Source organism: Oncorhynchus keta, chromosome 7 (genome assembly GCF_023373465.1).
Source record: "Oncorhynchus keta strain PuntledgeMale-10-30-2019 chromosome 7, Oket_V2, whole genome shotgun sequence".
NCBI lineage: Eukaryota > Metazoa > Chordata > Actinopteri > Salmoniformes > Salmonidae > Oncorhynchus > Oncorhynchus keta.
The window spans coordinates 9,361,619-9,504,204 of NC_068427.1; the positions used below are offsets into that span (position 1 = coordinate 9,361,619).

Consider the following 142,586-nt stretch of genomic DNA (forward strand, 5'->3'; position numbering starts at 1 on the left):
CTAAATCAAAGTAGCTAGGATAGACACTGGCATAAAAGTGCAGCAAGAGATGGGCCAATCAACCACACAGGGAAAGCCTGGGAAAGTTTCTCAATCGTGGGAAGCCGCTCAATCCTCACACTGCTAGGCATCCAGGTACCTGCAGATATGTAGTAATCACTAAAATAACCAAGAAAGGATGAGAATAAGGGGCCAGCTGAAAGGTAGTCTGTTAAAGTCTCTCTCGGGTCCGAAGAAAGCAATGAAATGCAATAAAAGGAGCCAGTCTGGGACAAGGGGAGCCAGATGTGCAGCTGCTGGAGGCTACCTGTCGTCAGGCCACAATGATTTATCCTTCCCGTCCACACCGCTGCTTGCTTTTTCACTTAGGGGAGGAATCAGCGCTCCCATCCCTAAACTATACTGACCTCTGTGAAACTATCACATGATTAATGGCATTGTAAAGCTACTGAAAGTTTGGATCTTTTTGGTGTCCATTCAAGATACATTTAAATTACTTATTTTTTTGTCTTTTGTGTGACATGACAGTTGGAGTTACATCCGCTGCAACAATCGTGTTTACAACACATCTAAATATCTATCTTCGTTTACGAGAAGGACAGTGACTGACATAAATGTGGCTAAAAGACAGCCAAGGCCCAAGGCAATGAAGCAAGTGTTCTCAGGGGCCGTGGGCTGACAGTGATGGAGGATAGATGTTTCTCTAAGGAGACTGGGAGAAGTCTGGATTATGGAAACCTCATGTCTCCCAGTGTCATTCCTGTGCAGTTCCGACAGCCGGATGAAGAAGAATATCAGCTATCTGTCAGATGGGGGATATGTTTTGACATGTCTCAGAACAATATTTATGAAACGTTTTTAGAGATATTATTACATACAATTAATTATACGGAAAACTCTGGGTTGAGTGAAATGTTCAGACGCAATAATGCTGTAAAATGTACAATAAACTGACAAGCAGTCATTTCCAGAGCCAAATATATACGGGCCGACAAAACTTCATTGGACATCCCTGTTAATAATTAGCCTCCTCAATGGGAATGAATATGTGCGCCGTTAGCAAGGTTTATTTTCTGAGAATGTGCCTCCCCCACCACAGCGACAGATCAACAGTTTCCATTTAGAAACTTTGGTATACTAAAACTAAGGGTTTTGTGTTGTAATGAGGTAAGTCTATTGACTATGAACCAAACATGCAGCACATACAGTGCCTTCAGAAAGTATTCACACCTCTCAACTTTGTGTTAAAACCTGCATTTAAATTGATAACATTTAGATTTTGTGTCACTGGCCTACACACAATACCCCATAATGTCAAAGTGGAATTATGTTTTTAGAAAATTATAAGCTGAAATGCACGCTGACACAGTCGCCAGGTGTACTGTGCTTCCTCCGACACATTGGTGCGGCTGGCTTCCGGGTTAAGCAGGCGTTGTGCCATGAAGCAGTGCTTGCTTGGTTGGGTTGTGTTTCGGAGGATGCACGGCTCTCGACCTTCGCATCTCCTGAGTCTGTATGGGAGTTGCAGTCTTGGGACAGGACTGTAACTACCAATTGTAAACCATGAAATTGGGGAGAAAAAAGTGTGTAAAATAAAACAAAAATCAAAATAATAATAATGCTGTAATGTAAAAACAAAATAAGGAAAAAGTCAAGGGGTCTGATATTTTCCAAATGCACCGTATACATACAGTACCAGTCAAAAGATTGGACACACCTATTCATTCAAGGGTATTTCTTTATTTTCTACATTGTATAATAATAGTGAAGACATCAACACTATGAAATAACACATATGGTATCATGTAGTAACCCAAAAAGTGTTAAACAAATCAAAATATATTTAAGATTTTAGATTCTTCAAAGTAGCTACCCTTTGCCTTGATGACAGCTTGGCACACTTGGCATTCTCTCAACCAGCTTCACCTGGAAGGCTTTTCCAATAGTCATGAAGGAGTTCCCACATATGGTATGCTGAGCACTTGTTGGCTGCTTTTCCATCACTATGCGGCCCAACTCATCCCAAACCAATTGGGTTGAGGTTGGATAATTGTGGACGCCAGGTCATCTGATGCAGCACTCCATCACCCTCCTTCTTGGTCAAATAGCCCTTACACAGCCTGGATGTGTGTTGGGTCATTGTCCTGTTGAAAAACAAATGATAGTGGGACTAAGCGCAAACCAGATGGGATGGCGTATTGCTGTAGAATGCTATGGTAGCCATGCTGGTTAAGTGTGCCTTGAATTCTAAATCACCGACAGTGTCATCAGCAAATCACCACCACACCATCACACCTCTCCTCCATGCTTCACTGTGAGAACCACACATGTGGAGATCATCTGTTCACCTCTGTATCTCACAAAGACACGGCGGTTTGAAGCAAAAATCTAAATTTTGGACTCCAGACCAAAGTGCAGATTTCCACCGATCTTATGTCCATTGCTCGTGTTTCTTGGCCCAAGCAAGTATCTTATTATTATTGGGGTCCTTTAATTGTGGCTTCTTTGCAGCAATTTGACCATCAAAATTGGTGAAGTGAAATTTTAAAAAAGTATCGTTTAAAAAAAACAATTAAAAAAAAAACGGAAAAGTGTTGCGTGCATATGTATTCATCCCCTTTGCTATGAAGTCCCTAAATACGATCTGATGCAACCAATTACCTTCAGAAGTCACATAATTAGTTAAATCAATTCCACTTGTGTGCAATCTAAGTGTCACATGATCTGCCACATGATCTCAGAATATACACCTGTTCTGAAAGGCCCCAGAGTCTGCAAGACCATTAGTGGGGGCACCACCACTAAGCAAGGAGCACCACCAAGCAAGCGGCACCATGAAGACAAAGGAGCTCTTCAAACAGGTCAGGGGGCAAAGTTGTAGAGAAGTACAGATCAGGGTTATAAAAAAATATCAGAAACTTTGAACATCCAACAGAGCACTGTTAAATCCATTATTATAAAATGGAAAGAATATGACACCAGAACAAACCTGCAAAGAGAGGGCCACCCACCAAAACTCACAGACCAGGCAAGGAGGGCATAAATCAGAGAGGCAACAAAGAGACCAAAGATAATGCTGAAGGAGCTGCAAAGCTCCACAGCAGAGATTGGAGTATCTGTCCATAGGACCACTTTAAGCCTTACACTCCACAGAGCTGGCCTTTACGGAAGAGTTGCCAGAAAAAAGCCATTGCTTAAAGAAAAAAATAAGCAAACACATTTGGTGTTCGCCAAAAGGAATGTGAGAGATTCCCCAAACATATGGAAGAAGGTATGAGACTAAAACCCAACACCTCTCATCACCCTGAGAACACCATCCCCACAGTGAAGCATGGTGGTGGAAGCATCATGCTGTGGGGATGTTTTTCATTGGCAGGGAGTGGGAAACTGGTCAGAATTGAAAGAATGATGGAGCTAAATACAGGGAAATTCTTGAGGGAAACCTGTTTTAGTCTTCCAGAGATTTGAGACTGTGACAGGGGTTCACCTTCCAGAAGGACAATGACCCTAAGCATAAGGGGAAACATTTAAATGTCTTGGAATGGCCTAGTCAAAGCCCAGACCTCAATCCAATTGAGAATCTGTGGTATGACTTAAAAGATTTCTGTACACCAGCGGAACCCATCCTACTTGAAATGGCAGGAGTAGTTTTGCCTTGTAGAATGGGCAAAAATCCCAGGGGCTAAGCTTATAGAGACATACCCCAAGAGACCTGCACCTGTAATTGCTGCAAAAGGTTGCTCTACAAAGTATTGAGTTATGCACGCTCAAATTTTCAGTTTTATTTTCTTATTTCGTGTTTGTTTCACAATAAAAAAATATTTTGCATCTTCAAAGTGGTAGGCATGTTGTGTATATCAAATGATACAACCCCCCCCCCCAAATCAATTTTTCATTCCAGGTTGTAAGGCAACAAAATAGGAAAAATAGGGCTATCTTCTGTATTCCAACCCTACCTTGTCACAACACAACTGGCTCGTACACAGGCCCATTATCAACAACTATCACTCCTGTGTTCCAATGGCACGTTATGTTAGCTAATCCAAGTTTAGCATTTTAAAAGGCTAATTGATCATTAGAAAGCCATTTTGCAATTATGTTAGCACAGCTGAAAACTGTTGTTCTAATTAAAGAAGCAGTAAAACTGTCCTTTTTAGACTAGTTGAGTATCTGGAGCATCAGCATGTGTGGGTTCGATTACAGGCTCAAAATGGCCAGAAGCACAGAACTTTCTTATGAAACTCGTCATTCTATTCTTGTTCTGAGAAATTAAGGCTATTCCATGCAAGAAATTTCCAAGAAACTGAAAATCTCGTACAACGCTGTGTACTACTCCCTTCACAGAACAGTGCAAACTGTCTCTAACCAGAATAGAAAGAGGAGTGGGAGGCCCCGGTGCACAACTGAGCAAGAGGACATTTGAGCGTCTAGCTTGAGAAACAGACACCTCACAAGTCCCCAACTGGCAGCTTCATTAAATAGTACCCATAAAACACCAGTCCCAGCGTCAACAGTGAGGAGGCGACTCCGGGATGCTGTCCTTCTAGGCAGAGTTGCCTGTTGAGGTTGAGACTGGTGTTTTAAGGCAAATGCATCTACTTTGCTGTTATTCTTCCTAGATTGCTTGACGTGACTGTGTTAGCTGAAGTTGGCTAGCGAGCAAACAAGGGATAAGAACGCTGTCTTTGTATGATATAGCATTAAGATTTCCCTTCACTGGAACTAAGTGGCCTATCGCAGACCATGAAAAACAGCCCCAGACCATTATTCCTCCTCCACCAAACGTTACAGTTTGCACTATGCATTTGGGCAGGTAGCATTCTCCTGGCATCCACCAAACCCAGATTAATCCGTCGAACTGCCAGATGGTGAATTGTGATTCATCATGCCAGAGAACTCATTTCCACTGCTCCAGAGTCCAATGGTGGCAAGTTTTACACCACTCCAGCCGACGGTTGGCTTTTACAGTTGACCGGGGCAGCTCTAGAAGGGCAGACATTTGATGTACTGACTTGTTGAAAAGGTGGCATCCTATGACGGTGCCACGTTGAAAGTCCCTGCGCCCTTCAGTAAGGCCATTATACTGTCAATGTTTGTCTATGGAGATTGCATGGCAGTGTGTTCGATTTAATAGACCTGTCAGCAACGGGTGTGGCTGAAATAGCTTAATCCATCAATTTGAAGGGGCGTCCACATACTTTTGTATATATCGTGTAATTGGATTTGTCCACCAGTGCTGCTCTTTGGTCTTCAAGCAGCGGAGCGTGACATCTGACTCACAGTCTGACTCGTCACACATATCCAAACAGCTCCAGAAGCCTGCCAGCTCTGAGCGTCATTGTGGCACTGTTGGAATGGATCTTATTTGGCAAGTTTCTCCACTCGGACATGCAGTGGCCCACTGGGTGCTAGCTGCTGCCACAATTCCCTTCCCTTAATTAGTGACAGCTGCGGGGGTCTTTATTAATTACAGATAGTTGTGTATAGTCCCTGGATGCACAAGATGGCTCAGAGATTTGCACACTGTGCTAATTTCTGGTGTTGCTACCTGTTGTAGACACGACATAGCTAAGCATATTTACCATTACAATTAAACTTATAGTTACAATTAGTTACAGAAGGAACTATTCATTATAACAGTATGACCTGCTTGGTCAAATGTAATTTAACAGCAAGAACCAACAACACAAATTAGCACTGGCGAAATGACAGTACAGTATTAATGCCTTTTACATCCTGGGACTATGCACAACCATCTGTCATAATACAATGCCTTCAGAAAGTATTCACGCCCCTTGAATTTTTCCACATTTTGTTATGTTAGTGACAAAGTGGGGTTAAAATGGATTGAATTGTAATTTTTTTGTCAGTAATCTACACAAAATAATGTCAAAGTGGAAGGACAAATAAAACACTTGTTGACATGTTGATTAGATAAGTATCCCCCTCAGTCTGCTTTTCTTTTTTTTTTTTACCAATTGGTGCTCATCTTTGTAAGGCATTGGAAAACTTGAATCTATGTTTGAAATTCAATACGTGACTGAGGGACCTTACATATCATGTCTGGGTTACAGAGAGATGGGGTAGTCATTAAAAAAAATCATGTTAACCACTATTAAATTATACACAGTGAGTCCATGCAACTTATGTGATTTGTTAAGCAAATGTTTACTCCTGAACTTATTTAGGCTTGCCATAACAAAGGGGTTGAATACTTTTTGACTCAAAACATGTCAGATTTTCAGTAATTCATTTGTTTTGAATTTCTAAAAACAAAATTCTACTTAGACATTATGGGATATTATGTGTAGATCAGTGACACAAAATCTCAATGTAATCAATTTTATATCCAAGCTGTCACACAACAAAATATGGAAAAAGTCAAGGGGTGTCAATAATTTCTGAAGGCACAATTTTCTGAAGACCAGTAATATGCTTACATACAGTGGGGGGGAAAAGTACTTAGTCAGCCACCAATTGTGCAAGTTCTCCCACTTAAACATGTAAATGTAAATGTTTACATTTAAATGTAAATGTAAATGTAAAAAGTGCATCCTGGGATATACAGTGGGGCAAAAAAAGTATTTAGTCAGCCACCAATTGTGCAAGTTCTCCCACTTAAAAAGATGAGAGAGGCCTGTAATTTTCATCATAGGTACACTTCAACTATGACAGACAAAATTAGAAGAAAAAAATCCAGAAAATCACATTGTAGGATTTTTAATGAATTTATTTGCAAATTATGATGGAAAATAAGTATTTGGTCAATAACAAAAGTTTATCTCAATACTTTGTTATATACCCTTTGTTGGCAATGACAGAGGTCAAACGTTTTTCACACACTGTTGCTGGTATTTTGGCCCATTCCTCCATGCAGATCTCCTCTAGAGCAGTGATGTTTTGGGGCTATTGCTGGGCAACATGGACTTCAACTCCCTCCAAAGATTTTCTATGGGGTTGAGATCTGGAGACTCCAGGACCTTGAAATGCTTCTCACGAAGCCAGTCCTTCGTTGCCCGGGCAGTGTGTTTGGGATCACTGTCATGCTGAAAGACCCAGCCACGTTTCATCTTCAATGCCCTTGCTGATGGAAGAAGGTTTTCACTCAAAATCTCACGATACATGGCCCTATTCATTCTTTCCTTTACACGGATCAATAGTCCTGGTCCCTTTGCAGAAAAACAGCCCCAAAGCATGATGTGTCCACCCCCATGCTTCACAGTAGGTATGGTGTTCTTTGGATGCAACTCAGCATTCTTTGTCCTCCAAACACGACAAGTTGAGTTTTTACCAAAAAGTTATATTTTGGTTTCGTCTGACCATATGACATTCTCCCAATCTTCTTCTGGATCATCCAAATGCTCTCTAGCAAACTTCAGATGGGCCTGGACATGTACTGGCTTAAGCAAGGGGACACGTCTGGCACTGCAGGATTTGAGTCCCTGGTGGCGTAGTGTGTTACTGATGGTAGGCTTTGTTACTTTGGTCCCAGCTCTCTGCAGGTCATTCCCTAGGTCCCCCCGTGTGGTTCTGGGATTTTTGATCACCGTTCTTGTGATCATTTTGACCCCACGGGGTGAGATCTTGCGTCGAGCCCCAGATCGAGGGAGATTATCAGTGGTCTTGTATGTCTTCCATTTCCTAATAATTGCTCCCACAGTTGATTTCTTCAAACCAAGCTGCTTACCTATTGCAGATTCAGTCTTCCCGACCTGGTGCAGGTCTACAATTTTGTTTCTGGTGTCCTTTGACAGCTCTTTGGTCTTGGCCATAGTGGAGTTTGGAGTGTGACTGCTTGAGGTTGTGGACAGGTGTCTTTTATACTGATAACAAGTTCAAATAGGTGCCATTAATACAGGTAACGAGCCTCTTAAAGAAGAAGTTACAGGTCTGTGAGAGCCAGAAATCTTGCTTGTTTGTAGGTGACCAAATACTTATTTTCCACCATAATTTGCAAATAAATTCCAAAAAAAATCCTACAATGTGATTTTCTGGATTTCTTTTCTAATTTTGTCTGTCATAGTTGAAGTGTACCTATGATGAAAATTACAGGCCTCTCTCATCTTTTTAAGTGGGAGAACTTGCACAATTGGTGGCTGACTAAATACTTTTTTTGCCCCCCTGTATATCCCAGGATGCACCAGAGAAAAAGTTGTGTAAGCATGTGCCACTAAATCTGACACGTGAATCACTGCACCCCTACCTTCATGCTCGCTTATGAGTCTAAATAAATAATCAAAAGAAAAATAAGGAACCAAATCACACTAAACTAAGAAACATGCTTATGGATACATGAATGTCTTGGGAAAAAAGACCCCCTCCCCCACACACATTTATATCTATGCTGAATCCAAACACGAGGAGAGTGCAACCCAATAGCTCATCCTATGATAATATTATAGTTGCCACAGGGAAAGGTCAAACCACAGCACACGTCTTGGTTTTCATGGCCTCCGCTGTGACTCCACAGATGGCTTCAGCATTGCTGCAAGGCAAAAACGATCTTAAGAGCCTATTGGGGGAGGGGGTACAAGAGGAGGGCTGGCAGCCTTCCCAGAGGTGCCATCATCTTGGCCCTGGATCCTGCCTTGTTTGAAACTTCGATTAGAGCCGTGGGTACTCCCTGATGCACTCATGTCATGAGTGTGCTGCCTCCAGAGTGTGTGCACTCTGCCCCATGTGTGCTGCCTTCGGCACATAGGGGTCATATCAGGGTGATTAGCGGGGATTAACTGATTATCATCTTTTAAACATGTGACAGTTAAAAAGGTCAGTCATTACTTATTTTACCAGCTGTCATTCAAACCACCTGACATGTTTTTATGTATTGTTTTTTTCTGAGCCTAGAGTTGTTGTTTTTTTTTCACCAATAGTTAGCGCATCAATTAGCATAGTGCATCCAATAATGTATTACATACTGCTAGCTCCTCCTCGTCATACGCAATGGACTGTCCAGATGGAACATTATCAAGTTATATAATATCTCATATCACTGCTCCAACGTGCGAGGCCTCTACTCCTCAGGTTGTACTCAACAACTGGGGTAACTGCATACTTCGTTTGCAGCACGGTAACGTAACCCCATTAACAAAGTCATCAAGGCCTAAATAAAATGACGTGCTATATATTGACCCACCTTCCCACGACTTTTGGATCGGCAATGAGAAATCCATACTATACCTAGCAGTACAGAAAGAGGTTAGGGGCACCGTCTGTTTCTGTTAAGGAATAGGAAACTGGATGTAGGGAATGACGAGGAGTTTTGATTTCCATTTAGAAATGTATAAAGTACACTATTGGCACCAGTATTAGTTAGATATGAGAGAACACTTTGCTTATGTCAAAAATCTAATATAGTCCTTCAAATAATAGGACAATTGGTGCAAGCAGTTGTACGTTAACAAGGTTACGTCAAAGAATACTAGTAAGTGGCTAAGGATAGGGTAAGGTTAAGTTTAAGCATGCTAGGGCGTGATTGACATTAGGGCAACGTTAAGGTTAAGCATTCAACTGGTTAGGGTTAACAGTTAGGGTAGGTTACGTTTAGGCAAGCTAGCTAGTAGGTTAGGGGTATAGGGTTAGGGCATGGGTAGGATTACAAAAGTAAAAACCGGCCAAGAACCACACCCGGATTCAACCACTGCCACTCGAAGGATGTCTTTGTTACCCCCAGCTACCAACCTGCTAGCACATTTCTGAGATGACTCAACATCACACAATAAAGTGTTCATTATTTACTTATGGCTGCATTTCATATGCACAAACCTTACATTTAATTTGACCTTTATTTAACTAGGCAAGTCAGTTAAGAACAAATTCTTATTTTCAATGACGGCCTAGGAACAGTGGGTTAACTGCCTGTTCAGGGGCAGAACGAAAGATTTGTACCTTGTCAGCTCGGGGGTTTTAACTTGCAACCTTTCGGTTACTAGTCCAACGCTCTAACCACTAGGCTACCCTAGTAGCAGTTCCTGCATAGTAGTTCCACAATTATTCTTCTGACATTTCAATTATGGATCAGTGATGACGGATAAAAAAAAACTAAATGGCACAATGACTGACAGTGCAGCCAAGTCTCCATCAAAAGGCTTTGAGGACACAATTAGAATAATTTCATTTCTATTTGTTTTTGGTACTCCAAAAGCTAAACTAATATTGTCACTAACCAATCCAACCCCATGAAACATGAGCTGTATCCACCTGAATTACCACCTGCCGCTCTCAGTCTCTCCTGCCATTACCGCCCTGGTCCTGACAAAAATCAAAAATGTCACCACCCCTATGAAATGCCCATACAAGGCTGGAGCAAGTGGTCCCTAGAGATCCTACCAGGAACCACTACCTGATCCAGGCCTCAGCACTGCCAGAGTCTGCCTCTGGCATTGGGTGACCTCTCCATCACCTCCAGTCCCTATGGGCCCAGTTATGACACAGCCTTATATATTTATATGCCTTACTAGGACACTATTCAAAAAGCTCAGCATGTTCCTTAGCATCGGTTTCATTTGAGAGGACTGATGCCATTAGTTTAAAATGCTCTTAATGCTCATGAGACAGCTGCAGAGAAGTTCCAAGTCCTTTGCCACCCTCAAGCGGCATTGTATTTAGCTTGCCAAAATAACAAGTTTGTCCTCAATTTGCTGTGGCTTTTAGAGAGCAGCATTTGAGATGCTTTCCGCAACACCTCATAGAAAAATGTGATTCTCTCAAGACAGGTTTTTCAGCTGGTCAACACCCAATGCAATTTCCTTTACAAAAGGAAAAACGGGCAAGAGTTTATTAACCCTTCACACTCGCAGGAATTGGCCTATATGGATAGGGCTAAATTGAAAAGTTCTTAAAGAACAAATATGAAATGCATAAGCATGGTAACAATTGAAAGGGAACTGTTTGGAGATTATGGATAAATTATTAGACCAATAGGTAAGGACAACATTTCACCTGAAAAGACAATCCAAACATTACACTGTTGATTTTATGTGCATTTTACATTTGCTGTACATTTGTTGATAATGAAATCTAAAAATACACTGGATACATTCAGTAACATGATTTTGGATTTTTTTTTTGTCTTGCTGGAAGCTCCTCCCGGGGCCAAGTTTCAGCATTCTTGCTTTTGGCTAAAATATCCTGGGTAAAGTTCATGATGCCATTGACCTTAACAAGGGCCCTAGGACAAGTGGAAGCAAAATAAGCCCCATAACAAATATCCAACACCATATTTTACAGTTGGTATGGGGTTATTTTCTGCTTTCATTCATTCTCATTTCAACCCCAAACCCACCACTGGTGTGCGTGGCCAAAAGAGCTCTAATTTCATGCCATCTGACCAAAGCACTAGCTCCAATCCAAGCCCCAAATTCATTTAGCCAACTCCAGGCATTTACATTTGTTGGATGACATGAAAATAGAGCTCTTTGGCCAACACAAACCCCCAAAACACCATGTTGATGTTTCCCTTATTTTAGCAGTTACCTGTAGCTCACTATTTCAATTTGTTATTTTTGCTCATCTTTAATCGAGGGTGTGTCAATCATTTTGGGCCCCACTGTATGCCTCTGTTTATATGTGAGCTGATTTCCTGGTGATTGTAGTCTCATGTCTAACAATGAAAAACCTCCAAAATATGTATATAATTTTTTGCTAAGATGGGGGGCCAAATAAAATCACCCGCGGGACGAATTTGGCTCGCAGGCCGCCTATTGGGGAAGCCTGCCCCTAAGGTCCCTGCTGTCAAACTCCATGATAACCACCACCACCTTGCTCATATAGAGTTGCTCAAAACATTTTAAAGCCATGAACCATATGTCCACAGGGCACCAAATGTTAAATCCTTACAGCATCTGAGCTTTATTTGAAGCAAGGTAATTGGAGGTGCCTCACAGTGACTGCACTTTTGGGCAAACCAACGAAAAGCAACTACTTTGATTTCATGGGCATCAAGCACACACTAATCTCATGGGTGTTAAAGGCACTGGTTTGCAGCAGTGGGAGAATTCTTACAGCCACACCACATTTCATGGGTCACTGGCACTTTGTGGGGTCATTGATTCTTCTGTTTTTGATTTCAAATCAGAGGTCTATTGTTAAAATTAGATTTTTAAAACTCTGGTCTCTCAGTGACTACTGTATCTCTGTATAGTGATAATCTCACTAAAAGTAAGCCCTTTTTCAGCTCATTGTTTAACGATTTAAAAAAATACCCTCACAACTAAAATACTGGATCACATCCCACATTTACCAGTAATTGTCATCACTCACTGTAAAAACTCACTGTTTTCTATGGAGCTATATGACTCATATGTTTCTCAGTATTGTCGCAAGACGCCCAATACATTGGTGACCATATCGGTAATATAAAAAATATATTGGCACAAATGGGTCTTCCAAATGGATAATGACCCCAAGCATATGGGGCGGCAGGCAGCCTAGTGGTTAGAGCGTTGGACTAGTAAACAAAAGGTTGCAAGCTCAAATCCCCGAGCTGACAAGGTAAAAATCTGTTCTGCCCATGAACAAGACAGTTAACCCACTGTTCCTAGGCTGCCATTGAAAATAAGAATTTGTTCCTAACTGACTTGCCTAGTTAAATAAAAAGTAAAATACTTCCAAAGTTGTGGCAAAGTGGCTTAAGGACAACAAAATCAAGGTATTGGAGTGGCCATCACAAAGCCCTGACCTAAATCCTATAGAACATTTGTGGGCAGAACTGAAAAAGCGTGTGTGAGCAAGGAGGCCTTACAAACCTGACTCAGTTACACCAGCTCTATCAGGAAGAATGGTCAAACATTTACCCAACTTATTGTGGGAAGCTTGTGGAAGGCTACCCAAAATATTTGATCCAAGTTAAACTCAATTAGTATTTGCCTTTAAATGGTTTATGTAAACTTCTGACCCACTGGGAATATGATGAAATCAAAGCTGAAATAAATCACTATTATTCTGACATTTCACATTCTTAAAATAAAGTGGTGATCCTAACTGACCGAAGACAGGACATTTTTACTAGGATTAAATGTCAGGACTTGTGAAAAACTGAGTTTAAATGTATTTGGTGTATGTAAACTTCCGACTTCAACTGTCGGTGCCTATATGTAACACAGGACAGGGCTGTGTTTTTCTGATAATGAAGGAAATGTTTCACACTCAAACAAAAAAAAAAGTACAGCACAGGGCCAAGTCAGGTGCCTACCATGGAGAATCCGGGACATGAAGATATAGTTGGCTCCCATTCAAGTAATCACAGCTATCAGCAGGAGCATGATCATGCTGAATGGTTGCAGCCCAGCAACTCAAGCTGACCCAGTTTTTAGAAGTAGGCTAGCACACTGCATAAGAATGTGAGTTCCTGATGGGTAGAGTTGAGTTGTGGGGGGGTGATGAATATTGTTCTCTACTTTGTGGCCAACATACTCAAACGCCTAAGGGTGTTGTCTCCCCAAAAAATGATGAAGAGCTCTGCAGATAAGCATAACCCACGATGACACAGATTATTCAACACATGATTTAACATGTCCCCTAAACTGATATTGTTAGCAATGTACAGTTTCATATTTTACAACGTACAGTGGCAAGAAAAAGTATGTGAACCCTTTTGGAATTACCTGGATTTCTGCATAAATTGGTCATAAAATGTATCTGATTTTCATCTAGGTCACAACAAATAGACAAACACAGTTCACTTAAACTAATAACAATTATACATTTTCATGTCTTTATTGAACACAGTGTAAACATTCACAGTGCAGGGTGGAAAAAGTATACCTCCTTTGGAAACAATAACCTAAACCAAACGTTTTCTGTAGTTGAGGATCAGACCTGCACAATGGTCAGGAAGAATTTTTGACCATTCCTCTTTACAAAACTGTTCCAGTTCAGCAATATTCTTGGGATGTCTGGTGTGATGCCACAGTCACACACCACAGCATCTCAAATCGGGTTGAGGTCAGGACTCTGACTGAGCCACTCCATTAGGCGTATTTTCTTCTGTTGAAGCCATTCTGTTGTTGATTTACTTCTGTGTTTTGAGTCGTTGTCCTGTGGCATCACCCAATTTCTGTTGAGCTTCAATTGGCGGACAGATAGCCTAACATTCTCCTGCAAAAGGTCTTGATAAATTTGGGAATTCATTTTTCCATCAATGATAGCAAGATGTTCAGGCCCTGAGGTAGCAAAGCAGCCCCAAACCATGATGCTCCTCCACCATGCTGTACTGTTGGTGTGCTGTGCCTTTTTTTCCTCCACACATAGTGTTGTATTCCTTCCAAACGACTCTACTTTAGTTTAATCTGTCCACACAATATTTTGGAACATCCAGGTGCACTGCTGCAAACTTCAGACATGCAGCAATGTTTTTTTGGAAATCAGTGGCTTTCCTCCCATGAACACCATTTTTTTTGTGTGTTTTACGTATCGTAGAATTGTCAGAGATGTTTGCATGTTCCAGAGATTTCTGTAAGTCTAACTGACAGTCTAGGATGCTTCTTAACCTCACTGTGCATTTTGCGCTGTGCTGTTGCAGTCATCTTTGCAGGACGGCCACTCCTAGGGAGAGTAGCAACAGTGCTGAACTTTCTCCATTTATAGACAATTTGTCTTACCGTGGACTGATGAACATCTAGGGTTTTAGAGATACTTTTGTAACCCGTCCCAACTTTATGCAAGTCTTCAATTCTTAATATTAGGTATTCTGAGATCTTTTGTTCGAGGCATGGTTCACATCAGGCAATGCTTCTTGTGAATAGCAAACTCAAATTTTGTGACAGTTTTTTTTATCGCAGGGAAGCACTAACCAACATCTCCAATCTCGTCTCATTGATTGGACTCCAGGTTAGCTGACTCCCGAGTCCAATTAGCTTTTGGAGAAGTCACTAGTCATTAGTCTAGGGGTTCACATACTTTTTCCAACCTACACTGTGAATGTTTAATTTTGTATTCAATTTAGACAAGAAAAATACAATAATTTGCGTGTTATTAGTTGAAGCACACTGTTTGTCTATTGTTGTGACTTAAATGAAGATCAGATCAAATTTGATGACCAATTCATCCATTAACAAAAACTTAGGAGAGCATATTTATTATTACTTTGAAGAATTAATCAAAAGTGTTGTGCAAAATCTAAATATAATGTATGTATTAGATATTCATCTTATCGACTATGGATGTTTCTTGTAACCTTAAGACCTGCTTAACTAAATAAACTATGTAAAAAATAATAATTGTATAACATGCATTTATTGACTTTCATTAACATTAGTAAATATATACATACAACCATTTATTATGAAGACCTGCATAAAAAAAATAAAAAAACATCTAGATTATAAGCAGATCTTCAAATATGGGTTAAATAAAAATACATGTCAGCAATCTACACACAATACCCAATAATGACAAAGAGAAAATAGATTTTTCAAAAGTTTTGCAAATGTATTAAAAATAAAAAACAGAAAGAGCTTATTTACATAAGTATTCAGACCCTTTGCTATACAACTCGAAATTGAGCTCAGGTGCATCCTGTTTCCATTGATCATCCTTGAGATGTTTCTACAACTTGATTGGAGTTCACCTGTGGTAACATCACCAGTCTATATAAGGTCCCACAGTTGACAGTGCATGTCAGTGCAAAAACCAAGTCATGAGGAAGGAATTGTCCGTAGAGCTCCGACACAGGGTTGTGTCAAGGCACAGATCTGGGGAATGGTACCAAAAAAAAATGTATGCAGCAATGAAAGTCCAAGAACACAGTGACCTCCATCATTCTTAAATGGAAGAAGTTTGGAACCACCAAGACTCTTCCTAGAGCTGGACGCCCGGCCAAACTGAGCAAATCGGGAGAGAAGAGACTGTCAGGGAGGTGACCTTGAACCGGATGGTCACTCTGACAGAGGTCCACAGTTCCTCTGTGGAGATGGGTGAACCTTCCAGGAGGACTACCATCTCTACAACACTCCACCAATCAGGCCTTTGTGGTAGAGTGGCCAGACAGAAGACACTCCTCAGTAAAAGGTACGACAGCCCACTTGGAGCTTGCCAAAATGCACCTAAAAGGACTCTCAGACCATGAGGAACAATATTCTCTGGTCTGATAAAACCAAGATTTAACTTTTTGGCCTGAATGCCAAGCGTCATGTCTGGAGGAAACCTGGCACCATGTTTTTCAGAGGCAGGGACTGGGAGACTAGTCAGGATCGAGGGAAAGATGAACGAAGCAAATTTACAGAGAGATGCTTGATGAAAACCTGCTCCAGAGCACTCAGGACCTCAGACTGGGGCGAAGGTTCACCTTCCAACAGGACAACGACCTTAAGCACACAGCCAAGACAATGCAGGAGTGACTTCGGGACAAGTCTCTCAATGCCAGCCAGCCAGAACCCGAACATCTCTGGAGAGATGCGACGCTCCCCATCCAACCTGACAGAGCTTGAGAGAATCTCCAGAGAAAAAAGGGAGAAACCCCCCCAAAATTCAGGTGTGCCAAGCTTGTAGCGTCATACCCAAGAATACGAGGCTGTAATCGCTGTCAAAGGTGCATCAACAAAGTACTGAGTAAGGGTCTGAATACTTACGTAAATGTACTATTTCAGTGTTTCATTTTTAATACATTTGCAAAAATTTCTAAAAACCAGTTTTTGCTTCGTCATTATGGTGTAGTGTGTAGATTGATGAACAAAAAACAAGTTAATCCCTTTTAGAGTAAGACTGTAACATAACAAAATGTGGAAAAAGTCAAGGGGTCTGATTACTTTCCGAATGCACTTTATCCAGGGTTTGTTTTAACTAGCTCTATACCTCCATGGAAAAGGTAACAAAAGATAACAAAGCTACAAAATATTGGACATGATCTTCAGCGCCTCTTGTTCGGTGTCAGGAATGTCAGAAAGGTGGTGGAAAAAGGCTTGTCCATGGATGCAGGCTTGGCTGGTCTCCTCTAGCTGCTGTTGCATCCGCAAAAGTATGTTCTCTACATCCTCTTTGGCAAGGGTCACAGGCAGCTGACGGGCCAGTCGAACAGCTTCTCCCTTCAAGCGGAACACACCATCATGCATTAAAGGCAACATAGTGAGTATATTTGGCTTTCACCTAGAGATAGAGTCTTGATCTAGTGGTCTTGATGTTGACATTGGGTTTCTGCTTCTTGGCACCACTATCCTGGTCTGGGTCTTGATCTCGGCTCATAGTATCAGAAAATAACATTGTTTTTTGTAGTCTCTAAACTCATGTGGTCAAGATGCACCACCTTGCTTTCTGGCCAACTCAGTGGCCTTGGGGGTAAGAGTATCTGCCCTGAGATTGGAAGGTTGGGTGTTGGGGAGATGGATTTGTGGTTAGGCCCTGTGATAGACTAGCATCCTGTCCAGGTGGTGTACTTGTACATCAAGCTGTTTTATAATACAAACAAGAGGTAGGCTTTTGCCCCATGGGCCCATTCAGGTTTGGACATGGCTACTCTTACTTACCTTGCTTTTTAAACGTGGAAGCCAGATGCCAAATGTTTAGAGAGAATGTATTATTTCTCTGGGTCTCGTTTTATCACAATGAATTGGTCTTGGTCTCATCATGGTGTCAATATACAGGGTCTGGGTCTCAATGGGACTCGGACTGGAGTGTTCCGGTCTTGACTCCATCTCCACTTTCATTACATGATAAAGGGCTTTCAAAACCTTCACATCAATTTACCGCCAGGAAAGTACAGTATAGGAAGGAACCTTATGTATACACACAGTGCCTTCAGAAATTATTCATACCCCTCGACTTATTCTACATTTTGTTGTGTTATAGCCTGAATTCAAAATGCATTAAATCAATGTTTTTTCTCACCCATCTACACACAATACTCTATAACAGGGGTGGGCAATTCCAGTCCTAGAGGGTCGGATTGGTGTCACAGTTTTCCCCCAGTGAACAATAATCACCTAATCATGATATTCAGCTTAGAACGCAAATTTGATTAATCAGCTGCGTTTGCTAGGGATGGATAAAAAGTGTTACACCAATCAGGTGTGAAAACATGTACACGATTACAAGCATACCCTTGACACAATGCAGCCACTACTATGCTTGAAAATATGGTGAGTGGTACTTTAATGTGTTTTGAACACTTTTTGTGTTCAGGACAATAAGTGAATTTCTCTGCCACATTTTGTTTGCAGTATAACTAGTGCCTTGTTGCAAAAATGATGAATGTTTGGGAATATTTGTATTCTGTACAGGCTTCCTTCTTTTCTCTGTCAATTAGGTTAGTATTGTGGAGTAACTACAATGTTGATACAGCCTCAGTTTTCTTCTATCACAGCCATTAAACTCTGTAGCGGTTTTAAAGTCATCGTTGGACTCGTGGTGAAATCCCTGAGTGGTTTCCTTCCTCTCCGGCAACTGAGTTAGGAAGGACATATGTACCTTTGTAGTGACTGGGTGTATTGATACACCATCCAAAGTGTAATTAATAACTTCACCATGCTCAAAGGGATATTCAATGTCTGCTTTTTTTATGGTTACCCATCTACCAATAGGTGCCCTTTTTTGCGAGGCATTGGAAAACGTCCCTGGTCTTTGTGGTTGAACCTGTGTTTGAAATTCATTCTCGACTGAGGGACCTTACAAATAATTGTATGTGTGGGGTCCAGAGATGAGGTAATCATTCAAAAATCATGTTAAACACTACTATTGCAACTTATTATGTGACTTGTAAAGCAAATGTTTACTCCTGAATTTATTTAGGCTTGCCATTACAAATGGGTTGAATGACTCAATTACAGTCCAGAGTTTCATATTTAATTAATTTGTAAACATTTCTAACAACATAATTCCACGTTGATATTATGGATATTTGTGTAGACCAGTGAACCCCCCAAAAAACTAAAATTGAATACATTTTAAATTCGGGCTTTAACACCAAAATGTGCAGAGTCAACGGGTGTGAATACTTTCTGAAGGCACTGTATATTCACACATACATTTATTATTGTGTAAGTGAGCTTTATTTTCAGGTACATGAATCAATGTTAGTTTCACACCTGAAGGTAGTTGGTGACTTTTAGCGGCCGGCACTCCTGTACGGTCTTAGCATTCCTGTGCAGAACAGCTGTAAGGATCTCCCTGAGGTCCTCCATACCGAGGAAAGGCACGCAGTCGGCCATCGCTGTCACTTCCAGATGTCTCTCAGTGGACGAGGACCCTGGCCAAAGAAAGCAGAAAACAAGGATTAATATACTCTAGACACTAACAACTATCCAGGAAATAATAATAAATAAATATTGTGATTTACACCCATACTGGGGTCCAAGTAAAACATTCAAGGGACCAAATAGAGTGCTAAATGACTATTACGATGTCTTTGCAGACTGGAAACAAAATATTGAGGCGGAAAATGATCCTAATGGCATACAATGTTGTTGAATAAAAATTATACAGTGTTGGTCCCATGTTTAATGAGCTGAAATAAAAGATAACAGAAATGTTCCATACGCACAAAAAGCTTGTAAAAAATAGTGCGCACAAATTTGTTAACATCCCCATCAGTGAGCATTTCTCATTTGCCAAGATAATCTATCCACGTGACAGGTGTGGCATATCAAGAAGCTGATTAAACAGCATGATCATTACACAAGTAGTCCTTGGTGCTGGGGAAAATAAAAGGCCATTCTAAAATGCGCAGTTTTGTCACACAACAATGTCACAGATGTCAAGTTGAGGGAGTGTGCATTTTGCATGCTGACACCAGGAATGTCCAACAGAGTTGTTGCCAGAAAATTGAACGTTAATTTCTCTACCATAAGCAGTCTCCAACATTGTTTTAGAGAATTTGGCAGTACCTCCAACCGGCCTCACAACCACATAGATGTGTATGGCTTCATGTGGTCGAGCGGTTTGCTGATATCAACGTTGTGAACAGAGTGCCCATGGTGGCGATGGGGTTATGGTAGGGGCAGGCATAAGCTACGGAAAACAAACACAATTGCATTTGATCTATGGCAATTTGAATGCACAGAGATACCGTCACGAGATCCTTAGGCCCATTGTCGTGCCATTCATCCGCCGCCATCACCTCATGTTTCAGCATGATAACACACAGCGCCATGTAGCAAAGATCTGTACACATTTCCTGTAAGCTACTAAGACCTTGCAGGAGTGAAACAAACATTTGGGATGCTCTGGATCGGCGAGTACGACAGCGTGTTCCAGTTCCCGCGAATATCTAGCAACTTCACACAGCTATTGAAGAGGCAGGAGACAACATTCCACGGGCCACAATCAACAGCCTGACCAACTCTATGTGAAGGAGACGTGTCACGCCACTTGAGGCAAACGGTGATCACACGAGATACTGACTGGTTTTCATATCCACGCACCTAACTTTAAATGTTCATACATGATAAGCAGGGTCAAGTAAGTGCCGCTTTCGACACCATCAATCACCACATTATTTTGGAGCGATTGGAAAATAATTGATCTATACAGACAAGTTCTTATCTGGTTTAGATCTCATCAGTTCGTCTCTGTGGATGGTTTGTCCTTTGACAAATCAATGGCACGCTTCGGTGTTCCGCAAGGTTCCGTTATAAGACCACTATTGTTTTCACTATGTAGGGAAAGGGAAGGGAAAGGGGGATACCTATTCAGTTTTACAACTGAAGTCATTATGTTACCTCTTGGTGATGTCATTCAGAAACACTCAACTTTTACTGCTATGCAGACAAAGCACTAATTCCCAAAAGTTTTGGGACACTAAAGTCGATGGATAAGAGTACCTCCTTCCTGCTGCCCACTGCACTAGGAAAAACTGTCACCACTGATAAATCCATGATTATCGAGAATTTCAATAAACATTTCTTTACGGCTGGCCATGCTTTCCACCTGGCTACCCCAACCCCAGGCAACATCTCTGCACCCCCCGCAGCAACTGGCCCAAGCCCCCTGGATCCCTACAAATCAGCTGGGCAAGACAATTTGGACCATCTCTTCCTAAAATGATCCGCCACCATTGTTGCAACCCCTATTTACTAGTCTGTTCAACCTCTCTGTTGTATCGTCTGAGATTCCTAAAGATTGGAAACTGGCCGCGGTCATCCCCCTCTTCAAAGGGGGAGACACTCTAGACCCAAACTGTTACAGACCTATACAATCCTGCCCAGCCTTTCTAAAGTCTTCGAACGCCAAGTGAATCAACAGATGACTGACCATTTCAAATCCCACTGTACCTTCTCCGCTATGCAATCTGGTTTCAAGCTGGTCACGGCTTCACCACAGCCACGCTCAAATGTCCTAAACAATATCATAACCGCCACCGATAAAAGACTTTACTGTGCAGCTTCATCGACCATAGGCTAAGGATAAGGCTTTCGACTCTGTCAATCACCGCATTCTTAAATTGGCAGACTCAACAGCCTTGGTTTCTCTAATGACTGCCTCGCCTGGGTCGCCAATTACAGTTGAAGTCGTAAGTTTACATACACCTTAGACAAATACATTTAAACTCAGTATTTCACAATTCCTGACATTTAATCCTAATCTTAGGTCAGTTAGGATCACCACTTTATTTGAAGAATATAAAATATCAGATTAATAGTGGAGAATGATATATTTCAGCTTTTATTTCTTTCATCACATTCCCAGTGGCTCAGAAGTTTACATATACTGAATTTGTATTTGGAAGCATTGCCTTCAAATTGTTTAACGTTTTGGGTAGCCTTCCACAAGCTTCCAGCCTTCTACAAGCTTCCCACAATAAATTGGATTAATTTTGGCCCATTCCTCCTGACAGAGCTTGCTCACACACGCTGTTTAAGTTCTGCCCACAAATGTTCTATGGGATGGATGTCAGGGATTTGTGATGGCCACTCCAATACGTTGATTTTGTTGTCCTTAAGCCATTTTGCCACAACTTTGGAAGTATGCTTGGGGTCCTTGTCCATTTGGAAGACTCATTTGCGACCAAGCTTTAACTTCCTGAGTGATGTCTTGAGATGTTGCTTCAATATATCCACATCATTGTCCTACCTCATGATGCCATCTATTTTGTGAAGTGCACCAGTCCCTCCTGCAGCAAAGCACCCCCACAACATGATGCTTCACGGTTGGGATGGTGTTCTTCAGCTTGCAAGCCTCCCCCTTTTTCCTCTATACATAGCGATGGTCATTATGGCCAAACAGTTCTATTTTTGTTTCATCAGACCAGAGGACAGTTCTCCAAAAAAGTACAATCTTTGTCCCCATGTGCAGTTGCAAACTGTAGTCTGACTTTATGGCGGTTTTGGAGCAGTGGCTTCTTCCTTGCTGAGCGGATTTTCAGTTCATGTCGATATAGGACTTGTTTTACTGTGGATATATATACTTTTGTGCCGGTTTCCTCCAGCATCTTCAGAAGGTCCTTTGCTGTTGTTCTGGGATTGATTTGCACTTTTCGCGCCAAAGTACATTAATCTCTAGGAGACAGAATGAATCTCCTTCCTGAGAGGTATGACGGCTGCGCGGTCCCATGGTGTTTATACTTGCATACTATTGTTTGTACAGATGAACGTGGTGCCTCCAGGCGTTTGGAAATTGCTCCCAAGGATGAACCAGACTTGTGGAGGTCTACAAGGTCTTGGCTCATTTCTTTTGATTTTCCCATGGATGTCAAGCAAAGAGGCACTGAGTTTGAAGGTAGGCCTTGAAATACATCCACAGGTACACCTCCAAATGACTCAAATGATGTCAATTAGCCTATATCAGAAGCTTCTAAAGCCATGTCATAATTTTCTGGAATTTTCCAATCTGTTTAAAGGCACAGTCAACTTAGTGTATGTAAACTTCTGACCCACTGGAATTGTGCTGCAGGCTGTTAGCCAGCCTGCCAGCTTAGTGGAGTCTGCCACTAGCACAGTCAGTGTAGTCAGTTCAGCTATCCCCATTGAGACCATGTCTGTGCCTCGACCTGGGTTGGGGGTTTGCCTTAGCAATCTCACTAGGATAAAAACCTCCTCCATTCCTGTCATTATTGAAAGAGATCGTGATACCTCACATCTCAATATAGGGCTACTTAATGTTAGATCCCTTACTTCAAAGGCAATTAGAGTCAATTAACTAATCACTGATCATAATCTTGATGTGATTGGCCTGACTGAATCATGGCTTAAGCCTGAAGAATTTACTGTGTTAAATGAGGCCTCACCTCCTGGTTACACTAGTGACCATATATCCCAAGGTGTTGCTAACATTTACGATAGCAAATTTCAATTTACAAAAAATAAAAAAGACGTTTTCATCTTTTGAGCTTCTAGTCATGAAATCTATGCAGCCTACTCAATCACATTTTATAGCTACTGTTTACAGGCCTCCTGGGCTATATCCACCGTTCCTCATTGAGTTCCCTGACTTCCTATCGGACTTTGTAGTCATAGCAGATAATATAACATTTTTGGTGACTTTAATATTCACATGTAAAAGTCCACCCACTCCAAAAGGCTTTCGGAGCCATCATCGACTCAGTGGGTTTTGTCCAACATGTCTCTGGAACTACTCACTGTCACAGTCATACTCCGGACCTAGTTTTGTCCCACGGAATAAATGTTGTGGATCTTAATGTTTTCCCCTCATAATCCTGGACTATCGGACCACCATTTTATTACGTTTGCAATTGCAACAAATAATCTGCTCAGACCCCAACCAAGGAGCATCAAAACTCATGCTATAAATTCACAGACAAAACAAAGATTCCATGATGCCCTTCCAGACTCCCTCTGCCTACCCAATGACGTCAGAGGACAAAAATCCTTTAACCACCTAACTGAGGAACTCAATTTAACCTTGCTCAATACCCTAGATGCAGTTGCACCTCTAAAAACATTTCTCATAAGAAACTAGCTCCCTGGTATACAGAAAATACCAGAGCTCTGAAGCAAGCTTCCAGAAAATTTGAACGGAAATGGCGCCACACCAAACTGGAAGTCTTCTGACTAGCTTGGAAAGACAGTACCGTGTATTATCGAAGAGCCCTTACTGCTGCTCGATCGTCCTATTTTTCCAACTTAATTGAGGAAAATAAGGGCAATCCGAAATTTCTTTTTGATACTGTCGCAAAGCTAACTAAAAAGCAACACTCCCCAAGTGAGGATGGCTTTCACTTCAGCAGTAATAAATTCATGAACTTCTTTGAGGAAAAGATCATGATTATTAGACAGCAAATAACGGACTCCTCTTTAAATCTAGGTATTCCTTCAAAGCTCAGTTGTCCTGAGTCTGCACAACTCTGCCAGAATCTAGGATCAAGAGAGACACTCAAGTGTTTTAGTACTATATCTCTTGACACAATGATGAAAATAATCATGGCCTCTAAACCTTCAAGCTGCATACTGGACCCTATTCCAACTAAACTACTGAAAGAGCTGCTTCCTGTGCTTGGCCCTCCTATGTTGAACATAATAAACGGCTCTATCCACCGGATGTGTACCAAACTCACTAAAAGTGGCAGTAATAAAGCCTCTCTTGAAAAAGCCAAACCTTGACCCAGAAAATATAAAAACTATCGGCCTATATCGAATCTTTCATTCCTCTCAAAGATTTTAGAAAGGGCTGTTGCGCAGCAACTCAATGCCTTCCTGAAGACAAACAATGTATACAAAATGCTTCAGTCTGGTATTAGCACTGAGAGTGCACTTGTGAAGGTGGTAAATTACCTTTTAATGGCATCAGACCGAGGCTCTGCATCGGTCCTCGTGCTCCTAGACCTTAGTGCTGCTTTTGATACCATCGATCACCACATTCTTTTGGAGAGATTGGAAACCCAAATTGGTCTACACGGACAAGTTCTGGCCTGGTTTAGATCTATCTGTCGGAAAGATATCAGTTTCTCTCTGTGAATGGCTTGTCCTCTGACAAATCAACTGTAAATTTCGGTGTTCCTCAAGGTTCCGTTTTAGGAACACTATTGTTTTCACTATATATTTTCTCTTGGGGATGTCATTCGAAAACATAATGTTAACTTTCACTGCTATGCGGATGACACATAGCTGTACATTTCAATGAAACATGGTGAAGCCCCAAAATTGCCCTCGCGAGAAGCCTGTGTTTCAGACACAAGGAAGTGGATGGCTGCAAACTTTCTCTTTTTAAACTCGGACAAAACAGAGATGCTTGTTCTAGGTCCCAAGAAACAAAGAGATCTTCTGTTGAATCTGACAATTAATCTTAATGGTTGTACAGTCGTCTCAAATAAAACTGAAGGACCTCTGCGTTACTCTGGACCCTGATCTCTCTTTTGACGAACATATCAAGACCATTTCAAGAACAGCTTTTTTTCCATCTACGTAACATGGCAAAAATCAGAAACTTTCTGTCCAGAAATGATGCAGAAAAATGTATCCATGCTTTTGTTACTTCTAGGTTAGACTACTGCAATGCTCTACTTTCCGGCTACCTCGGATAAAGCACTAAATAAACTTAGTTAGTGCTAAATAAGGCTGCTAGAATCCTGACTAGAACCCCAGAAAATGATCATATTACTCCAGTGCTAGCCTCCCTACACTGGCTTCCTGTCAAGGCAAGGGCTAATTTCAAGGTTACTGCTAACCTACAAAGCATTACATGGGCTTGCTCCTACCTATCTCTCTGATTTGGTCCTGCCGTACATACCTACACGTATGCTACGGTCACAAGACGCAGGCCTCCTCATTGTCCCTAGTATTTCTAAGCAAACAGCTGGAGGCAGGGCTTTCTCCTATAGAGCTCCATTTTTATGGAATGGTCTGCCTACCCATGTGAGAGATGCAAACTCGGTCTCAACCTTTAACTTTATGGCTGCAGGGGCAGTATTGAGTAGCTTGGATGAAAAGGTGCCCATTGTAAACAGCCAGCTCATCAGTTGCTAATATATGCATATTATTAGTATTGGATAGAAAACTCTAAAGTTTCCAAAACTGTCCAAATATTGTCTGTGAGTATAACAGAACTGATAGTGCAGGCGAAACCCTGAGGAAAATCAAAACAGGAAGTGGCTTCTATTTTGAAAACTCCAAGTTCCATAGCCTGACTTTGCTCCATTTAAAGGGATATCAACCAGATTCCTTTTTCTATCGCTTCCTCAACGTGTCAGTCTTCAGACATGTTTTCGTTCTGGCTCATTTTTCAAGATAAAAGCCTGAAACTATTGCGTTAAAGTGGTCACATGAGTTTTGCTCGCGCAACAGAGTTTGGATAGGTATCGCTTTTCCCTCACCTACTGTGAAAGACATTTGCGGTTGATATATTATCGATTATATATTTTAATAACAACCTGAGGATTGGTTATAAAAAACATTTGACATGCTTCTGTGGACATTATTGAAACCATTTGAAATTTTCGGCTGCGTTGTCATGACCGCTCTTTCCTGTGGATTTCTGAACATAACGCAGCAAACGAAGAGGTATTTTGGATATAAAAATAATCTTTATGGAACAAAAGGAACATTTGTTGTGTAACTGGGAGTCTCGTGAGTGAAAACATCTGAAGATCAAAGGTAAAACGATTAATTTGATTGCTTTTATGATTTTCGTGACCAAGCTACCTGATGCTAAGTGTACTTAATGTTTTGTCGTGCGATCGATACATTTACACAAACGCTTGGATTGCTTTCGCTGTAAAGCATAAACTCTGACACGACACGTGGATTAACAAAAGGCTAAACTGTGTTTTCCTATATTGCACTTGTGATTTCATGAATATAAATATTTATAGTAATATTTATTGAATGTAGCGCTATGCTATTCAGCGGTTGTTGATGACACTTATCCCGTTAGTGGGATTGCAGCCATAACAAGTTAAGTCTTTACTGAAGACTTATCTCTTCAGTGGGTCATATGATTGAATGTAGTCTGGCCCAGGAGTGTGAAGGTGAACGGAAAGGCTCTGGAGCAACGAACCGCCCTTGCGGTCTCTGCCTGGCCAGTACCGCTCTTCCCACTGGGATTCTCTGCCTCTAACCCTATTACAGGGTCTGAGTCACTGGGTTACTGGTGCTCTTTCATGCCGTCCCTAGGAGGGGTGCGTCACTTGAGTGGGTTGAGTCACTGATGTGATCTTCCTGTCTGGGTTGGCGCCCCCCACCTTGGGTTGTGCCATGGCGGAGATCTTTGTGGGCTATACTCAGCCTTGTCTCAGGATGGTAAGTTGGTGGTTGAAGATATCCCTCTAGTGGTGTGGGGGCTGTGTTTTGGCAAAGTGGGTGGGGTTATAGCCTTCCTGTTTGGCCCTGTCCGAGGGTATCATCGGATGGAGCCACAGTGTCTCCTGACCCCTCCTGTCTCATCCTCCAGTATTTATGCTGCAGTAGTTTATGTGTCGGGGGGCTAGGGTCAGTTTGTTATATCTGGAGTACTTTTCCTGTCTTATCCGGTGTCCTGTGTGAATTTAAGTATGCCCTCTCTAATTCTCTCTCGGAGGAGGACCTGAGCCCTAGGACCATGCCTCAGGACTACCTGGCTGTGCTGCTGCTCTAGTTTCAACTGTTCTGCCTGCCCGCACCCGCGGTGACAAATAACATTTGATTTGATTTCTCAGCTCACTGGTCACCATAGCAACACCCACCCGTAGCATACGCTCCAGCAGGTATATTTTACTGGTCATCCCCAAAGCAAACACCTACTTTGGCCACCTTCCCTTCCAGTTCTCTGCTGCCAATGACTGGAACGAATTGCAAAAATCACTGAAGTTGGAGACATATCTCCCTCACTAACTTTAAGCGTCAGCTGTCAGAGCAGTTTACCAATCGCTGCAGCTGTACCCTGCCCATCTGTAAATAGCCCATCTAAACAACTACCTACCGCATCCCCATATTTTTTTCCTGCTCTTTTGCACACCAGTATTTCTACTTGCACATCCTCATCTGCACATATATCACTCCAGTGTAAATTGTTAAAGTGTAATTACTTTGCCAGTATTGGCCTATTTATTGCCTTACCTCCTTACTTCATTTGCACACAATGTATACAGATTTTTCTATTGTGTTATTGACTGTACGTTTGTTTATCCCATGTGTAACTGTTGTTTTGGTCACAGTTGTAAATGAGAACTTGTTCTCAACTGGCCTACCTGGTTAAATAAAAAGGCTAAATATTTTTTTTTTTTAAACTGCTGTACATTTTGATGAAACATGTTGAAGCCCAAAAATGAACCCTCGAAGCCTGTGTTTCAGACATAAGGAAGTGGATGAAGGCACATTTTTTACTTTTAAACTCAGTCAAAACAGAGATGCTACTTCTAGGTCTGCTGTCGGATCTAACAATTAATCTCAAAGGTTGTACAGTTCTCAAATAAAACTGAAGGACCTCAGCGTTACTCTGGACCCTGATCTCTCTTTTGACGAACATATCAAAATTATTTAAAAAGACCCACTTTTTTCTGGCTTCGTAAAATTGCAACAATCTGAAACTTTTCGCCCAAATGATGCAGAAAAGCATATCCATGCTTTTGTCACGTCAAAATTATAAATACTGCAATGCTCTACTCTCCACTACCCGGACAAGGCACTAAATTAACTTCAGCTAGTGTTAAATATGGCTGCTAGAATCTTGACTAGAACACCCCAAAAAAATAATATTACTCAAGTGCTAGACTCTGGCTTCCTGTTAAGGTTAGGGCTGATTTCAAGGTTTTACTGCTAACCTACAAAGCATTACATGAACTTGCTCTCCGATTTGGTCCTGCTGTACAAACGTCAAGGCATTGTCTCTGCCTCGCCGGCTCCCCTCTCTCCACTGCGATTTTCTGCCTCTGAACCTAAGGGAGCTGATTCACTGGCTTGCTCGCACTCTCCCATGCCCTCCCAAGGAGAGGGGCATCAAGTTGTACCAGGCTTGACTTGAGTGCGTTGAGTCACTGACATGATCTTCCTGTCCGGCATTGCACCCCCTCGGGCTCTTGTGGTAGGGCGAGATCTTCATGGGCTATACTCGGCCTTGTGTCAAGGTTGTAAGTTAGTGGTCTGTTGATATCCCGTTGGAGATGTGGGGACTGTGCTTTGGCAAAGTGGGTGGGGTTATCTCCTGTCTGGGGGTAACTTTGGATGAGGCCACAGTTTTCCCCCAACCCCCCACCTCAGTCTCCAATAGTCTATGTGCCAGGGAAGCTAGGGTGAGCATGATCTTAGGTATGCTCCCTCTAATTATCCCATTTCGCTTATCTCTCCCATAGGACCTGAGCCCAACGAACATGCGTCAGGACTACCTGGCCTGACAACTCCGCTGTCCTCATCCCCAGTCCATCTGGTTTGCTGCTGATCCAGTTTCTGCTGTTCTGCCTGCACCTGTTCACCGGACGTGCTACCTTGTCCGGGACCTGCTGTTTCGACAACCTCCCTCTCTCTACTGCACCTGCTGCCTCGGCCTCTGAATGCTTGGTTATGAAAAGCCAACTGACAGTCACTGCTGAGGTACTGACCTGTTGCACCCTTAAACACTGTGCTTATTATTTGACCCTGCTTTTACTTCATCTTGAAGAACAATTTTGCCTTAATGGCCATGTACAATGCATTCGGAAAGTATTCAAACCCGTTCCCTTTTTCCACATTTTGTTAAGTTATTACATTTTACAAATGTATTGTTCTAATACACCCACAAGCCTCACAAGACTCGTCTGAAGTTCCCCGGTACCAGTTAAAAAATGAAGTAGACATGGAGATATTTTAGTTTAGTGCCTAAGGGGATAAATACATGGTAAAATGTTTTTAAATAACAGTTTCCTTATTCCTTCTTATGTTTAGGGTAGGGGTTAACATTAGGTTTAGGGTAGTGACGTCCCAAGGATCCCGGATAGCACTGACCCTAGCAAAACAGTCTTGTAGCCTCGCTTCTGCTTCATCAGACCAATTCCGTATTGATCGTGTCACTGGTACTTCCTGTTTGAGCTTTAGTTTGTAATCAGGGAGAAGGAGAATAGAGTCATGGTCAGATATGGCCAAAGGGAGGACAAAGGAGGGCCTTGTATGCGTTTCTGTGGCTAGAATAAAAGTGATCTAAAGTTTGTGCCCCTAGTGGCACAGGAGACATGTTGGTAAAAGTTAGGTAGAATGGTTAAGGTCTGCCTGCGTTAATGTCTCCACCCACCAGAAACGCTGCCTCTGGTCAAGTGGTTTCTTGTTTGTTTTTGCCCCCATACAGTTTGTTGAGTGTCAGAGGTGTGGGATTGTGGAGGGATGTAGACAGCCATGATAATTACAGATGAAAACTCTTGGTAGATAAAAGGGTCTGCAGCTTACCATGAGGTATTCTATATCAGGTGAGCAAAAGCTAGAGATTTCCTTCACACTGGAAGCAGTGCACCAGTTGTTTATGAAGAGGCACACCTCTCTTCCCCTTTGGACTTGCCCGAGGCTGCCTTCATCCGATCGTGCCGCTGCATGGAGAAACCACTGAGTTCTACGTACATAGTCATCCAGTCACGTTTCACTCAAGTCTCTCCGATATGAGCTTCTTCACGAGTCTCCTCCATCTTATTCTTGAGTGACTGGACATTTGCCAATAGTGTGCCAGTCGGTTTTCTCTTCGTCTCAATCTCACCAGGATGCCGGCTCGTCTACCGTGTCCACACCCTCTGTGTTTTGGTAGCCCATGAAACAAAGGAATGGGGTATGAACAAGGGAACAGCGGAGTCAGAATTGAAGTCGGATTCGAAGTCAAAATCGAGATTAGTAACTGTCAATCTGATGTAAAGAAGTGTGTGTGTGTGGCGGTCATATGTGTTACAAGTATGAACGTTTAACCAAAAAAAGTTAAAACCAACACAAAAAAGTCGATAAATAGCAAAGTTGGGTTGGAACTCTTAAGATGTCGCCCTTCTCTGTTGGTGCCATCTTTCCATCAGATTCCATGTAACTTTAAAACACATGTAATCAGTTACTCCAACCCTGTGTGCTACTATTATGAGGCAAAACCCTTGCCTGTGAACAAATATTTGTGTTGAACCCATCGGAATCACATGACACACAAAACGTAGGTTTCTCTATTGCATCAAGATGATATGGGTTAAGTACTTGCAGTGGCAGGTGACTCAAGACAACACAGTCGCCATGCATTAATCACTCAGTAATGAGGAAAAACATTGGCGAAAGGAAAGCAAATGTAATAGGGGCCGCACTGGCAAAGGATCAAATTTGGGTAAATAAGCAACAAGCCGCCACTCAGCTATTCTGTAGGATAGAACATAGCACAACTTAAGTTCTAAGAGACCTCGGAGACAACAACCACTGTGACCATTATAATACCAATACCACTCATTTTCCTATGACCAGAAATGTGAGCAATATTACATTACTGTTAAAAATCTGATATTGCTACTACTGTTGGCAATCGCTCCATCCTGGCTACCTAGTCTCACATTCACACCCACCTGCTGGGATTGGCAACAAAAATACTTGGAAATTCTTCCCTCTCTAAAGGGCAGCCATTATCTTCACCTGCACACTGTGGTACAAACCCACTGTGAGGGCACAATGCCTGGCAAAATGCCAAAGTCAACTAAGGTGACCCATACCGGCACTAAAAAAAAACAGGATTTGGAGAAGGCCTTTTGCACTTTTCAACAGCAAGAAAAAAATAAGGTCACACCAACTGAAGACAAGGGGGATGGGGAGTAGTTTGCTTTAGCTTTCACAGCCATTCAAGGTATTTGAGACTGTTCAGTACCATCTAACACTATTAATAGTGAACATATACACATTAAAATGCAGAGAAACTGTGTGGATGTCATATGAAAAACAGAAATATACCCGTACACAAACACTGACTGAAAAATCAAAACATTGAAAAGCTAATAAAAATGGTAAATCAGTTGTCTGAATCTTGATGGGAATTTCCCCCCTCCACATTTAAAGCATTGATGGCAAGGGATTATGACTAATGATAATGGGATGGATTCATCATCGTTAATCCCCCCAGAGGGAATTCGGTCCCAAGTCAGCACCTAGACAAGTTACTTGAAAATGTTGAACACTGAAAACCCACTTCCATACAAAGAAATGCAGAACCTTGAATAACTTTAAATATGTTGCATATGATGGAAGCATTTTGGGGAGAAATTATTTTTTCCCTCTCATCCACTGCTAAAATAATACTGACAGAAATAATTTACCATAATCCTGTAACTCCAGCTCTTATGTTTGACATTTCTAAATCATTTGTGAACTATGACATTAATGACATCCAATGAGCCCAACCTTTGTCAAATTGAATTGCACAATCCTTCAGACCTTTAAACAGCTTGAATCAAGGAATAATAAAAGGCCCATTTTCTAACAGAAGGAAAGGGTGGGCTGTAAAATTCAGTTTTATGTACCAGCGAGAGAAAGTAAGTAAGATGAAAGGATAGGACCAGGAAAACATTGAAGTCATCAAATAGGTTAAATGTTTTTTAAAACAACAACCTTGAATCATTTTTAACAAGTCAGCAAACTTTCACTGGGTCCAACTGCATTACCAGGACCAGGGAAATGCTGACCAATATATTTGACAAAAAATGTTAATTGTATATTTCGTCTCTCTGTGTTTGGAAATGTTCTTTCAATTCGCATGAGGCTCAATGCATCTCCCCGGAGAAAGCATTCGAGCCAGTGAAAAAGCACCCCTCTGTCTGTATATGTAGGCCATCGATCTGATGCTCTCTGGTCGCAGGCCTCCTAATTGTCCCTAGAATTTCTAAGCAAACAGCTGGAGGCAGGGCTTTCTCCTATAGAGCTCCATTTTTATGGAATGGTCTACCTACCCATGTCAGAGACGCAAACTCGGTCTCAACCTTTAAGTCTTTACTGAAGACTCATCTCTCATATGATTGAGTGTAGTCTGGCCCAGGAGTGGGAAGGTGAATGGAAAGGCTCTGGAGCAACGAACCGCCCTTGCCGTCTCTGCCTGGCCGGTTCCCCTCTTTCCACTGGGATTCTCTGCCTCTAACGCTATTACAGGGGCTGAGTCACTGGCTTACTGGGGCTCTCTCATGCCGTCCCTGGAAGGGGTGAATCACCTGAGTGGGTTGATTCACTGATGTGGTCATCCTGTTTGGGTTGGCGTCCCCCCTTGGGTTGTGCCATGGCAGCGATCGTTGTGGGCTATACTCAGCCTTGTCTCAGGATGCTAAGTTGGTGGTTGAAGATATCCCTCTAGTGGTGTGGGGGCTGTGCTTTGGCAAAGTGGGTGGGGATATATCCTTCCTGTTTGGCCCTGTCAGAGGGTGTCCTCGGATGGGGCCACAGTGTCTCCTGACCCCTCCTGTCTCAGCCTCCAGTATTTATGCTGCAGTAGTTTGTGTCGGGGGGCTAGGGTCAGTTTGTTATATCTGGAGTACTTCTCCTGTCCTATTCGGTGTCCTGTGTGAATTTAAGTGTGCTTCCTCTAATTCTCTCTTTCTCTCTTTCTTTCTCTCTCTCTCGGAGGACCTGAGCCCTAGGACCATGCCCCAGGACTACCTGACATGATGACTCCTTGCTGTCTCCAGTCCACCTGGCCGTGCTGCTGCTCCAGTTTCAACTGTTCTGCCTTATTATTCGACCATGCTGGTCATTTATGAACATTTGAACATCTTGGCCATGTTATAAACTCCACCCGGCACAGCCAGAAGAGGACTGGCCACCCCACATAGCCTGGTTCCTCTCTAGGTTTCTTCCTAGGTTTTGGCCTTTCTAGGGAGTTTTTCCTAGCCACCGTGCTTCTACACCTGCATTGCTTGCTGAATTTGGCCTCCCTTAATAATAAAAAAATAATAATAGCCAATCAGCTAAACTGAGTGAGCTCAACTGTGAATGGTCCTGGTATACCAAAAAAAAGTGTCAATGGATGCCAGTTTGGATTTTGCTTCCCTCCACTCCAGAAATTGCCAAGAAACTAAAGATCTCGTAGAACGCTGTGTCCGACGCCCTTCACAGAACAGCGCAAACTGTCTCTAACCAGAATAGAAAGAGGAGTGGGAGGCCCCGATGTCCTCTTGCTCAGTTGAACAAGTACATTAGTGTCTAGTTTGAGAAACAGGGCAAATAATAAATAATACCCGAAACACCAGTCTCAGCGTCAACAGTGAAGAGTCAAATCCGGGATGCTGGCCTTCTAGGCAGAGTTCCTCTGTCCAGTGTCTGTTCTTTTGCCCATCTTAATCTTTTATTTTTATTGGCCAGTCTGAAATATGGCTTTTTCTTTGCAACTCTGCCTAGAAGGCCAGCATTCCGGAGACACCTCTTCACTGTTGGCGTTAAGACTGGTGTTTTGCGGGTACTATTTAATGAAGCTGCCAGTTGAGGACTTGTGAGGCGTCTGTTTCTCAAACGAGACACTAATGTACTTGTCCTCTTGCTCAGTTGTGCACCGTGGCCTCCCGCTCTTTCTATTCTGGTTAGAGCCAGTTTACGCTGTTCTGTGAAGAGGGGGAAAAAAAGTTGTAATAGTCATTTACAACAGTATTTCTCATCAATTTGATGTTATTTTAATTGACCATTTTTATTGCTTTCTTTCAAAAACAAGGACATTTCTAAGTGACCCTTTTGAACGGTAGTGTATATAGTCTTTATTCATTCCTACTTAGATGTGTATTGTGTATATATGTTGAGTAATTTGTTCGATACTACTTAGATATTACTGCACTGTGGGAGCTAGAAGCACAAGAATTTCACTACAACAGCATCTGCTAATCACACGTATCCCCCCAAAATTGATTTAATTTATCTGGCGAGTTTCTCCCATTCTTCTCTCCAGAACCTCTCAAGCTATGTCAGGTTGGATGGGAAGCGTCGCTGCACAGCTATTTTCAGGTCTCTCCAGAGATGTTCGATTGGGGTCAAGTCTGAGCTCTGGCTGGGCCACTCAAGGACATTCAGCCACTCCTGCGTCATCTTGGCTGTGTGCTTAGGGCAATTGTCCTGTTGGAAGGTGAACCTTTACCCTAGTCGGAGGTCCTGAGCGCGCTCTGAAGCAGGTTTTCGTCAAGGATCTCTCTGTACTTTGGTCAGGATCGAGGGAAAGATTAAGAGAGCAGTCTCCCAGTCCCTGAAAAACATCCCCACAGAATGACGCTGTCACCACCATGCTTCAACGTAGGGATCGAGCCAGGTTTCCTCCAGACACGCTTTTCGGCATTGTCGTGACCGCAATATCCGGTCGAATTCTCAGCCAAACGTGAAGAACTAACAGTTATTAGTTATTTCGGCTACAAAAATAATATTTTTGGAAAAAAGGAACATTTGCTATCTAACTGAGAGTCTCGTGAGTGAAAACATCCGAAGCTCAAAGGTAAACGATTTAATTTGATTGCTTTTCTGATTTGTGACCAGGTTGCCTGCTACTAGCAAGGCATAATGCTATGCTAGGCTATCGATAAACTTACAAATGCTTGTCTTGCTTTGGCTGTAAAAGGCATAATTTCAAAATCTGAGATGACAGGGTGATTAACAAAAGGCTAAGCTGTGTTTCACTATAATTTCATGAATATTTTCTAGAAAATATTTTTTGTCCGTTGCGTTATGCTAATTACTGTAGATGACAAAGCTCCCAGATGGGTAGTTACAAGAAGTTAAATATGGCTATTTGTCAACTAAACAACCAATGATGAAAATCTATTTAATTCATATTCTACCCTACCTGGAGTGAGTGTGATTTGAAACCCGTTGGCCACAAGCCTGGGATCAGAGAAGATGGCCATTCCTCTCAGCTCAGGACTTCCCTTCTCCATTGTACAGAGAGACTGAGTATACTCAGCACCCCCTAGGATACTAAAAAAAGACAAGCACATATTGCATTAACAAAGGACAACAAATCTATACCTGGTACCACATGGGACAATGATCCCTAAAGTAATCATGTACACTGTACAAAAATATAAATGCAACATGTAAAGTGTTGGTCCCGTGTTTTAGGAGCTGGAAAAAAAGATCCCAAAAATGTTTCATACGCACAGAATGCTTATTTTGCTAAAATTTTGTGCACAAATTTGTTTACATCCCTGTTAGTGAGCATTTATCCTTTACCAAGATAACCTTGTGCTGGGGACAATAAAAATCTACAAACAAATGTGCAGTTCTGTCACAACACAATTCCACAGATGTCTCAAGATGAGGGAGCATGCAATTGGCATGCTGACTGCAGGAATGTCCACCGGAGCTGTTGCCAGATAATTGAATGTTAATTTCTCTACCATAAGCCAATGTCTCTTCAGAGAATTTGGAAGTACATCCAACCAACCTCACAACACGTGTAACCATGCCAGCCCACACCCGGGCTCTCTTCACCTGCAGGATGCTGATAAGTATTTATGTCTGTAATGAAGCCCTTTTGTGGGGGAAAACTCATTCTGATTGGCTGTGCCTAGCTCCCCAGTGGTGTGACTGGCTCCCAAGTGGGTGGGTCAGTGCCCTTCCAGGCCATGCCCCTGCCCAGTCATGTTTCATTCATAGATTAGGACATTATTTATTTATTTCAATTGACTGATTTCCTTTTATGAACTGTAACTCAGTAAAATCTTTGAAATTGTTACATGTTGCGTTTATATTTTTTGTTCAGTATAATTATAAAATTACAATTCTACCCAGTAATTTATAAGTACTGTATAGCAGGTACCAGATGGTACCAGATAGTGTTACATAATGACTAGATTATATAATGCTTTATGAAATAAACTTATGAGCGAAGAACAAGATTGGGTCAATGTTCACATTTCACTGTTGGGTAACGTATCACTCAGATTTCTCACCTATCTGTTAACTGTATCGGGTTCTGCAGGCTCACTGCTGGAAGTATATTATTCTCCAGAAGTCTCTTAAACAGCAAGGCCTCCTCCACCCGAAATGGATTTAACAACATGAGCTTTCTACCACATAAAACGACCCAGGCGCTTTGAGAGGCCAAGCGGTTTACAAGCCGGAGGCCCTGAGGTCTTGGGTTGCTCTGGAACGAGAGGCGATGAAGCCGCTGCCTGAGGGTAACCACACTGAACGGCGGTAGTGGCTGTGAGGGCTTTGGCCCAGGGCTCCTCTTTTTCTGGGGCTGGGAAAAGAAGAGCTGGTCTAGGACCGGCTGGTTAGAAGGCAGGACCTTGCGTTTCTGGCCCTGGGGCCGACTCAGCGGGGAGACCAGACAGAGCCGCCTCTCGGGCTCTCTCACATCTCGATCAGAGGCCAGCTTGGTCTGGAGGTCATAGAGTTCCAGGTGTTTCTTTGCCTTATCCTCATACCTGCAAGGACCAGAAACCAATTAAGAAATGGTATATTATCATCTCCAACATAACAAAGGTATCTCACTCAAAATCAAAATAATAATCAAAATAAAGTTTAATGAAAATATGTTTATTATTTGAATATGTTGGTAACCCATTGTATTAAAGACATAATGCCCTCGAAATAGATAGATAGATAGATAGAACAGGAAACTAGGCGTCTGTCGCGCGTCAACAATGTTGCTCTCCACTTTCTAGAGGACCGAGTTGAGATCAGTGGAATGCCCCCAGTTGAATTAAAGTATGACAGATGAGGGAGAAAATTCTGCCGTTTGATTGCAATTATGCAGAGGGTGTCGAAAAGAGAACACACAAAAGGCTATTGTATAAAATACCTGTCTCCAGATTACATATTCAAACAAAGGGCAACCATGGCATCCGTGACAAAGGGAGAAGATGGTCTTCCAAGCTACATTTTCAGATATTAATTAAGCAATTCTAATTTAGTCAGAATTTATTTTCATTTCAAGTTAAGGCGAACTTCATTTCAAGTTACCTGGATCGCTAGTTAACGTTACAAATAATATTACTACACAGATCATAAATGTATATCAGTGCCATTTGCATTGCTAGTTATAGCCTAATGTTAGCTAGCTAACATTGAACCTGGTTGGTTAGCTACCTGCAGCTTCATGCAGGGTAGTAAGTAACATTGTGAGTTGGGATTAAGGTTCATTGTTTAACTAGTTACATGTCTGAACTAAGACTCCACTATATGCAAGTAACCGTTTCAATGGAATGTTCATGATGTCACTGCGACAACTGGCTATCTACCCCGAATTCAGAGGTTTTAGAACAACTACTCATTCAAGGGTTTCTTTATTTTTACTATTTCTACATTGTAGAATAATAGTGAAGACATCAAACGTATGAAATAACACATATGGAATCATGTAGTAATCAAGAAAAAAAAGGAGGGTAACACAAATCAAAATTTTATATTTGAGATTCTTCAAATAGCCACTTTGCCTTGACAGCTTTGCACACTCTTGGCATTCTCTCAACCAGCTTCATGAGATAGTCACCTGGAATCAATTTCAATTAACCGGTGTGCCTTAAAAGTTAATTTGTGGAATTTCTTTCCTTCTTAATGCGTTTCAGCCAATCAGTTGTGCTGTGACAAGGTAGAGAAGACCGCTATTTGGTTTTTTTAAAAAGTAGTTAATATTACGTCAAGAACAGCTCAAATAAGCAAAGCGAAACGACAGTCCATCAATACTTTAAGACATGAAGGTCGGTTAATGTAGAACATTTCAAGAACTTTGAACGCTTCTTCAAGTGCAGTCGTAAAAACCAAGCGTGATGATGAAACTGGCTCTCATGAGCACCGCCTCAGGAATGGAAGACCCAGAGTTACCTCTGCTGCAGAGGATAAGCTCATTAAAGTTAGCAGCCTCAGAAATTGCAGCCCAAATAAATGCTTCAGAGTTCAAGTAACAGACACATCAACATCAACTGTTCAGAGGAGACTGCGTGAATCAGGCCTTCATGGTTGAATTGCTGCAAAGAAAACACTACTAAAAGGACACCAATAAGAAGAGACTGGCTTGGACCGGCGGAAATCTTTGAGATTTTTTTGGAGACTTTTGGTTCCAACCGCTGTGTCTTTGTGAGACGCGGTGTGAGTGAACGGATGATCTCTGCATGTGCATTTCCCACCGTGAAGCATGGAGGTGGTGGTGTTATGGTGTGGGGGTGCTTTGCTGGTGACACTGTCTGATTTATTTAGAATTCAAGGCACACTTAACCAGCATGGCTACCACAGCATTTTGCAGCGATACACCATCCAATCTGGTTTGCGCTTAGTGGGACTATCATTTGTTTTTCAACAGGACAATGACCCAACACACATCCAGGCTGTGTAAGAACTATTTGACCAAGGAGGACAGTGATGGAGTGCTGCATCAGATCTGGCCTCCACAATCCCCCGAACTCAACTAAATTGAAATGGTTTGGGATGAGTCAGACTGCAAAGTGAAGGAAAAGCAGCCAACAAGTGCTCAGCAACTCCTTCAAGACTGTTGGAAAAGCATTCCGCGTGAAGCTGGTTGAGAGAATGCCAAGAGTGTGTAAAGCTGTCAAGGCAAAGGTGGCTATTTGAAGAATCTCAAATAAACAAATCTAAATATATTTCATAACACTTTTGGTTACTACATGTTTCCATATGTGTTATATAATAGTTTGTCTTCACTATTATTCTACAAATGTAGAAAATAGTCAAATGAAAGGAAAACCCTTGAATGAGTAGGTGTTCTAAAAGTTGACCGGTAGTGCAGGTTTATTGAAGGTGTCACAAGTTGCAACCACTTAAATATCCTAAATTCACATATGGAATCTTGATTCAAATTACTTTGTGAATCTAAGTGGGTCCCAGTGACATGCAGTAAATCATAGCTTAGAAAATGTGCAGAAAATGTCAAGATGAAAAACAGCTGCTACTAGTAGTCAGATGGGGGTGGGAGGTGAATCACTCAAAATGGAAATGGGGGACTGTTAACATATCCAGTCTTGACCTTCCACTTGGAATTGTCCACATTCCTGCCAATTAACATCAGTGGCAGTGTGTTGAGGTTTGCTAGCTGCTGTCAATACATACACTTTTTGAGTCACCTCAAGGCTATAGGTAAGGGCTAAAGTAGCGATAACATGCTTGAAAGCAATAACAACTGCTTGTATCCAAGTATGATCAGATATTGGTTCAATACACAAAAATAAGAATTTAGCTCCACAAACCTCATTCATTCAAAAAACACAAATCTTTCTCCACATTTTGTATGGCATCTGTTTGGCACTTCCTTTCACAAGTTGTGTGTTAATGTGTTGAGTCGGCAAATAAAGAAACCCATCCCATTTTACTGTCAATCTGCCTGAGTCGTTTATGCCCTGAAACACCCCGTTTAAATTTAAGGAAACAGTTGCAAGTGAAACAGGAAACAGCAGTCCAGGGTGACAGAATAAAAAAAGTAATTGAACCCAATTCAGAATGCGCAAATCATTGGTTGTCAGAGGGACATGTCTCCGTTTCTGGGAAAGTATATTAAAAATAAGCTAAAAGCGGTCCCAAAAAAGTTGACCTTTTAAAGTTTGTAAACTTTTGTGAAGTGCAGAAGCGATACCAGTATTCTAATGTGAAAGGCTCCAAAATGAGCATTTGTGGGGAGCTCAGGGGACAGAGAAATTTGGGGTGCTCCCAAAATTCTGGAGTAATATTGTCAGCGTTGCTATATAAAAAAAAAATGTAAGTGTCCATCTATACTGTAAATCACCTTCTACCAACGCCGTACCTTCTGGAAGTCCAAACAGTACAGCCTTAAGACAAAGGTCCACCTACACAACAGCAATGTAAAGCAGTAAGGCAATTTAAGTCTCCCTGGATATTATTAGGTAACACAATGTTTGCATTTAGAGCCTGGCTTTCATAAGAGAGGATCAAAAGTAAATAGTGCCTGCAATAAGAAGTCAGTGCTTCTCTAGCACAGGGATTCTGGAGGAGGATCTGGTCTATACATTTAGCTGGAAGACAGACAGTGTTTTTGTTATCTTTCCTCATTCTATTGCTTCATATAATCACAACAAATAAAACATTGCAAGAGCTACATCAAGCGTGGGGGGTCTGCTAACTTCCATTCCCACACGCTTCCTAGTAAATAACCCCATGGGTTTATGGCACTGCATCCACACATGCAACTGACCTGTGTTACTAAAGTTCATGCGAAAGCGATAACGATTCCTAGAAGTGGCATGCCACTTAACAGCAGCGTCGAAAAGAGCCAAATATTTGCCTCCTCTTATTTCATGTTTAAGACAGCACTAACACATGGCGCGATTCTAAAACAGATGTCTTTTTCCATACACTCGTCCATACCTTTACATAGGTTCCACACGTAGGCTAATGCTGATACACATTTTCCATCATTTCAATTGGTATGCAGTAATCTACGATAAATTCAGTAGAGGCTAATGAGGTTATTCCATGTTGTTCGGTCTGGATTTACTGGCCTGTGAAAGTGTATCTGGATGTTGTTAGAAGTCCAGAGAATGGTAGTACGACATGCATTGCTCATCTTTGATACGTTCGATTAAAATAATTCTACAATGTCAGGAAAGCACAAAGGCGAGTTGCCTTGTGCGGAATCATGAGTCATGCAGACCCTATTACAGTGTGCTGTGGTATGGATACTGCGGAAAAATCATATCCTCTCAGTTGTGGAAAGGCAATTAAAAAAAGGTCACAAAGTGTAAGATGTGCAACATTAGTGTAATTCCCCAAAGTTGCAAAATGTTCAAAATATTGATAGCACTTTATAATAGCTCCACATAATAAAGCATTTATTTATGAATTAATTAGTAAATCATTTATTCATAAATGATTAATCATTACTCATTTGTAAATGTTAGTAACCTGGTTATTCCCACATTTATAAACAACTTATAAAGTATTTAATAATGATTCATAAGATGATTAATATTGTTCCTTATAAAACATTTACTAGTCATTAATTAAATATTTGTGTGGTCTCATCTAAGTGTGGGCTATTTATACTTTATAAATACTAACAAGTGTTTGTTGGCAGTGACTTTTCTACAAAAACAAAAAAGTGTGTAAAAAACCAAGAACTAGAATCTCACGTAATTTGGTCAGCTGTGCGATTAAGTTCTGGGTCCATACGTGTTAGAAATCGGGAGTTCCGGTTTGCCCTCGCAAAAGGAAAGCCAAAGTCTGCAGTTAAAAGACTGAAGCAATGGAAACAAGAGGTTGAACATGTGAACATTTCTACCTGCAAATCACACACACACACACACACACACACACACACACAGTTGAAGTCTGAAGTTTACGTACACCTTAACCTGAGTTTAAATGTATTTGGTTTTCACAATTCCTGAAAATTCCACAATTCCTCCACATTTAATCCTAGTAGAAATTCCCTGTCCTTCGGTCAGTTACGATCACCACTTTATTTTAAGAATGCGAAATGTCAGAATAATAGTAGAGAGAATGGTTTATTTCAGCTTTTATCACATTCCCAGTGGGTCAGAAGTTTACATACACTCAATTAGTATTTGGAAGCATTGCCTTTACATTGTTGGGTCAAACTTGGGTCAAACATTTCAGGTAATAAGTTGGGTGAATGTTTGCCCATTCCTCCTGACAGAGCTGGTGTAACTCAGTCAGGTTTGTAAGCCTCCTTGCTCGCACACGCTTTTTCAGTTCTGCCCACAAATTTTCTATAGGATTGAGGTCAGGGCTTTGTGATGGCCACTCAAATACCTTGACTTTGTTGTCCTTAAGCCATTTTGCCACAACTTTGGAAGTATGCTTGGGGTCATTGTCCATTTAGAAGACTAATTTGTGACCAAGCTTTGACTTCCTGACTGATGTCTTGAAATGTTGCTTCAATATATCCACAATTTTACTACCTCATGATGCCATCTATTTTGTGAAGTGTACCGGTCCCTCCTGCAGCAAAGCACCCCCACAACATGCTGCTGCCACCCCCGTGCTTCGCGGTTGGGACGGTGTTCTTCGGCTTGCAAGCCGCCCCCTTTTCCCTCCAAACCAAACCGTTATATTTTTGTTTCATCAGACCAGAGGACAATTCTCCAAAAAGTACAATCTTTGTCCCCATGTGCAGTTGCAAACCGTAGTCTGGCTTTTTTATGGCGGTTTTGGAGCAGTGGCTTCTTCCTTGCTGAGCGGCCTTTCAGGTTATGTCGATTTAGGACTCCTTTTACTGTGGATATATATACTTTCGTACCGGTTTCCTCCAGCATCTTCACAAGGTCCTTTGCTGCTGTTCTGGGGATTGATTTGCACTTTTTGCACCAAAGTACGTTCATCTCTAGGAGACAGAACACTTCTCCTTCCTGAGTGGTATGATGGCTGAGTGGTCCCATGGTGTTTATACTTGCCTACTATTGTTTGTACAGATGAACGTGGTACCTTCAGGCGTTTGGAAATCGCGCCCAAGGATGAACCAGACTTGTGGAGGTCTACAATTTCTTTTCTGAGGTCTTGGCTGATTTCTTTGGATTTTCACATGATGTCAAGCAAAGAGGCACTGAATTTGAAGGTAGGCCTTGAAATGCATCCACAAGTACACCTCCAATTAACTCAAATGATGTCAATTAGCCTATCAGAAGCTTCTAAAGCCATGACATAATTTTCTGGAATTTTCCAAGCTGTTTAAAGGCACAGTCAACTTAGTGTATGTATGTATACTTCTGACCCACTGGAATTGTGATAGTGAATTATAAGTGAAATAATCTGTCTGTAAACAATTGTTGGAAAATTGACTTCTCGTGCACAAAGTAGATGTCCTAACAGACTTGCCAAAACTATAGTTTGTTAACAAGAAATATATGGAGTTGAAAAACTATTTAATGTTTTGTAAACTTCTGACTTCAACTGTATACGGACACACCTTCAAATGTGGCCTTCAGCCACACCCGTTTCTGACAGGTGAATAAAATCAAGCACACAGCCATGCAATCTCCATAGACAAACATTGGCAGTAGAATGGCCTTATTGAAGTGTTCAGTGACATTCAACGTGGCACCGTCATAGGATGCCACCTTTCCAACAGGTCAGTTAGTAAAATGTCTGCCCTGGTCAACTGTAAGTGCTGTTAATATGAAGTGGAAACATCTAGCAGCAACAACAGCTCAGCCACGAAGTGGAAGGCCACACAAGCTCGCAGAACGAGTTCCAAACTGCCTCTGGAAGAAACGTCAGCGTAAGAACTGTTCTTCTGGAGATTCAGGAAATGGGTTTCCATGGCCGAGCAGCCGGCTGGAGTGGTGTAAATCTCGCCACCATTCAACTCTGGAGCAGTGGAAACGCTTTCTCTGTAGTGATTAATCACGCTTCACCCTCTTGCAGTCCGACAGACAAATCCGGTTTTGGCAGATGCCAGGAGAACGCTACCTGCCCCAATGCATAGTGCCAACTTCTCAGATAGAGTTCAGTGTGTCAAATCAGAGGGCCTGTTGTCCGGACCTCTGACAGTCTCTAGGGGTGCCACAGGGTTCAATTCTCGGGCCAACTCTTTTCTCTGTATATATCAATGATGTCGCTCTTGCTGTGTGTGATTCCCTGATCCACCTCCACGCAGACAACACCATTCTGTATAGATCTGACCCTTCCTTGGACACCGTGTTAACAAACCTCCAAACAAGCTTCAATGCCATACAACACTCCTTCCGTGGCCTCCAACTGCTCTTAAATGCTAGTAAAACGAAATGCATGCTCTTCAACAGTGCCTGCACTCACCCGCCTGTACAGCATCACTACTCGGGACGGTTCTGACTTAGAATATGTGGACAACTACAAATACCTAAGTGTCTGGTTAGACTAAACTCTCCTTCCAGACTCACATTAAGCATCTCCAATCCAAAATCGGCTTCTTATTTTGCAACAAAGCCTCCTTCGCTCATGCTGCCAAACATACCCTCATAAAACTATGCTATCGATCCTTGACTTTGGCGATGTCATTTACAAAATAGCTTCCAACACTTTACTCAGCAAATTGGATGTAGTCTGTCACCAAAGCCCCATATACTACCCACCACTGTGACCTGTATGCGATCGTTGGCTGACCCCCGCTACATATTCGTCGCCAAACCCACTAGCTCCAGGTCATCTATAAGTCTTTGCTACGTAAAGTCCCGCCTTATCTCAGCTCGCTGGTCACCATAGTAACACCAACCCGTAGCACGCGCTCTAGAAGATATATTTCACTGGTCATCTCCAAAGCCAACACCCCCTTTGGCCACCTTTCCTTCCTGTTCTTTGCTGCCAATGAATGGAACGAATTGCAAAAATCACCGAAGCTGGAGCCTTAGATCTCCCCCTCTAACTTTAAGCATCAGCTGTCAGAGCAGCTTAACGATCACTGTACCTGTACACAGCCCATCTGTAAATAGCACACACACAACTACCTCATCCCCATATTGTTAATTTGTTTTGCTCTTTTGTACCCCAGTATCTCTACTTGCACATCATCATCTGCACATCTATCACTCCAGTGTTAATGCTAAATTGTAATTTCACCACTATGGCCTGTTTATTGACTTACCTCCCTAACCTTACTACATATCATTTTGTATTGTGTTACTGACTGTATGTTTTTTTATCCCATGTGTAACTGTTGTTTTTGTCCCACTGCTTTGCTTTATCTTGTCCAGGTCACAGTTGTAAATGAGAACTTGTTCTCACCTGGCCTACCTGGTTAAATAAAGGTGAAATATATTTATTTTTTAAACTGTAAAGTTAGGTAGAGGATGAATAATGGTCTGGGGCTGTTTTTCATGGTCCGGGCTAAGCCCCTTAGTTCCAGTGAAGGGAATTCTTAATGCTACAGCATACAATTACATTCTAGACAATTCTGTGCTTCCAACATTGTGGCAACAGTTTGGGGAAGGCCCTTTCCTGTTTCAGCATGGCAATGCCCCCGTGCACAAAGCGAGTTCCATACAGATATGGTTTGTCGAGATTGGTGTGAAAGAACTTGTGCCCTGACCAACCCCATTGAACACTTTTGAGATGAATTGGAACGGCGACTGCAAGACAGGCCTAATCACCCAACATCAGTGTCCGACATCACTAATGCTCGTGGCTGAATGGAAGCAAGTCCCCGCAGCAATGTTCCAACATTTTCTAGTGGAAAGCTTTAACAGAAGAGCGGAGGCTGTTATTGGAGCAAAGGGGCGACCAACTTCATATTAAATATTTGTCGGACAATTCATATTTCACACGGTCATGTTTGTGTTTCCATCTAGTCTACAACATGTCATGGAACTTCTGGAAGCACGGCCCCATCCTGCAAAGTGGCACAGAATACGTAGAGCACCTAAAGAGAGGTTTCTACACATCTCACACTTTCTGCCCAGTGTCCACTCAGGACGCACACCACACACCCTCTTGCACCCTCAAAACTTCACCTGCTTTCAAATGAGTTACAACCTGGTCCATGTGAACCAATATAAGGTCCTACCACTTAAAGATCACTCCAAAACCCCTGCCACTGTCACTTCAGGCCCAGGCTGTGTGGTACAAGGGTGAATGGTTGGACTTGGGGCAGACACACTCGATGGAAACATAGGCTCCCCTCTCATGTGTGCTCTCCTTCCCCTCCCTCCTCCTTTTCACTCTCCTCTTCCTTTCTCCCTCATCTCTATCCCTCCCATCATCTCTAACTCCTCTTCCTACCTGCCTTTTGCTGCTGAGCCCTGAATCTCCACATCACTTCCTTCTCTAACACTGACCTAGAGTAACAGAGGGAGAGGAGCAACAAATAGGATACAATTGTGGTTAAGAACATAATCTCGCTCTTCCTTCTGCTCTTTATTCTTCCTTAACCATACACACTCTTCCTAATAAGGGGTTCCATAAAAAAATATAGTGTGACAGTTACACACCTCCCATTCCACACACACACACTCAGTCTCCTCCAATCAACTCTTGCCTGACAGACTAACTACAGAGTTTGACAATGTTAGCTGATTAGTTACGAAGCTGGGCCAGTTTCCAAATGAATTGCATCGGTAGAAACAGGAAGAAAAAAACCAAGCATCTTGTTAGCTGGGAATGTAAGCAAATATACTATAGCAGCAAAAGGGTGGGGACCAACTTCATATTAATGCCCATGATTTTGGAATGAGATTCGACAAGCAGGTGTCCACATACTTTTCGCCATGCATTGTACACTTAACAATCACACATCAGTAGCGAAGGAATAAAAAGTCCACTAGTTGTAGGCTACATCTCCCCGTTTCATGATTAACTACCACTCACTAGGTTGACATTAGCAAAACAGTTACATTACAACTCTCACTCAATTCCTTGCAACAGTTTCACTGTTTATGAATAAAATGGTTGACATATTTCCTTTAACATCCTGTGTTGTATGCTTATTCTTTAACCATTGGTGCTCTTGGCTATTTTGAGAACTTAAGGAGCATCAGCTTATATACTTATAAAGCATAAATAGGCCACACTTTTGAGGCCAAGCAAAAATACTTAACTAATGATTAGTAAATGGTTTATAAAGGACCCATATCAAACATTGTATGAATGGTGTAATGATTGGTAAATTAATAAAGTATTTAACTAATCCATTATAAATGTGTTATTACATGGTGTTATTATAAAGTGCTAACAAAATGATCCAATAATTTGTCTAAAACTATATTCATTCATACACTTAACATTAGGAACACCTGATTTTGCCCTCAGAAGAGCCTGAATTCGTCGGGGCATGGACTCTACAATGTGCTGAAATGTCCCACAGGGATGCTGGATGTCCTTTGGGTGGTGGACCATTCTTGATACACAAGGGAAACTGTTGAGAGTGAGAAACCCAGCAGTTGCAGTTCTTGACAAACCGGTGTGCTGTCACATACTACCATACCCTGTTCAAAATGGGCTTAAATATGTTGTCTTGCCCATTCACCCTCTGAATGGAACAAATACAGAACAATCCACGTCTCAATTCTCTGAAGGCTTAAAAGTAATTCTTTAACCCGTCTCTCCTCCCATTGATCTACACGAGTTGAAATGGATTTAACAAGTGACATCAATAAGGAATCAAAGCTTTCACCTGGGCAGTCTGTCATGGAAAGAGCAGGTGTTCTTAATGTTTTGTATACAGTGTATATCATCCGTTTCGTTCGCCTACATCTTATTATGTCAAAAACGCAACAAATCAAAATACTAGAACATATTCATAAATCAATACCCATCTTTTGCACTTGCTGATTAAGATCTTTCTGACGTCTTCAACTAGAAACAAGCCGCACCAGACAGGCGAGACAGAGGAGAGGGTTAGTGCGTGTCGACATACAGAATATTAAGTTAAATCTGTTAAGCGTCTGACTAGCAAAATACTTTTGAGTGCCTAAGATGCATGGCATACTTTGGAAAAAGGGGAGATATTTCATCATGCAGAATACCTGTTTTACAGTGGAAAATATTGACCATGTAACCTAGTAATCAGATTCAGTTGTCTGGAAAATATAAACATAGCTCATCTCAACAATTCTCTGTCTGGGTAGCAACATGAATATGCCAAGCAAAATTTCCTGGGCCATATTTTACACATGCAAGTGACAGGTCAACCTTTCTTTTTTTTTTGCCTTGCTAATAATAACAAATGGAAACAACTGCTTCGAAAGTGAAGTCTGGAAACCCACTTTTTTCGGTCCTCCTCCCCCAGGTTTTTCCATCGCTCCTGCACGGCAGTGGTGATGTCCTGGAGGCTGGCTGTGGGCTTCTCCTGGAGAACTGATGCCCGGGTCTCCCTCTCAAACAGGGCGGCAGGGGACAGGGGTGTCCTCATGGCACGGTTATTGATCAAGTCGTAGGCCGTCAGCGCCGCCCGTTTCTCCGTTATAGCGTTGGACACCTTTTTGCCAGGGCTGCTCTGACCCTTGGCCTTGACCTGGCCAAGGTCACTGCTCCATCCGGTGGCCAGGTGGATCTTGACGGGCTGCAACGGCTCGCCTGTGGAGGGGTCTGTCAGAGCCGTTCCTCGGCTCCAACTCACTGCTGATAACTGCTCAACGTCTTTGCCTTTGTCATGACCTTGGTCGTGGTTGTCGAGCCTCTCCAGGCCTTTGGCCGTGCCTGGATTTGTTGTCCCGGTGCCGGTCGAAGCCATGTAATCTTCCAATTGTGGAAATGCCAGGTCAAAGTCCCCTGGATTTAGGTTAACTATCCAGTCTTCAGAGGAAGAGGAGGAGCTAGTGTCTGCTGTCTGGTCACCAGCCACTACCCTGGATAGAGGGCCATCACTGCAGTCAGATGGAGCTTTGGCCATTCTGACACTGTGCTCCGCAAGACTGTCCTCTAACTCAGCATTTCCCCTACAGTCGCCCAGTGATGGGCCAGCATGCAGGCCGCTGCCTCCATCGTATTCTGTAGTGACTGGTGTAGCCTCAGTGGCAGACCCCAACCCAGGGCCATAGAAGGAAACCAACAGCGTCTCCACTGCAGCCAGCACAGCCACCTGAGAGTCAAAGTCTCAGTGAGAAATACCACACACACACACACGAATGCCCATGCTGTTCACTTTTCCCTTTCTGCTTACATGAAATGGCTGTGCAACCAGGTAAACTGTTCATTTAATTTCTGTGGTTAATTACAGCACTGGCCAGCTCCTCTTATTTCAAATGGTGGTGGGTGCAGAACTGATTGTCAACTTACTGTTTACGGTCAGCACTTTCTATTTTTATAAAAGAAAATCAAGTTGTTTTGAGGAGTTACATTTAAGAGAAGTTAAAGTTAAGAGACCGTAACATTTACTAGCCAAAGCAAGTACGTGGATTCCTTGCTGTACCGCAGAGGCTACACGTAAGGAAATCGTGAATTTGCTAAATGGATCTTGTATTGCACATTGGCAGTTGAATCAGTCTGAAAGCCGAAATGTCTAAATTGACTGGTAACTGGTTATGCAGCTACCCCCCCCATCATATTCTGTTTCCCCTTAGTTCTGTAATCTTTCAACCAGTCTGCAAGGAAATTGACAAAATAATAGAAAACTGCACCTTGTTCTGGAGCAGAATCTGGGTCTTGTCGGGTGTCAGGTTAACGTCTACAGTGGATGAGGGAACAGTGATATTGAGCATCACAGTGGGATAACGATTAAGGGCAGAGTCTGCCGGGTACTGAGCCAGGAAGTGCTGCCGAACCACCTGATGGTCAAGCAGAAAGAAGGTATATGAACTGCAATGATACTATGAGCAATGCGTCACTTTGTTATGTAAATGCTACAAGAGCTACATTGGGGATAATAGACAGGCCTATACGATGACAAAGTAATACTTCAGAGGACTGCAATGGAAATAAGCTTTTGGGTTTTATGCTGTAAGCATTGTCGTCTTCAGCTGGAGCAGCTTTATGTAAAATAAAAAAATACTACTGGGTGTGTTAAATAAAAATACTACTGGGTGTGCTTCTAGTGCCCGAATTGATGTGATAATAAATAGAATGATAGGTTTAGAACACTAATATGAACCACTGTTTAAAAAAATATATGTTTTTATTATCCTTGAAACTACTAGTAATAGTTTGATGGTTGTAGCCATCAATTGTCCCATTAACAAATCACCCTTATTAGAACAATTATTTATTTTCAAACTTCACATTTCTCTAGTATAGGCTACTTATCATAATGAACTAAATCAACAACAAAAGGCCACCGATAAGTGAACGGTATGATCAATAATGTTTGGTTTATCATCCCAGCTCTAGTGAAAACGCACTGTACAATTACAGGATAACAAATATTCTGTCCAAGCAACTTCAAAAGCTCGTTTATAGAACACCTCTATCCCATTGGCTGCCGATTTCCTTTACCTAAACCAAACAAACAAACATATGTACATTTCATTAACACAAAAAATGTTTTTACCTTCAGGATATCCTTCTGGTGGACAGGTCGATCATTCACAAAGATAAATGTTTTGTCGGGGTTACTGGAGCTTGCTAAAGAGCAATCCATACCAGGTCTGGGAAAGAATCCATCAATTACGATCTGTTAAAAGAAATAAAAATCAACATAATAACTGGGGAACAATTTATCAGTGCAAAACATTTTTTTTACAGTTACATTTTGATCTCACTTCATACCAAGTGCCAATTAACATGCATATTACACAGGCAGGTAGAATGTAATACAGGGTTTCCCTTTTGTGATAGCAAATTCATCCGGGACCCCCCTCATAATCAGAACAACTCTTGTGCGATAAAAATGTATTACAGGGAGTTAGGGCTTTGCGAAAAAATAATATATCGAATTTTTTCTACTTATGGGCGATTCTCTCTAAATAAGCTTTGACGCACAATTACAATGCCTTCAGAAAGAATTCATACCCCTTGACTTAATCCACATTGTTGCATTATACTCCTCAATGGCATTGGATGAATCCTGGAACATATTCCAGTCTGTGCTAGCAAAACAGTCCTGTAGTGTAGCAGCCGCATCATCTGCCCACTTCCGTACCAAGCGAATCACTGATACTTCCTGCTTTAGTTTTTGCTTGTAAGCAGGAATCAGGATAGAATTATGGTTGGATTTGCCAAATGGAGGGTGGCGTCTGTGTCCGAGTGGGAACATGCACAGTACAGAAGGAATGAAGGAGACGAGACCAAAAAGACAAACACTCAAAAACAGAAGTAGAAAAAAAAAAATACTAAATTCTTGCAATACAGGCATTAGGAACATTAATTCAAATTTGTTTTAACACAATCTAATTAATTTAATATATCGCCTAGACCTACAAGGAGTTCTACTATAACGTCTGCAGTGCACAGCTGGACGAACCAAGTCTCGCCCCCTGGGTTAATAACACTTAAAGGCTAGCCTCTAAACATGACAATTTTTTTTTGCATTTTTCAAGCTAATATCCTGCAATTCTACACATTTTGCCATGAGGCAGAAAGAAAACATTGCTGTTTTAAAGCTTATATTACAGTGCATTTAAAGTACTGAGTCGAAAAATGTATAATTGGTGGAGTACTGTGGATACCAATGTCTCAGAGCCTCCCAGGCCCATGTTGGCCAGTGATATGAACATATAATGTAGATGAGTAATAGTACACAGTTTAAACATATTCCATGGATCCCTTGGGCAAAAGTAATTTAAATCTGTTAGTAGTACTCATTTGATGATCATTTGTTTTTCTATCATCATGATGTAATGTAAGCATTAACTACAGCAGCTATGTAATAAACATGCTTTTTGCATAATTTGTAACAATATGTACCAATACTGTACTGACAATGCATCTGTAATTTAAATACCATGTAAAAATAAAAAAGGTACATTTTACCCAAATTAAAAACATACTTATTTGTTTCCTTCTATAGACAAGGAGAGACAGTCTATGCATTTTTTGTTTACCTAGGCGAGCGCGTTTTGGTTTTTGCCCTAGCACTACACAGCTGATTCAAATAATCAAAGCTTGTTGATGAGTTGATTACGTGAATCAGCAGTGTAGTGCTAGGGCAAAAAAAAAAAAAAAAAAAAAAATACCGCTTACATTAGTGTTTTCTAACCAAAAATCAGTTACCAAACATTAGAATGTTTAACATTTCACGCCAAAATCTTAAATAACTTCAAACCAAGTCTTTGAACAATCTAGTCTCAGGGACTTTGAGATTTTTAAAAAGTACACTTTCAAATTGATTCATGCCAGATCCTTAACGATTTCACATCTTTTGTAATTTGGGTGAAATATCCCTTTAAGGACTCATTTTTTTTATTCAAAAGAAACATCACGTGTTCACACCTGAAAACTGTTTGGACAACCAATGACATCAAACTGCTGTTTCCAAGCTTCTTAATTCTAGGAAACGGTTTCTGTTGGCGGCATGTGATAGACAAAAGTGTTGGTGAAAAGAGGACCAGCTCCAAATTACTCAAATTGTCCACGGTGTACTGCAAACAATTCTAAATTAACAAGCATTCGGGCCATATAATTGGAGTTTTAACGAACTCTAATTACTGCCATTGAAACCTTAACAGCCGCCATGTACATTACGTATTTAAAATTTGTCAATTACTTTGATGCAGGTGATCCTGCCCACAGACTACCTGGCCATGAATGAGCTTGGTTATTCGAGGCGGAGTCGTGTAGAGGTAATCTGGGCCTCATTGGCAGCAGTGTTCACTGCCACAGGACCCCGATCTCGTAATTACAAAAGTAGTACAGAAAAAAAAATAAACTGACCAGGGTCCCCGCAGATACTCGTTGACACACTTACAGCTAAGCCTCTTGATGCGTCCACTCAATCAAGGAGTGACAATGAGTATATTTGTATACAAAATATGTCAAACCAGAAGACTCTGGGTACGAGCCCAGGCTCTGTCGCAGCCGGCCAGGCCCGGGAGGTCCATGGGGACGACGCACAATTGGCCTAGCGTCGTCCGGGTTAGGGAGGGTTTGGCCGGTAGGGATATCCTTGTCTCATCGCGCACCAGCGACTCCTGTGGCGGGCCGGGCGCAGAGCACGCTAACCAGGTCCACGGTGTTTCCTCTGACACATTGGTGCGGCTGGTTTCCGGGTTGGATGCCCGCTGTTTTAAGAAGCAGTGAAGCTTGGTTGAGTTGTGTTTCGGAGGACGCATGGCTTTCGACCTTCGTTGCAGCGAGGAGACAAGATAGTAACTACTAACAATTGGATACCACGGAATTGGGGAGAAAAAGGGGGGATTCTAAACAATGTCTTGCCAAAGATTAAATAGTTAAATATAGTAGGCACCAAGGTTAAGGGAAAATAACTAAACAAACCAAGTGAGAACTGTCTGAGATATGAAATCTGCAAGACAACCTACCTAAATCTGAAAAACAGAGGTCCTAGGATTGACACAGGCCAGGGTCCTAAGATTGAGTCAAACTTTTCTCAGGTGACCTGAGCAGCAGGCCTGGCTGTGTATCCCAGTCTGTCTGCACGTGTCACACCCATGAGCGCGGAACTGGAACACATCTTGGCTTGGTGTCCTACCCGATGAGTGATCATCTCTCCCTGGCTAATGACTGATTACTCAAGCAGACCTCTCACCGCATAAATTAAAAAGGTGGGTCTATAGGACATTCTAAGAATGTTGAGAAAAAAAATCTAAATTGGTAGACAAAAACATATCCTTATCTGGATAATGAGTTTCATGAGCCAGACCTAAGGCTAATGTTATTGCAAAGCTATCGATGTAGCTGAGCTATATGTAATGTGGTACCACAAAACAACACACTATCCTCACACATGGAAGATGTAGTTCCAGGGACACATTGTTTTGGTTTTAGAGCGGCACACTGCTCATTTTAATGAGCAATGCAAAACATCTCATAACGTAACACATAGTAAATGAAAAGCCAGTTCATTGATGCAATGCAATTTGTGGATTTGCACGTACACTACCGTTCTAAAGTTTGTGGTCACTTAGAAATGTCAAAGTTCTTGAAAAAAAAAGCACATTCTGTCCATTACAATAACATTGAATTGATCATAAATAGTGTTTCGACATTATTAATGTTGTAAATGACTACTGTAGCTGGAAACGGCTGATTTTTAATGGAATATCTACATAGGCATGCAAGGGCCCATTATCAGCAACCATCACTCCCATGTTCCAATGGCACGTTGTGTTAGCTAATCCAAATTTAGCATTGTAAAAAAGGCAATTTGATCATTAGAAAACCCTTTTGTAATTATGTTAGCACAGCTGGAAAAATGTCCTGATTTTAAAAAAAGTCCTCAACTGGCAGCTTCATTAAATAATACCCACAAAACACCAGTCTTAACGCCAACAGTGAAGAGTCAAATCCGGGATGCTGGCCTTCTAGGCAGAGTTCCTCTGTCCAGTGTCTGTGTTCTTTTGCCCATCCTCATCTTTTCATTTTATTGGCCAGTCTGAAATATGGCTTTTTCTTTGCAACTCTGCCTAGAAGGCCAGCATCCCGGAGTCGACGCTTCACTGTTTACGTTGAGACTGGTGTTTTGCGGGTACTATTTAATGAAGCTGCCAGTTGAGGACTTGTGAGGCATCGGTTTCTCAAACTAGACACTAATGTACTTGTTCTCTTGCTCAGTTGTGCACCGGAGCCTCCCACTCCTCTTTCTATTCTGGTTAGAGACAGTTTGCACTGTTCTGTGAAGGGAGTAGTACACAGCGTTGTACGAGATATTCAGTTTCTTGGCAATTTCTCACCTTTATTTCTCAGAACAAGAATAGACTGATGAGTTTCAGAAGAAAGGTCTTTGTTTATGGCCATTTTGAGCCTGTAATCGAACCCACAAATGCTGGATGCTTCAGATACTCAACTAGTCTGAAGAAGGCCAGTGTTATTGCTTCTTTAAAATCAGCACAAAGGTTTTCAGCTGTGCTAACATAATTGCAAAAGGGTTTCTAATGATTAATTAGCCTTTTAAAATGCTGAACTTGGATTTGCTAACACAACGTGCCATTGGAACACAGGAGTGATGGTTGCTGATAATGGGCCTCTGTACGCCTATGTAGATATTCCATAAAAATTAAAATAAATCTGCCATTTCCAGCTACAATAGTCATTTACAACATTAACAATGTCTACATTGTATTTCTGATACATTTTATGTTATTTTAATGGACAAAAAAAAAAAAGTGTTCTTCTTTCAAAAACAAGGACATTTCTAAGTGAACCCAAGCTTTTGAACTTTAGTGTACATGGTCCTTCTCATAACTAGGACCCAGAGTCCTGCTGAAAAATAACAACAAAAGCAAACAAGGGAAAGGGACTTGTGCTCAGTATCTGTCAGGCCACATTAGCCGAGAGATGCACGGCAGGTAGCAAGCAGCCACACAACACCTACCATGACAAAGCAGAAACTTAACGCTCCACAGCCAACTCAATTACCAGCAACAAAGCAAATCTCACACAAGGAGAAAAAGAGCATAGACGTAGCTGCCGAACAGCCAACCAACATCATATACTGGCTTGAAAGCAGGAGTTCTTGGTGCAGTCATTTACCAAGCTTGGTGTCAAGTATTTCTCACTTGCAGTCAGTCACAAACATGGTGGACCTGTCCGTTCTGCAGCTGAACCACCACCATCCAGAGCAAGGTCCATGCACTGTGGAACACACCCAGGATATGGAGAGAGGGTCTCTGGGGAAACTTGGTGTTGGCCAAGACTGGAGGGCAGTGGGAGGACGAGTGGCTGGGTGCCAGAGCAGCCGTGCCATGTCTCTCTATGACACTGGGCCATCCACATGCACCACGTGGGTCACACAATCTCTTCGAATTTAATTCAGTGCCACATTTGTCACAAGGGTTCAAATGGCCTTTTCTTGTAAAGACAGTTATGGTGTATCGTTTCATGATTGCCCCTTCCATTTGCATCACACGTCATTTGAGTCAAATGGTGCTCCGACTCTTTACATGTCCTCTTTTTCTATTTTGGAGGCAGGGCACTTATTGTAAAAAAAATATATACAAATGTTTTTTAAAAGTGACTGATGTGTACTTTTGGGAGATACAGAAGTCAATAAAATAGTAATTGGTGTCATTGAGCACTGCAAAACCAGCAATGTTTAAGTCAAGCTCTGTGTGGACACCTCCAAGAACAGCCACCTGCTCACATATTTCAGGACTGAGGTATAACATTAAAGCCCTTGACTGTGGCTAATGTGTCGCTTTGCTTTATCCAATTCCATGTTGAGACTACATTATGATAGCCACTCCAAAGAGGGTTCAATCAAAACAGATGGGAAGTTTCTGGCGTAAGGCCAACAACGTTGGTCCAATATCCAATTTCTGTTTTTCACTTATTTAGTATAGTTAAATTGCATTATTGTAGTACGAACAGAAGCGTTTTGTCTATGATTACCGGTTTGGTTGAACCAGTCCCATGACAGAGTGATGCTGGTGTGAGTGTTTGACTGACCTCTGGTTGTTGATGGTGGACGGGGAGCAGGTGGGCCACAGCGTTGGGCCCCAGTGTAGCCATGAGAGCCATCCTGTGATCGGACACCTTGGCCTTCTGCCACAACACCACCTGCAACAACACGTAGCAGCTTATTTTCAGGCTGGCTAAAAAAAGACCACCTGCCGGATCTCGAAATCAAGACAGTAGACGCTGACCACCAGTCAAAGCCTCTCCTGTAGCACTTCCCTTACCTGTGTGGCGGCACAAGAGGGGCGAAGAGAGAGGTTTACGGTGTCAACTGTTCCAGAAAGACCTGAACCAGACCAGGGGGTTTGGGGAAGGCTAGAGAGCAAGTTAGTGAACACTGGTGCATATGTTAGGTCATACTGTGAGAGCAGTTCTACTGAATCAGCGAGTCTGTGCTAGCACCTTAGAGCTTGTAAAACAGACACTAGTTCACATTCTCAAAATCAGCATGTTGTCTGAGCATATTATTCAACCAAATGGATCAATGTGCACTGCATAATGAAAGTTGACCACAGTGGCCACAAGGTTACACAATCTTCCTCATCACTGAGCAACCTCCACCAAGGCACGGATTCCTCAGAATTTCCTTCGTGTCAGATGTATGAGAGGAAAGTAGTCCAGGAGAAAAAGCAAACACATTCACACCCACGGGTGGCCCTGTCATTGGTGTCCACCAACGAGTACATCTCCAGGGTGTTGATTTCTGTAAGCATGCTGCCCGCAGCAGCACACGTCTATGCAATGAAATATGCTATTTAGTGACTGTAAACGGATCACTCCAGTAAAAAGCACTTGGAGAAGCCATGAAACCCAACACAGGCTGAAGTGCAAAGTTCGGGATACGGGATATGTCTCCCAAGTGCTAATGCCATGAAATGGGGACACACTCCTCCCTTGATGATCTCCGAGTGATTTCAATGAAAAGTATACGGCGGTCGAGTAACTCCTCTGACTCCCTCCCCTATTATTTTATTCCAAGTGGCCACTGACTGAAACTGAATCTCAAATCAAATTTTATTGGCGGCGTACACTATTTGCAGATGTTCAGTGAAATGCTTTTGTATCTAGCTCCAACAGTGCAGTAATACCTAACAAAACAAAAACACACACAAACCCAAAAGAATGAGCAATGAGAGTCTGGAATATAAATATATACACCGGAAGAAAAGAAAAAAATGCAACAATTTCAAAGATTTGAATACAGTTCATATAAAAGGAAATCAGTAAATTGAAATAAATTCATTAGGCCCCAATTTATGGATTTTACATACAGATATGCATCTGTTGGTCACAGATCCCTTTAAAAAAAAGTAGAGGCGTGTATCAGAAAACCAGTCAGTATCTGGTGTGACCATTTGTCACATGCAGCGAGACATATCCTTCACATAAAGTGCACCAGGCTGTTGATTGTGGCCTGTGGAATGTTGTCCCACTCCTCTTCGATGGCTGTGTGAAGTTGCTGGACATTGGCGGGAACTGGAACATGTGGTCTTGCGCGTCAATCCAGAGCATCCCAAACATGCTCATTGGGTCACACCTGGAGAGTATAAAGCCCATGGAAAAACTGGGCCATTTTTAGCTTCTAGGAATTGTGTACAGATCCTTGTGACATGGGACCATGCATTATCATGCTGAAACAGGTGATGGCGACAGATGAATGGCATAACAGTGGGCCTCAGGACCCTTGTGGGGCCCTATGTTGAGGAGCAGCGTAGAGTAGGTGTTGTTGCCTAACTTCACCACCTGGGGTCGGCCGTCAGGAAGTCCAGGACCCAGTTGCACAGGGCAGGATTCAGACTCAGGGCCCCGAGCTTAGTGATGAGCTTGGAGGGCCCTATGATATTGAAAGCTGAGCTGTAGTTGATGAGCAGCATTCTTACATAGGTATTCCTCTTGTCCAGATGGGATAGGGCAGTGTGCATTGTGTTTGCATCATCCCTGGATCTGTTGGGGCAGTATGCAAATTGTAGTGGGTGTCGGTTAAGTTGATATGATCCTTAACAAGCCAATCAAAGCAAAATGGCAGAAGTGCGTGCTCGTCTGAAATAAAAGATCCCAGAAATGTTCCATGCACGCATTTCTCCTTTGCCAAGATAATCCAAATCACTGGCAACTTTAATAAATCGAACACTAGTCACTTTAATAATGTTTACATATCTTGCCTTACAGTATATACATATGAGATGAGTATCTTAGTCTGTCGCTCTGACATTGCTCGTCCAAATATTTATACATTCTTAATTCATCATTCCTTTACTTAGATGTGTGTGTATTGGGTATATGTTGTGAAATGTTTAGATATTACTGTTAGATATTACTGTGTTTCTAGCTCTGACAGTAGTCAGAGCTAGAAACAAACATTTCGCTACACCAGCAATAACATCTGTACCCGGACTTTGAACTACTTCCGGACTTGAATTGGTATGTAACTGGTATGAAAGTTGTATTGTCAATTTTGTTTTGTATTTAAAACGCCACTTTAAATGTGTACATGACACTGCAACAATTTCCCCATGGGGACAATAAAGTCAGTAAGTAAGTAAATGCTAAACTTCAATGGCCACTGGCACGCTGGAGAAGTGTGCTCTTCACATATGAATCCCGGTTTCAACTGTACCGGTCAGATGGCAGACAGCGTGTATGGTATTGTGTAAGCGAGTGGTTTGCCACATGGTTGCGGTGGGGTTATGGTATGGGCAGGCATAAGCTACGGACAACGAACACAATTGCATTTTATTGATGGCAATTTGAATGCACAGAGATATTGTGACGAGATCCTGAGGCCCATTGTTGTACCATTCATCCACCGCCATCACCACGTTCCAGCATGATAATGCACGGCCCCATGTCGCAAGGATCTGTACTCAAATCCTGGAAGCTAAAAATGTCCCAGTTCTTCCATGGCCTGCATACTTATCAGACATGTCACCACCCATGGAGCATGTTTGCGATGCTCTGGATTCAGGTGTATAACAGTGTGTTCCATTTGCCACTAATATCCAGCAACTTTGCACAACCATTGAAGAGGAGTGGGACAACATTCCACAGTCCACAATCAACAGCTTGATCAACTCTATGCAAAGGAGATGTGACCAATGCAGCGCGACACCCCAGATGCGAACTGTTTTTCTGATCTACACCTCTACCTTTTATTTTTTAAGGCATCTGTGACCCTTACATGCATACCCATCTTCCCAGTCACGTGAAATCCATAGATTACCTAATTTCATTAGACCTAGGCCTACCCTGTCCCTGTTCTAATATTCGTAGGCTACACCTGTGCTGCACCTTCAGCATTCAGATGTTCAGATGTAAAATGGCTTTCATAATATTAAAATCATAGGCTTTAATGCAGGACTACCAATGTAATTTGCTGGGTCATTGTTACCAAATGCGCTGTAGAAAATTGTGTTTTTACTGGTAGAGCTGTGTGGGCTACTGGGGTGGACACAACTCACATCTCGCTGATTGAACATGTTCCTGCTAATTGTTTTTTTTTCGGTCATTACATGAACAGGGTAAAAGTGTCATCTCGTAACAAGGACAGCAATCATTTTTGTGAGCTGCACTGGTCTGAACGGGAGAAGAGAGCAGCTCTCCTCCGTAAAGTTCCAAACGGTCAAAAACATTTGCTTTTGTGACAGGGGTGAAATCCAAAGCTGTGTTATACACTGCTCAACAAAATAAAGGGAACACTTAAACACAATGTACATCCAAGTCAATCATACTTCTGTGAAATCAAACTGTCCACTTCGGAAGCAACACTGATTGGCAATACATTTCACATGCGGTTGTGCAAATGGAAAAGACAACAGGGGGAAATTATAGGCAATTAGCAAGACACCCCCAATAAAGGAGTGATTCTGCAGGTGGTGACCACATACCACTTCTCAGTTCCTATGCTTCCTGGCTGATGTTTTGGTCACTTTTGAATGCTGGTGGTGCTTTCACTCTAGTGGTTGCATGAGACGGAGTCTACAACCCACACAAGTGGCTCAGGTAGTGCAGCTCATCCAGGATGGTACATCAATGCGAGCTGTGGCAAGAAAGTTTGCTGTGTCTGTCAGTGTAGTGTCCAGAGCATGGAGGCGCTACCAGGAGACAGGCCAGTACATCAGGAGACGTGGAGGAGGCCGTAGGAGGGCAACAACCCAGCAGCAGGAGCGCTACCTCCGCTTTTGTGCAAGGAGGAGCAGGAGGAGCACTGCCAGAGCCCTGCAAAATGACCTCCAGCAGGCCACAAATCTGCATGCGTCTGCTCAAACGGTCAGAAACAGACTCCATGAGGGTGGTATGAGGGCCCGACGTCCACAGGTGGGGGTTGTGCTTACAGCCCAACACCGTGCAGGACGTTTGGCATTTGCCAGAGAACACCGAGATTGGTAAATTTGCCACTGGCGCCCTGTTCTCTTCACAGATGAAAGCAGGTTCACACTGAGCACATGTGACAGACGTGACAGAGTCTGGAGACGCCGTGGAGAACGTTTTGCTGCCTGCAACATCCTCCAGCATGACCGGTTTGGTGGTGGGTCAGTCATGGTGTGGAGTGGCATTTCTTTGGGGGGCCGCACAGCCCTCCATGTGCTCGCCAGAGGTAGCCTGACTGCCATTAGGTACCGAGATGAGATCCTCAGACCCCTTGTGAGACCATATGCTGGTGCGGTTGGCCCTGGGTTCCTCCTAATGCAAGACCTCATGTGGGTGGAGTGTGTCAGCAGTTCCTGCAAGAGGAAGGCATTGATGTTATGGACTGGCCCGCCCATTCCCCAGACCTGAATCCAATTGAGCACATCTGGGACATCATGTCTCGCTCCATCCACCAACGCCACGTTGCACCACAGACTGTCCAGGAGTTGGCGGATGCTTTAGTCCAGGTCTGGCGACAGATGAATGGCATAACAGATGAATGGCCACCTCATCAGGAGCATGACCAGGCGTTGTAGGGAGGTCATACGGGCCCGTGGAGGCCACACACACTACTGAGCCTCATTTTGACTTGTTTTAAGGACATTACATCAAAGTTGGATTAGCCTGTAGTGTGGTTTTCCACTTTAATTTGTAGTGTGACTCCAAATCCAGACCTCCATGGGTTGATAAATTTGATTTCCATTGATAATTTGTGTGATTTTGTTGTCAGCACATTCAACTATGTAAAGAAAAAAAGTATTTAATAAGAATATTTCATTCATTCAGATCTAAGATGTGTTATTTTTTTGAGCAGTGTATTAATTGGCTCTGTAGGTCATTGCTCATTTCCAAAGATAAATATTGACATATTACTAGCTCAAAACAATTTGATCTTATAATAGACAAGTTAAATCACTGGGTGATGAGAATTTCAGATCAATTGCCCCCCCTCATCTGATTGTGGTAGATGCTCAGTCTGCCCTATGACTCAGCTCACACACTACATCATAAAAAACACACAGCTCAGAAGTCAGCTGAGACAGAGCCAATCATTTCAAACTAAAAGTATCGTTCCTGTATAGTATCGGCGCCCATGTAACAAGATGTGTATCGAATTGTGTTTGTAAGGAGAGAAACACATCCCTGGAATAAGATGATCTACCACTTTAAGTCCCATCAAGACACCACTAACGCATCAAATCACACACAGCATTAAGGACACTCTAAACAGTGATTATTGGGAGGTGGTATGCAGGGATTGGTTTCATGGAATATACAGACAGATGAGGACACCTTGTGGTAAGAAGTATAAGATTCATAAATAATAAGAAAGAAGTTGTACCTTATTGTGAGTGAGGGTGAGTCTCAGCTCTGGTTTTATAATGGCATAGGCCATGAGTAGGTCCTGCACCTTCTTCAACTCCTCCTTGCACTTCTTCGTGTTGGCATAGTACTGCCTCCTCACTGGGAGATTCTTAAAAAGCTTCAGCGCACAGACTGTGGTACCTGAAAAGACATCAAAGCTCATGTCTACCCATAACATTTCTCTGTCAAGTATACATAATAAATATTGCTGGAATCGGACGGAATGGATTGTCCGTTTCAGTAAAAAGCCAAACCTTGCCCTAGGTGAGAGGGCTTCTGGGAAACAACACTTCCCGTGAGGTCAAGCGTGTATTGGGTCCCGACGTCGTCCTCTGACGTCTTTGTCGTGACACCTACCTGGTGGGAGTCAATGGGACAAATCTATCACAGCTACTTAGTTCCGCTTTTGACTTTTTGGAGCAGAATTGTCTAAAAGACATATCTGACCTCTGCCACAGCGCAGATGGAGCCCAGGGCCTCTCCTCTGAAGCCATATGTTGCCAGGTGCTCCAGGTCGTCGTGGCTGCAGATCTTAGAGGTGTAGTGTTGCACAGCCATCACAGCAGTATCAGCAGCTTTGATGCCAGAGCCATTGTCTCTGATTTCTATTCGATCAAAACCATAATTCTCCTAAGACATGACACAAACAAAAAACAGAATGCAGTTCATAAGAAATTGTAGTTAGTTCAGTGTAGTCCCTTCAAAAGTCTCTCAAAAGCAGATTTAGTTTTGGGTCCTATTAACACCTAAGATCTTAAAAGTACCTTTTGTGGGTTGATCTGATCATATTTTAGTGTCCACTGCAGCTTATAGTTTCCAATTCAAGAGGAGGAAGTACAAGAAAATAATCAATTGTGCTTCAATAAAACATTAGCTTCCTTCCATACAGGCTGGATGTGCTAGATGCTTGGAGCCATTTGATATTGACAATGTGGTGTTCACAGTTCCGGAAAAATGTCTTCCTCTTCATAAGTGGATTTGCTTCCCTCTTGGCAATATAGGAGAAGAGTTAGAAATATTAGTCCAATAAAAACACTTCACCATGTCCTCAGAGGCTGGCTGTGCTGCCTGAAAGTATTACTGCTGACAGCTCATTAAGAAATGGCTTTGAAGTGGGCAAAGACTGCATTGATGAGAGTGAACTCAAGTATTCCGCCATGCCAAGAAAAACAAGCTCACACTGAGAGCAGGTGAGCTGAGCCCACTCGAAATGGGAAAATATCTTAGGAATTCAGATGACATGACCATGAGTACACTAAAACCATTTCAGACAGTAATTGAGAGTTGGAGACAGTGAGTGTTGCTAGCTATTCATTTTATCATGACAGGTTAAACAGCATACCTTAAAAAGGGCAATTCTGCCACTTTTCAACCTCATTCATTATCTCCAACACAAAAAAATTGTCTACATACAGTGCCTTCGGAAAGTACTCATACTCCTAGACTTTCTCCACAGTTACATTATAGCCTTATTCTAAAATGGATCAAATAATGCATTTTCCTCAGCAATCTACACTCAATAACCCATAATGACAAAGTGAAAACAGGTTTAGACATTTTTGCAAATGTATTCAAAATGAAAACAGAAATACATTATTTACATAAGTATTCAGACCCTTTGCGATGAGACTAAATTGAGCTCCTGTTTCCAATGATCATCCTTGAGCTGTTTCTACAAAGTAATTGTCCACCTGTTGTGAATTCAATTGATTGGACATGGATTTGGAAGGCACACGTCTAAATAAAGTCTCACAGTTGACAGTAAATGTCAGTGCAAAAACCTAGCCATGAGGTCAAAGGAATTGTCCACAGAGCTCCAAGACAGGATTGTGTCAAGGCACAGATCTTGGGAAGGGAACCAAAAAAAATGTCTGCAGCATTGAAGGTCCCCAAATCCCAATAGCCTCCATCACTCCTAAATTGAAGAGGTTTGGAGCCACCAAGACTCTTCCTGAGCTGGCAGCCAGGCCAAACTGAGCAATAAGGGGAAAAGGGCCTTGGCAGGGAGGTGACCAAGAACTAGATGGTTACTCTGACAGAGCTATAGAGTTCCTCTGTGGAGATGGGAAAACTTTACAGAAGGATAACCATCTCTGCAGCACTCCACCAATCAGGCCTTTATGGTAGAGGGCCAGACAGAAGCCACCCCTCAGTAAAAGCCACATGACAGCCCGCTTGAAGTTTGCCAAAAAGGCACCTAAAGACTCTCAGACATGAGAAACAAGATTCACTGGTCTGTTGAAACCAAGATTGAACTCTTTGACCTGAATGCCAAGCGTCACGTCTTGAGGAAACCTGGCCCCATCCCCACATTGAAGCATGGTGGTGGCAGCATCATGCAATGGGGATGTTTTTCAGAGACAGGGAGACTAGTCAGGATGAGGCAAAGATGAACGGAGCAAAGTACAGAGAGATCCTTGTTGAAAACCTGCTCCAGAGCACCATCGTTTCTCTTTGCTTATTTGAGCTGTTGGACTTGGTCTTTTACCAAATAGGGCTATCTTCTGTATACCACCCCTACCTTCCACAACACAACTGATTGGGTCAAATGCATTAAGGAAAGAAAGTCCACAAATAAACTCTTAACAAGGCACACCTGTTAATTGAAATGCATTCCAGGTGACTACCTCATGAAGCTGGTTGAGAGAATGCCAAGACTGTGCAAAGCTGTCATCAAGGCAAAGGGTGACTCCTTTGAAGAATCTGAAAATATATTTTGATTTGTTTAACACTTTTTATTGCTTACTACATGATTCCATATGTGTTATTTCATGTCTTCACTAAATTATACTATGTAGAAAATAGTACAAATAAAGAAAAACCCTGGAGTGAGTAGTTGTGTCCAAACTTTGACTGGTACTGTAGCTGTGCAGAAACGATCCCCATCCAGCTTTACAGAGCTTGAGAGGATCTGCAGAGAGGAATGAGAGAATCTCCCCAAATACAGGTGTGCCAAGCTTGTAGCGTCATACCCAAGAAGACTGGAGGCTGCAGCGAGCCTAAGGTGCTTCAAGAAAGTACTTAGTAAAAGGTCTGAATACTTATGTAAATGTTATATTTCCATTTTTTATTTAGTAAAAATTTAGACAAATTTCAAAAAAACTATTTTTGCTTTGTCATTACGAGGTATTGTGTGTTGCTTGATGGGGAAAAAACATTTAATACATTTTAGAATAAGGACGTAACTTAACAAAATGTGGAAAACGTCAAGGGATCTAAATACTTTCCGATTGCACTGTATGTGGAAACGTTTCTATGATCTGTGGTTAAAAAGACAAGGTCCTAAAAAAAATGCAGGGTAGGAGTAACCCTTAATTAACGTTCGTTCTCGTATATAGGTTGAAAATGGCAGATTTGGGCAATTATAAGCCTCCTAAATTGGAACTTAGTGGCTGTACAGTAACATGCTATACATGACGTCAGAGCTCTGGCTCTGCGTTTCACTGTGCTGTATGGTTTTGACTGACAGCCGTTCTGAATTTGAACTCTGCAAGCAACAAGAAGTTACCCCCATCCCTCCTAGCAATTTTTGCACATTATTTGTTGTCTGCAAGAATGAAATGCTGTAAATTAAAATGACTATGTATTTTGACAGATGAGACATTGAGTACTAAATAAATACTGCTTTGATGTCATAAAAGCAAGCCATGAGTCCAAATGTACACTTCACATTTCCAAATCATCAAACATGTCATATACAGTGTCAACTTTTATGAAAACTGTTTGATGTACAGTTACAAGATGACATGCCGTCATACCCTGGGTTGTTCTGAACAGAATGACCCAGTTTGTTTTTTAAATTTACCACGGCAAACCTACCTGAATGCACTCATGACTCCTTTCTATGCGCACCAAAATGACCACCCCATGTAGAAAAACATCTTTTCACATATGAAGACACTTATTGTGCTGGAGATAATGAATATTAGGTTTAAAAGTGGTGCAATTGCCCTTTAAGTAGGCCTAATTCTCACCAGGGAAAACAAGTCAAATATGTGCTTTACAACGTGACAATTTCAACATGCCATTAGTAATTTTCATGTGCTTCCCTGGTCACAGTAATGGTTAAAATAATATTTTACCAGTTTAATGTCGATGCTCAAGGCACCAGCATCCAAGGAATTCTCCAGCAGCTCCTTCACCACGTTTACCACAGAGTTGATGACCTGACAGCTGGACAGAAGCCTCACGGTGTCTGCAGGCAGCCGGTTCATGATTTGTTACTGTTTATGGACACCTGCAATATGGAGGAAAAAACTGATATTACATTGTAGCATAGATGGAACAATGAGATATTTCACTGGAATATAGCATATGAAGCATCCACTTGGCGTTTCCACTCACTACCAAATATGGCAGGCAGTGGGAGAAGATGAAACGAGATTGATTTTGGCCTACAATCTGCAAATATTCTCATCGATTAAAGTTTTTTTAAATCACATTGTTTAGAAGGAGCGTAAAATCGAATTGAGTTATTGTACACGCGCATTTCACGAGTAGGCGTTCCCGAACGGAAATATTTAGACGTATGCAAGAACGGGCCAATAGGATCTCGCTTGGCTGCAACGCCACTATGACTCTAATCCAATTGGAAACGACAGGCCATTGTCTATCTTGGTTGAGTTATACCAATCTTTGATTGTAGTGCAATGAGATGTCACTCACAACACAATTGCTAGCTAACTGGTTGGCTGATTAGGGTTAAATTAGCTAGCAAGGGTGTATTCATTCCGCAGATTCGGTTGCTAAGTTTGTTAAAACGGAACGGGACTTCAATTAATTTGTCCAATATAAACTCTCGTTTTAGTTGTAGCTAATTATTATACCCATGGTTGGCTGAGTGAATAACATTAGCTAGTTAACTAACCTTACCTGACAGCCATGAACTCTCGAAACGATGAATACATTTACAATACATTTTAACACAATAGGGACTCACTGGTGGACTGTGTAGTTATTTATTTGAAAGACAGCTGTCTCCTACCTCCGCGTCCGGTCTGGTTCAATAACAATAACGCAAATACACGTGCTAAAAAATTAGACGGTGTGAAGTAGTTCAGTGTGTAAAGCAGGCAAGAATAATTAAGTATTTCCAGGTCACGGATTTTTGGAATCATTCAGAATAAGAGTCCCGTCCAGTATACTTGGTAAATAAAAGTTAGGACGAACATTATGGAAAATGTGCACAATTATCGATATATGTTATCCTACACTGAACAAAAATACGGTTTTTTTTATATATATAAATGTTCCATACGCACAAAAAGTGTGTTTCTCTCAAATTCAGTGGACAAATTTGGTTACATCCCTGTTAATGAGCATTTCTCCTCTGCAAAGATAATCCATCCACAGGTGTGGCATATGAAGAAGCTAATTGAACAGCATGATCATTATACAGGTGCACCTTGAGCTGGGGACAATAAAAGACCACTTTAAAATGTGCAGTTTTATCACAGCACAATGCCACTGACGTCTCAAGTTGAGGGAGTGTGCAATTGGCAAACTCACTGCTGGAATATCCACCAGAGCTGTTGCCAGATAATTGAATGCTACCTCCAACTTCGTTTTAGAGAATTTGGCAGTATGTCCAATCAGCCTCAAAACCGCCGACCACCTGTCATCACACCAGCCCAGGACCTCCACATCTGGCTTCTTCACCTGCGGGACCATCTGAGAGGGGGTGGGATGGTGCTGAGGAGAATTTATGTCTGTAATAAAGTACATTTTGTCACAGGTAAAGGGTGTCCATTCTAGTCAGGACCACTTCTAGTTTCCAAATCCACAGAGTTTCACCCAGAGGAGCGTGCTGCTCATTTTGAGGTCCTTAAATGAACAAACAAAATAGGTCCTCTCAATGTCAACTGCGTTTATTTTCAGCAAACTTAACATGTGCAAATATTTGTAAGAACATAAGATTCAACAACTGAGACATAAACTGAATAAATTCCACAGACATGTGACTAACAGAAATTGAATAATGTGTCCCTAAACAAAGGGGGGTCAAAATCAAAAGTAACAGTCAGTATCTGGTGTGGCCACCAGCTGCATTACGTACTGCAGTGCATCTCCTCCTCATGGACTGCACCAGATTTTTCAGTTCTTGCTGTGAGATGTTACCCCACTCTTCCACCGATGTACCTGCAAGTTCCCAGACATTTCTTGGGGAATGGCCCTAGTCCTCACCCTCCGATCCAACACTTCCCAGACGTGCTCAATGGGATTGAGATCCGGGCTCTTCGCTGGCCATGGCAGAACACTGACATTCCTGTCTTGCAGGAAATCATGCACAGAACGAGTAGTATGGCTGGTGGCATTGTCATGCTGGAGGGTCATGTCAGGATGGGCCTGCAGGAAGGGTACCACATGAAGGAGGAGGATGTCATCCTTGTAACGCACAGCGTTGAGACAGTGTTTAAACATTGGAATAAAACAAGCTTTTATTTGGGTTCTGATTGGGTACGACAGTTGAACTAAGCACATGTGGTATGTATAAGTTAATCGTCAAGAATCAAAATGGGTGTGTGCATACACAATTAAGTCAAATGGATCTTGGAAATGGATGATTACTTTTAAAGCTGTTAACAATAAAATCAATGATATAGTATTATTTGTGCTATAAAGGCAATTAACTTTTCCCTTTTTTTCATATTGTTAAACAAAATTCTAAGTTTGCTAACATTTCCACATAAAATGTAATGAAATTCGACCATTTTTATCGATTTTTTACGATCTTCATTGCGGGACTTTTATTTTGAAGGGAAATCGCGGAGGTCACGGCCTTATTCTTGCTGGTGGAAGAGGTCAAATTAGCGCCTTCACACCTTTGGCATGTGATTGGCTGTTTGGAAAGTTAGTTCCTAACTAAGTACATCCGGGTCATGGATTTTTTTTTATCTCCTTCAGAGTAAGAGTTATGACCTGTACACTTTGTAAATTAATAAAATGATGACAAATGTGCACAATTACTGATATATTTTATACTAGCTATATTAGCTATAATTTAAAGTATTTCCATAAGATATGATGTGATTAATTTGTATATTTCTTCAAGCCTAAATGGTCACAATGTTATTTTGTGTGTGTGCGTATTTCCTATAATTTATTGCACCTACATTGTGTCACAGTAACAGGGGGTTCCATTCACTTGTAGTTTCCAAATCCACAGAGTTTACACCCCTAGGAGCGTTGCTGCTGATTTTGCCAATCAGTTTAAATGCAGTACTTGTTTTCATATTGGGGTGGGGGGGGTTCAGGAGCACTTCTATATATGTCATTTATACCATACATAGATTCTGTAGAACTTACTAAGTACTCCCAACCCCCCTTTTACTTCGACACATATATTAGTATTTAATTTTTCAGCCAATGTGTAATTTATAGGCCTGTAGGGGCCGATTCCGACTAAGGAAATGTAAGCCTTTTCTATGCACGCCTTTCCTCAGCACTTCTCAGTCGTTTGTATTCAGACACCTTATGCAGGTGCTTAACGGGCTTTGCAGGCGTGGTTCCCTTCCGCGCTGAAGACATTTCATTCGACAGATTTTCTTGTGGCATTTTCATTCAATAGGGTTTTCAGTACATTTATCTTAAGCCATCCCTATAAATGTGGTGTACCTTTAATTTGAAGTTTGTCAACAGACACTAGAATACATTGATAGAACAGTGTCAGAATATAGGAATCAATGAAAGAAAGCCATCTAAATATATGCATTATTAGTCTCTGCCTCAGTACCAACTGGTAGATTTAAAAATACTCTGATCTTGTAGATTATTTAGGCACATTTAAGGGTTAGGAAAGTATGTATGAATCATACAAAAAAATATTTGGAGAGCCTCTATACACTATAATATATTGAGGAATAAAAAATATAGTTTGAATTCATCCAAACTTTTGTCATATTCAAGTTCAATCCATGGAACATTGGAAGGTGGATAAAAGTGTACCATAGGGGTTGAACAATAGTCTGTCACTAATCATGGAACTGTATGACAACGGTGTAGTTGTGAACCATGCACCAGGTTTCATAATGATTCCATAATGATTCAAATTGGCTGCATGTCCCAAATTATTGCACAATGTTAGCATAATATGATCCACTAACGCTAGCGACCCTCAGGAAAAACAAAGAAAGTTAAATGCAATAGAATAGAATGATGCAAAAAGATAAACTACAAATTGAAGAAAACAAACACTAAAACACTGACAGTTATGTGATGGTGGCTTCCCAAAGTGGCTAACATTTAACATGATACAATTTGTCAAATAAAATAGAGAAAAGCCTGGGCATAGTCTATAATTAAAACATTCTAAAGTGCATACATCCTCTCAGCAGGTTCAGCCCAACAGAAGCCTATAGCTTGAGTGTCCAAATTTCATCCACGCAAATTATGAGGGCACACAAATAAAATTCTGAATAACGGCACAGCTATTTACAGCATATTTCACTGTGGAAAAGGGGCTGCAATACCTCATGTTGATATTATTTTCAATTTGCTTCCATATGGCTGGTTTCACATTCATCTCCAGAAATAATAAGGAATAATTCTCTAAAACAATTGTTATGGGTATTTACAATCCCCTTTACCTTACTAACTTACCTAGCTCTTATCAATAGCTCTTAAGTGCATGGAGAATGCTGTTATTTATATCAGGGGGAAAAAGTAGATACCTTTTCCCACTTGGAACCGGCAGGTTCACTCTACCTTATTCATGGTTTCCTTGCACGTAAAGGTGGTGTAATTATGAGGGCATTAAGTCAAGGTCAGAATACGACTTATCTGTAGACACATCCAGCACATCTTAAATTCTTAGATCTCCACCACGAATGAATAGCGGGTGAATAACTCATACTTAAATTCAAGGTCAGAATACACAGAGAGAAAAGTACATAAAAGGGAATAACGTTCCATGTACATGCGCTTAACTTGGGTCGGAATCAGGGCCATAGAGAAAAGTGCATAAAAAGAGAATTATGTTCCATTTATGCACTGCTTAACAAGGGTCGGAATTGGCCCCATAGTGTTTTGCTTGGGACCAATGGAGTGAGTGCAATAGAAAGTGCTGCTACTTATTTAGACCTCAGTCCCCCAAGTAATAACACCAAAAAATATTATACAGACCCTACTGTGTAATCCCAACCCCACCTTTACTTCGGCACATAATTTTTTTTTTCTCTATAAACCAATATGTAATTTATAGACAGACCCAAAGTGTATTGCATTGGGACCAATGGAGTGAGTGGAGTAGAAAGTGCTGATGGGTATTTAGACCTCAGTCTCCATGAAATAACTGCATATATAGATACTACAGACCCAACTAAGTATTCCCAACCCCACTTTTACCTCAGCACATAGAATCGTTTTTTCTCTACACCCCAATGTTTTGAACATACCAAACTGAACATTGTATTTTTCGAGAGTGGTCTTATTTTTTATTTTATTTAGGAGCATATTTGTATAATTGTTTCCATAAAGTTGTCTTTGCATTTGCTTATGCGCTCAATAAAAAATGACATTGATTCAAATGTAATATCTTTGAATGAGTTATCCACATTGCAATGTTTTGAAAGGCTGGCTTTTATTTTTTTTAGGATTCCTAATTGCAACTCAAAAGTGACGTCATCGTTTGTGCAGCTGGTGAAGGGGAGCTTTTGGCCTTCTGTCGTTCTTACTGCCACGTTTAAAAACCGATTCATAACAAGGTACTCCAGTAAGTACATGACAATATCTGTGTTGACTGTTTGGTAAAATATTTGATAACACTATTGATATGCAAATATTGTGACTTATGTATTGCTATTTTCACGAAAAAATAGCTAGCTAGCAAGTTAGCAATTCAACTGGTGTTGTTTCAAGCATACAATACTTCACTTGACTTGTTGAAAGGAGCTGGAGCTTGGCTGTTGGCTAAAGTAAGCTAGCTACTTAGTTTCCAGCGGAATCGTTAGCTGGCACTTAAAGACATGTGAAAGTAATGGTAGATACCTAGCTAATGTTAGCTAGTGCGGCTAAGCTAACTAGAAATTAGCCATTGATCGTGACTCTCAGTTCCATTGCATTAAACATAAGTCATTGGATGAAGGCATCTTCTGTACGGGGGCGTTTTGTTAAAAGCCCCGACGCTCGGTCTGAACATTTTCACGCATGGCTTGAAGCATAAGGATCTTATCTTTCATATCAGTGAGAACCTTTTTGTTTTTTGAAAAGTATTTAAGTGGATATACACATTTGTATAGGGTTAGTGTTCCCACATGGCCATATCTCCATGTTATGGAAAACAGATGGAAGACAGGCACCACCTGTGCTAATTCGCTATATAACGTTAGCATGATCGGGTGGAGGCACCCATAGCTGTATGGATCTGTGCTAAACAGCTACAATATCTTATTTTATTTGAAGGATTTTGTTTATCGCCGATGAAAGATGAGGGACATGTATACACCTATATAATACATAAGACTTAATATGTTTATGGATTTTTTCTTTATATATATATTTTTAAGAATGCATAAAAACCACCCCTTAGTACCGCAGATTACATTGCATCTAATCCCAGCCTATTGCACCAATCTACAACGGGAAGATGTGGTCAGAAAATGGGAGAATGATGCCAGTGAGGGCTGCTTTGACTGTGCAGACTGGAGTGTGTTCAGAGGGAGCAAGTCTTGAGGCCACAAATTCTGTGAGGATATTATTGTTCCTTCCAAAACGTAAAAGTTTTCTAACAAAAAACTCATGATCACAAAGGATCTGAAAAGAAAATAGCATTTACCACTGGCAACAAGATTGAAGGTAAACTAATTCAATCCAAATTAACTAAGCAGATGAAACGGGCCAAGAGAGTGTACAAGGATAAGGTGGAAAGGCTCTTTCAGGAAGGTAAAGCCAGAGGTGCTTGGAGAGTGTGAAAATACTGGCAGGCCTTAACAACACCCAACTGTCCCCTGCTCCAAAATAAAAATATTTTGTTGACTTTGCAGAGAAACTCACGTTTTTTTGTTTTGTAGATTTTACCAATATGACTTTGCAATGGAAAAGAAGGAGCTGAACTCTGACCTAACATGTCACACTGTAACAAATGTTGAGCTTCAACCAAAAGATGAAGATGCTGTATTTTAAAAGGATAAAGTACCATGGCCAGACAACATTAGTGGTTGCCTACACTCAAGTTTGCTTACAAGCGGCACAGGGGTGTTGATGATGCAGTTCAGTCCCTACTGCACTGTGCCTACACCCACTTGGAGAAACCCAAGACATGCTTCAGAATGGTATTTGTGGATTTCTCGAGTGCCTTTTAATATAGTCCTCACTTAATGGGTTAAAAGCTCCAGAACATGAATGTCAATCTACATCTGATTCTCTGGGTCCTCTCCTTTCTGGTCAGATTCAATTGTCTCATTGCAGCTTGTCCAGAACCATCTTTACAGAATCACCACAAGGCTCCGTCATCTCACCTGTTTTTGGAGCTCAGACCCAGAGATGATGTTCATCAAGTATTCAGATGACACAGTAATTATGGACACAGCAGGCAACTCAGAAGGGCACCTCGAGGCTGAAATGGACATGTTTTTACTGTGGTGTATACAGAACTACCTGGACCTCAATGCAACCAAAACCAAAGACCTGGTCATTGACTACAGAAGAGACCAACCTACCATCCCCACCACTGGGGATGAACAGACAGATCATTGAGGGAGTGGAGGACTACAAATTCCTAGGAACCATCATTGGCAACAAGTTAGCTCTCCGACAAAAGAAACATTGAACACATTCACTCAATGTCAACAATGTCTGTTATTTATACGGAAATGGAGAAAGTTTAATGTACAATCAATCCTCCAAGCATTCTAAAAAAGGATTACATAACCCCCCTTCAAATCTACACACAATACCCCATAATGACAAAGCAAAAACAGGTTTTTAGACATTTTTGCAAACCTATTAAAAACAAAGATACCTTATTTACATAAGTATTCAGACCCTTTGCTATGAGACTTGAATTTGAGCTCAGGTGCATCCTCTTTCCATTGATCATCCTTGAGCTGTTTCTACAACTTGATTGGAGTCTACCTGTGGTAAATTCAATTGATTGGACATGATTTGGAAAGGCACACACCTGTCTATATAAAGTCCCACAGTTGACGGTGCATGTCAGAGCAACAACCAAGCCATGAGGTCAAAGGAATTTTCCGCAGAGCTCCGAGACAGGATTGTGTCGAGGCACAGATTTGGGGAAGGGTACTAAATCTTGGTCCCGGGAGGTGACCAAGAACCCCATGGTCACTCTGACAGAGCTCCAGAGTTCCTCTGTGAGGATGGGATAAACTTCCAGAAGGACAACCATCTCTGCAGCACTCTACCAATCAGGCCTTTATGGTAGAGTGCCAGACGGAAGCCACTCCTCAGTAAAATACACATGACAGCCCGCTTGGAGTTTGGCAAAAGGCACCTGAAGACTCTCAGACCATGAGAAACAAGATTCTCTGGTCTGATGAAACAAAGATTGAACTCTTTGACCTGAGTGCCAAGCGTCACGTCTGGAGGAAACCTGACACCATCCTTACGGTGAAGCATGGTGGTGGCAGCAATCATGCTGTGGGGATGTTATTCAGCGACAGGGACTGGGTGACTAGTCAGGATCGGGGGAAAGATGAACGGAGCACAGTACAGAGATCCTTGACGAAAACCTGCTCCAGAGCGCTCAGGACCTCTGACTGGGGGCGAAGGTTCATCCCCCAACAGGACAATGACCCTAAGCACACAGCCAAGACAACGCTGGAGTGGCTTCGGAACAAGTCTCTGAACGTTCTTGAGTGGCCCAGCCAGACTTGAACCCGGTTAAACATCTTTGGAGAGACCTGAAAATAGCTGTGCAATCAATGCTCCAACCTAACAGAGCTTGAGAGGATCTGCAGAGAATGGGAGAAACTCTCCAAATACAGGTGTGCCAAGCTTGTAGCGTCATACCCAAGAAGAATCAAGGCTTTAATCACTGCCAAAGGTGCTTCTACAAAGTACTGAGTAAATGGTCTGAATACTTGTGTTAATGTGATTTCAGTTTATTTTTATACATTTGCAGAGAGAAAAAAATATGCTGTTTTTGATTTGTCATTATGAAGTATTGTGCGTAGATTGAGGGGAAAAAATACAATTGAATCAATTTTGGAACAGGGCTGTAAATGTAACAACTTGAAAAAAGTAAAGGGGTCTGAATCATTTATGAATGCACTGTATATGCTTTATAGAGTCCATCTTTGCCTTTTAATATTACGGATTTTAGGGAACGTTTTAGGGAATATTGTTTGGTGCTCTAGGGAACAGATCAGATTCCATTTAACAGGGTAATAAGAATCAGTGGGAAGGTCATCAGAGCAAGCAAGTGTCTGCCATAGCATTGTTGCTGCACTTTTCAAATGAAAAGCCTCCGTGCAGCTGCTTTTGAATGCATGACCCTCATGGGACATTTGCAAGTGAATAGGTTGGTTTCCCCTTTAATGCTTGAAAGTGAAAATGCTACACACTTTCTGCAAATGGCTGAGATGCCAGCAAACCCTATTCCAAGCATACTGGTATATAAACAAGGATAGCTACTTGCCCACAGTTACGTTTTTCGACATCTTGAGAAATCTGAGAATTTATGACGAAACTTCAAACTTTAAATCTCAAGCCAACCAATGGTCTGAAAAGCAACTCTCAGACAATTTAAAGTCCAAATAGGTTACAATATGTCATGTTGTGGAAAGCGTAATTTTAATGATTTGTCTGAAAACGACAGCAAGAGGTATTGTTGTGCAAGAAAGGTGAAAGTGTACTACATAGCCTAAGCAGATCATGTTCATTTTATTTGCGTAATTTATCCTGTACCTGCAGGCTATGAACTTTGTGTATTGCAGTAGTAATTGGCTCCCTGTTGGGATAATTTATGAGTGACACATTTTTGTGATGTTTTCAAAGGAATAAGGTGTATTCATCAGTAACACAATCCTCATACTCCTCTTGTTCACAGAAACAAAATGAATGTTGGCGTAGCGCACAGTGAGGTGAACCCCAACACTCGGGTCATGAACAGTCGAGGGATCTGGCTCACCTATGCCCTCGGTGTTGGAATGCTTCACATTGTGCTCTTGAGCATACCCTTCTTCAGTGTACCTGTGGTGTGGACTCTCACAAATGTTATACACAATTTTGTAAGTCATTTATCTTCTCACGCTTTATCACCAGTTTGTTCTTCTTACTTTCAGCCATATCATGGTAAACCCCCCCTTCCTTCAAAGTTGTTGCCTAGACAATTGTTGCTTCCTCATTGCACTGGCCTCTCATTGTTCCTTGCACAATCTGTTGAATAAAGAAACAAGGTCACTGACATGACAACTCACTAAGTTTAACTGTTGTCCCCATATTGGAAAAGTCTTCTGTATCATGGCCCTAAGGAAGGCCATTAAAAGGGAACCACAATATCCTGCTATTTCAGTTCAGCAGCTTATTGTTTACTGTATCTTTCGCTTGCCATTAACTGCTAATTCAGCTGGTATATGAAGACTTCACAGACCCTGTTATTTAATAGAATGAAGCATTCTCTTTCAAATGACCTGATGTTCTCAGTGCCAAGTGTTGTAAAGGAACGTAGGAAGTGAATAACCAGAATATACTCACTCCAATGTCCCACGTATGACCTAGTAGTTCAAAGTATCAGTTGAGGTAATTGTGAGAGGCTTTGGTCAGCTTTGCACCAGTAAGCAGATTTCACACGCACTCCGCTTCTTAGCATAAATACAGTTCCGATTCGATCCCAGCTCATTCCAAGGAAGGATGAATTCAAATAAACATTTTATTTTAATGAACCAAAAGGACATGTAGTTGTGCTGCAACATCTACCCTCAGTCTCAGGCACCATTTGCTACTTTATGATTAGTTTGTCTTGTCTTAGTGGACTGTCTCTCGTCATCAAGATTTGGACTCATTCACTGTGTGTCTGTCTTGCAGGGGATGTATGTCTTCATGCATGCAGTGAAAGGCACTCCGTTTGAGACCCCAGACCAAGGCAAAGCCCGGCTTCTGACACATTGGGAACAGTTGGACTACGGCGTGCAGTTCACATCATCCAGAAAATTCTTCACCATCTCCCCAATCATTTTGTACGTCGCCACCCATCATTTAGAACAAGAGGTTACATTTTTGTCCATTGGCTTTAGATACCCATTTTTGCATCCAATGCAGAAATAATTGCAAACTGTATGGGATGGTTTCCCGGACATAGATCAATCCTAGTCCTGGACTGAAAACCACTTAAATCCTCCATTGAGAATGTGTTTTGGTCCAGGATAGGCTTAATCTGTGTCTGGGAAACCGGCCCTATAAATTCCAACTGTTGACCATGTTGCAGAGCTTTTTTTAACGGACACATTTGCTAACTTGTCTTATTTGTTTTCTCCCCCTAGATATTTTCTTGCAAGTTTCTACACGAAGTACGACACTACACACTTTGTCATAAACACTGCCTCCCTTTTGAGTGTGCTGATCCCCAAATTGCCACAACTACACGGAGTCCGCATCTTTGGCATCAACAAGTATTAAGCTGAGTGTTGAGAGTCAGTGGTGTGACAAACTCTCAAAGGAGCTATTGGTTCATAGCAAGATGAATAGTTAACCCTATTTACTCTGTACCACTGGAGTTTGTACTGAGCAGTTTTGTACGGTATGTGTAATTGTCACTCATTGTTTAGATACGCCAGGTTAAACTATAGTGGGAGACTTGGAGAGCGACGATAATTCCATGTGCATTACTAACTTAAGTAAATATTTAATTATTATTATTTTTAATCTACATAGACCTGGGCTGGCCCATGTTTAAAAAGTGGAGCTTTTTTTGTTCTGATTTTGTTTGCCCTCACTTCACACAGTGACAACGATTGCGTTCCTCCTTGTTACAATAAATGTTTCTCATCGTAACTGAAAGCCTTGGAAATATCAGATGCATTTTTAAAGATCATTTCTCCATAAAAGTAGGAGCCTATGGTTCAATGTTTGACACTTATTTTTTTAGATGGGTTATCATTGCTGAAAAGAACTGAACAATATGAAATACATTGTGTATGATTTCCTTGGTATATGAATAATTTCTCATTGTTACTCGGTTATATAGGGCAGGCATTTTTTTTCAGTGTATATAGTTGTATGTATAGGTTAATGTCTTTCTTGATTTTTCATAAGATGTGTTGTCAGATGAAAGTGTTTACTGAGACGGGTCTACGGTTTGCCTATGTACCTATATTCATGTAGCTGTACTTGTTTAGGAGATCTCCTGAATGGTATTACCAAGGCAGCTAGTCCTGTTCTGTTTGGTCATGGCTTATCCACGGTATTCTTGGAGCTTTGTCAGCCCCTGTATCTAACATCATTAAAACATTTGTGCCCTTAAAAGCTGTGTGTATGTCTTAACTGGCTAAATTTATTGAGGGAAATGGATGGAAACCCATATTTTGACATGCACTGACTACAGTGGGAGATGAGCATAAAAACAAGCTGTGAATGCTTTTAAGTGATGTCACAGTGACAAAAGCTTTGTTTAAAATGAAATGCAATAAAGTAAAACAATTTATGTAATCCAAAATGTCGTTACACCTTGATCTTATTCCTAAACCGTGTGTGCATAGTAATCTGACATGTGAGACTATCCAATTATAAAGGTAGAGCATTCCTGTAACAATTATGTGAACCTTAGGAATCAATTTTGGTACTGTTGGCTCAACTCCTTTGAAAACCTCAAAGCGGTGAGTCTATTTTTGAGCATCAATTTTATATTTAGTCCCAAATGCCACATCGGTAGAGGCTGTTCCATAGAAGACTTCCTGGACTGGACTAGCAGTGTACAAGGCTCTCAAATACAAGGCTCTCAAGTTACATACAGGTTGTTCCCGGTGCAGATGTACGGCTGACCTCTCCTCTGCACTGTCCTTGTCCCGCAGGACCCCACAGGTTGGCATGGTGGTGGCGCCATGTATTTCAGAGGGTGAAGAGTCGGGCAAAACAAACTGGCAGGAGGGGTACTTATCATGGGTGTAGGCCCCACCACGCTGCCCACGTGCCACAAGGTCAATGCAGACCATGACAGCGTGATTGTAAGTGGGTGAACGCCTTTCCAGCAGCAACTATCCTCACTGCCTCTGGCTCAACGACTGCAGCCCCCACGCCTCTCTCCTGCCCTGCTCTTGCTGCAGCCACAGCAGCCATGTAGTCCTGCATCTTGGCTTTCGTAGAGGAGGTGAACAGCTGGCCTTTTAGTGCCACCGTCACTTGCTTGTCCTCATAATAGGAGGTGGGGCAGTGTTTCCTGGCCTGCTCAAACTTTGATCTGATCAAAGGCGGGCATGCTGGTGTCTTGACCAGGAAAAGGTCCCCTAGACCTCCATAGTTTATTATACCTGAGGGCGACAGATCAGATATGTGCATGTCCTTACTGCCGTCAAAGTCTGGTGCATCATTGGCAAGGCATATAATGATCTCCTTCTTTCCCCCTTCTGATGACCAGGTGGCGAATCGCATCTCTGCATGTCTGGCAGACATATCAGTGTGGATGACGGATCACCACCTCAAGCTGAACCTCGGCAAGACGGAGCTGCTCTTCCTTCCGGGGAAGGACTGCCCGTTCCATGATCTCGCCATCACGGTTGACAACGCCATTGTGTCCTCCTCCCAGAGCGCTAAGAACCTTGGCGTGATCCTGGACAACACCCTGTCGTTCTCAACTAACATCAAGGCGGTGGCCCGTTCCTGTAGGTTCATGCTCTACAACATCCGCAGAGTACGACCCTGCCTCACACAGGAAGCGGCGCAGGTCCTAATCCAGGCACTTGTCATCTCCCGTCTGGATTACTGCAACTCGCTGTTGGCTGGGCTCCCTGCCTGTGCCATTAAACCCTACAACTTATCCAGAACGCCGCAGCCCGTCTGGTGTTCAACCTTCCCAAGTTCTCTCACGTCACCCCGCTCCTCCGCTCTCTCCACTGGCTTCCAGTTGAAGCTCGCATCCGCTACAAGACCATGGTGCTTGCCTACGGAGCTGTGAGGGGAACGGCACCTCAGTACCTCCAGGCTCTGATCAGGCCCTACACCCAAACAAGGGCACTGCGTTCATCCACCTCTGGCCTGCTCGCCTCCCTACCACTGAGGAAGTACAGTTCCCGCTCAGCCCAGTCAAAACTGTTCGCTGCTCTGGCTCCCCAATGGTGGAACAAACTCCCTCACGACGCCAGGACAGCGGAGTCAATCACCACCTTCCGGAGACACCTGAAACCCCACCTCTTTAAGGAATACCTAGGATAGGATAAAGTAATCCTTCTCACCCCCCTTAAAAGATTTAGATGCACTATTGTAAAGTGGCTGTTCCACTGGATGTCATAAGGTGAATGCACCAATTTGTAAGTCGCTCTGGATAAGAGCGTCTGCTAAATGACTTAAATGTAAATGTAATATCTCCAGAGGGTGAGGGTTGCCCTTATCCTTGCATGCCCCGTACTCTCTTGATGTGCGTCAGTTCGTGGCTAACTCCTTTATCAAACGAGAGGTTTCTTTCTTGTTGACGATGGGAGCTGCAAAGGCCTCAATTAGCTCAGTGTCATGTGAGTGAACGTTGGACAGCACAGGATAAGCGACCCAGGAGTCTATGTCACACTCAGATTATTTGATGCGTTTGGACTGTGGCTCCATTTCACATAGTACCTGTGATAAAGATTTTCAACCACAAATCTGGCCAAAGAACTCGGATCCAGATGATGTTTACATAAAATGGGTGATTCTGCAACTTTGGGCACTTTGGCCAAGGTAAACATATTCAAACACCATTTTACCAGCATTTTAATTGTCTTTGATTTGTCTAGAAACAATATCTGAAAACGGCTGCATTTGTACTATTTTTGTCATTTTTCCCAGACAGCCAGACAAATGTAATTTGCATCATTAATCATCCATTTTAGTTAAAAATAAGTTCATTTCATTTAATACATTTCTTATGTGTACATGAACTTGTATTGAATATGATTTTTAGTGATTAAGGTTTTCCTAAAATGAATAATTCAACACGACGCCTGAATGTATAAACTCGCCTTGGTGACAGCTGAAAACATTTATGAAAAATAAGATATTTCCACCCAACCTTTTTGTGAGATTATGTTAACAACCATATGATTTCCCTATCTAAAACAAATCAATCAATGTAAATGATCAATCAATGTAAATTATACATATACTCATTTATTCAGAAATATGTGTTGTGGTCTATGTAAAAAAATTAACGTAGGAAAACAATATTTTATTGCTAACATTTTGAACCACAACCATTGTTTAAACATTTAAATAATAAAAGACAAAGTAAGATTCTAAAACACTGGAACTAGCACCTTTTTAACATAAGAACAATGTTTGGTCTTTGACTACACTTAGATGCAACAACTAGAACTTCCAGCACCTATATATTGAGGGAAAAGTTAATTGAGAGCTGCACATGTTTTATTTAATGCATGATTTTATGTCCTGCTTTGTACTGTATATGAGTATCTAAGGCTTAGAAATAGGGCCACGTTCCTCTCAGACCAACCATCCAGCTCCATGTACCTCTTGGTCACGAGGTCGGGTTCAGGTCCAAGCACATGCTGTGGTCTGTACCATATGATGTTGTCACTCATCGGCCCCCCAAAAAACGGTTGGGGCCAACGCGACTCATGGTTTTAACAAGAGCACCACTCTCTGTGTGAACGTCTTGCACGATGCCAGGGTAAACGTCCTGATCACACTCCACCCCACACCACTTTCCAATCAATGCTTCACTTAGATCTTCAACGGGCTGGAATGCACTGTGAGATGTGTTGGATTTTCCATCTTGGTCTGCCTCTATTTTTTCAAACAGAGTCAGTCTGTGGAGTGCAGTGATGTGGAAAGGAACAGAAGCAACTGAGTATCCTCGGGACTGTCGCTGACGATCTGGAAAAAATAATTTCTAAAAGTTATGCACATTCAACATATGTAATGATAGCATAGTCTAGTGATACATAGTGTAGTGATAATGTTTGTATGACAAATGGAAGATTTGACATAGAATAACCCACAACTATTACCTGGTGTATCTTCATTGTCCTACAGATTGTCTCCAGGTGATCTGGTGGGAGGGCCTCCATGCTCTTTATCGCCTTTGAGATATATAACAGCCGACTGCTGTGATACTGTAGTTTGTCCGCCATGAACTGGAGGTTGCCGTAGGTTTTGCAGAGGCATGTGTCCCTATCCTGGACTATTAGCTTGACAACCCAAAAAGGACGTATTTTGCAGAATGCATAGTAGGAAAAGGTTCTGAATTATGCCATTAAAGAAGCGCTTCTGCTTTTTCTTATTTTTTCTTCCTAGTGTGTCCTTTTCCCCTTTTGTTGCTCTACTGTTGTCATCGCGTTCATAAAATCAAGTGATTTTCTCTTCTGTGGCTGTGCTAATTATGTTACACTGCTTTTTCCTGGAGTATTGAAGACTTGTTGACCTGTTTTCATTTGCCCTCATTGCTTTTGCTGAAAATTCAAATGATCCGTTTGCGGCTTTGACCAGGCCATATTTTCTCAGGATGTTGCCTCTAAGCATTTTTTAAGCCAGTTGTTTGTCCTTGGCAATGCACATTTTTTAAATATTTTTGCTTTAACTCTGCAATGATGGCATTTTGAAACAATAAAATAAAGTCCATCTCAAGTTCTTTGGAGTTCCCTTCAGTTCCCTTTCTTGTTGTCTTTGGGGAATCTTTCAACCCATTTTCTTCATCAGTTTTTCTCAGCTTTCTGTAATGCATTATCAAGTTTGACATTGTCATGCAAAGATCTGTGTATGTTTTTGGATGACCCCTTCAAACCTTTTTACTTCCAGCAAGTATTTGACTTCTCATTCCTGTTGCAGACGATGAGGAAGGGGTATCAGGGTGTGCATCAGGGGCAGGTATGTTGGCCTCATGTTCTGGCTGCAAGTCATGTGGTGACTGAGGTGTTGTGTTGCATGCCTGATAGGTAGGTCTCCATTGCAACTGCTCTCTTTCAAGCCTGCCTGTCTTCTATTCCGTTGGTTGCATTTCCATTGCCTTCTCTTGCTTCTTTTTTCTGGCTTTGTCAGCTCAGAGATAGATTTCACTTCTCCTTTCTCCTTTTTCTTCCAGCATCTCTCCCTGTCTTATTGCGAATGTTCCTGGTATCATATAGGATATTTTTTTTGTCATGTCTTCGACTTCTGTGCTGTTTTATGTGGCATCTTCTAAAAACAAAGAAAAATACACACCTTGGAGAATTTTCGAGATTAAACTAATTTAAAACAGGATTACATAAGCCTAAAGTTTAAAACGAATAAGAGAATGTTATTTGTCATTTCCACCACTGTTAAGTTTGTAATAGAAATGACTGATGGAAATGATTCTACAGTCTTTGGAGAAAAACTGGCTGCTTAGCATGCTTTCGCTAGTATTACAGCTAGCATATAGTTTACACTAAATACATAAAATATAAAAAGAAAATATAAATATAGATTTTTTTTTTTACTTATAGCCTGTTTGGAAATGACTGACAATAAAAATATTCTCTATACAAGCAATATTTACCTAGATTTTTCTTCAACATCTGGAACAACTGCAAGCTGCAGCCATGTGCTTCAGTGTCACAATACTTTTCCATGGTAACTAAATGAAGTCTTTTGAAAAAACTTTATTAATGAGGAATTTGTCCTCAGTGTAGGAAATTACACAACTACCAAAGGACAGGTATATTTTGTGTAAAAAAAAATATATATATATAAAAGGGCATACTCATAATAAATATTGATATACATTTCATTTCATTAACTCTTTCACTAGTAGATAACATTAATAATTACACATTATACAATGTTTTCCCATTGAAAAACATAGTAGAAGCTCAACATTCTGGGTCAGGACAAGGGCAAAAGTGAAATGTAGGTATAAAATACATTTGAAAATATACTAAAATTCTTGATAGAGAGGTGTTAAAAAAGAATGGGGTGATTGTCGTGTGAACTTAGCATATAAAGAATTTAAAAATAAAACATTCCCCGAGGACATAGAAGTGCCCGTAGTTGCAAAATCATCCAAATAAGATAAACATTGGATGCAGTGCCGAAAAGATGTGAGGATACTTTAACATCAGACGAACAAAATACAACAAGTACACATTTTCAATTCCTATCGCATATTGATTGCCGAATTAAATGTGCCTTGTTGACCAGCTTTGATTAGAGCTGTAAAAAGTGACATTTCATCCAACATTTCCGTAAATGCTTGTTGGTGTCCAACTGCATATAATTTCCCCCTGAAACAAAGGTTATCACTATTCAGAGAGACCCACAGTTTTGTTTTCTAGGTTAATAAAAAAAAGTAGTTATTTAATTCAAACATATTCCCGTCGATATCCGCAAAACATTTTAAAATGTTCTTTCACATTTTCAACTCGGAATAATGTAACTGCATCTAACTAGAAAACGATTTGATGTTTCATGGAGGAATTGTTTACATGTGACACAAGCTCCTCAGAAGTACAAGCGTGAGGTCGTGGAGCTCCGCACCAAAATATTCAGCACCGCAATTTTAGCTTTTGCGACAAATGCAAACGTATTTAATTGTCACTGACAGTGGCATTGTCGTGAGACTTAAAATCAAGTTATTAATGAATTACATACCTTTAGAAAATACTAATAGACCATCGTAATGGTCCCTGGTAGCATAGCTATTTTCCTCGCCTCTTGCGAATCTCTACGGATAGCGGTGCTTACCAAATTTCAGTAATTTAAGCATGTATTTTGGCTAGTGCAGGAAAATCGGGTTTAGTGAAATAAAATGTTTGCATATAAAGCTTCGGCTCAACAAGGCACACGTATGTTTAGAGCCAAGACTTTAAGCAAAATTGCTTTTAGAAGAAAAATGAGTTCCAGGCTTGTTCTCGGCATTGAGACGAGCTGTGACGAGACAGGTGCGGCTGTAATGGATGAAACAGGCTTAATCCTTGGAGAATCTCTTCATTCACAAAAAGAGGTGCACATGAAGTGGGTACAATCTTGTATTTTTTTCATGTTCATTCAACAAAAGTGATTGTCTTATTTATCAGTGCAATGCCCCCCTTGGTCAAGAATCAAGATAAAACCTTGCAAAGGACATCATGTTCTCCATTTGTATTTGATTGTAGGACTGGTGGGATTATTCCCACTGTTGCCCAGCGGCTCCACAGAGAGAACATAGGCCGCGTCGTCCAGGAGGCCATGGAGAGGAGTGGCGTCACCCAGAGTCAACTGTCTGCTGTAGCCACCACAGTGAAGCCGGGCCTGGCCCTGAGTCTGGGGATAGGCCTGCACTTTAGCCTGAACTTTGTAAAGCTACACCAGAAGCCCTTCATCCCCATCCACCACATGGAGGCCCATGCCCTGACAGTCAGGATGCTCCAGCCTGTAGTATTCCCCTTCCTCGTCCTCCTAGTCTCCGGAGGTCACTCTCTCTTGGCTCTGGCCAGAGGAATCGATGACTTTCTTCTCCTGGGTCAAACACTGGATGAAGCTCCAGGGGACACTATGGACAAGGTCAAGAGTATAACTTTAGAAAACACTTAAAGAGGCCTGGGGGTTTTCTTGGCCTTGAATTTGTGACATTTGTGTGTTCACAGGTGGCAAGACGTTTGTCACTCATCAAACACCCAAAGTGCTCCATGATAAGTGGGGGTCAAGCAATAGAGATTCTGGCTCGAGATGGAGACAGGTTGAAGTTTCTCTTCAAGTCACCAATGGGAGCGCACTATGACTGTAACTTCTCATTTGCTGGTCTGCGAAATCAGGTGACGATGTCAATACAGAAAAAAGAGAAAGAGGAAGGTAATAAATAATTCATAAAGATATAATATGCATTTATGTCATAACCTTTCCTTAATCAACTAATAGAATCAGTTCACTTAAATTAAAGGACAATTCCACCCAAAAAACAATCTTTTGGTATTTGTTTCATTAGTCCATTGTTGATATCGGCCCAACATGTTTTGCATGTCAGCCAGCCATCAAGGTTTCGAGATGTATAACTTTCAAAATACAGAAATCCCAGCTATATTTCTTTATTTTGAAAGTTATATCTTGATCCTTGATTTCTGATATGGAAAACATTTTGGGACTATATCAACAATGGACTAATGAAACAAATACCAAAAGACAAGTTTTGTGTGAAAATGCACCTACATGTTTTTTTTCATCCAAGGTGTGGAGCAGGGAACTTTGTTGTCATGTGTTAATGACATAGCTGCTGCTACGCAGCACACAGTGGCCTCTCACATTGCTAAGCGCACACATCGTGCCATTTTGTTCTGTAAGGCCAAAGACCTTCTGCCTTCCTGCAATCCAACACTGGTGAGTGAAATCCAATCATTGGATAGGGGTTTTCACAGCTATCAAGATGATCTAATCCACAATATTGCATTGAATTATCTCCTTCAGAAAGTATTCACACCCCATGACTTTTTCCACTTTGTTGTGGATTTAATTGTCATTTTTTTGTCAACGATCTACATAAAATACTCTGTCAAAGTGGAAGAAGAAATACTAACATTTGTAAAAACAATGAACAAGAATAAAGCACTAATATACACTGAGTAAACAAAACATTAAGAACACCTGCTCTTTCCATGACATAGAATCCAGGCGAAAGCTATCCCTTATTGATGTCTCTTGTTAAATCCACTTCAAATCAGTGTAGATGAAGGGGAGGAGATAGGTTAAAGAAGTATGTTTAAGCCTTGAGACAATTGAGACATGGATTGTGTGTGTGTGTGTGCGCGCCATTCAGAGGGTGAATGGGCAATAAAAAATATTTCATTGCCTTTGAACAGGGTATGGTAGTAGGTGCCAGGTGCACTGGTTTGTGTCAAGAACTACAACGCTGCTGGGTTTTTCACGCTCAACAGTTTCCTGTGTGTGTCAAGGATGTTTCACCACTCAAAGGACTTCCAGTCAACTTGACACAACTGTGAGAAGCATTGAAGTCAATATGGGCCAGCATCCTTGTGGAACGCTTTTGACACCTTGTAAAGTCCTTGCCCCGATGAATTGACGCTGTCTTGAGGCCAAGAGGAACTCAATATTAGGAAGGTGCTCCTACTGTTCGGTATACTCAGTGTACAATGAACTCCAAAAGTTTTGGGGCAGTGACACTTTTTTTTGTTTTGTTTTGGCTCTGTACTCCAACCCTTTGCGAGGCATTGCAAAACCTCCCTGGTCTTTGTGATTGAATCTGTATTTGAAATTCACTGCTCAACTGAGGGACCTTACAGATAATTGTATGTGTGGGGTAGAGAAGAGGTAATCAAATCCTGTTAAACACTATTATTGCGCACAGAGTGAGTCCATGCAACTTGTTAAGCACATGTTTACTCCTGAATTTATATAGGCTTGCATAATTTGTAACAATTTTGAAAAACATAATTCCACTTTGACATTATGGGGTATTATGCGTAGGCCAGTGACACAAAATCTCAATTGAATCCATTTTACATTCCGGCTGTAACACAAAAAAAATTGGAAAAACTCAAGGGGTGTGAATATTTTCTGACGGCACAGTATTTCTACAAACAATTGTATGGTGTCCATACGGTGTCCTAAATGTTTTGCTCTGTTAGGTGGTGTCAGGAGGAGTTGCCAGTAACCAGTACATCCGAAAGATTTTGAAGATTGTCACAGACACCACTGGATTACATTTGCTTTGTCCTCCATCCAAGTTTTGTACTGACAATGGAGTCATGATCGCATGGTATGTAGAAGACTTAGTTATTTTGGTTTTGAAAATATATAGTTAAAGTTTTATTGTCACATGCACAAGTACAGTGAAATGCTTAACTTGCATGCTCTACCCAACCGTGCAGTAATCAATATCAAAATAGTATAACTAATTAAAAAATATATACACACTTACTCATTCAATGGTTTTTCTTTATTTTTACTATTTTCTACGTTGTAGAATAATAGTAAAGACATCAACACTATGAAATAACACATATGGAATCATGTAGGTACCAAAAAAGTGTTCAAACAAATTAAAATATATAGCCACCTTGTAGCCACCTTTTGCCTTGATGATAGCTTGGCACACTCTTGGCATTCTCTCAACCAGCTACACCTGGAATGCTTTTCCAACAGTCTTGAAGGAGTTCCCACATATGCTGAGAACTTGTTGGCTTCTTTTCCTTCACTCTGCAATCCAACTCATCCCAAACCATCTCAATTGGGTTGAGGTCGGGTGATTGTGGAGGCCAGTTCATCTGATGCAGCACTCCCATCACTCTCCTTCTTGGTCAAATAGCCCTTACACAGCCTGGAGGTGTGTTGGGTCATTGTTCTGTTGGGAAGAAAATGATAGGCCATCCCATCTAGTTTGCGCTTAGTAAGACTATCGTCTCACATAGTGCCTTGAATTCTAAATCAGTGTCACCAGCAAAGCACCCCCTCACCATCACACCACCTCCTCCATACTTGTTTGTGTTTCTTGGCCCAAGCAAGTCCATTCTTATTGGTGTCCTTTAGTAGTGGTTTCTTTGCAGCAATTCGACCATGAAGGCCTGATTCATGCAGGCTCCTCTGAACAGTTGATGTTGAGATGTGTCTGTTACTTGAACTCTGAAGCATTTATTTGGGCTGCAATCTGAGGTGCAGTTAACTCTAATGAACTTATCCTCTGCAGCAGAGGTAACTCTGGGTCTTCCTTTCCTGTGGCGGTCCTCTTGTAAGCCAGTTTCAGTGCTTTGTTTTTGGACTGCACTTGAAGAAACTTTCAAAGCTCTTGACATTTTTCACATTGACTGACCTTCATGTAATGGACTGTCGTTTCTCATATTTGAGCTGTTCTTGCCATAATATGAACTTGGTATTTTACCAAATAGGGCTATGTTCTGTATACCATCCCTACCTTGTCACAACACAACTGATTGGCTCAAACGCATTAAGAAAATAAATTAAGGCACACCTGTTAATTGAAATGCATTCCAGGGGCCTCATTTAAAAACGTTGCACAGGCACAAAAGAAGGCGTATATACCACTTTCGAAGCAAACCTTTTGGGATTTATAAAAAACAAACTTGACAGGAGAATGTGCGGTCCTCCACCGACACTTTGACCCATACCTACGCACATAACCTGGAGAAATGAGAAACTGTGACTCTGAAGGCAGAAGGATGAAACTCGAGAAACACTTTGAAATCGATACAATTGTTTAAAATAAATAGAAATATTACCTCACATATTATATATGAAGATTTCCCTGGAGTGCACACGAATAAAAACACACAAGAAACATGATTTAGGATAATAAATACAAACGGAGATATGTTTTTGCAAAATAACCCCTCAAATATGTTGTAGTTTAATCAGGAATCATATTTAATTGGATCTGTAATTATTAAACAATACTTGCATGTTATGAAATGTATTCTCATAAAAAGGTGAATAGTAGGACAAATTACGTTTAAACTGATGCCGTTTACGATGCCTCAGTCGGACAGATACGAGTGCAGTTTCATATATTGTTATCACATGTTCGTTGCCCAGAACTGTCAATGTGATAATGGCCCTGTCATTGTCAGTTACAATCAGGGTAATTACCACACCTGAAGGTGTTAGGCAATTGTGTAGCTTTGACAATCAAAATCATCCGGTACGTCTTGCATGTCCCCCTCCGTCACTACTCCACTCAGGAGGGATTCCCATATAATACTGGCAAGGGGATTGCGATACGGTCTCTCCTTTCCCCCGCAGCACAAACACTTAGCCTTGCACAGACAATGTGCCACACTGTGTCTACCAAACAATATATTTTTTTCCTTGCTTAAACCTCCCCTTCAAGAACTTCCATTTCACACTAGGTGAAATTTATTTTTTTTAGCCTTTCTGTCGCGATTTGCCATCATGCAGTCAGTACGGATGAATATTAGAGGCGTTTCACTATTTATAGGCAACTTTGGGTGTTAAAAGGGTGGGACAAGATGCTCGCTCACGTGCGGCAAATTTCTTGTCGAATGTGAATTATAAAAGAGAAACCCGACGTGGGTGCGCACTGTGTTATAAATCATTATATTTTTGTGCTTAAGCACTTTGTTTTGCCCGTTTTCCTCTGCACAGTTTTGAGGCCCCAGGTGACTACCTCATGAAGCTGGTTGAGAATACCAAGAGTGTGCCAAGCTGTCAAGGCAAAGGGTGTCTACTTTGAAGAATATAAAATATATTTTAATTTGAACACTTTTTTGGTTACAGGATTCCATGTGTGTTGTTTCAGTTTGTCTTCACTATTATTCTACAATGTACAAAATAGTACAAATAAAGAAAAACCCTTGAATGAGTAGGTGTGTCAAATGTTGACTGGTACTCTATATAATAAAGAAAACATGACAAATAAGATATAATACACAGCTTATATATGGCTTTGGAGTCCAGTGCATTCAACCACACTTTATTTCAGGAATGGAGTTGAGAGACTGAGGGAAGGAAAGGGCATCCTGTCCCATACTGAGGAGGTCAACTATGAGCCCAAGTAAGTCAAAAAAAAGATGACTCACTTCAATTGATAACAGTTGTTTAATTGTTGCCCCTTGTGTTCTAGAGCTCCCCTGGGTGTGAACATAACAGCAGAAGTGAAGGAGGCAGCTATCAAACTTCCACCATTAAAGCTGAGGGTTACGGACTGACGTTCACTTATGTACATATCCATATAATTCCTACTATTTACCATTAAACTTTTGAAATACATCCTGGCAGAAAGGACTCCATTCTGTGTTTCCATTCGGTGTTTCATTTCGTTTTTTTTATTCAATCGACTTCCAATATATTATACCATTAAGTCAGTCATTCCCATTAATAATATAAATCTAATATATTCATCTTTAACATAAATAGAATGGCTCCCTGAGTCATCATTTCAATACAACTTTAAGCTTGCCCAGTCAGGCTAGATCCTATGCTGACCTCCAGGGTCACTGCTTTTGCCGGGGCCACTGGCTGTCCTTATCCAGCCTCAGTGACTCCAGGGTGTATGGAGTGGGCTGGGAGCTATGGGTTGGCCCCTCTCCCTGCAGCCTAACCTTGGGGTTGGCTGTCCTGCTCCTCTGGGGTTGAAGCTGGAGAACTGGAGCCGAGCTGGTCCTCCCAAAGTGGCCTGCAGACACTGACAGGCCAGGAGTGCGGCTTGTCTTTTTGGATAAACCTGCCGTAGGTAGAGGCGACAAAGACGATTGCGACTTTTTATTATATGAAATAGATTCAAATAATGATGTACAGCATAATAAAATGTACCTTTTTTGTTGCGCTGAGGAACAGGTGGGCCACCATTTATCTCCAAACTGTTTTAAAAAAGGACAGAAATGATTGATGTTATCCCAGCTAGAAATATGAAAGCAAAGCTTTTTAGGGCAAAAAAAACAAACATACCTTAGTGATGGCAGCCCCACTATTTTCTGCCTTTCGAACTCCGCAGTAAAAATGTGTGAGATCTTGGCATCCTCGATGAGATGCTGGGTCAAAAGGTTGTACATAGATGGAGTGTTTCGACATTCCACCAACAAGAGGCGATGTGCGTGACGGTTAAAGGTGAGGTAGCCGAGGGCACTTGAAGATGCCGTTCGCACCTGAAGATATTCAAGATTTTACCACAATGCTTGTATCAAAAATCTGCACATCGTAACCTGAAATATGTCAAGTTGGATAGCATATGATGGTTGTAGAATTAATTATCTTGATAGTCTGTTAGATTTCAGGCAATAGTCATAGACAGGAATGCTCCCCCATACCACAAGTCCCATCCTTACCTCTTCCTCCTCAGAATACAGGTGAGCACATAGGTGACCAACAGCTCCCATGGTGACAATAGCATCAGGAATACCTGCCCGGGTGTGAGCCAGACTGGCTAGCAACTGAGCTATGGCAGAAATGTATGCAGTAAGGTAAGACTAGTGTTCTTCCATACTGAACAAAAATATAAAACGCAACCATTTAAGATTTTACTGAGTTACCGTTCATAAGGAAATCAGTCAAATTAAATAAATTAATTATGCATCTGTTGGTCACAGATAACTTTTTTTAAAAATGGGCCTCGGGATCTCATCACATATTTCTGTGCACTCAAAACTGCACATTTTAGAGTGGGTTTTTGTCCCCAGCACAAGGTACACCTGTGTAATGATCATGCCATTTATTCAGTTTCTTAATATGCCACCCCTGTCAGGTGGATGGATTATCTTGGCAGAAATTTTCACTAAACAGGGATGTAAACAAATTTGTGCAAAAAATGTGAGAAATAAGCTTTTATGGAACATTTCTGGGGTCTTATTTTAGCTCATGAAACATGGAACCAACAGTTTACATGTTGCGTTTATATTTTTGCTCAGTGTATATAATGTTCTTCCCATACATAGTACTGGGCTGAAGTTACCTGTCAGGACCACAGTGTTGGGATTAGTGGACTGCAGAAGGTCTACAAGGACAGTCACCCCTCTGGCAGACAGAGTCACCTGATCTGTGTCTGTGATCACTTTGGCCAGCACAACTATCTGGAGAGACCAGTTACCACAAAACGAAAAGGTAGCGAAAAAAGGAATTACCTAACACTAATTCCGTGTCAAGTCGGAAAACACATACAAATCAGCAGCTGTTAATGACTCATTGATATTACTGTGGCCCTCAGGTGATTTTTTTTAATGATCTACCTGAAAAGCAGCTTTGGCCCTCTCCATCTCGTTCCTGGAGTTCAAGAAGGGTTCGTACATGGCTATGGGAATGCCACCATTCTGCAGGATGGCTGCCTGCTGGGTGGTGTTGTTGTAGGCAAACAGAGACAGGGCATAACCAGCCTCCAGGCAGATGTCCTGCTGGGAAAAGGAAAACATGACAAATTGCCATGGGGAATGCACTTTACGGAGTGTCAACACCCCTTACTGCTTGAGCAGTCCTTGACCATTAGGTGCCAGTAGTTCATTGCACATTGCGATAACAGTATTGTATCTTGGATGCTTTTCTTTCTAATCTCTATTAGACCCATATCTTGTTCCACCTCATCTGGTTAGTGACTGTGCTGTCAAGCTGACATACCGAAAGGTTCTGGGCTAAAGTTATGAAGTAGCCCACAAACAGCCTTTCAAATGGTTTACCTGATCTGGCACTCGCAGCAACTCTAGAACTGTTTCGTAGGTAAACTCCTCTTTTTCCCAGAAGGTTGTTTGTAGGTCCTGGTTTCCCAGAAGCACACAGGCCAGTGTTTGAGCCACTTGGACCTGAGGGAGAATCAACATGTCACCCAAGCCTCAATTTCTTTCAATGGAAATTCTAGTATTGGACGCCCTTGTTTGTGGGACTTTTGTGGCACTACCAAGGACATTTAAGGGGAGAGAGAGAACACTTTTTTTATGTGTGTGATCGATTTCCAATGTATTTACCTTGACCTGCAGTGATTCTTGGTGCTTCACAAGTTCTAACAGAGTTGGAATGGCTTGCTCCTCAGCTATGACCCTCTGGCTGTTTGGGTTATTGGTGTGTGCCCCTCCTAAAATTAAATGTACGAAACATGCATGCACTAGAAGTTATGGTATATTATTAGCTTGTATACCATGACTTGTTTCCAAGTCAAGTCTGAAAGCCATGTTACTACTGTCGCACTGTTAAAACTTCAATGGTCAAAATCGTCAAGTAGTATCATGACAAAGGTTTACTCAAAATCGCCCATTGATACCAATGCATGGTTAATGCAAACCTTTGATTGCCTTAATCTTATCTTGAGAAACACAGTACATGCAACAGTGAGAATGTACAAACCAATACACAGGATGCCCAGGGATCGTATAACGCTGAGGAGGGTACTCTCTGTGGTCCGGGACCCTCGTAGTAGACGAACCAGCGGGGGCACCCCATTTTCTTTACACAGCCCGTCCTGGTGGCTCCGACTGTCCCTGCTCAGTGCTATAACTGCCTGGCAGCCTGAAAGACAATACTATTTGTTTACACTTTACCAAGCTGAATTCTATGTAAACCTCGACTTGAATTCTTTCATAAAAGGTCCCTCTCTGGCCTGACCAGATCTGAAACCTCCACACCACATTTGACAATTGGTGGCAGTGCTGGGATGTGAGTGATGCCTTTATGGAGTATCGGCCAGCAGTGGTGTCCATCAGTGTAAAGATGACAGGACGAAGGCATAAGTTGCTGCCAGCTGTCAGCTCATGAAAGAGTCATGGCGGAAAATATTATCTAGGTAAGCTAGTTGGCTACAGTTTTGACCTGTCAATTAGTTGGCCCAAATAACAATGGGTTATGCATAGTGTAAAGTTAGTCGCTAGGCCTATAAGCTGACATTAGCGGTCATGACTGTTAGTGCCATTACTATGATGGCATTATGTAGACTTTGTGACAGACGGTTCAGGTAATGTGTTACCTAGAATTCAATCTGTACATTCACTTTTTAAACCATTGGTCGGGGTGTTACTGTGGTCAGGCGCAGGCCTACCATTTCCACATCATTAACCTCAGTTCGTCTCCCTTTTAAGAGAACGACAGGCATTTTTTTGGTGAAAAAGTAGGCTGGAATGAAAGAACCATCTGTCGTCTTGTCTGGACAGAAACTATTTCAGAAGCTGCTGTACAGATGTTCTGTAGACATGTTTGACAGACCGAGGACCTGAGGGAAGAGTAGAGCCTCTTAAAAACTACCCAGGAACATGTGTTCAAGGAATGACAGAGGTATGGGGAGTGACCCATCCCCTTTCAATTGATACCCCAGTTCTTCCAAATCAACTTTCGGATATTGAAATGTTTGTCTCATTCAAATTTTGTTTGAGATTGTGTTCCTCTTATTTTCAAGGTGTTGGGATTCCCAATGGAGGGATAGACAGACAGGCATTCCTGACTGCATGCCTTCCTGTGCTCTGGCTGCGGGTGATGAGTCTAGCAGAGGAAAGCCGTCTGGGGGCAGGAGGCGGCTGGTCTTGTGGTGACAGAGGTGAGCCTCGCTCCAGCACAAACCTCAGGGTGCCTGTTTATGGTACAGTCAATCATTTATCCGCATCGCCTGTCAACAGCGCATGGAAGTTTCGTTGTTTTACGACACTCAGTGTTTAGTTTCATCGATCCCCGGAGACGGCATCCCCTTGACCCGAATAAAATGTCTGGAAAAGCTTGATGTCAGCGAGCCAACTCTGTCCATGAACCGATGATTGCCATTTAACTTCCTCTTGTGAGAGAGATTACTTTGGTGTAAAATACCTATTTTGCATAAGAGACTTAGCAATTACAGAGGGGTAGCGTTTAAAACAAAAATATGAGAAATGAGAGAACCTACCGACATATTGCATCCTGTCGGAGGAGGAGAGGATAAGCTCGAGGATGAAGTGGTAGCCGATGTGCTCTGCCATGAGTCTCTGTTGCTTCAGAGTGTGTCCTGCCAGGGCCCATAGAGAGACGGCCCCCTGCTCCCTCGCCTCCACCTGGAACACCTGGGTCACGTTCAATAGGGAGAAAACTTTTTTGAAAGATTGAAATGGGGAGGTACTGTCTGAATTTGTCCCATAAGAGCACATTGTTCATTTTCTGTGGCAAAACAGTTTGATACAGTGTGCCCTACTGAACTCAACCCTGAACATGGCCCAGGGGACACAACTTAAAGTACATGAATATAAAATGTTCAAGAATTCCATAAGCATATTTAAAAATGAGGGAAACAATGATTTGACTTGCTCAGGTCCTACCTTTAAGAGTCGTAGGAGGTGCTTGGCGGCCGACTTCTTCAGAAAGCGGGCCTGAATGGCAGGGTTGTGATCAGCGATGGCCTCCAGGGCTCTGGCTGCAGTCACCTGCGCGGCTATCTTCCTCCCCCGCAGTATGAGCACCAACGGGGCCACGGCGCCCACTCCACAGATGGTGTCCTGGTTCTCCCGGTGTCCCTTAGCCAGCTCAGCCAGAGCCGCACACACCTCCTCTTGCAACAGTTCTGGAGATACATGGCCAGAAAGACGATTCATCATCATGTTCTATAACATCATGATCATCGTCTTACTCATGATTTAACAGTGTACCTGATCTGACAGTCAAGAGCTCCACAAGTTGTGGAATCCCCCCAGCCAAAGCCACGGCCGTCTGATTGCCGGGGCTACGGACACACAGCGCCTTGATACACCGCACAGTGTTCACCAGCACATCATGTAGGTCCGAGCCCAGGAGCCTCACCAACGGGGCCACTCCACCCTGGACACACACAAATTAACTGTCAATCACGCATGCACGAATCGTCAAACATACACAAATACAGACAGACACACACAAGCCTGGTTATAACTGAACCTACCTATTAGTTACAGCAATACTAACCAGATGGGCTATTGGAAAGACTGATTATATCAGTAGTACTAACCTGCTGGGCTATGAGGGACTGGTACTGGTCACTGTGCCCTGCCAGGTCTGCCAGTATGAGGGCACAGCGGGAGTGGAGCTCGGCCTGCTGGCTGCCCAGCAGATTGACCAGAACCGGCACGGCACCATAGCGCACCAGGGCCTCACACACGGGTGTCCTCTCCGAGATGTGACACACCACGGCGGTAGCCATACGTTGCAGCGCTGGTTTCGTGCTGCGCATTAGCTCCAACAGGGCCGGGATCCCTCCTACAGAATAGGTCAACTGCTTTAGGGTCCTTCGATATTTTTATTCTATTGCAAGTGGCCTAGCTTTGTATTCCGTAGTACCAAAAATGTTTAATGCTGTAATGTTACTGTGATATGGAGTATAACTAAGGATGGTTGAAAATTGGCAAAATATAAATTGGCAATACAAAGCTAGTATTCATGGCTATAGTATAAAACAAGGCATTCCTGTCTGATATAGGCCCAAACTCTCCAAAAACTCACTCACCTGCATCCATGATATCCCTCCAGAAGGACTTGGCCGTGACACACAGAGCTTCCAGGCAGCGGATGGCCATCTCCAGCCTGCGGTGGTCCTCGCTGTGCAGCATCTCTGCTCCATCACACACACACACACATACACACACACACACACACACACATACATACACACACACACACATACACACACACCTCAGTATCCGTGCAGACTCATCGAACGGATACAACCTGCGATCCAAACAAACATTGGCCTCGCTTAACCCTCGCTCGCTAGCTAATTCCCATCTCTTCCACCAGGCAGCGTACCCACGAGGATCTTCCAGACAGGCAGGTCCGGCAGGCCCAGCGAGATGAGGTGCCTGAGGACTTTGGGGTGGAAGTAGAGGGCGGCCAGCTGCACGACGTCGTTGCCCTTGCTGTCCCTCCTCCTCCAGTTGGCTCCCGCGGACAGCATGTAGTCCAGGGCCTCCACGGAGCCAGATGTGGCCGTCAGGAGCAACGGGCAGCTGCGGTACCTGAGGAGACAAAAAAACAACACCGTCAACCTGTGTACACGTAGAAGCAGATGCATCCGTACCGCCTCCAGTGCATTTTGTGGCTTCTCTTACTTGTAACAGACGCCAGAACCGGCAGGGTAGCCTAGTGGTTAGAGCATTGGACTAGTAACCGAAAGGTTGCAAGTTCAAATCCCCGAGCTGACAAGGTACAAAATCTGTCGTTCTGCCCCTGAACAAGCAGTTAACCCACTGTTCCTAGGCCGTCATTGAAAATAAGAATTTGTTCTTAACTGACTTGCCTAGTAAAATAAAGGTAAAAAAATAATAATAATAATAATAAAAAATATTTTAAAAATATGTCAGTGGAGGCTGCCGAGGGGAGGACCGCTCATAATAATGGCCGGAACGGTGTCAATGGAATGGTATCGACGACATGGAAACCACGTGTTTGATACCATTCCATTGACTCTATTCCAGCCATTATTATGATCCCTCCTCCCCTCGGCAGCCTCCACTGTTGTATGTGCTGATTACAGAGCAATGTCATGCTAATGTTACATTAAATGACACTGAAAGCTTCTGTGAACGGTGCCCGTGGCCTGCTGTTGCATCCTACTGAATCCTGTTAGACATGTCATCTATTCTAAACCTAGAAGTGCCTCTTCACTCACTCGGCAGTGGTTTGCATCTCCACAAGCTCTGGGTCTTTCCTGCAAAGGGCCTGTATGCAGGCCACCTGGCCGTAGTAGGCAGCAAAGTGCACAGCCATCCAGCCCCTGCGGTCCACTAGCCGGTGGTCGGCCTGCAGAGCCAGCAGACAGCTGATGGCCTCCAGGGAACCACACTGAGCAGCCAGGTGCATGGGAGTGGAACCTGGAACAGGTACAAACAAGTGGAAAGCAGTGTCTGAAAGCCCTATTTCGTTACAGTAGAGTGAGGCTGGCATGTTCACACTGGTATGTGCTTACCAGCTCCTTCTTTTGGGGTCCCACCGCCACCTCCAGATTTCACTGCAAAATAAAAGGTGTTTGTAAACAGTTTTGAGGACAGTGTGTAAATGAGAGTAAGGGAGAGAGAGGCATGTCTCTGACCTGTGCGGCTGAACCTGCCACTGCTTTTCTGGTTGAGGTTGACCCCGGTGGTGGCCAGCTGGCAGATGATGTGAGTGTGGTTGTGTTTGGCGGCGTGGTGCAGCAGGGAGTAGCCCTGCTCGTCCAGGACTCCCAGGTGAGATGGAGAGTTCCGACGGCACAGCGAGTAAAACACAGCGGATAGGCCACGCTCTGCCGCAGCACGCAGGCCAAATGGCACACTCTGAACCCAGTGAGAAAGAACACACACGATCATACAAGCCTTTTACATTTACTTAATACAAAAAAAAGAAAACAAAGAACAGCTTCCTATATTGCTATATCTTCTTCCCCATCAGCACCTTGCAATTGATGGCCTTTTTGTAGCCAAATGTCTTCTTGAACTGCTCATGCAGCTGGACGTCAGAGAGAGGCAATCTCTTCCCTCTCAGGGTTTTGATGGTAGTGTTGAGGGCCTCCCACCATGGAACCACGTTAGGCTGAGGGTAGAATGAGCCCACCTCAATGGAGATCACATGATAGCTGCCAAAGACATCAAGCAGCGTGTAAGAGCCTGACCATTGGACACTGAAAAGCATGGGTTTGTGTTCTCTTACAAGTGCATCTGTGTGGGAATGTAAGGCCTCCGAGCTCAATGTAAGTGAGATGTGTGTGTTTATGCGTGCATATTAAGACCGCTTCTCTGCAAGTGAACTTAACATACTTATTGCCGTTGACCTTGTGGACTGGTACGGGGAAGTGCTCTTTGTAGGTGGTGTCCTGACTTAGCAGATCTCTTAGGTGATCCACTGCAAGACTCTGCAGTGCAGCAAAGGTTTCCTGGAGGGAACCACAAGACAACCTGATTTCACTATGAAACTAGGGCCTCACTGTGGAAGTAGATAGCTCTTAAGTGGCTATTGACAGCTCACTGATAAGTGAATCTAACTCTCACCTTTGTTTCCTCAGAGACTTCCTCTAGCTGAGGGGTTCCGATGTCAACTTCAATTCCACCGTGAAGGTGAAAATACTCATCAGACTTGTACGGAAAATGTTTACAGGCAAACGCAGGTCTAAGGAGCAATGGTGGTAATTCCCTCTCTGTCTTCAGTTTATCATCTACAAAAACAGAATGAAAACAAAGATAAGCACATCTGTTGCAACGCCAACGGTATGATAGCCATAGGGAACCTAGGCACGAAACGTGGCAATGCCTTCAAATTGTGTAGGCAATCGCCACACAAGTTAATGTTAAAACATTCCAAACAGTTCCTACAAGTCAGAATGTTGAATAAACAGAATTTGAACATACTCTGCTGATTGTCTGTGGCGTTGGTCCTTCAGTTGGTTGAAATTTGAGGCAATATCCAAAGGAATTGTTATTAGCCTGACTTCAAGATACGCATCTCTGTGTGTGGCAATTAAGATTTGTTTGCTTGTGACCAAAGGCACGTGCACAAGACGGAAGTACAGTAACCGAAGTCTGCAGTTGTTTACATGGTTTTACACGTGTCAGGTGATATACATTTCAACAGCAGTACTGGCGCTCTAAAAAAAAAAAGGTTGTGAAACAACGCTTTACTGTGGATATTTTGTCAAACGTTTTGAGCAGCTGAAGGACCAACCACACAACCGGTAGGGTAAGTTAAAAAGGAATTGTAGTCATTGTTGTCAACATTCTGGCTTATAAGGAAAACTTTGATTTTGCATTGCTATGTTTCAGACTGTATATTAAGTATTGGTTATAAAAGTCTGATTTATTAGGCAATGGTTGTTTCAGTGACAGACAATTGGCCTCAGTCTAGAATTCAAATACCATTATCAACGCAGTAAGTAAGTAGCACAGAGATGTAGCTAGCGTTGCTCATGGAGATCCTGTAAGTTATATTTCATTGTTGCGCTGTAGCAACCGACCTGAGTAAGCCGGAAGCATCTGCGCCAGGTCTGGGATCTTCATCCTCTTCTTTAGCCCTACCAGGAAGGGCACCAGGAAAGTGAGGAGGCGCAGGTAAGCCAGGTCTCTGCACACCTCTGCCTTCCTCTCCAAGCAGCCCCTAACCAGGCCTGCTTGTAGACCCAGCCTCTGCTGCAGCCTCTGATAGGTGGCCAGCTCCAGCCTTTCCTCAGTCAGCCTCACCACACTGGCCAGACTGTGGGCGCCCTCGAACACAAACAGGTTGCCGTGCTGTCGGACAGAGGACAGGTAGGATGTCAGCTTAAGCAGGATGCTCTCCTGGTGTTGGGAAAAAAGCCTCTCCTCCTCTGCACTGTTGGGGTCGTAGGTAGGATCCACATTGACTTCCATGTTGTATATGCCCTGGTAACAGGGCTCCTCTGAGATGTCCTGAAGACCTGGAGGATTCAACAAGCATCACCAGTTGAGGGGAATCCTATTTCTAAAGTAGGCATGTTCAATTGAATCTAATCAACATCATTATTAAAAAACGGACACCATTTTGTCTCAAAGTTAGGGCATGCATTTATCTGTCAGTAATTGATCTTGCATTACATTACATTTCGCTGTCACCCAAATACCTGCAGTGAGAAACTCTGCAAACACATCTTTCTTTGTCTGGGGCACTCCATTTGAGTCGACACCCATGCTGCTTCTCCAGAGTTCAGAGAAGCGAATGCGATTTTCTCTAGGAATATTGGCTCCATGCCAAAGAGCCTTGATGGTGTAGTCAACATTAACCAAAATTTGTCCTACTTTCGTATCATAATATGCTGGAGACAGTTGGCACGAGGTGCTCTGGTCAAAGTTGGGCTCAAGACTTATACATGGCACTTGGTTGAAACAATAGATGCCAACTGTGAGCTCTCTGACTATTTGATGGACCACCTTGTAATCAAGAGGGACTCGCACATCCACAGGTGCGAGAATGATACAGTTTGAGTTAGTGAAGTTCCTCATTTGTTTGATTATGCCCGGCGGCATTTCAACTGGCTGAGTGAAGTCATCACCACCCAGAAACCAGTTACAAGAGGTCAGGCTCAGCAACTCCTGAACTTCACCCTTGTCGTACTTCTCAAAGAAAGCGTTGGCATTTCTTTGAGCTGTCAATGCAGCAAGGTAGGCCGTGTCATCCTTCTCTTCAACAGAAGAATGTTGTAATCTGGACGAAGCACTGGATGTCAGTGAGCGCGCCATTACGTCCATAGTTTACGTTAGCTAGCAGGCTATTTTAACCTTTCTTACACTCTAAAGTACTTGCATAGACAGTTTTAGAATAACGGGTTAAACTTGTTGATAGCATCACGGCACAACATTGTTGCCTCAAAGTCCAAATTAATGTGTAAGATTCTTTGCTCTTGGCAACCAAGACGCTCAGCCTTGGTTACGGCGCGTTTTTGTCTAGACAGACTTGGGGTGCGTTCGTAAATTCGTTAGTTATTCTGCTCCCTGGCACACTCTAAGAGAGTGCTCTGAAATCGTAGTAGATAGCCAGAGTGAATTTTCGAACGCACCCCTGATCTCCTCATAAAGTTTTCCAATTTGTGACATATGGGGGCGCTGTTCAATTACTTTTGAAGGCGTTGCTTTGTTGAGACTTTGTATTGTAACCTACAGCGCACTGTCGGTTTTCCCCCCCAAATGTATTTTTTACGTCGTGGAGGAATGAGATTCTGATTGACACAGGTTCGTGTATTCACTATTGCACACAGATGTGAAGTCGTATGTTATCATTGCTGCTTTGATACGTATACTTGACCTATAACTCACTGCTTTTAGGTAACTGTTTACAGCAACATTTGAACTAGCGTCTTATTTAGCCACTTAGCTAAATAAGTGACTGACGCTAAGTAGCCCACTCTGGCACGGTTGTTTAAATGAAAGCGGTTATTCTCGCTGCGGGATATGGAACAAGGTTGCAGAGAGATGTTGATAACGACACGAGCGGAAGATTCAAACATCTGGCTGGCATTGCCAAGCCACTGCTTCCTGTGGGGCACTGTGCCTTGATATCTCACTGGGTCCAAGCTTTGAATACCACTGGATGCGTGGACACCGTCTTTGTCATTGTAAGTATCAAAGTACATTAGAGTATTTTATGTGAATTATTTTACTCCACATGTAACTGTACCTGGCCAACAGTTTCAACATTCATCAGTTCATTGGAACGTAAAACCCAATAAATATTTTAAGAATTTCGAAATACCTAAATTCATGTTTAAAGGACTGAGATTATGATATGTGGTGATAATGTCAACGATGACTATCTTTTTACCTTAACAGACCAATGCCCTTCACCACAAAGCATTTGAGGAGTGGGCCCTGGACTTCCCTAATGTCAAAGTACTAAGTGATGGAACAAAGAGCAATGAGGTTCGTCAGCTTGCATGATTTCCCCTGGGATAGTGTTGTCTCATGTTGATCCATGTGCATTGTCCAGATCAAATATGAATTATACATTTTACCATTTTTATTCCACAAGGACCGTCTTGGTGCTGTCGCCTGTCTTCAGCTAACAGTCAAGCACTTCAAGATCGAAGACCATGTAATAGTTATCGGAGGGTACGTTTGAAAAAAGCCTTCACTTGACTCAATGTAGAAAACATTTACTGATTCATGCTGACAGGCTCTTCTCCACACAGAGACACTTTGTTCAAGGAAGAGTTCAGTCTCATTAAAGTTAAAGAGAAGTTTTCTGACCTGCAAGCAATGTGTGAAGACAGCAGTCTGGTTCTTTCCTACCAATGTAAAGATGAGGGTGAGTGTGAAGTCAAATTGTGTGCTTTTGAAGTTGTCATGCCAGCTGTAGCCCCAAAGAACTCAATCTATTTTATCTCTATCCTGTTTTTTTACACTAAAACCTTTCAAATGCTGCACAAATCACACAACTTGTTTGAAGCACATCCAGCTGGATAACATTTGTGAGAGATTATCATTACATGTAATAATATTACAGAGTATACCAAACACCTTCCTAATGAGTTTTATTTCTGTATTTGCTCCCATAGAGACACAGAAGTATGGTATTTTGGAAGTCGATGAACACCTTCGGGTGCTCTGTATGAAGGAGAAACCTCTTCCGTCGGAGACAAAATCAAGGAGAGCAGTATGTGCAGACGAACACTTTTCTGTCCCTCCCTACAATATATATACAACCTCAAGACTTTTCTTGCTTTGGAATGTTTATAATTGCAACATTGAACACAGCAGATAAACCTTTGGTTTATGTTAAGGGCTCAAACTAGGAGCAAGTAATCTATTTGCTGATAAGCTCAAGAAGCATTTGCGACTTGCTACTAAACCTCCCAGTTTCCCAGAGTGTCTACATATTCGCCTATCGATAGTGTATGCCTTTTTTTTTTGTTGCAGTGTCCATGTTTCTACTTGTTTTCCATGAAAATCCTTCATCTATTGGATGCCTTTCTTGATGAAAATAAGGTAAACAGTCTTTTCTTTAATTTGCACTGGTAATCCATCACTTGATATTAAACTAAAGCAGCTCTTTTGTCAAAGGAAGCACCAATCGAAGAAAAGGACGCACCTGGAAACTTTTTGTCATGGCTCATTTCAAGGTACTATTTCAAAATTGAGGATCAACATTCATGGCTGCAAAAACAATACATTCTCTCAGTATACTTTTCCTTTTCCCACCACAGAAAGCCTGTGTATATTCATCAGATTTCTGGCCGTTTTGATGTGGGAAACCTGCCCTCCTATGTTGAATGTGACCGGTACTTCAAAGAAAATCTTCGAGATGTGAAGTCTTATATGATGTAGTGTGCACAGAGCCATGTTTGAGATTTACAATTTTCTTCACATTGCCACTTTATTTGTGCCTTAATATTAAACATTTTCAAAATATTCTAATTATATTAATCAAAATGTGTATTTGTATATTTATTGGAAATTAACACATCTGTTCATATTTTAGTTCACTGTGACCCTAATTAAGAGGATGAATTAGTTGCTTTGTCAAGTGTAAAACTTTTTTTAATGAAATGTTATGCTGATCTAAGGTGTAAGGAGTCTCTTGCACTTGTCTGAGGCCTTCTCGTGGCTGTTTTCCATCTTTGCAATGCGGGAACCAAACTGCATGGCTCTCTTAGGCAGTAGAGCAGATGCCCCCAGACCCAGTTTCTTGGCAGCCAGCCTCAGCAGCAGTTTCTCCCCTACACCTCGAGGCAGGGACAGATCTGCCTTATCAGACACTGGCAGGGCATTCAGGAAACACACCACATCCTCGTCCAAATAGGGAAACCTATACAAGGCCAACAAAAACATCCAGCATATCACCATTAATTCAAAAACACAAAAGTATGTGGACACCCCTTTCTAAAAATGAGTGGATTCGGCTATTTAAGCCACACCAGTTGCATTAAATCGAGCACGCGGCCATGCAATCTCCATAGACAAATATTGGCAGTATTAATGGCCTTACTGAAGAGCTCAGTGACTTTCAATGTGGCACCGTCATAAGATGCCACTTTTCCATCAAATCAGTTGGTCAAATTTATTTCCTGCTAAAGCTGCCCCGTTAAACTAAGTGCTGTTATTGTGAAGGGGATAAGTCTAGGAGCAACAACGGCTCAACCGCAAAGTGGTAGGCCACACAAGCTCACGGAATGGGACCGGCGTGTGCTTTTGCGCATAAAAATCATGTCCTCGGTTGCAACACTCACTACCGAGTTCCAAGCAGAACTGTTCGTCTGGAGCTTCATGAAATGGGTTTCCACGGGCAAGCAGCCACACACAAGCCTAAGATCACCATGCGCAATGTCAAGCATTAGCTGGAGTGGTGTAAAGCTTGTCGCCATTGGAATCTGGAGCAGTGGAAACGTGTTCTCTGGCATGATGAATCACACTTCACCATCTGGCAGTCCAACGGAAGAACCTGGGTTTGGCAGATGCCAAGAGACCGCTACCTTCCGAATGCATAGTGCCAACTAAGGTTTGTTGCAGGATGAATAATGGTCTGGGGCTGTTTTTCATGGTTCAGGCTAGGCCCCTTAGTTCCAGTGAATGGAAATCTTCAATTACATTCTAGACGATTCTGTGCTTCCAACTTTGTGGAACAGTTTGGGGAAGGCCCTTTGCTGTTTCGACATGCATAAAGCGAGATCCATACAGAAATAGTTTGTTGAGATCATGTGGAAGAAATTGACTGGCCTGCACAGAGCCCTGACCTCAACCCCAGCGACCACCTTTGGGAATAATTGGAATGCCGACTGCGAGCCAGGCCTAATCGCCCAACATCAGTGCCCGACCGTACTAATGTTCTTGTGGCTGAATGGAAGCAAGACCCCATAGCAATTTTCCAACATCTAGTGGAAAGCCTTCCAAGAAGAGTGGAGGCTGTTATAGCAGCAAAGGGGGGGACCAACTCCATATTAATGCCCATGATTTTGGAATGAGATGTTTGACGAGCAGGTGTCCACATACTTTGTCATGTAGTGTATTTTTGGTACTGGAAAATCGGATTGCTTCTAATGACCGAGACTTGCCTAGCCTCCTTCCCGTGGTCCCCTATGATTCTGTCATCTCGACCCAGATTCCTTGTGGAGATTCTGCCTAGCTCCATGGCCAGCTCTTGGACCAGACCCTCTTGCCCAGAGGTCTTGAAGCGGACTCGGTGTCTGGAGTACCCTGCCAGCTGCTCATCCGCTCCAATACCGGTCAAAATCACCTGCCATCACAGAGCAGTGGAACAGACAATTTACTTGAAAGGTTGTTAATTGGGTCTGATTTATAAAAAAATAAAATTTAAAAAAGTTAGAATATGAAACAGACTTTATTCACAACTTGTAAATGGAATGTTCCTTATTATTTTACCCATTTGATACTCTTACTGTACCTTGGCAGATGATGTGAACCCCCTCTCTTCGTTGCTTTCTGTGAGGAAGCCGGTTCCTCTCGCCGCAAACCACACAGCACATCCAATGCTGTCATCCAGCACGGTATCCAATGGGTGCACCAGGTGACAGATGTGCTCCTGGCGCATTTTCTGCAGCTCTTCCCGAGAAACGTTGATTTCAACAAAATTCCATCTTCTCTCTGGGTTCAAGTCCTGAAGCTCTTGCAGACCTGCTCTACCAGTGATCCTGTCTGGAACGCCGAAGGGGTTGTACACATTGGAATCAGGAACGTCAGTTTTAGAATCCATTGGCTTTGTTTTGTGCTTTTTGCTTTTTTTGGTAGACTCCTTCACAATTTTTGGTTCCTGCAGTTTGAATGCCACATTCAGAAGATCGATTGGTTGGTGGGTTGGGATGTGGCGGTCGGCCAGGGCAGCCAGAACCATGGAATCAATCCCTCCTGAGAAAAGAATTGCAATTGCTGCCTGGTCATCGGTCAGTGGTGATGTCACCTGTGTATCAAAGGGAAGACATTGCACACGCCTCCGTACTGCCTCACTGAGAACATCAATGAGACGATTTACCACAGGCTCTCTCACACCAGACTTTAGCAACACCTCCAGGTCTTCAACTGAGGACTGTAAGCTTGGATCATGTTCTATCTCCAACAACGGAGGGATTGACATGTTCAGTGGGCAAACTGGAGACGTGAGGGAGAGACCTGATTTGTTCATCATTGCTGAGGTGTAACTTGGTAGACCCTCCCACTTAGATTCATGACTAATAGACGATAGATTATCGCCTGCGTGAACCCATGGATAAACCTCAAAGGTCAAACAGCCAGACTCTGCAAACGCCCTCAGATCAATCCTGTAAACACCAACTGCTGGAACCTCTTGCCACTGTGGTGGTCGGTCAGAGCCAGGGAGACAGGCAGCCACAGACGTCAGAGTCAAAGACTTCTCCTCAGCATCATATTGCCAAAGCAGGCTTCGCCGGCCAAAGAAGTCTCTCCCAAACCAAAGATAGTGTCCAGCCTGTTGGTAATAAGTGAAAGCCCATGGTCCTCGGACATTGCCCAGGACAGACAGGATCTCTGTAGGGCTGTGGCAGGCTGCAAGGTGGTGGGAAAGAACGTCAGTGTCATTCTCTTCTGGTCTCAATAACAGTCCTCCAAAAACCTCTCCATTCCACATCAATACATTGCTGTTACAGTCTTGTGCTGGCTGAGGGGCAGGGCAACCTCTCATGTGAAGTACGTGAGCAGAGAACAGACACTGGTAGTGGGGATTTGAAGCTGTTTTGGTGATGTTGCAACTGGAGTTAGGCCCTCTTTTCCTTAGGTTTTCATGCACACGCTTCTCCAGCACAAGCTGGGAGGGGGACAAGCTCAGTACACAGCAAATACCACACATATTTATAGCTAGTAAGGCCTTATTTGTAGTTCCGTCACAGATTGAGTGGATTCTACATATCCTTCTTCATGTTGTCGAGTTCCTCTGAGGGAAGAGAAGTTCACATGTAGTGTATCTCAAAAAGAATGGTTAAGAGAGAACAAAACTTTAACACAAACATGGTAATTCTTACTTTTGCATGAAGCAAGAGTCTGCCCTCTGTCTGCCAAGAAGAATATGTTACTGTTGGGCTGTTGAACATAGACCCTCTGAAAGGAATATGCATCAAGATTAACATTATCTTCACAGGAACATCACACCTTAAAGAAATTAAACTAGGTTTTACATTTTATTAACCACTTCTTACCCGGTTTTTCTTCAGATTGGAGAGTTCATCAAACACAATTTTCTGTTCCTTGATCTGCAGAAACATGACTTTCAGTGAAAAAAAACAGATAATATAGACATGAGTTCAGTTCAGAGAACTTTCATGAAAAGATGGCACAACCAAAGAGAGACAGCCATTAGCCTAAAGATTGACTTTACTCTCCCAATTTCCCTGTAAGGTCTGAATGGCAGGTCAACCAGAATCTGGGTACAGCAGACTGTCTCCTTTAAGCCCCGGAAGCAGCCATTCACCAGCTTCTCAAGCTTAATACATGTCAAATTACGTTCTGTACTTACCAAAGAATGGAGTTTCACTGAGCAACTAACGTCATTACTGCCGTCCCGGCCGGTATGTACAAAAAAGGTCTACATAAAAAGTTACATGCAACCAAAAAAAATGTAGTCTGGAAAGAATCCAGTCGTTTTTGAGAGAAGTTTTTTGAAAGAAGTATTGTTTTTGAGGAAGTGCGCATGCGCCTGTTCTGCACCCCCTGCAATATTAGTAAATATAATTCAAATACACTAACTAAAGCATATCTAGAAATATACAATCACTAAAAAGATACCCTATATTGTATACTTAATCTTCTTACATATTATTGCATTCCGTGTAGCGCAGGTGAAACAGATTGATATGACGTTCATAGCATGTGTTGTAGTACGAGACCGGCATAGGTCTCAAGTCCAGTCTCGAGACCACAAGAGTGTCTCGTCTTGTGTTGGATACATTTGTACTCAGTCTTGAATGTGAGGACTCATTTCTTCCTGAGACCAGCAGGTAAAAAACAACAACCCAGAATTAGCTTCCATTTTGTCAGAGCATAAAACCGCGTCTGCAGGCCAAATATACACACTACTTTCTTGAAACAATATCTTAACAGCCTTTATATCCATTATAGACATGTTTGCGCAGTGGCGAACCTGTGTGTGTGACAGGTTTTTGATTCTGAAAGGACAGCATCCCTAATACCAATGCACTCATGTTTTCATTGGGCGTTGCATATGCTCACTTCTTAATCCCCACGGATGTGTATCAAAGTAGTGTAGTGGAGGAATACGATTTATCTGTAGTAAAATAGAGAAATCATGCACAAAGTAGCCTACACAGTCGCAAAGCATGTGAAATATATTCAACTGTGCGCCACACACAGCCTAGTTTCCACAGAATATAATCTGCAGGCAGCAAGAATATGCACTTCTCAACTGGTTTTGGCATGGAGCAACTCACAGAAGAATGACATCGGTAGCCGGGAGGTTAGGAAAGACGTTTCAACTTATGACATCTACCAGTAAACCAGGTATTGAAAAAGTTTAGTCTGAAGTGTTGGTTAGTAGGCTATTTGTAATGTACAATTGTCGTGCTGTTTGCGTCAGGGGTGTAGACATGGATGGACCTGGGTGAGCCAGGCCCTGACAGGCCCATCCAATCAGATTGATGTGGTTTAAGCATTTTTGTGGACTTAGAATAAATACAAAAATGTGATTGTCTAAATAAATAAAAAGTGTGAATGAGTGAAAATCTATTGGAAAACAGGATTTTTCACGCAGCGTGCCTTTCCTTCACTGGGCGAGCCGTTTGGGAACTTTCTGGCAAAATTAGAGTATACCCACGTCTCTAGGCACCACTACACAGGGCCGATGGAAAGACACCGCATGATGTTAATTAAGCACTGCAGTGCATCTCCTCCTCATGGACTGCACCAGATTTGCCAGTTATTGCTATGAGATGTTACCCCACTCTTCCACCAAGGCACCTGCAAGTTCCCGGACATTTCTGGGAGGGGGGGGGGGGCCCTAGCCCTCACACTCCAATCCAACAGGTCCCAGATGTGATCCGGGCTCTTCGCTGGCCATGGCAGAACACTGACATTCCTGTCTTGCAGGAAATCACACACAGAACAAGCAGTATAGCTGGTAGCACTGTCATGCTGGAGGGTCATGTTAGGATGAGCCTGCAGGAAGGGTATAACATGAGGGAGGAGGATGTCTTCCCTGTAACGAAAATGTCCTGCACAGAAGCAGAGTCCGAGCATAACCTGTAAACCCATGTTATCCTTAGGGAGTGGCATACTGCTTGTTCTGTATGTGATTTCCTGCAAGACAGGAATGTCAGTGTTCTGCCCTGGCCAACGAAGAGTCCAGATCTCAATCCCATTGAGCACCTCTGGGACCTGTTGGATTGGAGGGTGAGGGCTAGGGCCATTCCACCCAGAAATGTCCAGGAACTTGCAGGTACCTTGGTGGATGTGGTGTAACAGCCTTATTAGTTTTGAGCTGGATTATGATCTGTAAACGAAATTAAAACTTTCTGAATATTTATTTTTGCTGTCTTTTGAGGAAGTGAAGTGGGCAATATGGAATATATTGGCAGACGGGGAATTAGTGAGTGACTTCATGGATGTATAAACGGAGTGCATCCCTAAATGACATGGACAGGTAAATGTAGAGCGTGTCAATGACAACAACAAAAAAACGGTTTAAAGAAATAACATTACTTAGGATAAAATTAGATAACGTTACATATGTTAGCAGGACGGGGCTAGCAAGTTGTTTTCAAAACATTAGACCAACTTGAGCACTGATATCTCAATTTTCTAGATAGCAAATCCAACCAAACACGCCTTAACAATAATTTAACAACATAAGTACTTCGACCGATTTCTCTGTAAAACAACGTTAGATCCAGTCTATGACATTAGCCAGAAGGCTCTGCTGCTAGCAATCAGTCAAGTCTATGGAAGAGGTAGCTAGCTAGCATCAGCTTTGTAGTGGTTATAACTACTACTATGTTGAAACACTCGTTTTAAAATGTCCTTACATTTCGCACTTTAGTAATTCTAACGAATTTAAACCATATTTAACGAGATATCCTCCCTGTTGGTTAATGCCTGACGCACCGGAAACGGCTTCCCCCAGTAAGAGGGCTTGGAAAGTTCGAGCGTGTAACATGTATAGAGGCAATTGAGAGTTTAGATGGACTATTTGGCTGCCAGAAACTCCGATTCTGACTAATTTAGCTGCCTATCTGCTCATTTCCCACACCAACAATCTGGAATTATCTAACGTTACCTTTTTGTTTAATTCCTCCTTCAGCGTAGACTCTTCCTCATCAATGTTTTCGTTCTCTTGCTGGTTCTTTGCAGACATTTTGATAAGGTAACACACAGCGAAGATAATATCTTATTTATTACCTAGCTAGCACTAGCAGACGAAAAACATTGTACAAGCAAGAGAAGTCAACGAGGTCTGAGTACTTTTAATATCATTACGGTCCGCAAACAACCATTTAAGGTGCATGCCGCCCCCTACTGTGTTGGAGTGTGCGAGCAATCATATTCTGCCTAATTCTGTACTACTACGAAAATAAAATGTAAAAAACAAATATAACTTCTACCCACCCGTGCGGTTGATGTCTTCGATTATCTGTTTTGCCTTTCTTTGACATCAGTTGCTGTAGGTGTCCTGGAAGGCAGACAGTGTGCCCCTGACAGGATGCTCTCAGTTGTGCATCTGTAAAGGTTTCTGAGGATCTTAGGGGCCAAGCCAAATATCTTCAGCCCCCTGAGGCTGCCATGAATGGAACGGTATCAAACATATGGAAACCAGATTTGACTCCGTTCCGTTGGCTCCAGTCTAGTCAGGATCGAGGCAAAAATGAATGGAGCAAAGTACAGAGATCCTTGATGAAAACCTGCTCCAGAGCGCTCTGGACCTCAGACTGGGGCGAAGGTTCACCTTCCAACAGGACAACAATCCTAAGCAACAGCCAACTCAATGCAGGAGTGGCTTCGGGACAAGTCTCTGAATGTCCTTGAGTGGCCCAGCCAGAGCCTGGACTTGAACCCAATCATTGGATTTGGATTGAGTACATTCCGAACATGAGTTGACATAGTGGGCGATGTCCTGAGCCAAGGTGGGCCACCAGTATTTATTGGAGAGGGATTGGATGGTGCAGGTGATACCTGGGTGTCCAGCGGCGAGGGATGTGTGTTCCCAGGTCAACAGCCGTTCTCTCACCCCCGTGGGGATGTAGCTGCACTCTGGAGGGCAGGTAGAAGGAGCGGGTTCCCTCTCCAGAACCTGGTGGATGCCCACATCTATGTCCCAAAACATGAGCCAACGATATGGGAGGATTGATTGATGGGCTGGAGGACACTCACAGGACCCTCCACCGACGTGGAACCACAGGGTGCGGGAAAGAATGTTCTCCAGCATCCTGGCCCCCGGGCAGTGATTGTCACCTTTGACCTTTGCGGTTATTAAGTTGGAGCCACGGGAGACGGAAGGTCACGGGGTAGGCGTGGACCCCAGGTTGGAATGCACCGGACACCTCCTGGCCGCAATAGGGACATAGTCTCAGCTGTCTAAGGCGACCCCGCTTTGACGTGAAGAAGTGTGTGGCTCCGACCTCCATGATTTCAGGCTCTGCCTCAGGACAGCCAAAGGAGGGAGGTGAGTGACGAGGTGGACACCGGAGCTCCCGAAGAAGGTTTTCCAGACGGATGGCCATCACGATGAGAGCGTCCAAGGATATTTTGTCCTTTGTCTGACATGCCAACTCCATCTGGACCTCTTTGCGCAGTCCACTACAGAATAGAGTACAGAGCGCCAGCTCCTTCCATCAGCTGGAGGCCGCCACAGTCCAAAAGGTGAGGCGGTACTCCGCAGTGTTCTGGGCATCCTGCTGGAGTTGTGAAAGTCACTCACCTCCCTCTGCCCTCTGGAGGATGGTTGAAGACCACCTGAACGGAGCCATGAACCTCTCATGGGAACCCAGCTCCTCCTCTCCTCTCTCCCAGATGCCGTAGCCCACTCCAACACTGGTCTGGTCAGCAGAGAAATGACCGTGGTAACCTTGGACCTCTCGGTGGTGGGGGCTCCCATCTGATAGGCGAAATAGAGGGAGCGCTGGAGTAGGAAGCAACGGCATTTCAATGGAGTGCCGTTATACTTCTCCGGAAGGGACAGTCGGGCATCGCTGACCTGGGTGGATGGCTGGGTAGGTTGGGGGACTGGCTCACTGTGACGACCTGTGGTAGGAGGCCCTCCATCAGAGGTATGGAGTAGGTCAACCGATTAATTGGAATGGCCGATTAATTAGGGACGATTTCAAGTTTTCATAACAATCGGCAATCAGCATTTTTGGACACCGATCATGGCCGATTACATTGCACTCCACGAGGAGACTGCGTGGCAGGCTGACTACCTCTTATGCGAGTGCAGCAAGGAGCCAAGGTAAGGTGCAAGCTAGCATTAAACATATCTTATAAAAACAATCAATCTTAACATAATCACTAGTTAACTACACATGGTTGATGATATTACTAGTTTATCTAGCTTGTCCTGCATTGCATATAATCGATGCGGTGCCTGTTAATTTATCATTGAATCACAGCCTACTTTGCCAAATGGGGGATTTAACAAGCGCATTCGTGAAAAAAAATCACTGTCGTTGCACCAATGTGTACCTAACCATAAACATCAACGCCTTTCTTAAAATCAATACACAAGTATATATTTTTAAAGCTGCATATTTAGTTAATATTGCCTGCTAACATGAATTCCTTTTAACTAGGGAAATTGTGTCACTTCTCTTGCGTTCTGTGCAACAGAGTCAGGGTATATGCAGCAGTTTGGGCCGCCTGGCTCGTTGCGAACTGTGTGAAGACTATTTCTTCCTAACATAGACAGCCAACTTCGCCAAACGGGGGAGGATTTAACAAAAGCGCATTTGCAAAAAAAGCACAATCGTTGCACGAATGCACCTAACCATATTTAGTTCAAAGAAATTCATGTTAGCAGGCAATATTAAACTAAGAAAATTGTGTCACTTCTCTTGTGTTCATTGCATGCAGCGTCAGGGTATATGCAACAGTTTGGGCCGCCTGGCTCGTTGCGAACTAATTTGCCAGAATTGTACATAATTATGACATAACATTGAAGGTTGTGCAATGTAACAGCAATATTTAGACTTATGGATGCCACCCATTAGATAAAATACGGAACGGTTCCGTGTTTCACAGAAAGAATAAACGTTTTATTTTCTAAATGATAGTTTCTGGATTTGACCATATTATGACCTAAGAGTCGTATTTCTGTGTGTTATTATATTATAATTAAGTCTATGATTTGATAGAGCAGTCTGACTGAGCGGTAGTAGTTGCAGCATCAGGCTCGTAAGCATTCATTCAAACAGCACATTACTGCGTTTGCCAGCAGCTCTTTGCAATGCTTCAAGAATTGCGCTGTTTATGACTTCAAGCCTAACAATTCCCGAGATTAGGCTGGCAATGCCAAAGTACCTATTAGAACATCCAATAGTCAAAGGTATATGAAATACAAATGGCATAGAGAGAAATCGTTCTATAAAACTACAACCTAAAACTTCTTAGCTGGGAATATTGAAGACTCATGTTAAAAGGAACCACCAGCTTTCATATGTTCTCATGTTCTGAGCAAGGAACTTAAACGCTTTTTTACATGGCTGACAAGCCCTGGCCATAGAGAGCTGTTTACTCTGTGTTGGTTAGGTCGGGGTGTGATTAAGGGTGGGTTATCTTGGGGAATTATATGTCTATATTGGCCTGGTATGGTTCCCAATCAGAGGCAGCTGTTTATCGTTGTCTCTTATTGGGGATCATATTTAGGTAGCCATTTCCCCATTGTGCTTTGTGGGATCTTAACTTTGCATAGTTGCCTGTGAGCACTATGTTAGCTTCACGTTTCGTTTTTCTTCTGTTTTGTTTGGTGAGTTTTATTATTTATTAAACGTGGAATTATACACACCCTGCGCATTGGTCCAATCATTATGACGATCGTGACAGAAGATCCCACCACAACAGGACCAAGCAGCGTGCTCGGGAGGAGATGGCATCCTGGTCTTTGAAGGAGATCAGGGAGAGAATAGCCTGGACTTGGGAAGAAATAATGTCAGGAGACAATAGTCTGCCATGGAAGCAGGCGGGAAGCAGCGAAGGAGGGACAGCGACAAAGTCGGGGAGGAAGGCCACAGAAACCCCAATAAAAAATGTGGTTGGGGGCACATGGAGCAGTGGGCGGAGCCGAGGAGTGAACCAGAGTCAGTCTGGGAGAAGAAGGAGACTTTGGAGGAGAGAGAAAAGGGAGAGTTGTTGAGTTGGTGGAGGATGCACGGATTTGGACTGAAGGAACGTGTTATCAGTTTGGTGCCACATGAGTCAGCTCCCCGTACTCGTCATGAGAAGTGTGTTAAGGTTGCGGAACAATTGATGCCGGCTATACGCACCAGGTCTCCAATGCACCTTCACAACCCAGTATGTCCTGTGCCTGCTCCTCACACTCTCCTTCAAGTGCGCTTTCCATGTCAGGTGTGTCCTGTTCCTGCTCCTCGCACTCTCCTTGGACTGCATGTCCACAGTCCAGTACGTCCTGTGCCTCCTCCCCGCACTCGCCCTGAGGTGCGTGTCATCAGCCCGGTACCACCAGTGCCGGTCCCATGCATCAGGCCTCCAGTGTGCCTCCACAGTCCAGTACGTCCTGTGCCTCCCCGCACTCAACCTGAGGTGCGTGTCACCAGCCCGGTGCCACCTGTACCGGTCCCACGCATCAGGCCTCCAGTGCGCCTCCACAGTCCAGTACTTCCTGTGCCTGCTCCTCGCGCTTAACCTGAGGTGTATGTCACCAGCCTGGTACCACCAGTGCCGGCCCCACGCACCAAGCTTCCGGGGACAGTTCCCAGTCCAGAGCTTCCGGCGACAGCTCCCAGTCCTGAGATGGTCCACAGTCCGGGACCTCCACGGTCCACAACATCCAGCTCCAGGGCAGGAGCCTTCCTCTGCGCCGAGGCCCAGTCCGAGCACGGCGTCCAGTCCCGCTCCATGGCAGGAGCCTTTCTCTGTGCCGAGGCCCAGTCCGAGCACGGCGTCCAGTCCCGCTCCATGGCAGGAGCCTTTCTCTGCGCCGATCCCCAGTTCAAGCACGGCGTCCAGTCCAGCTCCATGGCAGGAGCCCTTCTCTGCGCTGATGCCCAGTCCAGGCACGGCGTCCAGTCACGCTCCATGGCAGGAGCCTTCCTCTGCGCCGGTGCCCAGTCCGGGCACGGCATTCTACCCGGTACCATATCCACAAGGGAGTGGGTACTTCGCCCCGCACTGGAGCCGGTGTGACTAAGGTGGGTTATTAGGTTATTGTATGTCTATGTTGGCCTGGTATGGTTCCCAATCAGAGACGGCTGTTTATCGTTGTCTCTGATTGGGGATCATACTTAGGCAGCCATTTCCCCACTGTGTTTTGTGGGATCTTGTTTGTGTGTAGTGGCCTGTGAGCACTCCATGACTTCACGTTTTCGTTTTTTTTTTTTGCTCTTTATTGTTTTTGTGAGTTTCATTTCAATGAAACATGTGGAGCTCTTCCTTGGTCCGACATTCATTATAACGACCGTGACAGTTCATTGTTCATTCAGTATTTTTGTAATTGTCATTATTACAAATATAAATTAATCGGCCGATTAATTGGTATCGTTTTTTTTTTTGGAACCTCCATTAACCGGTATCGGCGCTGAAAAATCATAATCGGCCGACCTCTAGTATTGAGAACCTCGCTGGTGGTGTCGAAGCGGTGGAGAAGGCGGAGGATTTCCTTCATGGTCGTACCCAGTGGAGCCAGCTGGTCGTGGAGTACGGTGTCCATTTCCCAACAATTGTGGTATTACAAAGAGAAGGTAAATTAAGTAAAATAGGTTACGCATTATTGTTTGATAATTAATATATTGTTCTAATCATGTTTCAAATATACGATGTAAAGAGACCATACTCTCACTTGTTACAATAATCTCCTCCGAGTGGATTGTGAAGCATTAAGCAAAATGATTGCAGACACTTTTTGCCAAGTCATTCTTCGTTTGTATTCCTGCCAGGGGTGTATATTTAGATGGAAACTGAGATGTTGTTCCACCTCTAGCCTGGGAGAGGTGCTCAGTGAGGCATACCTCCAGGTCATGTGATCCCAACATGACACAGCAAAAGCCTTACTACTGAATATAGACACTGACAATAACAGCCCACTAATGGGACCAGGTCAGATGTTTTCACTGCATTGAATGAGTGGTTGAATTTAAAGTATGGAAACATCTGATCATGTTTAAATTTTGAGTGAACTATCCCTTTAATCCTGTATTGGCACATGACTTGCTGCACTTACATAGTACCAAGTTGGAGATCTACCTCTTGAGGGAAGTTTCACACACATCTTTAGATCCATGCACTAAGAGGAGAAGGGGGATATCAATAACCTCCTACTTTACAAATTATTATGATACGCAGAATTATTCATCAATAACTAACCAATGTAAACATGACAAGCCCATTTTAAAGAGCAACACGTGCACTTGGGTATACTTAATGATGAATGCACAGCTATCATTGTTGTGTAAAAGGACTTTGAAAGGAGATCTGCAGCTCCAACTGCTTATTTAACCCCTAATTCACCTTCCCCTTTCAACAAATATACTGCTTGCATAAGATCAGATATACAGTGAGCTCCAAAAGTATTGGGACAGTGACACTTTGGATTTGAAATTATACAAGGACTATGGGGTTAAAGTGCAGACTGTCCACTTTCATTTTTTGGGGGTATTTTCATCCATATTGGGTGAACCATTTAGAAATTACAGCCCTTTTTGTACATAGTCGTCACATTTTAGGGGACCAAATGTATTGGGACAAATTCACTTGTGTATTAGTGGTTACAAGTTTAGTATTTGGTCCCATATTCCTAGCACACAATGGTTACATCAAGCTTGTAAACTCTACACAGTAAATTTGAAAGTGTTGATTTAACAGTGTTAAATGTAACACTGTCGGCAAGTACATATGGCCCCACTCTACACAGAGTAAAAAGTGATCCAAGTGTTACAGTGTTGAGTTAACACTGAGGAGTGCAAAAAGTTAACACTGCACTATACTGGCTGGTGTTAACAAAATGTAACACTAAGAGGTAATCAACACTTTGAGTGTTATAGTGACACTCACAAGTGTTGATCTAGGGTGACTCCTTTTAGAGTAAAAATGTGTTTACTCTATACAGTGTTCATTTATTTACTCTTCCCCCATGTAATTTTAAATTATACTTTGTAAAAGCACTTGGAATTTCACAATAAACTCAAGCAAAGCTGTTTCAACATTCAAATATGTTTATTATGACCAAACCACAAGTCCCAGCCCTGGCTTAAACTGTTATCAAGTAAGAGTACAATGTAGTCAAAAGAATCCCTTGCTCCATATGACATGAGCAAATGAAAAGGTTTGTGGTAAATGATATCATTTACATGAAATACCTTGCATGGTGGACTTTGCTTCAAAACAACTTTAAATGCATGCAAATTATCATCAAAACATAAGGTTTCAAGAACTGACCCAACCCCAAAAAACATTTTCCTCTTTCAGAACAATAGCCTTAATTTTGTAAAATACTGGCATTTCAATGACTACTTCACCAGATATGACCAAATCAAGACGATATTCTGTACCATGGTGCTATACCCATTTAACTGACAAAACATGTGTGCACTGAGACATTCAGCTTGGCAGCAATCTCATTGCTTTCTATCAGCTCATTGAGCCTTGACATCTTTCCTGGACCTATAGCTAGTCTATCCTGGCTGAACGTTTCCCAATTATATGCCATGTCATTTTGGTGTTTCTTGGTTAAGGTCATTAAAACTCTTCAGTTGTTTTTTATAGAAATTATGTTTAGCCTCGTAGGGCATACACCACGAATGAAGAATGAGCCCAATATTCCTTATACGACGAGGATAATGCATCATGAAGTGGTGTTTCGGTAACAGATTTCTATCAGGAAACAAATACACGAAAAGTCTATGATGTTTAGCAAGTGTGTCAGATGGATAGTCATTCCCTCTGTTAGTATAGGAGAAAACACAATATTTACCATTTGTAGTAGTAACAAAAGCAGCTGCCAGTATTTATCATCTTTCTGTACCAGATCACCAAATATCAATGGCAAATTACGGAAAAGACACCAAGACTGAATAGCCTTTAGACCCAAATCATTGCCCCCATCATCCAATTTGAGTGCAGGTAGAAAATTCCTCCTCTCTGTGTTGCCATAGTAAAATGAACAAACTCTACCGTACACATCTTTAGCAGTCACAAAGTTGGCTTGTATATATTGTAACACAAGTTACCTCAAGTTGTGCAACTCCTTCTAAAATGTCATGCATTATGTCAACAGAAAAAGTGTCTGTAGTATTGAAGTACAGCATAGAGTTCAATAAGCAAGCATGCTTCACACCGTACAAATGAGGTAGTGTTGAGTTTGACTGAATAGTTTGACAATGGTCTGAGTGCATTTCCCAGTGTGGCAAAAACAGCAACAATAACGAGCACTAAATGATTCCACAAAACCGAACAGGTAATGTATACCAAGATTATCTCCAGTTACTTGGACAATACTGCCATGTATACAACCACTGAAGAAGGGAACTTCAATACCCTCAGTCTCAAGCACTTTCAAATCACTTACTATTGGCTCAAGAATGGAATCCAATCCATAAGTTTTAAGGTCCTGGCTATGGAAAAGTGCGCATAAGTGAATATTTACAAAAATTGAATTCAACTTTGGGGTAACATTTCCCAAAGTAAAGTATATACCTCCCAACTTGTGAATATCCATTTTCGATCCTTATGGATTAGCGGTCTCAAAGTCATCATAAGAGGTGAATTTGTAACACATTTTTCTCTTTAGAAAAGAGAGGATGTCTCTTCATATATAGTCCATCTTCCAAATCAAAGTCAACTCCATCTTTAAAAAAGCTCTGAGCTCAACAACCCTTGGAGTCTCCTTAACCTTCCCAATGTCTATGTTGTACACAATTGTTTGTATGAAGGTGTACATGTTGCGCAGCATTCTATTGTAAGCAGTACCAAAAACAAAGTGAGTCTTGCAAAGCTCATCGAAGGCAACAAGAGCTCTCATTGACTTGCACGGCAAGGCTCGCTTGTCCAGGATGATGAAGTAAGCATGGATGCTGCTCTTCCTGGTCCCGACTGCAAGAAGATATGGTTGGCGGCTCTGGTCAATCGCATCAAGGTGCTCCTGGATACTGGTTCCTGACTGAAGAAGACAAAAACTAACACCATCATTAGTTCATCATAACGGCTGCAGCACTGCCCATGAATAAGAATGTCAATACAAACCTTTTGGAATATGACAAGATACTGTTCAGCTTGGGATGCAGACATCTTTCCTGGTCTTTTGCGGCCTTGTGATGAAGGAGGAGTCAAATGGAGCAGGAGAAGGATGGAGGATAGGTCATTGTCCCATCCTAAACAAAGAGATCCTGATTAAAATGGTATATTCCTCCAGTGACATTAACATTTCAGAGTTATTTGAAATACACTGCTCAAAAATATAAAGGGAACACTTGAACACAATGTAACTCCAAGTCAATCACACTTCTGTGAAATCAAACTGTCCACTTAGGAAGCAACACTGATTGACAATAAATTTCACATGCTGTTGTGCAAATGGAATAGACAACAGGTGGAAATTATAGGCAATTAGCAAGACACCCCCAATAAAAGGAGTGGTTCTGCGGGTGGTGACCACAGACCACTTCTCAGTTCCTATGCTTCCTGGCTGATGTTTTGGTCACTTTTGAATGCTGGCGGTGCTTTCACTCTAGTGGTAGCATGAGACGGAGTCTACAACCCACACAAGTGGCTCAGGTAGTGCAGCTCATCCAGGATGGCACATCAATGCGAGCTGTGGCAAGAAGGTTTGCTGTGTCTGTCAGCGTAGTGTCCAGAGCATGGAGGCGCTACCAGGAGACAGGCCAGTACATCAGGAGGCCGTAGGAGGGCAACAACCCAGCAGCAGGACCGCTACCTCCGCCTTTGTGCAAGGAGGAGCACGGCCAGAGCCCTGTAAAATGACCACCAGCAGGCCACAAATGTGCATGTGTCTGCTCAAACGGTCAGAAACAGACTCCATGGTATGAGGGCCCGACGTCCACAGGTGGGGGTTGTGCTTACAGCCCAACACCGTGCAGGACGTTTGGCATTTGCCAGAGAACACCAAGATTGGCAAATTCACCACTGGCGCCCTGTGCTCTTCACAGATGAAAGCAGGTTCACACTGAGCACATGTGACAGACATGACAGAGTCTGGAGACGCCGTGGAGAACGTTCTGCTGCCTGCAACATCCTCCAGCATGACCGGTTTGGCGGTAGGTCAGTCATGGTGTGGGGTGGCATTTCTTTGGGGGGCCGCACAGCCCTCCATGTGCTCGCCAGAGGTAGCCTGACTGCCATTAGATACCGAGATGAGATCCTCAGACCCCTTGTGAGACGATATGCTGGTGCGGGTTGGCCCTGGGTTCCTCCTAATGCAAGACAATGCGAGACCTCATGTGGCTGGAGTGTGTCAGCAGTTCCTGCAAGAGGAAGGCATTGATGCTATGGACTGGCCCGCCCGTTCCCCAGACCTGAATCCAATTGCGCACATCTGGGACATCATGTCTCGCTCCATCCACCAACGCCACGTTGCACCACAGACTGTCCAGGAGTTGGTGGATGCTTTAGTCCAGGTCTGGGAGGAGATCCCTCAGGAGACCATCCGCCACCTCATCAGGATCATGCCCAGGCGTTGTAGGGAGGTCATACAGGCACCTGGAGGCCACACACACTACTGAGCTTCATTTTGACTTGTTTTAAGGACATTACATCAACGTTGGATCAGCCTGTAGTGTGGTTTTCCACTTTAATTTTCAGCATTTGTGTCAGTTCCCTCATCAACTGCAGATTCTGCCATCTGGATCAGCTCCTGAAGTTCAGGTCCCTGAGTCGCCTTGCTTAGGGTCTTGCTTAGCATGATGATCTTTTGCTTGAATGTTATTGGCCCCCTCTCCAAACAGCATCACAAAAAAATAAGACAAAAACATTCCACTTTAACATCCAAAGGAGTTTGAGTAAATTACCAGCTTACACATTCATTGAACTACTATTACGGGCCAACCTGAATTGGCATCTAGAGATTAAACAATTTATACAACTTAAAACTGTTTTTTTTAAAGTCTTACCAAGCCCTTCACATTAAGAAAGTGTGGAAATTCGGTTAGGATGGTGGAGCATTTACTCGGGTCGTGGGTCAACTTCTTCATGTACTCAAAGGTCAATTTCATATTCTGTTTGACTGTTTCTTCATCAGAGCAATGCTTCATAAGAGAAATGGCCTCTCGGCACTGGTCTTAACTCAGGGTAGCCAACGTGGATGGACTGGACTCCCTCTCAGCAGTTGGCCCTCCAGAATATAGTTGAGTCGTTTCTCTGATGAAGCCAAATTCCTTTGAATGGTTTTAATTCTATAAGAGAACTACTCCACTATTAGGGTCGTAATAATGTTCCTTAAGAAAATGAACATGGTTACTAATCTTGAAAGAAAAAACAAATAACCAAGTCCCATTTGCTCAGATATCATACCAGATGAATTAAACGCAGATCCCCTTTATCAGTTGTAATTTTTAATTACATATCCATATGCGGTGTAGGGATCCTTTAGGTATGGGAACAAGGAGACGATGCCTTTTCAAATGTTTCTCTCACACTGCGCCGTGGTGATGTCCTGACAAGAATATAATGTTATGTTTAGGCGGCAATCAGAATCTCCACAAGCAGCATTGGTCCCCAGTCAGCTAAATATCAGGAGTGATTTTTGATTCACATCGAGTTTGATACAAGATCAATCTTCTACCAATAGCAGTGGATGGTCAGCAGTAGCCTATCCAATTATGCGACTGAGCTACTGAAACAGAAGTCATTTTTAACATTCAGCAGATATGGGAGCAAGTAATGTGCAACCATTTTCATTATCTCTATTAGCTGTAAAAAAAATATATATTTAAAAAACAGCAGTGAAAAATCCATTGAATTGAAGAATGAATTACAAATGTAAATTCTTTGCTTCGTCATCAGATCTTTGACGCTTTTGTGGAGGGCTTCCATCCTCGCTAAAAAGTATTGTATCATCAACTGACTCATGGTCTGAACCACCCACAACAGAACTGGCAGACAGGACTCAGAGAAGATTATGCCGTAAACAAAGACATGCATGTCAAATGTATGGTTATATTGAAAGTGATGCCACAAGTAACCAAGACTTGAAAACCAGAACATACCTTTAGCATCATTGTACAGTGTGAGCTTCAAAACACCAAGATTTGGCCGTGTCACCGCCTCCTCAAACACATTCCCATCAACTTCAGTTCCAGACCCATCATACAGCTTTGCCTCTGATAAACTAGTAAGTGGGATCTCAAATGTCAGGAAAGCTGTGACAAACATTTAAAAAACAACCTACAATTAGAATTGCAATCGTAAATGGTAAGACTAATCAGACTGACTGGTATGAAAACAATACATTTATTTCCAATCACAAATGAAAAGTTTACCTCCAATCAAAAGCTCTTCAAGTGTCAGGTAAATGATCTTGACATATTTTTGTTCACCATTGAATTTCACCCTGATCAGCATGACTAGGTCTGAAAGCAGTTACTGGTACGAGATAAGGCCAAAACGGATGAAAAAGCATTACATTTGTATTTCAATCATGACACATTATATAAGGATGACTACAAACATTTTCACCAATACTCCTGCAATGCTAATTTCAAAGTATATTATGAAAATATTGGATCATGACCACAACTTGTTTGATATTTCTTGAAGCAGGTCCCAAACTACAGCAAACAGACTATTGAACCATGCCCCAGGACTACCTGACATGATGACTCCTTGCTGTCCCCAGTCCACCTGGCCGTGTGCTGCTCCAGTTTCAACTGTTCTGCCTTATTATTATTCGACCATGCTGGTCATTTATGAACATTTGAACATCTTGGCCATGTTCTGTTATAATCTCCACCCGGCACAGCCAGAAGGAGACTGGCCACCCCACATAGCCTGGTTCCTCTCTAGGTTTCTTCCTAGGTTTTGGCCTTTCTAGGGAGTTTTTCTAGCCACCGTGCTTCTACACCTGCATTGCTTGCTGTTTGGGGTTTTAGGCTGGGTTTCTGTACAGCACTTTGAGATATCAGCTGATGTACGAAGGGCTATATAAATAAATTTGATTTTTGATTTGAACTCGCATTCACTGTCCCGAAATATTGACGGCCTAATTAGTTCAATAAAATACTCATAATTCCAGCTAGTCACTATATTATGTTGTCATGTTCGAGGAGCAGTCTTACAAGCCCGCCAAATTCAACTGGTGATAAAGCGAGTGCGAAACGCAGTTAGCTAGACTGGCTAGCTGCCGATGCAATGGCCACAATATGTATCAATAAGCATCACACACAAGTTAGAAATGCAGTTATAATTTGGATAAATAAACAACTAACCTTAATCAGATTAGTCCTCAATATATAGTACGCAGCTGAAATAAAGAGAGCAAACGAGTATAAGGCGAAAAAAGCTCAGTGCTGAAATGAGACACGGGCACATGGAACCACCACGTGGAGCAGACTAACTGCACAGGACAGAGGGGAGCTCGTTAGCTAGCATGCTAGCTATCTAGCAAAGACTTGCAAATAAGTGAAACGCAAGTAACTCTAACATTAGCTGCACACACAATCATAACTTTAGACTTATGTTACACTGCCGTCTGACAACCATGTATAAAGTATTTACATTAAAATGGCTAAACAATATCAGTAAAATAATTGTTTAAAACTCACCTTTGCGTGGAACAAATTTAGATTTTGTTGATCCAACAATGGCGTACGAGATGAGGAAATTTGAACACAGAAACTGAATTTATGGGCGGGTTGGTGATGTTTACACTTACTGAGTAAAAGTCTACACTAATAGAGTAATTTTACACCGTAGCAATTAACACTAGCTATCAGCACTGACGCTACTAAACAACTCTATGGGAGTCCATCACTTTTGAGACAGTGAATTTAACGCTGGTGATTTTACTGTGTACAAACTTGTTGGATGGATTTGCTGTTTTGTTTGATAGTGTTTCAGACTATTTTGTGTCCAATAGAAATACATGGTAAATAATTTTTGATATTTGATTCTTGTAATTGAGAATGAAATATGTTTCTAAACACTTCTAGATGAATGTTGATTCTACCATGAATACTATCACGGCTAAGACCCAGATGCAGACACAGGAGGCAGATAGTAAGAGTCTCAGAGTTTATTATAATTCAAGGGGCAGGCAAAAGGTAAGTCAAGGCAGGAAAACGGTTGTAATCCAAATCAGAGTCAGGCAGGTACAGTACGGCAAGCAGGATCAAAATCAAGATAGGATCCGGAGGTACCTAAGTATTTGTCCTTGGCTCTGTCTCCCTCACTGGTGGCTTCTACCTCGGGTTCAGATCCTCTGAGCTCCCAGCCTCACCAGAATGTGAGGCTGCCTGAGATACAGGCCCATTTAAAAAAAAAAAGAATCACCTTTATTTAACCAGGTAGGCTAGTTGAGAACAAGTTCTCATTTGCAACTGCGACCTGGCCAAGATAAAGCAAAGCAGTGTGACACAGACAACAACACAGAGTTACACATGGAGTAAACAATAACAAGCCAATTTCACAATAAACAAATCAATGACACAGTAGAAAAAATAATGTCTAGATACAGTGTGTGCAAAAGGCATGAGGAGGTAGGCAATAAATAGGCCATAGGATCGAATAGTTGCAATTTAGCAGATTAACACTGGAGTGATAAATGAGCAGATGATGATGTGCAAGTAGAGATACTGGTGTGCAAAAGAGCAGAAAAGTAAATCAAATAAAAAACAGTATGGGGATGAGGTAGGTAGATTGGGTGGGCTATTTACAGATTAACTATGTACAGCTGCAGCGATCTGTTAGTGCTCAGATAGTTGATGTTTAAAGTTGGTGAGGGAAATAAAAGTCTCCAACTTCAGTGATTTTTGCAATTCGTTCCAGTCACTGGCAGCAGAGAACTGGAAGGAAAGGCGGCCATTCAACATCATCAGCTGTCATCATAGGCAGCTCTATGGTGAGAAACATCTCGGTCCCCAAGGCAAAAACCCTGTGCTTACCCAGGAGCACGAGTACAGGACATAAGGCTGCTTCCGACTGTTCTACCATAGATGCCGGGAGCTGACACTATTGTAGTCCATGGTGAGTCAAACAACATTAGGAGGCCTAGCTCGAAACATTTGAAAATGGATTTTAAAGAACTGATTTTAGCATTAAAAGACTCCAAAAAATGGCCAATAATTTCAGGTCCAGTACCATCATTGGGCCGCGGGTGTAAAAGATTCAGCAGACTGCTGGAATTACACATCTGGCTAAAAGACTACTGCAGCTCTACTGGAGTCACTTGTATTGATAACTTTGACACCTTCTGGAAACAGAAGATACTCTACAGGAATGATGGAGTCCATCTAAATCATCTGGCCTCCTGGACTCTGTCCACCCATTTCAAGGCTGCATTGAAACAATGACTGGTAAATGATCAGTTAATTCCTACCATTGCGACAATGAGTTGTCATAATGCTGCATCAAATGTACATGATCTTAAGGGCATTGGTAAACACAATGTAATTAATTTAATTTATGTACTCCTAATTGCACCGAATACATCTGTTTATCCTACAGTGATTGTAAGCAGTAATCATGAGCTTATACACCAGAGTTACACTGTTAGCACTGAGACGGTGTGCAATGGTAGGAAGACCCCTTTATGCAGCTCACCCTGCATAAAGTTCCAATGTAAATTTACTGGCTCAAATAGCCTGTTACCAACCCTTAGTAAACGTCTGGGAAAAACATGTTTGACCAGATACAATGCTATTTTACAGTAAACAAATTGACAACAGAATTTCAGCATGCTTATAGGGAAGGACACTCAACAAGCACAGCACAGCACTTGACTGACGATTGGCTGAGATAAATTGATGACAAAATGATTGTGATGGCTGTCTTGTTAGACTTTATTGCAGCTTTTGACATTATTGATCATAGTCGGCTGCTGGAAAAGCTTGTGTGTTATGACTTTACACCCCTTGCTATAATGTGGATAAAGAATTAGTTGTCTAACAGAACACAGAGGGTGTTCATTAATGGAAGTCTATAAAATAGAATCCAATTAGAATCAGGAATTCCACAGGGTAGCTGTTTAGGCCCCTTGCTTTTTTCAATTTTTACTAACGATATGCCACTGACTTTGAGTAAAGCCAGAGTTTCTATGTATGCGGATGACTCAACACTATACACGTCAGCTACTACAGCGACTGAAATGACTGCAACACTCAACAAAGAGCTGCAGTTAGTTTCAGAGTGGGTGGCAAGGAATAAATTAGCCCTAAATATTTCTAAAACTAAAAGCATTGTATTTGGAACAAAACACTCACTATAACCTAAACCTCAACTAAATCTTGTAATAAATAATGTGGAAATTGAGTAAGTTGAGATGACTAAACTGCTTCGAGTAAAACTAGATTGTAAACGGTCATGGTCAAACCAAATTGATGCCGTAGTAGCTAAGATGGGCAGAAGTCTGTCTATAATAAAGCGATGCTCTGCCTTCTTAACAACACTATCAACAAGGCAGGTCCTACAGGTCCTAGTTTTGTCGCACCTGAACTATTGTTCAGACGTGTGGTTAGGTTTCACAAAAAAATGACTTAGGAAAATTGCAATTGGCTCAGAACAGGGCAGCACGGCTCGCTCTTGGATGTACACAGAGAGCTAATATTAATAATATGCATGTCAATCTTTCCTGGCTGAAAGTGGAGGAGAGATTGACTTCATCACTACTTTTATTTATGAGCGGTATTGACATGTTGAATGCACCGAGCTGTCTCTCTAAACTACTCGCACACAGCTCGGACACCCATAATTACCCCACAAGACATGCCACAAGAGGTCTCTTCACAGTCCCCAAGTCCAGAACAGACTATGGGAGGCAAACAGTACTACATAGAGCCATGACTACATGGAACTACTCTATTCCGCATCAAGTAACTGTCATAACTGCCGCCGAAGTTGGCTCCTCTCCTTGTTCGGGCGGCGTTTGGTGGTCGACGTCACCGGTTTTCTAGCCATCGCCACTCCATTTTTCATTTATCCATTTGTTTTGTCTTGTTCCCTGCACACCTGGTTTTCATTTCCCAATCACACTGCATGTATTTATTCCTCTGTTCCCCCTCATGTCTTTGTGTGAAATAGTTTGTGTTACGTGTTTATTGTTGACGCGCCAGACTGGTTTGCCTATACCGTGTTGTTCACGAAGATGTTTGTTAAACATAAATTGTGACATTTTTGCGGTTGGTTTTTGACGCAGTTGCGTCCGTCTGTTGGTATCTCCTGCCTCAATAAAGTGTGCCCCTGTTCACAACTCTCTGCCCTCCTGCACCTGACTTCGCTACCAGTACGCACACACCTGACAGTAACTGACGCAAGCAATAAAATTAGATTAAAAACAGATTAAAAAACACACCTTATGGAACAGCGGGCACTGTGAAGCAACAAACATTGGCACAGACACATGCATACACACACACACACGATAACATACGCACTATACATACACATGGATTTAGTACTGCAGATATGTGGTAGTGGTGGAGTAGGGGCCTGAGGGCACACAGTGTGTTGTGAAATCTGTGAATGTATTGAAATGTTTTAAAATTGTATACATTTTGCCTTAATTTTGCTGGACCCCAGGAAGAATAGCTGCTGCTTTGGCAGCAGCTAATGGGGATCCATAACAAATACAAAAACAACCACAAATCGGTTCAACATGTCTCAGAACACATCATTGACCAGGGCCTGGAACACTGCAGGAGCGTTTGTCAATCCGAATGGAATCACCAGGTACTTGTAGTGCCCGTTAACCATGTTAAAGGCATTCTTCCACTCATCTCCTTTCCATATCCAAACCAGATGTTAGGCGTTCCAAAGGTTTAACTTGGAGAAGATGATCGTCCCCTGGAGAGCCTCAAATGCTGAGGAGGTGAGTGGTAGCGGGTAACTTTAGACTTAAACAGACAAGACATCCTAACCTCTAATACAGGACATATTCCATGAAATAGAGGCGTAAACACCTGACAGGTGTTTCTGATCGATAAAAAAAGAGAGTTTATCTGTCACATCACTGGCAACAGAGTGAGGGTTTGTATGCTTGACCTCTCATGCCGTTGCATGTGGATCAAAATCAACATTTGTTTGCAAGTAAAGGCAGAGCAAACCACCACAATCTCCGGCCACATTTGAGTAAGCAGTACAGCAAAAAGCAGACCACCTATATGAAGGGGCTGTCTGCACATGAGTTGACTTTGAACTAAGTCATGGAATGATGAGATCACAATACAGTGAAGTCCAAAAGTATTGGAACATTGACATTTTTTGTTGTTTTGGCCTTGTACTCCAGCACTTTGGATATGAAATGATACAATGACTGTGAGGCTAAAGTGCAGACTGTCAGCTTTAATGTGCGGGTATTTTCATCCATTTTGGGTTTACCTGATACACTTCACTGTATTTTGATCTCATCATTCATATAGGTGGTCTGCTTTTTGCTGTGCTGCTCACTCAAAAGTGGCCAGAGATTGTGGTAGTTTGCTCTGCCTTTACTTGCAAACAAATGTTCATTTTGATCCACGTGCAACGGCATGAGAGGTCAAGCAAACAAACCCTCACTCTGTTGCCAGTGATGTGACAGATGAACTATTTTTTTTTTATCGATCAGAAACACCTGTCAGGTGTTTACCCCTCTATTTCATGGAAGATGTTGTTCACTGACTTGCCTAGGAAAATAAAGGTAAAACATATCTTTAAAAAAAAAAAATGGTCCCTATTCATAACCACAACATAAAACCAACCAACACAGAAACATTTGAATAGCATATAAGAATAACTAACCATATTACATGGACTTTAATGAATTAGGGAAAGATCTGATCTAGTGATCTATTGGCACTGTCTGTGTTTGGAATTTAACTAGGTAAATTAAATGTTTTTCCAACAATGTGAACATGAATTAAATAATGGTAATAGGATGCCATTAAGAAAAGTAAGTTCATAGGACATTTATTACACCAACAATTGTGGTATCACAATGAGAAGATACATGAAGTAAAATGGGAAAAATAGGCTACATATTGTTTGATAATTAATATATTGTCCAAACCTGTTTCATTTATAAGATGTAGAGACCATACATCACTTGTTACAATAATCTGCTCTGAGTGGATTGTGAAGCATGAAGCAGAACAATTGCAGACACTTTTTTTGCCAGGTCATCCTTTGTTTGTGTTCCTGCCAGGGGTGTACATAATTTAGATGTAAACTGAGATGTTGTTCCACCTCTAGCCTGGGAGAGGTGCTCAGTGAGGCATACCTGCAGGTCATGTGATCCCAACATGACACAGCAAAAGACACCTCAGCCAGCTGACAACAGCAGCCCACTTATGGGATCAGGTCAGATGTTTTTAGCTCTTCAATAGGGCCAGGTCAATTCTTTACCCCTCTGACTTAACTATGAATAGATCAAAATAGATGAGGGATGCCAACTGTGACCACACAACACAAAAGTAACTGCTGAGTGTGAGGTTTGTGTCCTGTATACCCCACACAATGAGACTAAGCAGCCAACTTGTTACTTGTGGTCAAAGAGGTAACCAAGTGTTTGACCATAAATACCTTATATTGAATACCTGAAGCTTGCTGAAAAAAATACATGTGTTATGTTTCTCATGTTACTAAATTTGATTAAACCAAGTATGTTATTATGCATAGTATGGAAAGAGAGATAGAGAGGTCATCTTTTGTTGAGAGGACGATATAGAATGCTGTGTCATTATGGGATCACATTACCCGGAGGTATGCCTCACAGAGCACTTCTCCCAGGCTAGCAGTGGAACAACATCTCGTTTACATCTACATTTACACCCCTAGTAAGAACATGCACAAAGGATGACTTGTCAAAAAGTCTTCAATCATTCTGCTTCGTGCTTCACAATCTACTCAGAGCAGATTATTATTGGAGTAACTTTTATTGTAAATAAGTGTAGAATATGTCTCTAAACACTTCTACATTCATGTGGATACTACACCATGATAACGGATTGAATCGTGAATAATGAAGATTAGCATTTTTTTGGAGGGGTGGTATGATATTTATGCCTCTAACTTTCTCGCTCTCATTATTCACGATTCACGTAAATGAATTTGTCCCATTACTTTTGGTCCCCTAAAATGTGGGGACTATGTACAAAAAATGTTGTAATTTCTAAACGGTTCACCCGATATGGATGGAAATGACATCAAGCAAATTCCTTGCCTTTTCTGGCCATGATGAGTACATGTTCCCGAAGTAGCCATACAACAAATTACCACGTGCATCTGTCATTTATTTGGAGTTATTATATAGGCTATTATTTTTTTTGTATTGAATTCAAACGATCGATTTACAGATCCACAACAATTTGCAAATGTTTTTGTCTTTCAGAAACCGTCAGATGCAGCAAATGTCACTGCAAGAGAAAACATTCTGCCAACAACTCCAAAGACATTTGATCAAGTTCGCCATTTATATTTCCTTTAGACACCGTCTTGGCATAATTCCAATATTTCCAAAGTATAGAGTAAATGAAAGCATTGTTATCCCGTGCGCACCGTTTTACAACAGGTCTGATTTATAATGAGAAATGTGTGTATATATGGCGTGCGCCAAGTGTATAAATATTCATATTTTTGTGCATGCAGTCTTTTCAGAAATGGTGCACGCAGATATTTATTGCAAAATTTACGCAACGGTTATAAATGGAGACCCCAGCTGACAGGCGGCAATGGCATTTGGTTTACATCATTGTCATGCTCATCAAACCATTCCGGTCACTCGTGCCCTGTGGATGGGGGCATTGCCATCCTATGGGGGCATAGCCATGGTAGCCAAAATAATGGCCTGCCCAGCATTTTTATGTGATCGTAAGCATGATTGGATGTTAATTGCATAATTAAATCAGGAACTACAACTGTGTGGAGATACCTGCTTTCAATACACTTTGTATCCCTCCTTTACTCAAGTGTTTCCATTATTTTGGCAGTTACCCGTATTTCATTGACGACATATCAGCCAGCGGCCTTTGTTCCAAATATCTTTGTGGTGATGCATTGTCACACCAAAACAACAATATGACCAAGAATTATTCCACATTTTTGGACATTGTATGTCAGTGATATTACACAATGGCTTGACAGAAACAATGTTTCTGCTTTTGCCAACTCTCTTGTTGCTGTCTTGACAAAAGGTTTGGCAAATTAAAAGTGATGCGTTGTTGAATGCCGAAGCAGTCCACCCAATCATGCAGAAATGTGCAGTAATTACAGTAGTAGTACATACTTTTACAGTATGCCTGTTACAACTGTTCAATTCAGTTTTAGGTGGAGATAAACCGTTTTGAGATGACTTATTTTCTAAGTAGGAAAACGATCATAAATCAGAAGTCTGTGGTGCAACAGGTCTGCCACAGTCTGCTTATTTCTGAACTCTACGCTGCGATTGGTTAGTGCTTATCACGATTGCAGTTTCCATGAAATCTTTGAAAATATAATTTGTTTGACCACAGACTGCAGAATAACCCCACAGAATATGCAATCTTGACTATAATCATCAATTTGTGACCGAGGTTACCTGAACAAAACGTGATAGTGTTATTGGTGTTAATGTGGGTTCTGTTTAGGCCACTCAGGGCATTTTTCAGCAGAACAAATGGTGAAACGCATAAGAAATACAGTATCTTGCTGAGTTTTGTAAACACAGCTCTACAGTGCATTCGGAAAGTATTCAGACCCCTTGACCATTTCCACATGTTGCTATATTACAGCCTTATCCTAAAATTTATTCAATTGTTTTTTTCCCCATCATCAATGTACACATAATACCCCATAATGACAAAGCAAAAACAGGGTGTTAGGCATTTTTGCAAAAAATAATAATACTGAAATAGCACATTTCAATAAGTATTCAGACCCTTTACTCTGTACTTTTTGAAACACATTTGGTTGCGATTGCAGCCTCAAGTCTTCTTGGGTATGACACTGCAAGATTGGCACACATGTATTTGGGTAGTTTCTCCCATTCTTCTCTGCAGATCTTCTCAAGCTCTGTCAGGTGAGATGGGGATTGTCGGTGCACAGCTATTTTCAGGTCTCTCCAGAGATGTTAGATCAGTTTCAAGTACAGGCTCTGGCTGGGTCACTCAAGGACATTCAGAGACTTGTCCCGAAACCACTCCTAAGATGTCTTGGCTGTGTGTTTAAGTTTGTTGTCCTGTTGGAAGGTGAACCTTTGCCCCAGTCTGAGGTCCTGGAGATAGGTTTCCATCAAGGATATTTCTGTACGTTGCTCTGTTCATCTTTCCCTCGATCCTGACTCGTCTCCCAGTCCCTGCCGCTGAAAAACATCCCCACAACATAATGCTGCCACCACCATGATTCACCGTAGCGATGGTGCCAGGTTTCCTCCAGACGTGACGCTTTTCATTCATACCAAAGAGTTAAATCTTGGTTTCATCAGACCAGAGAATCTTGCTTCTTATGGTCTGAGATTCCTTTAGTTGCCAAAAGGCAGACTACAAGCGGGCTGTCATGTGCCTTTTACTGAGGAGTGGCTTCCGTCTCGCCACTACCATAAAGGCCTGATTGGTGGAGTGCTGCAGAGATGGTTGTCCTTCTGGAAGGTTGTCCCATTTCCACAGAGGAACTCTAGAGCTCTGTCAGAGTGACCATTAGGCTCTTGGTCACCTCCCTGACAAAGGCCCTTCTTCCCCAACTGCTCAGTTTGGCCGGGAGGCAAGCTCTAGGAGCTCTAGAGTCATGGTGGTTCCAAACTTCTTCCATTTAAGAATGTTAGAGGCCATTGTGTTCTTGGGGACCTTCAATGCGGCAGAATGTTTTTCTACCCTTCTCCAAAATCTGCACCTCGGCACAATCCTGTCTTGGACCTCTACTGACAATTCATTCGAGCTCATGGCTTGGTTTTTTCTCTGACATGCACTGTCAACTATGGGACTTTATTTACACGTGTGTGCCTTTCCAAATAATGTCCAATTAATTTAATTTACCACATGTGGACTCCAATCAAGTTGTAGAAACATCTCAAGGATGACCAATGGAAAAAGAATGCATCTGAGCTCAATTTTGAGTCTCATAGCAAAGGGTCTGAATACTTATTTGAATAAGGTATTTGTTATTTTTTCTTAAAATCCTGTTTTCGCTTTCTCATTATGGGGTATTGTGTGTAGATTGATGAGGAAAACAATTAATTTAATACATTTCATAATAAGGCTGTAACTAAACAAAATTTGGAAAAAGTGAAGGGGTCTGAATACTTCCCGAATGCGCTGTATAATGCTTCTTAATGTAATTTCTGCTCGGCATCAGACTAATTTTGTGTTTCAGTTGCACTTCTCCACTTTGGATGAAAATTCATGAACAGGCATTCTATCAACAGACAGTGCTCTGACTGATGTGTAGCTACTTTTCTCTGGTACTTTTCTCAGTGTAGCCAGCCTCTGGTAAAATGCAAGGTTAACTTCAAGCAAAACATTAGGAAATGTAGCTGGCACCATTCTTTCTATCATAAACATATGTTGAACCATTCATAATTATTTGCAAAAAAGGCCTTGCTTTTTCACTCTAAGAATTGACTTGTGTTGCACTTCTGTTGTCAGCTGATGAAAATGAAGCTATTTTCTTCTGAATATGTTGTACTAATGTATTTTCCGTGAAGGAAAACTATAGTTACATGCCCCTGATCACTCTAGTTAAGCAAAAAAAAATTAAAAATACGGTTGACATTCTATATAAAACACAGGTGAAATCGTTTAAAAACACAGATTTTTTTGATGATCTGCGTTTTGAAAATACGACCCCTGCGATATAGCCAACTGATAGGGGAAGCCGGTTTAATGACTGATATTAGATTATGTAACAGAGACAGTAATATTATTATCTCCTATCCCCCTTCCTTGTGCATATACATTTGTAGGTTTAGACCCAAATAGACTGACCAACTTTATGCACACATGCACAGAAAATAAACACGCAGTGCTGCTTCAAGCATATGCTACACAAAATGATAATTTGTGTTAGTTATGCCACAAGCAATGGATTATCCATCTTTTATTATCTTAGTGTTTTTATATGTATTTTTCACTTTTCTTCCTGACAGGTAAGCAAATAGATAGGCTACTGTGCATTTATTTATCTGGGGTAGTCCACATCTGTAACACTTGCCACTGTTTTCTAGTGAGTCATGGGATACATAAAAGCAAAAAAAAATAGTCACTATATATGTCACTAACTATCTGCAACTATATATATATATTTCTTTATCCCTCTCCCAATATATGCAGTTATTATAAGCTGGGTGGTTTGAGCCCTGAATTCTGATTGGCTGAAAGCCATGGTATATCAGACCGTATACCAGGGGTATGACAAAACATTTAGTTGTACTGCTCTAATTACTTTGGGGTTTGTGATATATGGCCGATATACTACCACGGCTACGGGCTTTGTCCAGGCACTCCGAGTTGCGTGTTATGAACAGCCCCTAGCCATGGTATATTGGCCATATACCAAACCTCCTCCGGCCTTATTGCTTAATTATATAATTCATATTGTTGTAACAACCACCTAAATCATGGAACCTGTCAGATATTTTTCAACAATGTATCAATAAGGCCTTTGTTTTTAATGCATTTACATGTATTATTTATATATGCATCATCACGCTGTGCTCGAGTCGTCGACTGGACTGTGCCCTGTGCTTCTGGCTGCTCACTGTATGCAGAGACACTTTTGAGGAGATGGTAAACTCCATTGAAATCGTATTACCGCCTATAGTGTACGTTGCCCAACTATGGCAATGCGCGATGCATTCTGGACGCTATCTAAAAAAAATCTAACATTTGCATGAATTTCGTCAACAAGAATTACAACATTACAAATATTTTCCAAGACGTTAGATACGTTACTTGGTATCTGTAATATTGTATAGCTTTGGAATCGTGACATTGCGTACTTCCGCGGAAAATAGGCACGTTTCTCGACTCATACCCCGACTTTGAGAAGGCATGTGTGACGATTAGTTTAGCAACCATGTGACGCAACATGACAACGTGAACACGATTGGTCGGCAGTCTGCTGGGGTCCTTTCATTACCAAATGGTATCCATATCTCCACCTTTCTGTAATATCTCTGCTGTAGATATATTGACAGGGGACCGCGGGGAAAAAACACTGTTGGCAGTGCAGAAAGGGCGAGAGAAGGCTGCTGGAGCCGTCCAGGAGATTTTATTGTTTTGCATTTGAACTAACAAGGCTTTTCGGCAAATATATATCTTTCCAACTTCAGCTACAGTGATAGCTAAGTTTGGAAAGGAGAAAGGGGAGCTTTGGAGTGCGTTTATCGAAAATTCAATGAACCGAGTATCGCCTGCATCGAAAAAGCCTGTACAAAGGGAAATAAATATTGACTAAATTATTTTGAGAAAAAAAATTACAAATGGATAACGCGGGACCTAAGAAACGTTTTTGTGGTAGGTCAATTTGATATTTTCAGTGCTTTTAAAAGGACTCATTCAAATGGCATATTTGATTAAGTATTGATAACTGCCGATCTATTGACCACAGTCGTTCCGTTATCAACAAAGAATCTCAAACATAATTTCCCTTGCAGAATCTGTCCAATCTTTCTTCACATCGCCAAAGTTCCTTATTTACCTTGGACATGCCCTCTCCACATGGGTAAGTGAATCAAAAGTAGCCAATACAAAATGTCACAACCATTGTAAACCATTCATTTAAAATAATGTTTAGGTAGGCTATCACCCTAATTACTCATCATAGGTGGAGGGTCATTTGACAAAATCTTATAGCTTATTTATGTTTTAGAATAGGCACACACGTAGGGAATATGTATATAGGCTATTTCCCATCTCTTTGGGTACATTTTGCTTGAAAAAAAAAAATGAAAAAAAACATTGATCAAGTCCAATGGCACATCAGTAGACACATGGATGTTTCCTTATAATGTGCGATCGTCTATTCAATATTTATTATGTCATGGTATTTCTAAATCAGGTAATTGCATTATTAAGGTCATGTTTATTTTGTGTACAGTCCTTGACAGTAGACCATTATTAATTTATATAGGAAAGCTTTATATAGGCTCGATAGTAGGCTAGGATCATGTTTCTGCAAGCATTATCCATATACTGTAGCCCTACTGTGCAGTACATTTTAACAACTGGTTGCAACCTGGTCTCAGAGCATTTCTTGTTATTCTGTACATAAATCCAAGACACTCCATTTAGTATAATATGTTACGTTTCGTATGGTGTGTATTAATTTCTGGCGGCCCAGCACCCATTTCATATGATATGTTGCAAATTACAATTCGTATTATATGTTACGGATTAGAAAAATGTACAATGTTACAAATTTGCCAAACATACTATATGGTATGAATTTGGAAAACGTATGATATGTTACGAATTCTAGATAGATGGCTAATGTTAGCTAGGCTAGGGGTTAAGGTTAGAGTTAAGTTTAGGAGTTAGGTTAAAGGGTTATCTAAAAGTGTTAGGGTTAGCTAACATGGTAAGTAGTTACAAAGTAACAAAAAAAGTAGTAGGTAGTTGAAAAGTTGCCTGTGATGAGATTCTAACTCACAACCTTTGGGTTGCTAAACATTCACATTATACACCCACCCATCCAACTTTTTGGGGGGGCCTTAAGTAACCATCTGTCTAATGTAACCATACCAAACGTAACATATAACTTTAGTGTGCCAGATTTACATTTTCTATGTTACGTCTAAGCTATGAAACCAGGTTGATGGTTGAAACAACAATGTAACATGCATGTATTTGTAGGGAGATCGTATGTGGAATTTCGCTGTAGCTGTATTTCTGGTGGGGCTGTATGGCAATAGCCTCCTGCTCACAGCTGTGTACGGACTGGTGGTGGCAGGGTCAGTCCTGCTGCTCGGAGCCATTATCGGTGACTGGGTGGATAAAAACCCCAGACTCAAAGGTATGTAGCCATAAGTAGGCCTACTCTACAGTCAGTGTTTCTGAACAGAACTGAATACACAGAACATGAATAAGTATACAGTCTCAAAACATTAGTAAATCGTTCATTTTGTTTTGGATTAGAACTTTTGGGGAATGTGTTGATTTAGATGGAAATTGGAATAATTCTCTATTCGAGACCATTAAAATAACTTGATGCGTCTTGGTGATTTCTTCAGAAATCAATTGTTTATGACCAACCCTACATCTCTAATGCTTGTCCTCTAATTTGATAGTGGCCCAGACTTCACTGGTTGTCCAGAACTGTGCCGTCATACTGTGTGGGATCCTCTTGATGGTGGTTTTCCAGTTCAAAGAACAGCTCTCAGAGTTATATAATGGATGGGTTCTGGTAAGATTCCATTGCCTCAACTCTCTCATACTGTCATTTTAAACTTAGAATTGAATGGTTATTTGCAGCAGAAGCATTTACCCATTTGATAAGTACAACGTGACCTTCGTCTAATGTGATCTGTAATTTAAAACAACCTTTACACATCAGTTCAGCCTCTGGACAGTAGCCTAGGCTACACATTGAATAATGTCTGAAAGCTTTCTTCACTATGCCTTTGAAATGAGCTACATCAGTATTTTACACTCAGACCTCGAGTTCACTCAATTACCTCCCATTTGAAACAGAAAGCCATGTCTTCCCTGAGTTGCGATCAAGAGAAAATTGTTTGATTCTTAAGATTACACAAAGATTTGCCAGGAAACATGTTTGGCTTCTTGAAGGGGCTCGTTCTTTTGGTTGAATGTGTAGATCGGGTCCAAATGAGCAGATTTCATTTACATTGTCCAGCAAGACTTTGTCCCAAGGAAGAAATGCTGTGCCTTGTTTTTTATTAAAAAATAAAATAACTGTTGCAATTGCGAATTTTACAATCTGCTGGCTGCTACACTATCAGGATCATGAAAGTGTCTCTCACGTGGTGCATTGTGGGACAAATCGTGTTTTTGTGAAGGGGCCCTTGGATTTTGAGAGAGGGGGTTGCTGTAAGTTCTCTGGTATGTGTGTTTCTGGAGATGGGGGAGAAACAGGAGATTGAGTGTCTTGTTCATGACTGTGTAGTCAGCGGGTTCTTCTAGGGCTGTCATGTGAAGTCTAGAAATGCTGCCTAACCAGTTGAGCCAATCCATCTGTATTCCTCTGGCCAGAACAGCTGCAACCATAATATACACAACAAAAAACAGCAGGCCTGTTTGTTTCACTCTTACACTGGCTGATAATATGCTTAAGCTGAACAATAGTAGTTTTTCTCGTTGTTGTTGTGTAAGTGCTAGCTATAGGGGTCGACCGATTATTATTTTAATTTAATATAATACATATGGGCTTTTGGATGGGTGTTCTTAAGGTGATTCCACAGGTTGGTGGTATTTTCTGATTTAGCCATTGCTGACCCCATGCTTACATCTTTATCACAAATAAGACACCTTGCTTTCCCACACTGGTGCTCTGCTTTTCTCTGCCATCTGTAAAACACACACACAGGTCTGAAGTGACAATGATACTGAAGAGTCTGCTTAGGAGACAAATACTCTCAAATGTTTGAATAAAAATAGAGTTTGAGTTACCTGTGATGAATGTTGAAATCAAAAAAATTCATTTCTATATGCAGGAAATCCTATTTTAATAATGGACATGGTAAGAATTGACTACCAAAGTGCGAGTCATAATTCCCATGACACCTTCTAGCAAAATCTGAAAAGCGTTTCCTTCATTTATTCCATAGGATATTTTTAGATTCACTTAAAACAAGGTCTGTGTTTCGTGTAGGCTTACACCACCGTGCCAATGTTATAACTGTAGATATCCATAGGACAAGGTAACTGATCAATATTGGCTAAATATAAGCAAAGATCATTTTTTTGGGAGAGTGGATTTATGAAAATATTTTGACAAACGTTACCTTATCCTAGTGAGATTTACACGGGTATCAAAACGCAGAGGCGGTTTAAGCCTGCACGAAACACAGACCTTATTCGAAGTAGATCAAGACATTCAAGACATGAACGGTAAAATAACGAAGGAACCCCTTTCAAATTCAGCCGCAAGTTATTACAGGAATTATAACGCGTTGACTATTTCTCTCTAAACCATATACAGTACCTTTGACTATTACGAGCCTGCTGCTGCCTGCCACCCCTCAGTCAGACTGCTCTATCAAATCATAGACTTAACTATAATAAACACACAGAAATACGAGCCTTAGGTCAAATCCGGAAACTATTACCTCGAAAACAAAACGTTTATTCCGTTCTGTATTTTATCTAACGCGTGGCATCCATGAGTCTAAATATTTCTGTTACATTGCACAACCTTCAATGTTATGTCATAATTACGTAAAATTCTGGCAAATTAGTTCGCAATGAGCCAGGCGGCCCAAACTGTTGCATATACCCTGACTCTGCGTGCAATGAATGCAAGAGAAGTGACAATTTCACCCGGTTAATATTGCCTTCTAACCTGGATTTCTTTTAGCTAAATATGCAGGTTTAAAAATATATACTTGTGTATTGATTTTAAGAAAGGTATCAATGTTTATGGTTAAGTACACAATTGGAGCAACGAAGGTCGTTGATTGATAGTTTTTTATAAGATACATTTAATACTATTTAGCAACTTACCTTGGCTTACTGCATTCGTGTAACAGGCAGGCTCCTCGTGAGGCAGGTGGTTAGAGCGTTGGACTAGTTAACTGCAAGATTGGATCCCCCGAGCTGACAATGTAAAAATCTGTCATTCTGCCCCTGAACAGGCAGTTAACCAACCGTTCCTAGGCAGTCATTGAACTGACTTGCCTAGTTAAATAAAGGTGTAAAAAATAAATAGGCAAAATCGACGCCCAAAAATACAGATTTCCGATTGTTATGAAAACTTGAAATCAGCCCCAATTACTAGAGGTCGACCTCTAGTTCGAATCCATGCTGTATCACATCCTGCCGTGATTGGGAGTCCCATAGGGCGGCACACAATTGGCTCAGCGTTGTCCGGGTTTAGCCGGGGTAGGCCGTCATTGTAAATAAGAATTTGTTCTTAAAACGGACTTGCCTAGTTAAATAAAATGTTAAATAAAAAAAGAGAAATAGAGCATGTGTAGTCTTTTGATAATAGAAAGGAAGTTGTCTAGGCCATTTACTGTATGTCTGTTTTAGATTACGGGGATATAATCTACATGCACGCAGCAGCTTCCACACTTTAACCTCTAGATACTGTTTTCTATTGTACCCTTGGGAGTTATCAAAAGGTGGGTTGGGCCTTTGTATGTAAGAGAGCAGCATTCCCTTTCCGTTTATTTGCTAAATGCTCCTGTAGAAACATTTGATGCATCTGACACTCGTACTGCATTTTATTGTTTTGACCTTGACAAGAGCACAGGATTGCATAGTGCTAGAGGGTCCAAAGGTGGCTTCTGATTTAGGTAGAGAGCCCTGCACAATACAAAACACACACTTGAATACAAAATATGATCATTTAAAAAAAATCTATATATAAATCTAGCTTGTAGTTTTTATGCTCCACAGATGTGGAATATGTTGTAAGGGAGGCTTGAATGCCCTTTAGGGACTTTAGAGTAATAGTGGGGGATGTGAAGATATATATATATATATATATTTTTTTTTATTATCATATTTTGTATTCAAGTGTGTGTTTTGTATTGTGCAGGGCTCATTTGAAAGAGACTTGGTCTCCATGACACCTTGTTAAAATAAAGATGAACACATTTTAAAGAAAAAAAAGAAAGTAAGATCACATGTTGAGGCCAAAAATATCACACTGGAAACTTTGTTCATGTTTCGATTTTTCAAAAGTAAATTTATAAAGTTAACTTGTATGTTTTGATTTTTACCTAAGCGATCAATAATGTTTTTGTTTTCATGGTTTTCAGACATGCTGCTATATCTTGGTCATCTCCATAGCCAACATTGCTAACTTGGCCAGTACTGCCATGTCCATTACCATCCAGAGAGATTGGGTGGTAGTTGTGGCTGGACAGGACAGCAGC

At 42.1% G+C, this 142,586-nt stretch overlaps 10 protein-coding genes and 1 long non-coding RNA gene across 25 annotated transcripts in view; 4 read left to right on the top strand and 7 right to left on the bottom strand.

The window, feature by feature from the left end:
- Nucleotides 1–1,720: 1,720 nt before the first annotated feature.
- Nucleotides 1,721–67,734, bottom strand: pms1 (PMS1 homolog 1, mismatch repair system component). 9 transcript variants are annotated; one of them, XM_052521926.1, is made up of 13 exons: nt 67,339–67,631; nt 66,482–66,636; nt 62,847–63,029; nt 62,654–62,756; nt 62,377–62,540; nt 56,619–56,729; nt 50,608–50,730; nt 49,742–49,888; nt 48,389–49,203; nt 36,674–37,153; nt 35,566–35,696; nt 19,017–19,177; nt 1,721–2,144 (listed from the first exon to the last, which is right to left on the bottom strand). In XM_052521926.1, exons 2-13 carry the CDS (start codon nt 66,611–66,613, stop codon nt 2,112–2,114), a joined length of 2,583 nt encoding a protein of 860 aa, XP_052377886.1. In that variant the 5' UTR covers nt 66,614–66,636; nt 67,339–67,631; the 3' UTR covers nt 1,721–2,111. The 9 variants fall into 9 exon arrangements, with proteins under 9 accessions (XP_052377886.1, XP_035629100.1, XP_035629098.1 ...); XM_035773207.2 differs by lacking the exons at nt 1,721–2,144; nt 67,339–67,631 and adding exons at nt 15,216–17,021; nt 67,661–67,734; XM_035773205.2 differs by lacking the exon at nt 1,721–2,144 and adding an exon at nt 15,216–17,021 and having other exon boundaries at nt 67,384–67,630.
- A 4,227-nt stretch (nt 67,735–71,961) lies between these two features.
- Nucleotides 71,962–79,002, top strand: ormdl1 (ORMDL sphingolipid biosynthesis regulator 1). Of its 2 annotated transcripts, none has more exons than XM_035773211.2 (4): nt 71,962–72,108; nt 76,405–76,585; nt 77,382–77,533; nt 77,837–79,002. In XM_035773211.2, the coding sequence occupies exons 2-4, from the start codon at nt 76,412–76,414 to the stop codon at nt 77,970–77,972; spliced, it is 462 nt and encodes a 153-aa protein (XP_035629104.1). In that variant the 5' UTR covers nt 71,962–72,108; nt 76,405–76,411; the 3' UTR covers nt 77,973–79,002. The 2 variants fall into 2 exon arrangements, with proteins under 2 accessions (XP_035629104.1, XP_035629105.1); XM_035773212.1 differs by having other exon boundaries at nt 72,005–72,100.
- Nucleotides 79,003–79,174: 172 nt separating this feature from the next.
- adat3 (adenosine deaminase tRNA specific 3) lies at nt 79,175–81,226 on the bottom strand. The gene is given in 6 exon segments (XM_052523309.1): nt 79,175–79,245; nt 79,248–79,335; nt 79,337–79,471; nt 79,557–79,850; nt 80,940–81,058; nt 81,178–81,226. Coding segments are annotated over 6 exon segments (756 nt in total).
- Nucleotides 81,227–81,296: 70 nt separating this feature from the next.
- On the bottom strand, nt 81,297–85,175 carry LOC118385952 (uncharacterized). The gene is made up of 4 exons (XR_004826129.2): nt 85,104–85,175; nt 84,013–84,101; nt 82,508–83,672; nt 81,297–82,373 (listed from the first exon to the last, which is right to left on the bottom strand). It is a non-coding gene; the product is annotated as an uncharacterized LOC118385952 (long non-coding RNA).
- osgepl1 (O-sialoglycoprotein endopeptidase-like 1) lies at nt 84,924–91,184 on the top strand. The gene is made up of 7 exons (XM_035773217.2): nt 84,924–85,466; nt 85,607–85,994; nt 86,078–86,282; nt 86,656–86,804; nt 88,070–88,200; nt 90,898–90,969; nt 91,039–91,184. The coding sequence occupies exons 1-7, from the start codon at nt 85,261–85,263 to the stop codon at nt 91,121–91,123; spliced, it is 1,236 nt and encodes a 411-aa protein (XP_035629110.1). The 5' UTR covers nt 84,924–85,260; the 3' UTR covers nt 91,124–91,184.
- Nucleotides 91,185–91,224: 40 nt separating this feature from the next.
- Nucleotides 91,225–101,818, bottom strand: ankar (ankyrin and armadillo repeat containing). Of its 2 annotated transcripts, XM_052521929.1 has the most exons (23): nt 101,416–101,818; nt 100,795–101,232; nt 99,836–99,999; nt 99,605–99,720; nt 99,243–99,423; nt 98,902–99,163; nt 98,779–98,820; nt 98,482–98,683; nt 97,620–97,828; nt 97,321–97,425; nt 96,826–97,073; nt 96,491–96,659; nt 96,164–96,405; nt 95,758–95,911; nt 94,239–94,400; nt 93,863–93,969; nt 93,578–93,700; nt 93,137–93,295; nt 92,863–92,980; nt 92,240–92,349; nt 91,863–92,059; nt 91,728–91,774; nt 91,225–91,638 (listed from the first exon to the last, which is right to left on the bottom strand). In XM_052521929.1, the coding sequence occupies exons 1-23, from the start codon at nt 101,816–101,818 to the stop codon at nt 91,409–91,411; spliced, it is 4,188 nt and encodes a 1,395-aa protein (XP_052377889.1). In that variant the 3' UTR covers nt 91,225–91,408. The 2 variants fall into 2 exon arrangements, with proteins under 2 accessions (XP_052377889.1, XP_052377890.1); XM_052521930.1 differs by lacking the exon at nt 101,416–101,818 and having other exon boundaries at nt 93,137–93,298; nt 100,795–101,191.
- On the top strand, nt 101,212–104,799 carry zgc:136439 (uncharacterized protein LOC678627 homolog). Of its 5 annotated transcripts, none has more exons than XM_035773220.2 (9): nt 101,212–101,281; nt 102,614–102,903; nt 103,118–103,207; nt 103,317–103,396; nt 103,477–103,592; nt 103,843–103,940; nt 104,204–104,272; nt 104,348–104,406; nt 104,491–104,799. In XM_035773220.2, exons 2-9 carry the CDS (start codon nt 102,712–102,714, stop codon nt 104,609–104,611), a joined length of 825 nt encoding a protein of 274 aa, XP_035629113.1. In that variant the 5' UTR covers nt 101,212–101,281; nt 102,614–102,711; the 3' UTR covers nt 104,612–104,799. The 5 variants fall into 5 exon arrangements, with proteins under 5 accessions (XP_035629113.1, XP_035629112.1, XP_035629114.1 ...); XM_035773219.2 differs by lacking the exon at nt 101,212–101,281 and adding an exon at nt 101,808–101,953; XM_035773221.2 differs by lacking the exon at nt 101,212–101,281 and adding an exon at nt 101,968–102,520 and having other exon boundaries at nt 102,628–102,903.
- On the bottom strand, nt 104,642–108,101 carry asnsd1 (asparagine synthetase domain containing 1). Its single transcript, XM_035773216.2, has 3 exons — nt 106,686–108,101; nt 106,336–106,517; nt 104,642–105,092 (listed from the first exon to the last, which is right to left on the bottom strand). The coding sequence occupies exons 1-3, from the start codon at nt 108,099–108,101 to the stop codon at nt 104,846–104,848; spliced, it is 1,845 nt and encodes a 614-aa protein (XP_035629109.1). The 3' UTR covers nt 104,642–104,845.
- On the bottom strand, nt 108,036–111,741 carry LOC118385951 (ASNSD1 upstream open reading frame protein-like). Its single transcript, XM_035773222.2, has 4 exons — nt 111,537–111,741; nt 108,448–108,501; nt 108,274–108,349; nt 108,036–108,185 (listed from the first exon to the last, which is right to left on the bottom strand). The coding sequence occupies exons 1-4, from the start codon at nt 111,612–111,614 to the stop codon at nt 108,154–108,156; spliced, it is 240 nt and encodes a 79-aa protein (XP_035629115.1). The 5' UTR covers nt 111,615–111,741; the 3' UTR covers nt 108,036–108,153.
- A 6,910-nt stretch (nt 111,742–118,651) lies between these two features.
- On the bottom strand, nt 118,652–124,878 carry LOC118386470 (uncharacterized). Its single transcript, XM_035774198.2, has 3 exons — nt 123,640–124,878; nt 120,662–120,789; nt 118,652–120,578 (listed from the first exon to the last, which is right to left on the bottom strand). Exons 1-3 carry the CDS (start codon nt 123,803–123,805, stop codon nt 120,228–120,230), a joined length of 645 nt encoding a protein of 214 aa, XP_035630091.1. The 5' UTR covers nt 123,806–124,878; the 3' UTR covers nt 118,652–120,227.
- Nucleotides 124,879–136,721: 11,843 nt separating this feature from the next.
- Nucleotides 136,722–142,586, top strand: part of slc40a1 (solute carrier family 40 member 1) — a 16,879-nt gene continuing 11,014 nt past the window's right edge. Inside the window, exons 1-5 of the mRNA XM_035773223.2 lie at nt 136,722–137,043; nt 137,184–137,251; nt 138,382–138,541; nt 138,816–138,931; nt 142,470–142,586. The exon at nt 142,470–142,586 is cut by the window's right edge and continues 10 nt beyond it. Of these exons, the coding sequence (XP_035629116.1) occupies nt 137,010–137,043; nt 137,184–137,251; nt 138,382–138,541; nt 138,816–138,931; nt 142,470–142,586 (495 nt within the window). The 5' untranslated portion in view covers nt 136,722–137,009. The remainder of the gene's footprint in view (nt 137,044–137,183; nt 137,252–138,381; nt 138,542–138,815; nt 138,932–142,469) is intronic.

Bases quoted from the DNA above. Each gene is read 5' to 3' on its own strand.
- pms1 (XM_035773207.2), bottom strand. From the start codon at position 66,613: ATGAACCGGCTGCCTGCAGACACCGTGAGGCTTCTGTCCAGCTGTCAG. The intron at 37,154-48,388 runs GTGGGTTTCCAG...TGGTCCTTGCAG, and splicing joins GGGGAGGAGGACCGAAAAAA to GTATGAGGATAAGGCAAAGA. The intron at 35,697-36,673 runs GTGAGAAATCTG...GTCTTTTTTTAG, and splicing joins CCGATACAGTTAACAGATAG to TATCCTAGGGGGTGCTGAGT.
- asnsd1 (XM_035773216.2), bottom strand. From the start codon at position 108,101: ATGTGTGGTATTTGCTGTGTACTGAGCTTGTCCCCCTCCCAGCTTGTG. The intron at 106,518-106,685 runs GTACAGTAAGAG...CTGTGATGGCAG, and splicing joins GGTTCACATCATCTGCCAAG to GTGATTTTGACCGGTATTGG. The intron at 105,093-106,335 runs GCAAGTCTCGGT...GGCCTTGTATAG, and splicing joins GACCACGGGAAGGAGGCTAG to GTTTCCCTATTTGGACGAGG.
- ankar (XM_052521929.1), bottom strand. From the start codon at position 101,818: ATGCCGCCGGGCATAATCAAACAAATGAGGAACTTCACTAACTCAAAC. The intron at 92,981-93,136 runs GTAGATCATTAA...TGGTCTCTCCAG, and splicing joins GGGCCAAAGCTGCTTTTCAG to ATAGTTGTGCTGGCCAAAGT. The intron at 92,060-92,239 runs GTAAGGATGGGA...GAATATCTTCAG, and splicing joins TGTATTCTGAGGAGGAAGAG to GTGCGAACGGCATCTTCAAG.
- zgc:136439 (XM_035773220.2), top strand. From the start codon at position 102,712: ATGAAAGCGGTTATTCTCGCTGCGGGATATGGAACAAGGTTGCAGAGA. The intron at 102,904-103,117 runs GTAAGTATCAAA...TTACCTTAACAG, and splicing joins TGGACACCGTCTTTGTCATT to ACCAATGCCCTTCACCACAA. The intron at 104,407-104,490 runs GTACTATTTCAA...TTCCCACCACAG, and splicing joins TTGTCATGGCTCATTTCAAG to AAAGCCTGTGTATATTCATC.
- LOC118385951 (XM_035773222.2), bottom strand. From the start codon at position 111,614: ATGTCTGCAAAGAACCAGCAAGAGAACGAAAACATTGATGAGGAAGAG. The intron at 108,502-111,536 runs GTAACGTTAGAT...ATGTTTCTGCAG, and splicing joins AGGAGGAATTAAACAAAAAG to ATCAAGGAACAGAAAATTGT. The intron at 108,350-108,447 runs GTAAGAAGTGGT...TATTCCTTTCAG, and splicing joins CCAATCTGAAGAAAAACCGG to AGGGTCTATGTTCAACAGCC.
- LOC118386470 (XM_035774198.2), bottom strand. From the start codon at position 123,805: ATGTTTGTCACAGCTTTCCTGACATTTGAGATCCCACTTACTAGTTTA. The intron at 120,790-123,639 runs GTATGTTCTGGT...CTCTTTGTTTAG, and splicing joins ACTGTACAATGATGCTAAAG to GATGGGACAATGACCTATCC. The intron at 120,579-120,661 runs GTTTGTATTGAC...TGTCTTCTTCAG, and splicing joins ATCTTGTCATATTCCAAAAG to TCAGGAACCAGTATCCAGGA.
- ormdl1 (XM_035773211.2), top strand. From the start codon at position 76,412: ATGAATGTTGGCGTAGCGCACAGTGAGGTGAACCCCAACACTCGGGTC. The intron at 76,586-77,381 runs GTAAGTCATTTA...TCTGTCTTGCAG, and splicing joins CAAATGTTATACACAATTTT to GGGATGTATGTCTTCATGCA. The intron at 77,534-77,836 runs GTACGTCGCCAC...TTCTCCCCCTAG, and splicing joins ACCATCTCCCCAATCATTTT to ATATTTTCTTGCAAGTTTCT.
- osgepl1 (XM_035773217.2), top strand. From the start codon at position 85,261: ATGTTTGCATATAAAGCTTCGGCTCAACAAGGCACACGTATGTTTAGA. The intron at 85,995-86,077 runs GTCAAGAGTATA...GTGTGTTCACAG, and splicing joins CAGGGGACACTATGGACAAG to GTGGCAAGACGTTTGTCACT. The intron at 88,201-90,897 runs GTATGTAGAAGA...ACTTTATTTCAG, and splicing joins AATGGAGTCATGATCGCATG to GAATGGAGTTGAGAGACTGA.